General features: G+C 42.1%; 5 protein-coding genes across 8 annotated transcripts; 3 read left to right on the top strand and 2 right to left on the bottom strand.

The window, feature by feature from the left end:
- The first annotated feature begins 37,227 nt into the window (after positions 1 to 37,227).
- Positions 37,228 to 48,296, top strand: LOC119729836 (aminopeptidase N-like). Its single transcript, XM_038202629.1, has 15 exons — positions 37,228 to 37,925; positions 38,379 to 38,652; positions 39,005 to 39,125; positions 39,598 to 39,740; positions 40,216 to 40,329; positions 43,867 to 44,004; positions 44,290 to 44,421; positions 45,117 to 45,289; positions 45,551 to 45,651; positions 46,080 to 46,216; positions 46,479 to 46,688; positions 46,842 to 46,924; positions 47,194 to 47,319; positions 47,516 to 47,683; positions 48,152 to 48,296. Exons 1-15 carry the CDS (start codon positions 37,243 to 37,245, stop codon positions 48,294 to 48,296), a joined length of 2,748 nt encoding a protein of 915 aa, XP_038058557.1. The 5' UTR covers positions 37,228 to 37,242.
- Positions 48,297 to 50,995: 2,699 nt separating this feature from the next.
- LOC119729502 (aminopeptidase N-like) lies at positions 50,996 to 64,207 on the top strand. Of its 2 annotated transcripts, XM_038202081.1 has the most exons (19): positions 50,996 to 51,160; positions 51,693 to 52,355; positions 52,549 to 52,822; positions 53,112 to 53,232; positions 53,664 to 53,809; positions 54,499 to 54,612; positions 54,949 to 55,086; positions 55,500 to 55,631; positions 56,356 to 56,534; positions 58,717 to 58,817; positions 59,890 to 60,026; positions 60,364 to 60,591; positions 61,281 to 61,357; positions 61,517 to 61,639; positions 61,886 to 62,053; positions 62,219 to 62,356; positions 62,587 to 62,668; positions 63,085 to 63,238; positions 63,342 to 64,207. In XM_038202081.1, exons 1-18 carry the CDS (start codon positions 51,138 to 51,140, stop codon positions 63,226 to 63,228), a joined length of 2,988 nt encoding a protein of 995 aa, XP_038058009.1. In that variant the 5' UTR covers positions 50,996 to 51,137; the 3' UTR covers positions 63,229 to 63,238; positions 63,342 to 64,207. The 2 variants fall into 2 exon arrangements, with proteins under 2 accessions (XP_038058009.1, XP_038058008.1); XM_038202080.1 differs by having other exon boundaries at positions 63,085 to 64,207.
- Positions 64,208 to 64,989: 782 nt separating this feature from the next.
- On the bottom strand, positions 64,990 to 94,874 carry LOC119729500 (extended synaptotagmin-2-like). 2 transcript variants are annotated; one of them, XM_038202077.1, is made up of 26 exons: positions 94,464 to 94,874; positions 93,753 to 93,881; positions 90,918 to 90,959; positions 90,392 to 90,529; positions 88,597 to 88,673; positions 86,363 to 86,438; positions 85,497 to 85,586; positions 84,107 to 84,162; positions 83,020 to 83,140; positions 81,982 to 82,081; positions 81,188 to 81,258; positions 80,683 to 80,771; positions 80,475 to 80,523; positions 80,009 to 80,098; positions 79,584 to 79,628; positions 77,309 to 77,428; positions 76,783 to 76,857; positions 75,797 to 75,883; positions 74,853 to 75,002; positions 73,795 to 73,845; positions 73,077 to 73,318; positions 72,241 to 72,333; positions 71,447 to 71,581; positions 70,268 to 70,373; positions 69,764 to 69,813; positions 64,990 to 69,350 (listed from the first exon to the last, which is right to left on the bottom strand). In XM_038202077.1, the coding sequence occupies exons 1-26, from the start codon at positions 94,671 to 94,673 to the stop codon at positions 69,320 to 69,322; spliced, it is 2,523 nt and encodes an 840-aa protein (XP_038058005.1). In that variant the 5' UTR covers positions 94,674 to 94,874; the 3' UTR covers positions 64,990 to 69,319. The 2 variants fall into 2 exon arrangements, with proteins under 2 accessions (XP_038058005.1, XP_038058006.1); XM_038202078.1 differs by lacking the exon at positions 79,584 to 79,628 and having other exon boundaries at positions 94,464 to 94,873.
- Positions 94,875 to 96,538: 1,664 nt separating this feature from the next.
- LOC119729810 lies at positions 96,539 to 99,241 on the top strand. The gene is made up of 4 exons (XM_038202595.1): positions 96,539 to 96,621; positions 96,981 to 97,406; positions 97,945 to 98,077; positions 98,438 to 99,241. The coding sequence occupies exons 2-4, from the start codon at positions 97,017 to 97,019 to the stop codon at positions 99,175 to 99,177; spliced, it is 1,263 nt and encodes a 420-aa protein (XP_038058523.1). The 5' UTR covers positions 96,539 to 96,621; positions 96,981 to 97,016; the 3' UTR covers positions 99,178 to 99,241.
- A 1,006-nt stretch (positions 99,242 to 100,247) lies between these two features.
- Positions 100,248 to 108,455, bottom strand: LOC119729809 (ras-related protein Rab-22A-like). Of its 2 annotated transcripts, XM_038202594.1 has the most exons (7): positions 108,349 to 108,455; positions 107,990 to 108,115; positions 105,243 to 105,339; positions 104,496 to 104,659; positions 103,942 to 103,971; positions 103,211 to 103,336; positions 100,248 to 102,779 (listed from the first exon to the last, which is right to left on the bottom strand). In XM_038202594.1, exons 2-7 carry the CDS (start codon positions 108,054 to 108,056, stop codon positions 102,568 to 102,570), a joined length of 696 nt encoding a protein of 231 aa, XP_038058522.1. In that variant the 5' UTR covers positions 108,057 to 108,115; positions 108,349 to 108,455; the 3' UTR covers positions 100,248 to 102,567. The 2 variants fall into 2 exon arrangements, with proteins under 2 accessions (XP_038058522.1, XP_038058521.1); XM_038202593.1 differs by having other exon boundaries at positions 107,990 to 108,455.
- Between the last annotated feature and the right edge of the window lie 8,508 nt (positions 108,456 to 116,963).

Below are 116,963 nucleotides of genomic sequence, written 5' to 3'. Positions count from 1 at the left end.
CCTCTAGAAAAAAATTCTGGCGACGCCCATGCTTCACATGTGTGTCCTCGATTCATACCATACACACGCAGAGAGTACAGACAGCCGAGCCGAAGGCGTAATTATTTTTCCTAGGAGGGTTAGGGGCAATGTCATGAATAATTCAGTTTTTCCTTTGAATCATTGCAAGACTTAGGTTCTCGTTCTATTTTCCCCTTAATTTAAAATTATCTCAGTGATAAATTTGGAGAAGAAAAATAGCTGGTGAAAATGAGCAGCGACGACGTGGATTCGAACCAGGGATCTTTGTATCCATAAGCTCATCTCGCTATCCACTAGGCTACTGTGTGGTAGCTCGACGACAACCGTTCTTTAAAATGCTTTAACGTATTGTAACTACGCGGGGTTGGTGGTTCGAGCACTAAGTTGTCCTCTGCGACAATTATTATTTTTTTCGACATAGCGGAGGGGGCGGGGTGAGGGATTGATGACGACACGTGACTTTTGACGTCACCACCCTTTGCAACCTCAGGTTTATATATATTATAAGTTTGTAACCGGGGAGAGTGGAATTAGTTAGTTTTTAAAATGGGGCACTCTCCTTATGTCCGAGTGGTTCCACTAAAAAAAATGATTTGGGTAGAGCGAATGTTTCTGTAGTCTCAATAATATGAAATGTTTTATTTATAGTACAAATGTGAGACAATTTATATACAAATGATCAGGTACAGTATTTACAAAAAGAATTATATTAGAAACTTTGGTGAGTATATAAAAACAGAACTTTGTTGGGTATATAAAAACGACTTTGTAGGGTGTATAAAAGTATATAAAAACGACAGTCAAATAGGGAAATATGCTGATGAAGTCGCTCCAAGGATGGTATCTGAAAATTAGTGAAATGCATAAAAACAATAAATGACTAATGAAATATGGGAATAACTTCCAGATCCAAATACATTAACGATATTTAATTCAAAGAAATTTGGGGAAAACTGGTTTCCTTCATTGTAAATCAAAGAAAACTTTTTTTATAAATACATCAGTCAGTGAACAGAATGTTGCATAAAAATGACTGTTGCATGAAAAGATTCAGGCATAAACAGTTTCAGGCATAAAAGAGTTAAATAACACATGGGATTTACTCACCACTTGGGATGATCTACGTTCATGTCTTCTCCGTGCTCGATGTTAAAATCAATGTAGAAGCAGCAAAAATATTTCAAAATGCAATGCCGGCAATGCCAGATATAAAATTATATTGCTGCTATCGGGGAGCCGCACCCAAAACTTGCAGAAATGAATGTGCAATGCTCGCTGTAAATGCTGGTCGCAAAGCAGGAGCAGAACCAGGCAGATAGATGTCAACCCAAAGCAGAGTTGGAACGGAATCAACAATATTTTGGACCTAGCCCTACAAGAAAACCATACGAAACGCCCGGAATGCCATCTATCTAATTTGAACAAAGCGCGTGGAATGTTAAACTCGCCTACTCGCTACGCCCATTGCATAGTTGAAAAAGTAGCGGGCAAAATTCTAGGTCGCGCGCGCTGTGCAAAAAAAAGTTTAGTTGGCCGCGAGAGGGCGCTAGTCAAAAAGCATGATCGCAATGGCTGCTCACATGTAAAATGACACAAACACGAAGTTAAGAAGTTATGAAATGAATGCTGGAGTAAGGAACCAGTCGGGTAAAAGTAAGTACTGAAACCCGACCTGGTTACAAGTTGAAAACATTTCAAGTGCGAGCCGGTAGCTCAGTCGGTAGAGTGCCATTCGCAGATCTTCAATCGCGGGGTTGGTGGTTCGAGCCCCAGGTTGTCATCTGCGACATTTATCTGTTTTTCGACAGAGCGGAGGGGTCGGGGTGAGGGATTGGTGACGACACGTGACTATTGACGTCACCACCTTTTGCATCCTAAGGTTCATATATATTATGAATTGAAAACTTTTCAAGAGCGAGCCGGTAGCTCAGTCGGTAGAGTGCCATTCTCAGATATTCAATTGCGGGGTTGGTGGTTCGAGCCCCAGGTTGTCATCTGCGACATTTATTTTTTTCTAAGACGGAATGGGGGGGTAAGAGATTGATAACGACACGTGACTTTTGACGTCACAACCCTTTGCAACCTGAGGTTCATATATATTATAAATTGAAAACATTTCAAGTGCGAGCCGGTAGCTCAGTCGGTAGAGCGCCATTCGCAGATCTTCAATCGCGGGGTTGGTGGTTCGAGCCCTAAGTTGTCCTCTGCGAAATTTAATTTTTTTTTCGACAGAGCGGAGGGAGCGGGGTGAGGGATTGATGACGACACGTGACTTTTGACGTCACCACCCTTTGCAACCTCAGGTTCATATATATTATAAGATGAAAACATTTCGAGTGCATGCCGGTAGCTCAGTCGGTAGAGTGCCATTCTCAGATCTTCAATCGCGGGTTTAGTGGTTCGAGCCCCAGGTTGTCTTCTGCGACATTTTTTTTTCGACAGAGGGGTCGGGGTGAGGGATTGATGACGACACGTGACTTTTGACGTCCCACCCTTTGCCACCTGAGGTTCATATATATTATAAATTGAAAACATTTCAAGTGCGAGCCGGTAGCTCAGTCGGTAGAGTGCCATTCTCAGATCTTCAATCGCGGGGTTGGTGGTTCGAGCCCTAAGTTGTCCTCTGCGACATTTATTATATTTTTCGACAGAGCGGAGGGAGCGGGGTGAGGGATTGATGACGACACGTGACTTTTGACGTCACCACCCTTTGCAACCTCAGGTTCATATATATTATAAATTGAAAACATTTCAAGTGCATGCCGGTAGCTCAGTCGGTAGAGTGCAATTCTCATATCTTCAATTGCGGGGTTGGTGGTTCGAGCCCCAGGTTGTCATCTGCGACATTTACTATTTTTTTCGACATAGCGGAGGGGGCGGGGTGAGGGATTGATGACGACACGTGACTTTTGACCTCACCAACCTTTGCAACCTCAGGTTCATATATATTATAAGATGAAAACATTTCAAGTGCGAGCCGGTAGCTCAGTCGGTAGAGTGCCATTCGCAGATCTTCAATCGCGGGGTTGGTGGTTCGAGTTGTCCTCTGCGACATTTGTTACTTTTTTCGACATAGCGGAGGGGGCGGGGTGAGGGATTGGTGACGACACGTGACTTTTGACGTCACCACCTTTTGCATCCTAAGGTTCATATATATTATGAATTGAAAACTTTTCAAGAGCGAGCCGGTAGCTCAGTCGGTAGAGTGCCATTCTCAGATATTCAATCGCGGGGTTGGTGGTTCGAGCCCCAGGTTGTCATCTGCGACACTTATTTTTTTCTAAGACGGAATGGGGGGGTAAGAGATTGATAACGACACGTGACTTTTGACGTCGCAACCCCTTGCAACCTGAGGTTCATATATATTATAAATTGAAAACATTTCAAGTGCGAGCCGGTAGCTCAGTCGGTAGAGCGCCATTCGCAGATCTTCAATCGCGGGGTTGGTGGTTCGAGCCGTAAGTTGTCCTCTGCGAAATTTATTATTTTTTTCGACAGAGCAGAGGGAGCGGGGTGAGGGATTGATGACGACACGTGACTTTTGACGTCACCACCCTTTGCAACCTCAGGTTCATATATATTATAAGATGAAAACATTTCGAGTGCATGCCGGTAGCTCAGTCGGTAGAGTGCCATTCTCAGATCTTCAATCGCGGGTTTAGTGGTTCGAGCCCCAGGTTGTCTTCTGCGACATTTTTTTTTCGACAGAGGGGTCGGGGTGAGGGATTGATGACGACACGTGACTTTTGACGTCACAACCCTTTGCAACCTCAGGTTCATATATATTATAAATTCTAAACATTTAAAGTGCTAGCCGGTAGCTCAGTCGGTAGAGTGCCATTCTCATATCTTCAATTGCGGGATTGGTGGTTCCAGCCCCAGGTTGTCATCTGCGACATTTACTATTTTTTTCGACATAGCGGAGGGGGCGGGGTGAGGGATTGATGACGACACGTGACTTTTGACCTCACCAACCTTTGCAAACTGAGGTTCATATATATTACAAATTGAAAAATTTTCAAGTTAGAGCCGGTAGCTCAGTCGGTAGAGTGCCATTCTCATATCTACAATTGCGGGGTTGGTGGTTCGAGCCCCAGGTTGTCATCTGCGACATTTGTTTTTTTTCGACAGAGCGGAGGGGGCGGGGTGAGGGATTGATGACGACACGTGACTTTTGACGTTACCACCCTTTGCAACCTGAGGTTCATATATATTATAAATTGAAAACATCTCCAGTGCGATCCGGTAGCTCAGTCGGTAGAGTGCAATTCTCAGATCTTCAATCGCGGGGTTGGTGGTTCGAGCCCCAGGTTGTCATCTGCGACATTTGTTTTTTTTCGATAGAGCGGAGGGGCGGGGTGAAGGATTGATGACGACACGTGACTTTTGACGTTACCACCCTTTGCAACCTGAGGTTCATATATATTATAAATTGAAAACATTTCAAGTGCAGGCCGGTAGCTCAGTCGGTAGAGTGCAATTCTCAGATCTTCAATCGCGGCTCCAACCCCAGGTTGTCATCTGCAACATTTATTTGTTTTTCGACAGAGCGGAGGGGTCGGGGTGAATGATTGGTGACAACACGTGACTTTTGACGTCACCACCCTTTGCAACCTAAGGTTTATATATATTATAAATTGAAATCTTTAAAAGAGCGAGCCGGTAGCTCAGTCAGTAGAGTGCCATTCTCAGATATTCAATCGCGGGGTTGGTGGTTCGAGCCCCAGGTTGTCATCTGCGACATTTATTTTTTTCTAAGACGGAATGGGGGGGGGGTGAGAGATTGATGACGACACGTGACTTTTGTCGGCACCACCCTTTGCCACCTGAGGTTCATATATATTATAAATTGAAAACATTTCAAGTGCGAGCCGGTAGCTCAGTCGGTAGAGTGCCATTCTCAGATCTTCAATCGCGGGGTTGGTGGTTCGAGCCCCAGGTTGTCATCTGCGATATTCTTTTTTCGACAGAGGGGTCGGGGTGAGGGATTGATGACGACACGTGACTTTTGACGTCACCACCCTTTGCAACCTGAGGTTCATATATATTATAAATTGAAAACATTTCAAGTGCGAGCCGGTAGCTCAGTCGGTAGAGTGCCATTCTCAGATCTTCAATCGCGGGGTTGGTGGTTCGAGCCCCAGGTTGTCATCTGCGACATTTGTTTTTTTTTCGACAGAGCGGAGGGGGCGGGGTGAGGGATTGATGACGACACGTGACTTTTGACGTTACCACCCTTTGCAAACTGAGGTTCATATATATTACAAGTTGAAAATTTTTCAAGTTCCAGCCGGTAGCTCAGTCGGTAGAGTGCCATTCTCATATCTACAATTGCGGGGTTGGTGGTTCGAGCCCCAGGTTGTCATCTGCGACATTTGTTTTTTTTCGACAGAGCGGAGGGGGCGGGGTGAGGGATTGATGACGACACGTGACTTTTGACGTTACCACCCTTTGCAACCTGAGGTTCATATATATTATAAATTGAAAACATTTCAAGTGCAGGCCGGTAGCTCAGTCGGTAGAGTGCAATTCTCAGATCTTCAACCGCGGGGTTGGTGGTTCGAGCCCCAGGTTGTCATCTGCGACATTTGTTTTTTTTTTCGACAGAGCGGAGGGGGCGGGGTGAGGGGTTGATGACGACACGTGACTTTTGACGTCACCACTCTTTGCCACCTTAGGTTCATATATATTATAAATTGAAAACATTTCAAGTGCGAGCCGGTAGCTCAGTCGGTAGAGTGCCATTCCCAGATCTTCAATCGCGGAGTTGGTGGTTCGAGCCCTAAGTTGTCCTCTGCGACATTTATTATATTTTTCGACATAGCGGAGGGAGCGGGGTGAGGGATTGATGACGACACGTGACTTTTGACGTCACAACCCTTTGCAACCTCAGGTTCATATATATTATAAATTGAAAACATTTCAAGTGCATGCCGGTAGCTCAGTCGGTAGAGTGCCATTCTCATATCTTCAATTGCGGGGTTGGAGGTTCGAGCCCCAGGTTGTCATCTGCGACATTTACTATTTTTTTCGACATAGCGGAGGGGGCGGGGTGAGGGATTGATGACGACACGTGACTTTTGACCTCACCAACCTTTGCAACCTCAGGTTCTCATATATTATAAGATGAAAACATTTCAAGTGCGAGCCGGTAGCTCAGTCGGTAGAGTGCCATTCGCAGATCTTCAATCGCGGGGTTGGTGGTTCGAGTTGTCCTCTGCGACATTTGTTTTTTTTTCGACAGAGCGGAGGGGGCGGGGTGAGGGATTGATGACGACACGTGACTTTTGACGTTACCACCCTTTGCAACCTGAGGTTCATATATATTATAAATTGAAAACATTTCAAGTGCGAGCCGGTAGCTCAGTCGGTAGAGTGCCATTCTCAGATCTTCAATCGCGGGGTTGGTGGTTCGAGCCCCAGGTTGTCATCTGCGACATTTGTTTTTTTTCGACAGAGCGGAGGGGGCGGGGTGAGGGATTGATGACGACACGTGACTTTTGACGTTACCACCCTTTGCAAACTGAGGTTCATATATATTATAAATTGAAAACATTTCCAGTGCGATCCGGTAGCTCAGTCGGTAGAGTGCAATTCTCAGATCTTCAATCGCGGGGTTGGTGGTTCGAGCCCCAGGTTGTCATCTGCGACATTTGTTTGTTTTTTTCGACAGAGCAGAGGGGGCGGGGTGAGGGATTGATGACGACACGTGACTTTTGACGTTACCACCCTTTGCAACCTGAGGTTCATATATATTATAAATTGAAAACATTTCAAGTGCAGGCAGGTAGCTCAGTCGGTAGAGTGCCATTCTCAGATCTTCAATCGCGGCTCCAACCCCAGGTTGTCATCTGCGACATTTATTTGTTTTTCGACAGAGCGGAGGGGTCGGGGTGAGGGATTGGTGACGACACGTGACTTTTGACGTCACCACCCTTTGCAACCTAAGGTTTATATATATTATGAATTGAAATCTTTAAAAGAGCGAGCCGGTAGCTCAGTCGGTAGAGTGCCATTCTCAGATATTCAATCGCGGGGTTGGTGGTTCGAGCCCCAGGTTGTCATCTGCGACATTTATTTTTTTCTAAGACGGAATGGGGGGGGTGAGAGATTGATGACGACACGTGACTTTTGTCGGCACCACCCTTTGCCACCTGAGGTTCATATATATTATAAATTGAAAACATTTCAAGTGCGAGCCGGTAGCTCAGTCGGTAGAGTGCCATTCTCAGATCTTCACTCGCGGGTTTAGTGGTTCGAGCCCCAGGTTGTCATCTGCGACATTTTTTTTTTCGACAGAGGGGTCGGGGTGAGGGATTGATGACGACACGTGACTTTTGACGTCACCACCCTTTGCAACCTGAGGTTCATATATATTATAAATTGAAAACATTTCAAGTGCGAGCCGGTAGCTCAGTCGGTAGAGTGCCATTCTCAGATCTTCAATCGCGGCGTTGGTGGTTCGAGCCCCAGGTTGTCATCTGCGACATTTGTTTTTTTTTCGACAGAGCGGAGGGGGCGGGGTGAGGGATTAATGACGACACGTGACTTTTGACGTCACCACCCTTTGCAAACTGAGGTTCATATATATTACAATTTGAAAATTTTTCAAGTTCGAGCCGGTAGCTCAGTCGGTAGAGTGCCATTCTCATATCTACAATTGCGGGGTTGGTGGTTCGAGCCCCAGGTTGTCATCTGCGACATTTGTTTTTTTTCGACAGAGTGGAGGGGGCGGGGTGAGGAATTGATGACGACACGTGACTTTTGACGTTACCACCCTTTGCAACCTGAGGTTCATATATATTATAAATTGAAAACATCTCCAGTGCGATCCGGTAGCTCAGTCGGTAGAGTGCAATTCTCAGATCTTCAACCGCGGGGTTGGTGGTTCGAGCCCCAGGTTGTCATCTGCGACATTTGTTTTTTTTTCGACAGAGCGGAGGGGGCGGGGTGAGGGGTTGATGACGACACGTGACTTTTGACGTCACCACTCTTTGCCACCTTAGGTTCATATATATTATAAATTGAAAACATTTCAAGTGCGAGCCGGTAGCTCAGTCGGTAGAGTGCCATTCCCAGATCTTCAATCGCGGGGTTGGTGGTTCGAGCCCTAAGTTGTCCTCTGCGACATTTATTATTTTTTCGACAGAGCGGAGGGAGCGGGGTGAGGGATTGATGACGACACGTGACTTTTGACGTCACAACCCTTTGCAACCTCAGGTTCATATATATTATAAATTGAAAACATTTCAAGTGCATGCCGGTAGCTCAGTCGGTAGAGTGCCATTCTCATATCTTCAATTGCGGGGTTGGAGGTTCGAGCCCCAGGTTGTCATCTGCGACATTTACTATTTTTTTCGACATAGCGGAGGGGGCGGGGTGAGGGATTGATGACGACACGTGACTTTTGACCTCACCAACCTTTGCAACCTCAGGTTCTCATATATTATAAGATGAAAACATTTCAAGTGCGAGCCGGTAGCTCAGTCGGTAGAGTGCCATTCGCAGATCTTCAATCGCGGGGTTGGTGGTTCGAGTTGTCCTCTGCGACATTTGTTTTTTTTTCGACAGAGCGGAGGGGGCGGGGTGAGGGATTGATGACGACACGTGACTTTTGACGTTACCACCCTTTGCAACCTGAGGTTCATATATATTATAAATTGAAAACATTTCAAGTGCGAGCCGGTAGCTCAGTCGGTAGAGTGCCATTCTCAGATCTTCAATCGCGGGGTTGGTGGTTCGAGCCCCAGGTTGTCATCTGCGACATTTGTTTTTTTTCGACAGAGCGGAGGGGGCGGGGTGAGGGATTGATGACGACACGTGACTTTTGACGTTACCACCCTTTGCAAACTGAGGTTCATATATATTATAAATTGAAAACATTTCCAGTGCGATCCGGTAGCTCAGTCGGTAGAGTGCAATTCTCAGATCTTCAATCGCGGGGTTGGTGGTTCGAGCCCCAGGTTGTCATCTGCGACATTTGTTTTTTTTTTCGACAGAGCAGAGGGGGCGGGGTGAGGGATTGATGACGACACGTGACTTTTGACGTTACCACCCTTTGCAACCTGAGGTTCATATATATTATAAATTGAAAACATTTCAAGTGCAGGCCGGTAGCTCAGTCGGTAGAGTGCCATTCTCAGATCTTCAATCGCGGCTCCAACCCCAGGTTGTCATCTGCGACATTTATTTGTTTTTCGACAGAGCGGAGGGGTCGGGGTGAGGGATTGGTGACGACACGTGACTTTTGACGTCACCACCCTTTGCAACCTAAGGTTTATATATATTATGAATTGAAATCTTTAAAAGAGCGAGCCGGTAGCTCAGTCGGTAGAGTGCCATTCTCAGATATTCAATCGCGGGGTTGGTGGTTCGAGCCCCAGGTTGTCATCTGCGACATTTATTTTTTTCTAAGACGGAATGGGGGGGGTGAGAGATTGATGACGACACGTGACTTTTGTCGGCACCACCCTTTGCCACCTGAGGTTCATATATATTATAAATTGAAAACATTTCAAGTGCGAGCCGGTAGCTCAGTCGGTAGAGTGCCATTCTCAGATCTTCACTCGCGGGTTTAGTGGTTCGAGCCCCAGGTTGTCATCTGCGACATTTTTTTTTTCGACAGAGGGGTCGGGGTGAGGGATTGATGACGACACGTGACTTTTGACGTCACCACCCTTTGCAACCTGAGGTTCATATATATTATAAATTGAAAACATTTCAAGTGCGAGCCGGTAGCTCAGTCGGTAGAGTGCCATTCTCAGATCTTCAATCGCGGCGTTGGTGGTTCGAGCCCCAGGTTGTCATCTGCGACATTTGTTTTTTTTTCGACAGAGCGGAGGGGGCGGGGTGAGGGATTAATGACGACACGTGACTTTTGACGTCACCACCCTTTGCAACCTGAGGTTCATATATATTACAATTTGAAAATTTTTCAAGTTCGAGCCGGTAGCTCAGTCGGTAGAGTGCCATTCTCATATCTACAATTGCGGGGTTGGTGGTTCGAGCCCCAGGTTGTCATCTGCGACATTTGTTTTTTTTCGACAGAGTGGAGGGGGCGGGGTGAGGAATTGATGACGACACGTGACTTTTGACGTTACCACCCTTTGCAACCTGAGGTTCATATATATTATAAATTGAAAACATCTCCAGTGCGATCCGGTAGCTCAGTCGGTAGAGTGCAATTCTCAGATCTTCAATCGCGGGGTTGGTGGTTCGAGCCCCAGGTTGTCATCTGCGACATTTGTTTTTTTTCGATAGAGCGGAGGGGGCGGGGTGAAGGATTGATGACGACACGTGACTTTTGACGTTACCACCCTTTGCAACCTGAGGTTCATATATATTATAAATTGAAAACATTTCAAGTGCAGGCCGGTAGCTCAGTCGGTAGAGTGTAATTCTCAGATCTTCAATCGCGGCTCCAACCCCAGGTTGTCATCTGCAACATTTATTTGTTTTTCGACAGAGCGGAGGGGTCGGGGTGAATGATTGGTAACAACACGTGACTTTTGACGTCACCACCCTTTGCAACCTAAGGTTTATATATATTATAAATTGAAATCTTTAAAAGAGCGAGCCGGTAGCTCAGTCAGTAGAGTGCCATTCTCAGATATTCAATCGCGGGGTTGGTGGTTCGAGCCCCAGGTTGTCATCTGCGACATTTATTTTTTTCTAAGACGGAATGGGGGGGGGGGGGGTGAGAGATTGATGACGACACGTGACTTTTGTCGGCACCACCCTTTGCCACCTGAGGTTCATATATATTATAAATTGAAAACATTTCAAGTGCGAGCCGGTAGCTCAGTCGGTAGAGTGCCATTCTCAGATCTTCAATCGCGGGGTTGGTGGTTCGAGCCCCAGGTTGTCATCTGCGACATTTTTTTTTCGACAGAGGGGTCGGGGTGAGGGATTGATGACGACACGTGACTTTTGACGTCACCACCCTTTGCAACCTGAGGTTCATATATATTATAAATTGAAAACATTTCAAGTGCGAGCCGGTAGCTCAGTCGGTAGAGTGCCATTCTCAGATCTTCAATCGCGGGGTTGGTGGTTCGAGCCCCAGGTTGTCATCTGCGACATTTGTTTTTTTTTTCGACAGAGCGGAGGGGGCGGGGTGAGGGATTGATGACGACACGTGACTTTTGACGTTACCACCCTTTGCAAACTGAGGTTCATATATATTACAAGTTGAAAATTTTTCAAGTTCCAGCCGGTAGCTCAGTCGGTAGAGTGCCATTCTCATATCTACAATTGCGGGGTTGGTGGTTCGAGCCCCAGGTTGTCATCTGCGACATTTGTTTTTTTTCGACAGAGCGGAGGGGGCGGGGTGAGGGATTGATGACGACACGTGACTTTTGACGTTACCACCCTTTGCAACCTGAGGTTCATATATATTATAAATTGAAAACATTTCAAGTGCAGGCCGGTAGCTCAGTCGGTAGAGTGCAATTCTCAGATCTTCAACCGCGGGGTTGGTGGTTCGAGCCCCAGGTTGTCATCTGCGACATTTGTTTTTTTTTTCGACAGAGCGGAGGGGGCGGGGTGAGGGGTTGATGACGACACGTGACTTTTGACGTCACCACTCTTTGCCACCTTAGGTTCATATATATTATAAATTGAAAACATTTCAAGTGCGAGCCGGTAGCTCAGTCGGTAGAGTGCCATTCCCAGATCTTCAATCGCGGGGTTGGTGGTTCGAGCCCTAAGTTGTCCTCTGCGACATTTATTATATTTTTCGACATAGCGGAGGGAGCGGGGTGAGGGATTGATGACGACACGTGACTTTTGACGTCACAACCCTTTGCAACCTCAGGTTCATATATATTATAAATTGAAAACATTTCAAGTGCATGCCGGTAGCTCAGTCGGTAGAGTGCCATTCTCATATCTTCAATTGCGGGGTTGGAGGTTCGAGCCCCAGGTTGTCATCTGCGACATTTACTATTTTTTTCGACATAGCGGAGGGGGCGGGGTGAGGGATTGATGACGACACGTGACTTTTGACCTCACCAACCTTTGCAACCTCAGGTTCTCATATATTATAAGATGAAAACATTTCAAGTGCGAGCCGGTAGCTCAGTCGGTAGAGTGCCATTCGCAGATCTTCAATCGCGGGGTTGGTGGTTCGAGTTGTCCTCTGCGACATTTGTTTTTTTTTCGACAGAGCGGAGGGGGCGGGGTGAGGGATTGATGACGACACGTGACTTTTGACGTTACCACCCTTTGCAACCTGAGGTTCATATATATTATAAATTGAAAACATTTCAAGTGCGAGCCGGTAGCTCAGTCGGTAGAGTGCAATTCTCAGATCTTCAATCGCGGGGTTGGTGGTTCGAGCCCCAGGTTGTCATCTGCGACATTTGTTTTTTTTCGACAGAGCGGAGGGGGCGGGGTGAGGGATTGATGACGACACGTGACTTTTGACGTTACCACCCTTTGCAAACTGAGGTTCATATATATTATAAATTGAAAACATTTCCAGTGCGATCCGGTAGCTCAGTCGGTAGAGTGCAATTCTCAGATCTTCAATCGCGGGGTTGGTGGTTCGAGCCCCAGGTTGTCATCTGCGACATTTGTTTGTTTTTTTCGACAGAGCAGAGGGGGCGGGGTGAGGGATTGATGACGACACGTGACTTTTGACGTTACCACCCTTTGCAACCTGAGGTTCATATATATTATAAATTGAAAACATTTCAAGTGCAGGCAGGTAGCTCAGTCGGTAGAGTGCCATTCTCAGATCTTCAATCGCGGCTCCAACCCCAGGTTGTCATCTGCGACATTTATTTGTTTTTCGACAGAGCGGAGGGGTCGGGGTGAGGGATTGGTGACGACACGTGACTTTTGACGTCACCACCCTTTGCAACCTAAGGTTTATATATATTATGAATTGAAATCTTTAAAAGAGCGAGCCGGTAGCTCAGTCGGTAGAGTGCCATTCTCAGATATTCAATCGCGGGGTTGGTGGTTCGAGCCCCAGGTTGTCATCTGCGACATTTGTTTTTTTTCGACAGGGCGGAGGGGGCGGGGTGAGGGATTAATGACGACACGTGACTTTTGACGTCACCACCCTTTGCAAACTGAGGTTCATATATATTACAATTTGAAAATTTTTCAAGTTCGAGCCGGTAGCTCAGTCGGTAGAGTGCCATTCTCATATCTACAATTGCGGGGTTGGTGGTTCGAGCCCCAGGTTGTCATCTGCGACATTTGTTTTTTTTCGACAGAGTGGAGGGGGCGGGGTGAGGAATTGATGACGACACGTGACTTTTGACGTTACCACCCTTTGCAACCTGAGGTTCATATATATTATAAATTGAAAACATCTCCAGTGCGATCCGGTAGCTCAGTCGGTAGAGTGCAATTCTCAGATCTTCAACCGCGGGGTTGGTGGTTCGAGCCCCAGGTTGTCATCTGCGACATTTGTTTTTTTTTTCGACAGAGCGGAGGGGGCGGGGTGAGGGGTTGATGACGACACGTGACTTTTGACGTCACCACTCTTTGCCACCTTAGGTTCATATATATTATAAATTGAAAACATTTCAAGTGCGAGCCGGTAGCTCAGTCGGTAGAGTGCCATTCCCAGATCTTCAATCGCGGGGTTGGTGGTTCGAGCCCTAAGTTGTCCTCTGCGACATTTATTATTTTTTTCGACAGAGCGGAGGGAGCGGGGTGAGGGATTGATGACGACACGTGACTTTTGACGTCACAACCCTTTGCAACCTCAGGTTCATATATATTATAAATTGAAAACATTTCAAGTGCATGCCGGTAGCTCAGTCGGTAGAGTGCCATTCTCATATCTTCAATTGCGGGGTTGGAGGTTCGAGCCCCAGGTTGTCATCTGCGACATTTACTATTTTTTTCGACATAGCGGAGGGGGCGGGGTGAGGGATTGATGACGACACGTGACTTTTGACCTCACCAACCTTTGCAACCTCAGGTTCTCATATATTATAAGATGAAAACATTTCAAGTGCGAGCCGGTAGCTCAGTCGGTAGAGTGCCATTCGCAGATCTTCAATCGCGGGGTTGGTGGTTCGAGTTGTCCTCTGCGACATTTGTTTTTTTTTCGACAGAGCGGAGGGGGCGGGGTGAGGGATTGATGACGACACGTGACTTTTGACGTTACCACCCTTTGCAACCTGAGGTTCATATATATTATAAATTGAAAACATTTCAAGTGCGAGCCGGTAGCTCAGTCGGTAGAGTGCCATTCTCAGATCTTCAATCGCGGGGTTGGTGGTTCGAGCCCCAGGTTGTCATCTGCGACATTTGTTTTTTTTCGACAGAGCGGAGGGGGCGGGGTGAGGGATTGATGACGACACGTGACTTTTGACGTTACCACCCTTTGCAAACTGAGGTTCATATATATTATAAATTGAAAACATTTCCAGTGCGATCCGGTAGCTCAGTCGGTAGAGTGCAATTCTCAGATCTTCAATCGCGGGGTTGGTGGTTCGAGCCCCAGGTTGTCATCTGCGACATTTGTTTGTTTTTTTCGACAGAGCAGAGGGGGCGGGGTGAGGGATTGATGACGACACGTGACTTTTGACGTTACCACCCTTTGCAACCTGAGGTTCATATATATTATAAATTGAAAACATTTCAAGTGCAGGCCGGTAGCTCAGTCGGTAGAGTGCCATTCTCAGATCTTCAATCGCGGCTCAAACCCCAGGTTGTCATCTGCGACATTTATTTGTTTTTCGACAGAGCGGAGGGGTCGGGGTGAGGGATTGGTGACGACACGTGACTTTTGACGTCACCACCCTTTGCAACCTAAGGTTTATATATATTATGAATTGAAATCTTTAAAAGAGCGAGCCGGTAGCTCAGTCGGTAGAGTGCCATTCTCAGATATTCAATCGCGGGGTTGGTGGTTCGAGCCCCAGGTTGTCATCTGCGACATTTATTTTTTTCTAAGACGGAATGGGGGGGGTGAGAGATTGATGACGACACGTGACTTTTGTCGGCACCACCCTTTGCCACCTGAGGTTCATATATATTATAAATTGAAAACATTTCAAGTGCGAGCCGGTAGCTCAGTCGGTAGAGTGCCATTCTCAGATCTTCACTCGCGGGTTTAGTGGTTCGAGCCCCAGGTTGTCATCTGCGACATTTTTTTTTTTCGACAGAGGGGTCGGGGTGAGGGATTGATGACGACACGTGACTTTTGACGTCACCACCCTTTGCAACCTGAGGTTCATATATATTATAAATTGAAAACATTTCAAGTGCGAGCCGGTAGCTCAGTCGGTAGAGTGCCATTCTCAGATCTTCAATCGCGGCGTTGGTGGTTCGAGCCCCAGGTTGTCATCTGCGACATTTGTTTTTTTTTCGACAGAGCGGAGGGGGCGGGGTGAGGGATTAATGACGACACGTGACTTTTGACGTCACCACCCTTTGCAACCTGAGGTTCATATATATTACAATTTGAAAATTTTTCAAGTTCGAGCCGGTAGCTCAGTCGGTAGAGTGCCATTCTCATATCTACAATTGCGGGGTTGGTGGTTCGAGCCCCAGGTTGTCATCTGCGACATTTGTTTTTTTTCGACAGAGTGGAGGGGGCGGGGTGAGGAATTGATGACGACACGTGACTTTTGACGTTACCACCCTTTGCAACCTGAGGTTCATATATATTATAAATTGAAAACATCTCCAGTGCGATCCGGTAGCTCAGTCGGTAGAGTGCAATTCTCAGATCTTCAATCGCGGGGTTGGTGGTTCGAGCCCCAGGTTGTCATCTGCGACATTTGTTTTTTTTCGATAGAGCGGAGGGGGCGGGGTGAAGGATTGATGACGACACGTGACTTTTGACGTTACCACCCTTTGCAACCTGAGGTTCATATATATTATAAATTGAAAACATTTCAAGTGCAGGCCGGTAGCTCAGTCGGTAGAGTGCAATTCTCAGATCTTCAATCGCGGCTCCAACCCCAGGTTGTCATCTGCAACATTTATTTGTTTTTCGACAGAGCGGAGGGGTCGGGGTGAGTGATTGGTGACAACACGTGACTTTTGACGTCACCACCCTTTGCAACCTAAGGTTTATATATATTATAAATTGAAATCTTTAAAAGAGCGAGCCGGTAGCTCAGTCAGTAGAGTGCCATTCTCAGATATTCAATCGCGGGGTTGGTGGTTCGAGCCCCAGGTTGTCATCTGCGACATTTATTTTTTTCTAAGACGGAATGGGGGGGGGTGAGAGATTGATGACGACACGTGACTTTTGTCGGCACCACCCTTTGCCACCTGAGGTTCATATATATTATAAATTGAAAACATTTCAAGTGCGAGCCGGTAGCTCAGTCGGTAGAGTGCCATTCTCAGATCTTCAATCGCGGGGTTGGTGGTTCGAGCCCCAGGTTGTCATCTGCGACATTTGTTTTTTTTCGACAGAGCGGAGGGGGCGGGGTGAGGGGTTGATGACGACACGTGACTTTTGACGTCACCACTCTTTGCCACCTTAGGTTCATATATATTATAAATTGAAAACATTTCAAGTGCGAGCCGGTAGCTCAGTCGGTAGAGTGCCATTCCCAGATCTTCAATCGCGGGGTTGGTGGTTCGAGCCCTAAGTTGTCCTCTGCGACATTTATTATATTTTTCGACAGAGCGGAGGGAGCGGGGTGAGGGATTGATGACGACACGTGACTTTTGACGTCACAACCCTTTGCAACCTCAGGTTCATATATATTATAAATTGAAAACATTTCAAGTGCATGCCGGTAGCTCAGTCGGTAGAGTGCCATTCTCATATCTTCAATTGCGGGGTTGGAGGTTCGAGCCCCAGGTTGTCATCTGCGACATTTACTATTTTTTTCGACATAGCGGAGGGGGCGGGGTGAGGGATTGATGACGACACGTGACTTTTGACCTCACCAACCTTTGCAACCTCAGGTTCTCATATATTATAAGATGAAAACATTTCAAGTGCGAGCCGGTAGCTCAGTCGGTAGAGTGCCATTCGCAGATCTTCAATCGCGGGGTTGGTGGTTCGAGTTGTCCTCTGCGACATTTGTTTTTTTTTCGACAGAGCGGAGGGGGCGGGGTGAGGGATTGATGACGACACGTGACTTTTGACGTTACCACCCTTTGCAACCTGAGGTTCATATATATTATAAATTGAAAACATTTCAAGTGCGAGCCGGTAGCTCAGTCGGTAGAGTGCCATTCTCAGATCTTCAATCGCGGGGTTGGTGGTTCGAGCCCCAGGTTGTCATCTGCGACATTTGTTTTTTTTCGACAGAGCGGAGGGGGCGGGGTGAGGGATTGATGACGACACGTGACTTTTGACGTTACCACCCTTTGCAAACTGAGGTTCATATATATTATAAATTGAAAACATTTCCAGTGCGATCCGGTAGCTCAGTCGGTAGAGTGCAATTCTCAGATCTTCAATCGCGGGGTTGGTGGTTCGAGCCCCAGGTTGTCATCTGCGACATTTGTTTTTTTTTTCGACAGAGCAGAGGGGGCGGGGTGAGGGATTGATGACGACACGTGACTTTTGACGTTACCACCCTTTGCAACCTGAGGTTCATATATATTATAAATTGAAAACATTTCAAGTGCAGGCCGGTAGCTCAGTCGGTAGAGTGCAATTCTCAGATCTTCAATCGCGGCTCCAACCCCAGGTTGTCATCTGCAACATTTATTTGTTTTTCGACAGAGCGGAGGGGTCGGGGTGAGTGATTGGTGACAACACGTGACTTTTGACGTCACCACCCTTTGCAACCTAAGGTTTATATATATTATAAATTGAAATCTTTAAAAGAGCGAGCCGGTAGCTCAGTCAGTAGAGTGCCATTCTCAGATATTCAATCGCGGGGTTGGTGGTTCGAGCCCCAGGTTGTCATCTGCGACATTTATTTTTTTCTAAGACGGAATGGGGGGGGGGGGTGAGAGATTGATGACGACACGTGACTTTTGTCGGCACCACCCTTTGCCACCTGAGGTTCATATATATTATAAATTGAAAACATTTCAAGTGCGAGCCGGTAGCTCAGTCGGTAGAGTGCCATTCTCAGATCTTCAATCGCGGGGTTGGTGGTTCGAGCCCCAGGTTGTCATCTGCGACATTCTTTTTTCGACAGAGGGGTCGGGGTGAGGGATTGATGACGACACGTGACTTTTGACGTCACCACCCTTTGCAACCTGAGGTTCATATATATTATAAATTGAAAACATTTCAAGTGCGAGCCGGTAGCTCAGTCGGTAGAGTGCCATTCTCAGATCTTCAATCGCGGGGTTGGTGGTTCGAGCCCCAGGTTGTCATCTGCGACATTTGTTTTTTTTTTCGACAGAGCGGAGGGGGCGGGGTGAGGGATTGATGACGACACGTGACTTTTGACGTCACCACCCTTTGCAAACTGAGGTTCATATATATTACAAGTTGAAAATTTTTCAAGTTCCAGCCGGTAGCTCAGTCGGTAGAGTGCCATTCTCATATCTACAATTGCGGGGTTGGTGGTTCGAGCCCCAGGTTGTCATCTGCGACATTTGTTTTTTTTCGACAGAGCGGAGGGGGCGGGGTGAGGGATTGATGACGACACGTGACTTTTGACGTTACCACCCTTTGCAACCTGAGGTTCATATATATTATAAATTGAAAACATTTCAAGTGCAGGCCGGTAGCTCAGTCGGTAGAGTGCAATTCTCAGATCTTCAACCGCGGGGTTGGTGGTTCGAGCCCCAGGTTGTCATCTGCGACATTTGTTTTTTTTTTCGACAGAGCGGAGGGGGCGGGGTGAGGGGTTGATGACGACACGTGACTTTTGACGTCACCACTCTTTGCCACCTTAGGTTCATATATATTATAAATTGAAAACATTTCAAGTGCGAGCCGGTAGCTCAGTCGGTAGAGTGCCATTCCCAGATCTTCAATCGCGGGGTTGGTGGTTCGAGCCCTAAGTTGTCCTCTGCGACATTTATTATATTTTTCGACAGAGCGGAGGGAGCGGGGTGAGGGATTGATGACGACACGTGACTTTTGACGTCACAACCCTTTGCAACCTCAGGTTCATATATATTATAAATTGAAAACATTTCAAGTGCATGCCGGTAGCTCAGTCGGTAGAGTGCCATTCTCATATCTTCAATTGCGGGGTTGGAGGTTCGAGCCCCAGGTTGTCATCTGCGACATTTACTATTTTTTTCGACATAGCGGAGGGGGCGGGGTGAGGGATTGATGACGACACGTGACTTTTGACCTCACCAACCTTTGCAACCTCAGGTTCTCATATATTATAAGATGAAAATATTTCAAGTGCGAGCCGGTAGCTCAGTCGGTAGAGTGCCATTCGCAGATCTTCAATCGCGGGGTTGGTGGTTCGAGTTGTCCTCTGCGACATTTGTTACTTTTTTTGACATAGCGGAGGGGGCGGGGTGAGGGATTGATGACGACACGTGACTTTTGACGTCACCACCCTTTGCAAACTGAGGTTCATATATATTACAAATTGAAAACTTTTTAAGTTTGAGCCGGTAGTTCAGTCGGTAGAGTGCCATTCTCATATCTACAATTGCGGGGTTGGTGGTTCGAGCCCCAGGTTGTCATCTGCGACATTTGTTTTTTTTTCGACAGAGCGGAGGGGGCGGGGTGAGGGATTGATGACGACACGTGACTTTTGACGTTACCACCCTTTGCAACCTGAGGTTCATATATATTATAAATTGAAAACATTTCAAGTGCGAGCCGGTAGCTCAGTCGGTAGAGTGCCATTCTCAGATCTTCAATCGCGGGGTTGGTGGTTCGAGCCCCAGGTTGTCATCTGCGACATTTGTTTTTTTTCGACAGAGCGGAGGGGGCGGGGTGAGGGATTGATGACGACACGTGACTTTTGACGTTACCACCCTTTGCAACCTGAGGTTCATATATATTATAAATTGAAAACATTTCCAGTGCGATCCGGTAGCTCAGTCGGTAGAGTGCAATTCTCAGATCTTCAATCGCGGGGTTGGTGGTTCGAGCCCCAGGTTGTCATCTGCGACATTTGTTTGTTTTTTTCGACAGAGCAGAGGGGGCGGGGTGAGGGATTGATGACGACACGTGACTTTTGACGTTACCACCCTTTGCAACCTGAGGTTCATATATATTATAAATTGAAAACATTTCAAGTGCAGGCCGGTAGCTCAGTCGGTAGAGTGCCATTCTCAGATCTTCAATCGCGGCTCCAACCCCAGGTTGTCATCTGCGACATTTATTTGTTTTTCGACAGAGCGGAGGGGTCGGGGTGAGGGATTGGTGACGACACGTGACTTTTGACGTCACCACCCTTTGCAACCTAAGGTTTATATATATTATGAATAGAAATCTTTAAAAGAGCGAGCCGGTAGCTCAGTCGGTAGAGTGCCATTCTCAGATATTCAATCGCGGGGTTGGTGGTTCGAGCCCCAGGTTGTCATCTGCGACATTTATTTTTTTCTAAGACGGAATGGGGGGGGGTGAGAGATTGATGACGACACGTGACTTTTGTCGGCACCACCCTTTGCCACCTGAGGTTCATATATATTATAAATTGAAAACATTTCAAGTGCGAGCCGGTAGCTCAGTCGGTAGAGTGCCATTCTCAGATCTTCACTCGCGGGTTTAGTGGTTCGAGCCCCAGGTTGTCATCTGCGACATTTTTTTTTTCGACAGAGGGGTCGGGGTGAGGGATTGATGACGACACGTGACTTTTGACGTCACCACCCTTTGCAACCTGAGGTTCATATATATTATAAATTGAAAACATTTCAAGTGCGAGCCGGTAGCTCAGTCGGTAGAGTGCCATTCTCAGATCTTCAATCGCGGCGTTGGTGGTTCGAGCCCCAGGTTGTCATCTGCGACATTTGTTTTTTTTTCGACAGAGCGGAGGGGGCGGGGTGAGGGATTAATGACGACACGTGACTTTTGACGTCACCACCCTTTGCAAACTGAGGTTCATATATATTACAATTTGAAAATTTTTCAAGTTCGAGCCGGTAGCTCAGTCGGTAGAGTGCCATTCTCATATCTACAATTGCGGGGTTGGTGGTTCGAGCCCCAGGTTGTCCTCTGCGACATTTGTTTTTTTTCGACAGAGTGGAGGGGGCTGGGTGAGGAATTGATGACGACACGTGACTTTTGACGTTACCACCCTTTGCAACCTGAGGTTCATATATATTATAAATTGCAAACATTTCAAGTGCGATCCGTTAGCTCAGTCGGTAGAGTGCCATTTTCAGATCTTCAATCGCGGGGTTGGTGGTTCGAGCCCCAGGTTGTCATCTGCGACATTTGTTTTTTTTTGACAGAGCGGAGGGGGCGGGGTGAGGGATTGATGACGACACGTGACTTTTGACGTTACCACCCTTTGCAACCTGAGGTTCATATATATTATAAATTGAAAACATTTCCAGTGCGATCCGGTAGCTCAGTCGGTAGAGTGCAATTCTCAGATCTTCAATCGCGGGGTTGGTGGTTCGAGCCCCAGGTTGTCATCTGCGACATTTGTTTTTTTTCGACAGAGCGGAGGGGGCAGGGTGAGGGATTGATGACGACACGTGACTTTTGACGTCACAACCCTTTGCAACCTGAGGTTCATATATATTATAAATTGAAAACATTTCAAGTGCGAGCTGGTAGCTCAGTCGGTAGAGTGCCATTCGCAGATCTGCAATCGCGGGGTTGGTGGTTCGAGCCCTAAGTTGTCCTCTGCGACATTTATTATTTTTTTCGACATAGCGGAGGAGGCGGGGTGAGGGATTGATGACGACAGGTGACTTTTGGCGTCACACCCCTTTGCAACCTGAGGTTCATATATATTATAAATTGAAAACATTTCAAGTGCGAGCTGGTAGCTTAGTCTGTAGAGTGCTATTCTCAGATCTTCAATCGCGGGGTTGGTGGTTCGAGCCCCAGGTTGTCATCTGCGACATTTTTTTTTTCGACAGAGGGGTCGGGGTGAGGGATTGATGACGACACGTGACTTTTGACGTCACAACCCTTTGCAACCTGAGGTTCATTTATATTACAAATTGAAAACTTTTCAAGTTCGAGCCGGTAGCTCAGTCGGTAGAGTGCCATTCTCAGATCTTCAATCGCGGGGTTGGTGGTTCGAGCCCCAGGTTGTCATCTGCGACATTTTTTTTTCGACAGAGGGGTCGGGGTGAGGGATTGATGACGACACGTGACTTTTGACGTCACAACCCTTTGCAACCTGAGGTTCATTTATATTACAAATTGAAAACTTTTCAAGTTCGAGCCGGTAGCTCAGTCGGTAGAGTGCCATTTTCAGATCTTCAATCGCGGGCTTGGTGGTTCGAGCCCTAAGTTGTCATCTGCGACATTTTTTTTTGCGACAGAGGGGTCGGGGTGAGGTATTGATGACGACACGTGACTTTTGTCGTCACAACCCTTTGCAACCTGAGGTTCATATATATTATAAATTCAAAACATTTCAAGTGCTAGCCGGTAGCTCAGTCGGTAGAGTGCCACTCTCATATCTTCAATTGCGGGGTTGGTGGTTCGAGCCCCAGGTTGTCATCTGCGACATTTGTTTTTTTCGACAGAGCGGAGGGGGCTGGGTGAGGGATTGCTGACGACATGTGACTTTTGACATCACCACCCTTTGCAACCTGAGGTTCATGAATACTATAAATTGAAAACATTTCAAGTGCGAGCCGGTAGCTCAGTCGGTAGAGTGCCATTTTCAGATCTTCAATCGCGGGGTTCGTGGTTCGAGCCCTAAGTTGTCCTCTGCGAGATATTTTTTTTTCGACAGAGCGGAGGGGGCGGGGTGAGGGATTGATGACGACACGTGACTTTTGACGTCACCACCCTTTGCAACCTCAGGCTCATATATATTATAAATTGAAAACATTTCAAGTGCGAGCCGGTAGCTCAGTCGGTAGAGTTCAATTCGCAGATCTTCAATCGCGGGGTTGGTGGTTCGAGCCCTAAGTTGTCCTCTGCGACATTAATTATTTTTTTCGACATAGCGGAGGGGGCGGGGTGAGAGATTGATGACGACACGTGACTTTTGACGTCACCACCCTTTGCAACCTCAGGTTCATATATATTACAAATTGAAAACTTTTCAAGTTCGATCCGTTAGCTCAGTCTGTAGAGTGCTATTCTCAGATCTTCAATCGCGGGGTTGGTGGTTCGAGCCCCAGGTTGTCATCTGCGACATTTTTTCTTTCGACAGAGGGGTCGGGGTGAGGGATTGATGACGACACGTGACTTTTGACGTCACAACCCTTTGCAACCTGAGGTTCATATATATTATAAATTCAAAACATTTCAAGTGCTTGCCGGTAGCTCAGTCGGTAGAGTGCCATTCTCAGATCTTCAATTGCGGGGTTGGTGGTTCGAGCCCCAGGTTGTCATCTGCGACATTTGTTTTTTTTTTCGACAGAGCGGAGGGGGCGGAGTGAGGGATTGATGACGACACGTGACTTTTGACGTCACCACCCTTTGCAACCTGAGTTTCATATATATTATAAATTGAAAACATTTCAAGTGCGAGCCGGTAGCTCAGTCGGTAGAGTGCCATTTTCAGATCTTCAATCGCGGGTTTCGTGGTTCGAGCCCTAAGTTGTGCTCTGCGACATTTATTATTTTTTTTGACAAAGCGGAGGAGGCGGGGTGAGGGATTGATGACGACACGTGACTTTTGACGTCACCACTCTTTGCAACCTCAGGCTCATATATATTATGAATTGAAAACATTTCAAGTGCGAGCCGGAAGCTCAGTCGGTAGAGTGCAATTCGCAGATCTTCAATCGCGGGGTTGGTGGTTCGAGCCCTAAGTTGTCCTCTGCGACATTAATTATTTTTTTCGACATAGCGGAGGGGGCGGGGTGAGGGATTGATGACGACACGTTCCTTTTGACATCACCACCCTTTGCAACCTCAGGTTCATATATATTATAAATTGAAAACATTTCAAGTGCGAGCCGGAAGCTCAGTCGGTTGAGTGCTATTCTCAGATCTTCAATCGCGGGGTTGGTGGTTCGAGCTCCAGGTTGTCATCTGCGACATTTTTTTTTTTCGACAGAGGGGTTGGGGTGAGGGAGTGATGACGACAAGTGACTTTTGACGTCACAACCCTTTGCAACCTGAGGTTCATATATATTATAAATTCAAAATATTTCAAGTTCTAGCCGGTAGCTCAGTCGGTAGAGTGCCATTCTCATATCTTCAATCGCGGGGTTGGTAGTTCGAGCCCCAGGTTGTCATCTGCGACATTTGTTTTTTTGTTCAACAGAGCGGACGGGGCGGGGTGAGGGATTGATGACGACACGTGACTTTTGACGTCACCACCCTTTGCAACCTGAGGTTCATATATATTATAAATTGAAAACATTTCAAGTGCGAGCTGGTAGCTCAGTCTGTAGAGTGCCATTCGCAGATCTTTAATGGCGGGGTTGGTGGTTCGAGCCCTAAGTTGTCCTCTTCGACATTTTTTTTTTCGACATAGCGGAGGAGGCGGGATGAGGGATTGATGACGACACGTGACTTTTGACGTCACAACCCTTTGCAACCTGAGGTTCATATATATTATAAATTGAAAACATTTCAAGTGCGAGCTGGTAGCTCAGTCGGTAGAGTGCAATTCGCAGATCTGCAATCGCGGGGTTGGTGGTTCGAGCCCTAAGATGTCCTCTGCGACATTTATTATTTTTTTCGACATAGCGGAGGAGGCGGGGTGAGGGATTGATGACGACACGTGACTTTTGGCATCACCACCATTTGCAACCTCAGGGTCATATATATTATAAATTGAAAACATTTCAAGTGCGAGCCGGTAGCTCAGTCGGTAGAGTGCCATTCGCAGATCTGCAATCGCAGGGTTGGTGGTTCGAGCCCTAAGTTGTCCTCTGCGACATTTATTATTTTTTTCGACATAGCGGAGGAGGCGGGGTGAGGGATTGATGACGACACGTGACTTTTGACGTCACCACCCTTTGCAACCTGAGCTTCATATATATTACAAATTGAAAACTTTTCAAGTTCGATCCGTTAGCTCAGTCTGTAGAGTGCCATTCTCAGATCTTCAATCGCGGGGTTGGTGGTTCGAGCCCCAGGTTGTCATCTGCGACATTTTTTTTTTTCGACAGAGGGGTCGGGGTGAGGGATTGATGACGACACGTGACTTTTGACGTCACCACCCTTTGCAACCTCAGGTTCATATATATTATAAATTCAAAACATTTCAAGTGCTTGCCGGAAGCTCAGTCGGTAGAGTGCCATTCTCAGATCTTCAATTGCGGGGTTGGTGGTTCGAGCCCCAGGTTGTCATCTGCGACATTTGTTTTTTTTTCGACAGAGCGGAGGGGCGGAGTGAGGGATTGATGACGACACGTGACTTTTGACGTCACCACCCTTTGCAACCTGAGGTTCATATATATTATAAACTGAAAACATTTCAAGTGCGAGCCGGTAGCTCAGTCGGTAGAGTGCCATTTTCAGATCTTCAATCGCGGGTTTCGTGGATCGAGCCCTAAGTTGTCCTCTGCGACAGTTATTATTTTTTTCGACAGAGCGGAGGGGGCGGGGTGAGGGATTGATGACGACACGTGACTTTTGACGTCACCACCCTTTGCAACCTGAGGTTCATATATATTACAAATTGAAAACTTTTCAAGTTCTCATATCTTCAATTGCAGGGTTGGTAGTTCGAGCCCCAGGTTGTCATCTGCGACATTTATTTGTTTTTCGACAGAGCGGAGGGGTCGGGGTGAGGGATTGGTGACGACACGTGACTTTTGACGTCACCACCCTTTGCAACTTGAGGTTCATATATATTATAAATTGAAAACATTTCAAGTGCGAGCCGGTAGCTCAGTCGGTAGAGTGCCATTCTCAGATCTTCAATCGCGGCTCGAGCCCCAGGTTGTCATCTGCGACATTTATTTGTTTTTCGACAGAGCGGAGGGGTCTGGGTGAGGGATTGGTGACGACACGTGACTTTTGACGTCACCACCCTTTGCAACCTCAGGTTAATATATATTATAAATTGAAAACTTTTCAAGAAAGAGCCGGTAGCTCAGTCCGTAGGGTGCCATTCTCAGATATTCAATCGCGGGGTTGGTGGTTCGAACTCCTGGTTGTCATCTGCGACTTTTTTTTTCGACACAGCGGAGGGGTCGGGGTGAAGGATTGATGACGTCACCACCCTTTGCAACCTAAGGTTCATATATATTATAAATTGAAAACATTTCAAGTGCGAGCCGGTAGCTCAGTCGGTAGAGTGCCATTCTCAGATCTTCAATCGCGGGGTTGGTGGTTCGAGCCCCAGGTTGTCATCTGCGACATTTTTTTTTCGACACAGCGGAGGGGTCGGGGTGAGGGATTGATGACGACACGTGACTTTTGACGTCACAACCCTTTGCAACCTGAGGTTCATATATATTATAAATTCAAAACATTTCAAGTGCTAGCCGGTAGCTCAGTCGGTAGAGTGCCATTCTCATATCTTCAATTGCGGGGTTGGTGGTTCGAGCCCCAGGTTGTCATCTGCGACATTTATTTTTTTTCGGCAGAGCGGACCTGCGGGTTGAGAAATTGATGACGACACCTGACTTTTGACGTCACCACCCTTTGCAATCTGAGGTTCATATATATTATAAATTAAAAACATTTCAATTGCGAGCCGGTAGCTCAGTCGGTAGAGTGCCCTTCTCAGATCTTCAATCGCTGGGTTGGTGATTCGAGCTCTAAGTTGTCCTCTGCGACATTTATTATTTTTTTCGACAGAGGGGTCGGGGTGAGGGATTGGTGACGACACGTGACTTTTGACGTCACCACCCTTTGCAACCTGAGGTTCATATATATTATAAATTGAAAACATTTCAAGTGCGAGCCGGTAGCTCAGTCGGTAGAGTGCCATTCTCAGATCTTCAATCGCGGGGTTGGTGGTTCGAGCCCCAGGTTGTCATCTGCGACATTTATTTGTTTTTCGACAGAGCGGAGGAGTCGGGGTGAGGGATTGGTGACGACACGTGACTTTTGACGTCACCACCCTTTGCATCCTGAGGTTCATATATATTATAAATTGAAAACATTTCAAGTGCGAGCCGGTAGCTCAGTCGGTAGAGTGCCATTTTCAGATCTTCAATCGCGGGTTTCGTGGTTCGAGCCCTAAGTTGTCCTCTGCGACAGTTATTATTTTTTTCGACAGAGCGGAGGGGGCGGGGTGAGGGATTGATGACGACACGTGACTTTTGACGTCACCACCCTTTGCAACCTGAGGTTCATATATATTACAAATTGAAAACTTTTCAAGTTCTCATATCTTCAATTGCAGGGTTGGTAGTTCGAGCCCCAGGTTGTCATCTGCGACATTTATTTGTTTTTCGACAGAGCGGAGGGGTCGGGGTGAGGGATTGGTGACGACACGTGACTTTTGACGTCACCACCCTTTGCAACTTGAGGTTCATATATATTATAAATTGAAAACATTTCAAGTGCGAGCCGGTAGCTCAGTCGGTAGAGTGCCATTCTCAGATCTTCAATCGCGGCTCGAGCCCCAGGTTGTCATCTGCGACATTTATTTGTTTTTCGACAGAGCGGAGGGGTCTGGGTGAGGGATTGGTGACGACACGTGACTTTTGACGTCACCACCCTTTGCAACCTCAGGTTAATATATATTATAAATTGAAAACTTTTCAAGAAAGAGCCGGTAGCTCAGTCCGTAGGGTGCCATTCTCAGATATTCAATCGCGGGGTTGGTGGTTCGAACTCCTGGTTGTCATCTGCGACTTTTTTTTTTCGACACAGCGGAGGGGTCGGGGTGAAGGATTGATGACGTCACCACCCTTTGCAACCTAAGGTTCATATATATTATAAATTGAAAACATTTCAAGTGCGAGCCGGTAGCTCAGTCGGTAGAGTGCCATTCTCAGATCTTCAATCGCGGGGTTGGTGGTTCGAGCCCCAGGTTGTCATCTGCGACATTTTTTTTTCGACACAGCGGAGGGGTCGGGGTGAGGGATTGATGACGACACGTGACTTTTGACGTCACAACCCTTTGCAACCTGAGGTTCATATATATTATAAATTCAAAACATTTCAAGTGCTAGCCGGTAGCTCAGTCGGTAGAGTGCCATTCTCATATCTTCAATTGCGGGGTTGGTGGTTCGAGCCCCAGGTTGTCATCTGCGACATTTATTTTTTTTCGGCAGAGCGGACCTGCGGGTTGAGAAATTGATGACGACACCTGACTTTTGACGTCACCACCCTTTGCAATCTGAGGTTCATATATATTATAAATTAAAAACATTTCAATTGCGAGCCGGTAGCTCAGTCGGTAGAGTGCCCTTCTCAGATCTTCAATCGCTGGGTTGGTGATTCGAGCTCTAAGTTGTCCTCTGCGACATTTATTATTTTTTTCGACAGAGGGGTCGGGGTGAGGGATTGGTGACGACACGTGACTTTTGACGTCACCACCCTTTGCAACCTGAGGTTCATATATATTATAAATTGAAAACATTTCAAGTGCGAGCCGGTAGCTCAGTCGGTAGAGTGCCATTCTCAGATCTTCAATCGCGGGGTTGGTGGTTCGAGCCCCAGGTTGTCATCTGCGACATTTATTTGTTTTTCGACAGAGCGGAGGAGTCGGGGTGAGGGATTGGTGACGACACGTGACTTTTGACGTCACCACCCTTTGCATCCTGAGGTTCATATATATTATAAATTGAAAACATTTCAAGTGCGAGCCGGTAGCTCAGTCGGTAGAGTGCCATTTTCAGATCTTCAATCGCGGGTTTCGTGGTTCGAGCCCTAAGTTGTCCTCTGCGACAGTTATTATTTTTTTTCGACAGAGCGGAGGGGGCGGGGTGAGGGATTGATGACGACACGTGACTTTTGACGTCACCACCCTTTGCAACCTGAGGTTCATATATATTACAAATTGAAAACTTTTCAAGTTCTCATATCTTCAATTGCAGGGTTGGTAGTTCGAGCCCCAGGTTGTCATCTGCGACATTTATTTGTTTTTCGACAGAGCGGAGGGGTCGGGGTGAGGGATTGGTGACGACACGTGACTTTTGACGTCACCACCCTTTGCAACTTGAGGTTCATATATATTATAAATTGAAAACATTTCAAGTGCGAGCCGGTAGCTCAGTCGGTAGAGTGCCATTCTCAGATCTTCAATCGCGGCTCGAGCCCCAGGTTGTCATCTGCGACATTTATTTGTTTTTCGACAGAGCGGAGGGGTCTGGGTGAGGGATTGGTGACGACACGTGACTTTTGACGTCACCACCCTTTGCAACCTCAGGTTAATATATATTATAAATTGAAAACTTTTCAAGAAAGAGCCGGTAGCTCAGTCCGTAGGGTGCCATTCTCAGATATTCAATCGCGGGGTTGGTGGTTCGAACTCCTGGTTGTCATCTGCGACTTTTTTTTTCGACACAGCGGAGGGATCGGGGTGAAGGATTGATGACGTCACCACCCTTTGCAACCTAAGGTTCATATATATTATAAATTGAAAACATTTCAAGTGCGAGCCGGTAGCTCAGTCGGTAGAGTGCCATTCTCAGATCTTCAATCGCGGGGTTGGTGGTTCGAGCCCCAGGTTGTCATCTGCGACATTTTTTTTCGACACAGCGGAGGGGTCGGGGTGAGGGATTGATGACGACACGTGACTTTTGACGTCACAACCCTTTGCAACCTGAGGTTCATATATATTATAAATTCAAAACATTTCAAGTGCTAGCCGGTAGCTCAGTCGGTAGAGTGCCATTCTCATATTTTCAATTGCGGGGTTGGTGGTTCGAGCCCCAGGTTGTCATCTGCGACATTTATTTTTTTTCGGCAGAGCGGACCTGCGGGTTGAGAAATTGATGACGACACCTGACTTTTGACGTCACCACCCTTTGCAATCTGAGGTTCATATATATTATAAATTAAAAACATTTCAATTGCGAGCCGGTAGCTCAGTCGGTAGAGTGCCCTTCTCAGATCTTCAATCGCTGGGTTGGTGATTCGAGCTCTAAGTTGTCCTCTGCGACATTTATTATTTTTTTCGACAGAGGGGTCGGGGTGAGGGATTGGTGACGACACGTGACTTTTGACGTCACCACCCTTTGCAACCTGAGGTTCATATATATTATAAATTGAAAACATTTCAAGTGCGAGCCGGTAGCTCAGTCGGTAGAGTGCCATTCTCAGATCTTCAATCGCGGGGTTGGTGGTTCGAGCCCCAGGTTGTCATCTGCGACATTGATTTGTTTTTCGACAGAGCGGAGGGGTCGGGGTGAGGGATTGGTGACGACACGTGACTTTTGACGTCACCACCCTTTGCAACCTGAGGTTCATATATATTATAAATTGAAAACATTTCAAGTGCGAGCCGGTAGCTCAGTCGGTAGAGTGCCATTTTCAGATCTTCAATCGCGGGTTTCGTGGTTCGAGCCCTAAGTTGTCCTCTGCGACAGTTATTATTTTTTTTCGACAGAGCGCAGGGGGCGGGGTGAGGGATTGATGACGACACGTGACTTTTGACGTCACCACCCTTTGCAACCTGAGGTTCATATATATTACAAATTGAAAACTTTTCAAGTTCTCATATCTTCAATTGCAGGGTTGGTAGTTCGAGCCCCAGGTTGTCATCTGCGACATTTATTTGTTTTTCGACAGAGCGGAGGGGTCGGGGTGAGGGATTGGTGACGACACGTGACTTTTGACGTCACCACCCTTTGCAACTTGAGGTTCATATATATTATAAATTGAAAACATTTCAAGTGCGAGCCGGTAGCTCAGTCGGTAGAGTGCCATTCTCAGATCTTCAATCGCGGCTCGAGCCCCAGGTTGTCATCTGCGACATTTATTTGTTTTTCGACAGAGCGGAGGGGTCTGGGTGAGGGATTGGTGACGACACGTGACTTTTGACGTCACCACCCTTTGCAACCTCAGGTTAATATATATTATAAATTGAAAACTTTTCAAGAAAGAGCCGGTAGCTCAGTCCGTAGGGTGCCATTCTCAGATATTCAATCGCGGGGTTGGTGGTTCGAACTCCTGGTTGTCATCTGCGACTTTTTTTTTCGACACAGCGGAGGGGTCGGGGTGAAGGATTGATGACGTCACCACCCTTTGCAACCTAAGGTTCATATATATTATAAATTGAAAACATTTCAAGTGCGAGCCGGTAGCTCAGTCGGTAGAGTGCCATTCTCAGATCTTCAATCGCGGGGTTGGTGGTTCGAGCCCCAGGTTGTCATCTGCGACATTTTTTTTTCGACACAGCGGAGGGGTCGGGGTGAGGGATTGATGACGACACGTGACTTTTGACGTCACAACCCTTTGCAACCTGAGGTTCATATATATTATAAATTCAAAACATTTCAAGTGCTAGCCGGTAGCTCAGTCGGTAGAGTGCCATTCTCATATCTTCAAATGCGGGGTTGGTGGTTCGAGCCCCAGGTTGTCATCTGCGACATTTATTTTTTTTCGGCAGAGCGGACCTGCGGGTTGAGAAATTGATGACGACACCTGACTTTTGACGTCACCACCCTTTGCAATCTGAGGTTCATATATATTATAAATTAAAAACATTTCAATTGCGAGCCGGTAGCTCAGTCGGTAGAGTGCCCTTCTCAGATCTTCAATCGCTGGGTTGGTGATTCGAGCTCTAAGTTGTCCTCTGCGACATTTATTATTTTTTTCGACAGAGGGGTCGGGGTGAGGGATTGGTGACGACACGTGACTTTTGACGTCACCACCCTTTGCAACCTGAGGTTCATATATATTATAAATTGAAAACATTTCAAGTGCGAGCCGGTAGCTCAGTCGGTAGAGTGCCATTCTCAGATCTTCAATCGCGGGGTTGGTGGTTCGAGCCCCAGGTTGTCATCTGCGACATTTATTTGTTTTTCGACAGAGCGGAGGGGTCGGGGTGAGGGATTGGTGACGACACGTGACTTTTGACGTCACCACCCTTTGCAACCTGAGGTTCATATATATTATAAATTGAAAACATTTCAAGTGCGAGCTGGTAGCTCAGTCGGTAGAGTGCCATTCTCAGATCTTCAATTGCGGGGTTGGTGGTTCGAGCCCCAGGTTGTCCTCTGCGACAGTTATTATTTTTTTTCGACAGAGCGGAGGGGGCGGGGTGAGGGATTGATGACGACACGTGACTTTTGACGTCACCACCCTTTGCAACCTGAGGTTCATATATATTACAAATTGAAAACTTTTCAAGTTCTCATATCTTCAATTGCAGGGTTGGTAGTTCGAGCCCCAGGTTGTCATCTGCGACATTTATTTGTTTTTCGACAGAGCGGAGGGGTCGGGGTGAGGGATTGGTGACGACACGTGACTTTTGACGTCACCACCCTTTGCAACCTAAGGTTCATATATATTATAAATTGAAAACATTTCAAGTGCGAGCCGGTAGCTCAGTCGGTAGAGTGCCATTCTCAGATCTTCAATCGCGGGGTTGGTGGTTCGAGCCCCAGGTTGTCATCTGCGACATTTATTTGTTTTTCGACAGAGCGGAGGGGTCGGGGTGAGGGATTGGTGACGACACGTGACTTTGGACGTCACCACCCTTTGCAACCTGAGGTTCATATATATTATAAATTGAAAACATTTCAAGTGCGAGCTGGTAGCTCAGTCGGTAGAGTGCCATTCGCAGATCTGCAATCGCGGGGTTGGTGGTTCGAGCCCTAAGTTGTCCTCTGCGACATTTATTATTTTTTTCGACATAGCGGAGGAGGCGGGGTGAGGGATTGATGACGACACGTGACTTTTGGCGTCACCACCATTTGCAACCTCAGGGTCATATATATTATAAATTCAAAACATTTCAAGTGCGAGCCGGTAGCTCAGTCGGTAGAGTGCCATTCGCAGATCTGCAATCGCGGGGTTGGTGGTTCGAGCCCTTAGTTGTCCTCTGCGACATTTATTATTTTTTTCGACATAGCGGAGGAGGCGGGTTGAGGGATTGATGACGACACGTGACTTTTGACGTCACCACCCTTTGCAACCTCAGGTTCATATATATTACAAATTGAAAACTTTTCAAGTTCGATCCGTTAGCTCAGTCTGTAGAGTGCTATTCTCAGATCTTCAATCGCGGGGTTGGTGGTTCGAGCCCCAGGTTGTCATCTGCGACATTTTTTTTTTCGACAGAGGGTTCGGGGTGAGGGATTGATGACGACACGTGACTTTTGACGTCACAACCCTTTGCAACCTGAGGTTCATATATATTATAAATTCAAAACATTTCAAGTGCTTGCCGGTAGCTCAGTCGGTAGAGTGCCATTCTCAGATCTTCAATTGCGGGGTTGGTGGTTCGAGCCCCAGGTTGTCATCTGCGGCATTTGTTTTTTTTTCGACAGAGCGGAGGGGGCGGAGTGAGGGATTGATGACGACACGTGACTTTTGACGTCACCACCCTTTGCAACCTGAGGTTCATATATATTATAAATTGAAAACATTTCAAGTGCGAGCCGGTAGCTCAGTCGGTAGAGTGCCATTTTCAGATCTTCAATCGCGGGTTTCGTGGTTCGAGCCCTAAGTTGTCCTCTGCGACAGTTATTATTTTTTTTCGACAGAGCGCAGGGGGCGGGGTGAGGGATTGATGACGACACGTGACTTTTGACGTCACCACCCTTTGCAACGTGAGGTTAATATATATTACAAATTGAAAACTTTTCAAGTTCTCATATCTTCAATTGCAGGGTTGGTAGTTCGAGCCCCAGGTTGTCATCTGCGACATTTATTTGTTTTTCGACAGAGCGGAGGGGTCGGGGTGAGGGATTGGTGACGACACGTGACTTTTGACGTCACCACCCTTTGCAACCTGAGGTTCATATATATTATAAATTGAAAACATTTCAAGTGCGAGCCGGTAGCTCAGTCGGTAGAGTGCCATTCTCAGATCTTCAATCGCGGGGTTGGTGGTTCGAGCCCCAGGTTGTCATCTGCGACATTTATTTGTTTTTCGACAGAGCGGAGGGGTCGGGGTGAGGTATTGGTGACGACACGTGACTTTGGACGTCACCACCCTTTGCAACCTGAGGTTCATATATATTATAAATTGAAAACATTTCAAGTGCGAGCTTGTAGCTCAGTCGGTAGAGTGCCATTCGCAGATCTTCAATGGCGGGGTTGGTGGTTCGAGCCCTTAGTTGTCCTCTGCGACATTTTTTTTTTTTCGACATAGCGGAGGAGGCGGGGTGAGGGATTGATGACGACACGTGACTTTTGACGTCACAACCCTTTGCAACCTGAGGTTCATATATATTATAAATTGAAAACATTTCAAGTGCGAGCTGGTAGCTCAGTCGGTAGAGTGCCATTCGCAGATCTGCAATCGCGGGGTTGGTGGTTCGAGCCCCAGGTTGTCATCTGCGACATTTATTATTTTTTTCGACATAGCGGAGGAGGCGGGGTGAGGGATTGATGACGACACGTGACTTTTGGCGTCACCACCATTTGCAACCTCAGGGTCATATATATTATAAATTCAAAACATTTCAAGTGCGAGCCGGTAGCTCAGTCGGTAGAGTGCCATTCGCAGATCTGCAATCGCGGGGTTGGTGGTTCGAGCCCTAAGTTGTCCTCTGCGACATTTATTATTTTTTTCGACATAGCGGAGGAGGCGGGTTGAGGGATTGATGACGACACGTGACTTTTGGCGTCACCACCATTTGCAACCTCAGGGTCATATATATTATAAATTGAAAACATTTCAAGTGCGAGCCGGTAGCTCAGTCGGTAGAGTGCCATTCGCAGATCTGCAATCGCGGGGTTGGTGGTTCGAGCCCTAAGTTGTCCTCTGCGACATTTATTATTTTTTTCGACATAGCGGAGGAGGCGGGTTGAGGGATTGATGACGACACGTGACTTTTGACGTCACCACCCTTTGCAACCTCAGGTTCATATATATTACAAATTGAAAACTTTTCAAGTTCGATCCGTTAGCTCAGTCTGTAGAGTGCTATTCTCAGATCTTCAATCGCGGGGTTGGTGGTTCGAGCCCCAGGTTGTCATCTGCGACATTTTTTTTTTCGACAGAGGGTTCGGGGTGAGGGATTGATGACGACACGTGACTTTTGACGTCACAACCCTTTGCAACCTGAGGTTCATATATATTATAAATTCAAAACATTTCAAGTGCGAGCCGGTAGCTCAGTCGGTAGAGTGCCATTTTCAGATCTTTAATCGCGGGTTTCGTGGTTCGAGCCCTAAGTTGTCCTCTGCGACAGTTATTATTTTTTTTCGACATAGCGGAGGGGGCATAGTGAGGGATTGATGACGACACGTGACTTTTGACGTCACCACCCTTTGCAACCTGAGGTTCATATATATTATAAATTGAAAACTTTTCAAGAGCGAGCCGGTAGCTCAGTCGGTAGAGTGCCATTCTCAGATCTTCAATCGCGGGGTTGGTGGTTCGAACCCTAAGTTGTCCTCTGCGACATTTATTATTTTTTTCGACATAGCGGAGGGGGCGGGGTGAGGGATTGATGACGACACGTGACTTTTGACGTCACCACCCTTTGCAACCAGAGGTTCATATATATTATAAATTCAAAACATTTGAAGTTCGAGCAGGTAGCTCAGTCGGTAGAGTGCCTTTCTCAGATATTCAATCGCGGGGTTGGTGGTTCGAGCTTCAGGTTGTCATCTGCGACATTTATTTTTTTCTAAGACGGAAGGGGCGGGGTGAGAGATGATGACGACACGTGACTTTTGACGTCACCAACCTTTGCAACCTGCGGTTCATACCTAATATAAATTGAAAACATTTCAAGAGCGAGCCGGTAGCTCAGTCGGTAGAGTGCCATTCTCAGATCTTCAATCGCGGGGTTGGTGGTTCGAGCCCCAGGTTGTCATCTGCGACATTTACTTTTTTTTCGACATAGCGGAGAGGGCGGGATGAGGGATGCGTAATTTTTTTTCCTAGGAGGGTTAGGACCAATGTCATGAATAATTCAGTTTTTCCTTTGAATCATTGCAAGACTTAGGTTCTCGTTCCTTTTTCCCCTTAATTTAAAATTATCTCAGTGATAAATTTGGAGAAGAAAAATAGCTGATGAAAATGAGCAGCGACGACGTGGATTCGAACCAGGGATCCTTGTATCCATAGCTCATCTCGCTATCCACTAGGCTACTGTGTGGTAGCTCGACGACAACCGTTCTTTAAAATGCTTTAATGTATTGTAACTAGTTGAGTAACTAACAACAATGCTGTTGATGTCATTGTCCGTTCTCATGGATAAATATGAAATATTCATGACATTGCCACTAACCCTCCTAGGAATAAAAATTACGCGAGCCGAAGCCACGATGTCTCACTCAATTTCCAGCAGTGTAGCGGTAGGGGTCGCGCGTCGGGTCACACGGGTTGCCTGAGAGACGTTCCCAATAAAGCACGTACCCATCACATTTTACGCGGTTGGGGTGTTGTTGGCTTGAACAACAACCCCCCCCCCCCCGCCCCCGCCCCTGGTGTGATACGTAAATCACACCTGGATATTACAATGCTTGCCACGAAGCTAAAGTGTTCCTAGGGGAACTTGAGGGAGGTCCTGAACATATGAATTATTCATACCAAAAATAGTTGGGATCAAGCATTCATCATGCTGTACTTACGCGCAAGAGTAAAAAAAAAAGCGAAAATAGGTTGTCCCGAAATTAACATACGGTTCTTTAAAAAGAGTGTAAGTTAATTCACTCTTAAATTAAAAAAGCGATTTTTGCTAGGGGCCCTAGTGAGAAATTACTGGAAAAAAAAGATGCAAACGTCACCTTAAAAGAGTGAAAAACCACTCGAAAGGAGTTGTTCCCCATATGTCTTTTTTAGAAGCGTACGTGGTTTTCCGACTTTTTTTACATACACACACAGACAGGCAGAATCTGTAGTGTTCGTATTTTATTCGGACACTAATTTTGAAACGATTAGAACCTTGAAACGAAAACAAGATTAAAACAGGATGAAAATATCCTGCAGTACTCGACGTAAACAATCTAAATCCTGCAAACTGGAAGAAACAGAACCGGCTCAATGTTTTCGGTAAACATCATATCCAAACCAACATAACCAAATGTTCAAGTTGAAGGTCAAGTCAAAACTAATCTGAGCTACGGAGTGGAAAAATAAACATACCAAACCAAATGTTCTCAACAGGCGAAGAGCCATACAGGCTTCGGTTAATAAAGGGGTCGTTCCGACTGATCCATGTTGGGGATCGTCATGTCGGGGATCGTCTGTTAGAGCTACTTTGAAAAATACCAAGATGGGTCGACGTGGCGAGTTCAACTTGGAAGAAGAGCCCGGTCGTAAAGGGAACGGTATCTACTGCAGTCAGGGCGTTCTCGTCTTCACCGTTCTTACAGTATGCGTGTTAATTGCAGCCACATCGCTCATGACGTACTACATCCCTCTCTCCCTCAAGGACGACGGTGTTGCAACCAAAGCACCTGCAGCCTGGACTGATGCTCCAACTAACAAGCCCATGGCTACCGATCCACCTGCCGAACCGACCACCACGCCACCTTCGGATCTCATGCGAGGCCGGCTGCCGAAGACGGTTCTGCCTCGCCGGTATGAAGTCAACCTGCGACCGTTCCTATATGATGATGATGTTCCCGACTCCAAAATGGGAGAGAGGTTCACCTTCGATGGTTGGGTGCGGATTAAAGTCGAATGCATCGAACCGAGGGATGAGATTACTCTGCACTCCAAAAATATCACCATTCATGGCATGCCTACCGTCCTTAGTGTCAGCACCCTAGACAAGACCGATCTCTTTGAGAGCTATAAGATGGTGGAGGAATACGCGTTTATGATCCTGAAGTTGAAACAAATGATGAAGCCACACCAGGAATATGACATCTACATGCAGTACTCAGGAATTCTGGGGGATGACGAAGCAGGATTCTACCCTGACATGTATCTGGATCGCTTCAACAATACAAGGTAAGGATAAAGACCTTTGGCTACACCAGTTGATAAAGACATCGTCATGGTGTCGCAAACTCCTGATACGAATTCTGTAACTCAAGTCCCAAAAAGGTATCTTTCATTTACCTCAATTGTTTGTTGTTGAAAAAATAGGTTGTCCTGTGACTGGTGATATACCATCCCGGGGTTCTACCTCAATAGATACTAAATAGCTGAGCTTCCGACAGATTATAAGCATATGAACCTACTGACGGACTAGTCCGACGATCTAAATGTTTTATTAACAAAAAGGCTGACTAACCAAAGCCGCTCGATCATTTTTGTTTAGCCAAATTCTGGGCAGGGGGAGGGGGACCGGAGGCACAGGCCTCCGCAAGCAGTGATCATCCATTGAGTTAATCCACCACTGAGTAAATCATTATCACCCATCAATGCTAAGTGAACGGAGAGGTTTTTTTCTACATCTAGATACATCGCAACGACTCAGATGGAAGGGCCGTACGCACGACGCGTACTTCCATGTTTTGATGAGCCTACCTTCAAAGCTTCCTACGACGTTCAACTGGAACATCGTAACGATATGCAGGCGCTTTCTAACGGCATTGAGACGAAGCACATCCGGCTGGATGGACACTGGTCCAGGACTTACTTCGAACGAGTCCCGTCGGTGCCCACCTACCTTCTGGCTTTTGTAGTACATGACTTTTCTTCCATCAATGTCACCAATGCCAATGGGTGTTTGGTAAGGACATTTTTCTGGCTTTGTTTCGCTTGAAATCATCACATAACCACAATAACAACTAATTACTTGGTTCATTTGGTCAATTTGGAAATTGCCTTAAGTATACTACCAATTTCCTGTTTCAAGTCCTTGTTTCATCGAAGTTTAACAAAACTATTTCGCAGTGTAAATATGTTCACGCCACTACATACAAGCATCTACATGCATGAGGCTAAGTAAAGTTATTTTGTCGAACAAATATTTCATAATCTGTTTTTCGGATACATTTGTTGTGTTATCTTAAACCCGATGACTTTTATAGTTTCAGGCCTAACTTCATGAACCAGGTGAGACAATTCAATTTACTCTTCAGATTCGTGTGTGGTGTCAGCCGGACCTCATTCACCTAGCTCCCTACGCCCTCAATGTCTCAGATAGGGTCCAGACATATTTCGACGATTACCTAGGCAGCGAATACCCACTGGCTAAACTAGGTAAGCTTTATATGTACTCCGACGTCTCTGAAATGAACTTGTGTCAGAAATAGACATGATCAGCCAACTGACTTCTTGTTGAGAAATACAGGTTTCAGCTGACGTCAATTGACAACGGCCTGTAACTGGTGACCACAAATCACACCAGGACTCGCTAAAGAAATTAATTTAAGTCAGTACCTCATTGATCTTCACCGGGTCAAAGTTATCAACCAGGTCAAATGTTATCTAATACTTGCGAAAAAAAACCATGTATTCCGCTTTTGCACAGCCTATTAGATACAAAGTCAAGCTTTAAATTAATATTGCGACAGACGCCGTTTAAAGGGCGAGTTGCATGGTACGTGGGATTTTTAAATACAGAATAAAAGTCTGAGAATTTTATGATAAATAGACGTCTGGTCAGTTATCGCACTCCGACGATTTAAAAGATGAGATCAACACGGTGCTTGTTCTATTTCCACTTTCTCAGATCACATAGCGGTCCCGAGCGAAGTTGCAATGGAGAACTGGGGCCTGATCATCTACGAAGACTCATACCTTCTCTACGGATTGCAGGCTTTATACGGAGAGGCGTACTGCTCTGAAACCATCACCCATGAATTGGCACATATGGTAATTTATCTTCAAATGACCCATATACCTAATGGTCTCAGGTTGATAGGTGGCATTTATTCCGATATGCATTGTGTGACCAGGTGGAGCATGGTACCAAAATTATAGACTGTCACCGTTATGAAAGTTTCATTAAACATAACTTTAGGCTTTGCACTAAAGACCTTTGTTTGCATCAGTATTAAGCAATGCTGAGATCGACTTGACAAAGCTTTTGAGTGTCTTTTTAAGTTACTTGCACAGTCCACAAATGATCGTTTCTCTTAAAAAGTCCAACAGGTTGTCCGACAAAAGCAGCGGCAGATAACAGTAGTTGGGAGTATATGCTTATGTGTGGTCTACAATTAAAATATATTAGACTTACATCGGGAAACAGTATACTTGAGGTCAAAACAAATCACCATGTTTGTTTGTGTTGACACATTTTATGTTTAACTATCAGAGTCTCGTGGATTTTCCTATCTTGTATTTCCAGTGGTTTGGTAACCTTGTGACAATGGAGTGGTGGGACGACCTGTGGCTTAACGAAGGCTTCGCAACCTACATGGAGCACATAGGTGTCGATCACGTGCACCCTGAATTCAACAAGGTACACGAGTAACATGACTTGTTTCATGAAAACTTTCGTAAATAAATAAAAACGAAATTGATAATTCAATAATAGAGATGAAGTCTCAAGAAAGGAAAATCGTATCGTGCTCAAATATAATATCCCCCACTTCGAAATTAACTGAACTTAAAGGGAAGATACAACATTTGCAAACATCACAAAAAGAAATGGTCAAATTATCACGAAATGCCTTACTGGATTGTTAGGGAATGACAGTCTAAAGCATCCTATAAAATTGTGGCTCCTGGTGTGCTGACATATTCAAGAAACTGGTATTTTTCCAACGCTGGCCGGCCGACCAGCTTTGGAGAAAACAGGCTTTTTTCAAAAATTGCTCCTAATGTTTCATAATTAGTTATTCCACGTTTTCTTTGCAATTGATTACACACCTGTGAAGGGGTACAAGCCTGCTAGACTTATTCTCTGACCCCACAATTCCCAAAGTCTTTAAATTGCTCCGTTTCATCTTAAGTGGGGTCAGGGAACCAGACCACAAGAACATGATAGGTTTTCTTGATTTTTCAAGCATCTACAAGCCCAAAACGTGAAACAAGTCATTTTAACAATATTTGCTAGATTATACTAATCCTCCAAATCCATTTATTTCTGAAAATTGCAGCAAACGCAAATGTTGTACATTCCCTTTAAATACTAATGCCGACAACAAAAATATGTCACCCATTATAAAAGCCTTACTTTAAAATCTAATAACTAACCCGAAAGCAAGGAAGTGGTGTTATGTATGCGCATGATTATTTTTTGGTGTAATACTTTACAATCATACTCCAATAACTAATTTAAACCCAACGTTCAAAAAACTCTATTTGTGATGATTGGAAACATGTGAATGGTCGATTTTGATGTTACGATTTGGGATATCGAAACGAATATTCTCCGTTATTAGAGAAAATGTATGTCTCCCCTGCTACGTGAAGTGAATTTATCCATATGGAGTGTACGTGTTGTTCCTAACCCGTACCAAAATCAGGTGGGTCAAGTTTTTGACCCCTGTTAAATCCCATCCAGTTTTGACAGGTGCGTTTTCATTCCCTATTCGAATGTATTGGCATTTTCCCTCTATTTAAATCGGGTTTTTCTTAACCTCGAGTATCAGGGTTTTTTTTTTTGCGACCATGCATTCCAACACATCATCACGAAATGGAGAGATTTGGAAGATATTGCAAAGTACAATATGAAAGTGCATACAAAATTAATGGAAGGTTTTGGGATCCTCGGTAGCATCGCGTGGTGCTTCCGTAATACCTATTCATGTTCATATATTCATATTCATATTCGTAGCAGATTTCCCACACTAACGTACTTGGTATGCTCATCAGTGGCGTAGCCAGGGGGGCCACAACCCCCCCCCCCCCCCCCACAAATCCCCAGTTCCCCCAGGTGCCCCCTAGAACAAATCCGTAATTTGCAGGTTGCCAAGGCAGTGTCTTTTTAAAGTATTTTATTAAGTTAAAGGGAAAATACAACATTTGCAAACATCAAAAAATAAAACTACCAAATCATTTTGAAATACCTTGCTGGACTGTTAGTGAATGACAGTATAAAGCATCCTGTAAAATCATGGCACCTGGTATACTGTCATTTTCAAGAAAAGTGGTATTTTTGTATCAATTTCCAACGCTGGTCGGCCGACCAGCGTTGGAAAAACTGGCTTTTTGTCAAATACTGGCCCCAATTGACCTCGCACTTGTTTGCAATCGATTACACACCTATGAACGGGTACAAGCCAGCTAGACTGGTTCTCTGACCTTACAATTCCCCAATGTATGTAAACTGCTCTGTTTCTTCTTATATGGAGTCAGCGAACCAGACTACAGGAAAATGATTGTTTTTCTTGGTTTTTATAGCATTTTCGAACCCAAAACCTCAAAAAAGTCAGTGTAATTATATTGGCTATATATTTCCAACCCCCCAATTCCATCCATTTCTGAAAATTACAGCAAAAGCAAATGATGTATATTCCCTTTAACGAAGAGGACTCCAGATGAAGAGGACTCCTTTTTTGACTTCCCTTAACCGTATGGCTTTATGAAATGTGATAACATGCTGGTTCCCCCCCCCCCCCCCCCACCGAAGAAAAGCCCGGCTGCACCATCGATGCTCATGCTGTGCCAGTCCGACTTTGGCTCACAATTCTAGGTCTTTATGACTTCGCTGCTAGGAATGAGTACTTCCAATTCAAAATACGTTGCCGCGTCAAATCATGGAAACAAACTGGGTTTTCAACTTTTTTCTAGTAATGTAAGGCATAATGTGGATTAACCTTTGACCCCGATCTTTGAAATATGGGCAGTACAAAAACAAAAAATGCTGTTTTACATGCATCCGCGTTTGATTAAGTGCGTAATTTTGATATTTAAACAAATACAAATAGAAACCAGTTAATCAGTAGAGGCTCCAACTCTCCCGAGACCACAGATATTCTCTTTAAGCATGTTGATAGCACTTCATCAACGATGGGCAAGTGACCTATGGTGGCATTAAAGGGTTTTGCATTCTACGTGCCTACCTCGCGGCACTTTCTAGACTCCTATACGGTCTAGAAACTGCGCCAGAATAAGTTCATGAACTTGCTTGCTGTCATCTTAATACCACAAACTGGTTTTGACAAATTTGCATTTATTACACTGATAACGATTGGCAAAGCCTAATAAAACAAATATAGGGCATACTCTCTCAGAACTGCCATCAAATAATTATTATGTGAATGTTTATCCCAGGAGGAGTGGCTGCATGGGGGTCGCAATGAGTATCAAGCATCGCCTAGTAGAATAGACGACAAAGTCGCTATTTTGTTTACATTGTTCACGAATATTTCGGGTATTTTGGGACATCGTATTTTGTACTTATATTTTGATATTTCAGTTAGCCTGCAATAGAGCCTGAAAGTTCACCACTGGTGGTGCGCTTCCGAAACCATCGAATAGGAAAATTAACGCCCACAAATTATTATTTGCAATTACAATGTACATGTATTTTTGGTACATATGTCGTGAAAGAGGAATATCGTGCCCAAAAAAATCGACTTCTGACTTCCGTAAATCTAAAATACACATGGACTAGTTAAACTCGGTGTATTTGTACAAAGATGAAAATTTATGAAAACTGAAATTTAAATAGGAGACTAAAGTGTCTTTTAGGATATTTTTTTTAATAAACTTGAAGTACTCATCAGCATTATATTTACATTTTGTTAAATGACCACTGATAAGGACTGCATTCAATTCAAGTCAGCCCGACTAAATCTAGAGCTACAGAGAGCCTACCTTTGCAAATAGCACCTGCTATTGAAAACCGGAAGTGGGAAAAGCAACAATTTTGAGTGAAAACTTGACATCATGTGTGACCTCACACTCCCGATTGTGTGACCGCGCACACTTCTGTGACACACAGAAGGCATCAGACAGACAGACAGACCGACAGACCGACATCAGACAGACATCGTATGATCTTTTAATACAGGATAGCTCTATATGTATCTTCCACTTTTCGTTCCAGTTCCAAAGCTTCTACAACGACATCACCGAAGGAGCTCTGGCTATTGATAGTCTGGGTACCTTTCCTGCTATAAGAGCACCAGTCTACGCAGATGATGACGACATAAGCAATGCATTTTCATTCGTTACGTACTATAAGGTATAGCACACATAAAGATTCAATTATCAATTTTAACTGCATTGTTGTTATACAAACTTTGACAACAGTGAGAAATCACAATTTTTTAAACGTCTTGAGCAGACCTGATTTAACCGAAATATAATTATGTAAATTGCCTTCAAATCCACTGATTACGATAGAAGTTTTTAACAGAAAGGTAAAATCCGCAGAATACCCTCTCTCCAAAAACTATTTCTTATTAAGATATCAATACGAAACCACTAACAAGAATATCATAATTGCATGGTATGATTCCGTTTTCAGGGTGGATCGCTGCTCTATATGATGGAGCATTTCCTGACAATTGAGGTCTTTAATCAAGGTGTGAAAAACTACCTCAAGGAACGCGCTTACAAAAATGCCAACGCGGAGCACCTGTGGCACGAACTAACTTACGTAGGTATATGCGGCCTATATTTTTAACTTTATTGTGTACCAAAGAGGCTGCTTAAGTCACTCCTAAATTTCAAAGGGTGTGTGATGAACTGATATTACAATCTACAATTCGAATCTAGGGTTCATCAGTAGAAGTCAAACCGCGAGAATTTATAGGAAGTGAACATCTGAACAACTAAACTGAACAACTGAAGTGAACTAACCTCTGATTTTTTGTGAGTGCTGCAACAAATGCATTATTTGTGTCCACTTTCGTTGATGCCCATAGTCTCCCAGTTTTGTACAGGCTGAGTAAAAAAAACCTGAAACCCAAATGTCGGGACTATTGTTTTAGTGAAGTTATGAATGTAGCACTTTCCAAATTTAGAATATGAAAGCCCAATTCATAAGATTTCTTTTAGTGAAAGAATCATTCAAAGCACTTATGGACTCTTCAAGTTTTTTAAACACAACCACCATTTTAAAAATCTGTCCACGGATCACAAACGAGATGTGCGTTCTTTCAGCAAAACGAAAACAATTCACACACATCTGTATGTGATTTCTTTTCGTTTTGCCAAAAGAACACTTAGGCCCTACTCACCCTGTATTGTTATTGTTTCCCATTCCCAGAATTTCGCAGAATTTTGTCTTTACCCGCGCGATTAACATTCTCTGAGTTCAGTGACAAAAAAATACATCCCTTTGGTGTGCAGGCTGACAGGGATGTTGGTAAACACGACGTGAAGAAGATCATGGATACTTGGACCTTACAGCGTGGTTATCCCTTGATAACACTGACAAGAACAGGGAACAGCATCGTGGCCACACAGAGGATTTTCCTTCAGATTAACAAAACAATTGAAGATGACGGATTTGGAGACCTTGGGTAAAATATTAAACTTTATATAATGAAATTCATTTTCGTGAGGCATAATATCACTTCACAGTTTCACTTTTTATGGTGTTTCGGTTCGCAAACATTTTTATATTAACGAGAGTGAGTAGGCCTAGGCCCAAAGGGGGAAAATCGCTTTGTGCAAATCGCTCAACTTGCAAGAAATGACGTAACATCACACATTTTACAACATTCTAATTTTGAAGACTTTTTGGTAGGTAAATTCAAATGGTAGCTGTGTTTTTATTCCAGGTATAAATGGTATGTTCCTCTCACATATGTGTACGAGTCTGGACCTGGTGATCAATATGAAAAACCGCAACAAGTTTGGATGGAACCATCAGACGATTACAGTAAGTACTCATGGATTGCTGCTGCTGCTGCTGCTAATTTATCAATAACTGCTTCCAGCGTTTTCTCTGCTGCTTTTGCTTTCTAATGTTGCTGTCGATATTGCTGCTGCCACTGTAATTTAATGATGTTGCAGCTGCTTTTGATGCTATTACTGCTTGGTGCTGGTGCTGGTTTTGTTGCTTGCTCTTCTGATCCTGCTGTCTAGTTGCTGCCACTGCTGCCGTACTGCTGCTTATATAAGCTGCTGTTATACTAGTGCTGTTCTGCTGCTATTGCTGCTGCGGCTGACGCCGATGCTTCTGATGAGTAGACTGTACATAAAAGAGTATTCACACAAAAATAAGGTAACAGCAAAGACATTAGTGGAAAACATCTGAATAAGTAAACAGAAATTTTGAATTGATTCGATGTTGCGATTCCAATCCAGCATACTTCGATCTACCAGACGATGCTAAAGCTGACGACTGGTACCTGGCCAATGCCAAGATGACTGGTTTCTATCGCGTCAACTACGAAGACGACAACTGGCAACGACTCTTGGATCAAGCAGCAATGGACCCCGACGTACGTGACATTCACTTCGTTCAAACGACTGACACATGCATGTATATTATGGGTAATGTGTAAGCTGCCACGCCTCGAATGTGAAACTCAAATGTGCCGGTGGTGTTATGTTGGACTCATCGTCTCTGCCATTTTATCGCATATTATGGAGGAAAAAACAATTCAGGTGGTTCCTAAATCTTTACATACAAATCAAGCATCGCTGTCAAATCTTATAAATAAACATGCAAATTATGAAATGTTGCTAATGATGTGTGTACAGGTCTTCAGTGAGGAAAACAAGGTGGGTCTGATCAAAGACTCGTTCAACCTGGCAAAGACAGAGGTCGTTCCGATGTCATATTATCGCAGCTTCTCTGAAAGTCTTAGAAACAATTCCAGGAGAACCAGACGAGCTGCTGTTTCAACTTCATCCTATTTTGCCAAGATGTTGGACACTAAGACCAACATCAAAAGGCGCTCTGCTGTACAGGTAATATCTTCTGATTTGTATATTAACTAGTAGAACTCTATTCCCTCGTAACACAGATATGACATTTTTACCCTCATTAATACCAAGACGTTTCCCATTGATACCATCGTAATGACCATCGTTATAACCATCCAACGTGTCTTTCTCTTACAGACTTATGCGCAAAGTCTAGTAGAGCCACTGTACATGGAGTCTGGTTGGGATGAGAGCTTTGTTCCTGATTTACCAGCAGCAAGGTAAATTAAAGTCACGTAATCACCGTCAATTTTTTAAAGAAAATAAATATTTGATAAAAGTAACTCCTCACGGCTATTTCACCTTCTACAAAATTAAAGTAACCGTTTTTTATTGACCACAAACCTATACCGTTCTTGTTGGGTGGTTCATCGAATCACCGTTAGATTTTCTCTTTAAGTTGGTTCCCCTTTCGTTCTTTGAAATATCCAACTGAATATCTTGCATCATGCCTGCCAGATGTGTTGACATTTTTTGTTTGCTTTGACAGTGTTCGACGCGGAAAGAGTAGCCGGTTTGACATAACTTCGATAGCATGTCGCTATGGCAACAGACACTGCATTACCAAGGCAACCGACATGTACAAGGAATACATGAATGATCCGACATATAACACGTAAAGTAATAATACTTTTAATCAAAATTTTGAAACATTGTTCGTCCAGTTTACACAAAATAGTCCGAGAGCCCAGTGAGGTTTAATTAGAATATCGCATGCAAAGGGTTTGATGTAGCAGCGAGTAGGTGATGGGGTGTGACGTAAGTGGGTGAGTGTTGAGTGACGTCACATTTGCCTTTTACATACATTGCAGAATTCCAGACAATTTCAGAACGACTGTGTACTGCAATGGCATTCGTTTTGGAGGCGAATCGGAGTGGGACTTTGCTTTTGATATGCTGCGAACAGGTGACGACCGCCACGAGAGGGCGCGATGGGCTAGCGCCCTCACGTGTTCTGTAGACGCTTCTCTTCTTCAGAGGTATCTTTATTGTCGGATTATTAAAATGTGACAGCCTCAACCATGAGCTTAAAGCGGACTTATAAAAAGTCCAAGTGAAGTGGTCGCAAATTGGGCATAATGTAAACCTAGATTTATATGAATTGGACGGGGCTGCTACTTTTATGCACCCGTTCAGAAAAAGACTTGTTTCATTTCACAAACGTCTGTTGAAAAAAAGTGATATCGAATTAAAACAAATAATGATGTTGGCCTACTTGTAAAAATAAAATTGTAGAATTTATCTGACTTACTCATCACGAGTTTCGTCTACGGTTGATTTTCCTTCATAAAATCTAGATACATCTACCAAGGCCTTTATTTACAATCAATGGCAACAAAAAGTTATAACCTTAAAAAAGATCCGATGAGTACACCCCACAGCTTTTTCAGATAATCTAGATCAAGGCCTTGATAATTGCAAACAAATATCCTTTTTTTCAAAAACAGTTATCTACAGTTGATGATGGATTCAACCACTTTCAGTCGGAGGGATGTCGAGCTTATCCTTATGGGCGTGGCCGAAAATCCCGATGGATGCGCGGTGGCTTGGGACTTTTTGCGCGACAACTGGGATGCAATCAGTACCATGTAAGTAATGTTAATTACAATTCAAAATGCTAACTGCCCTAGCATTGTAATCTACACACTTTGTGCTCGATGTCAAAACATTATATTAGTGTGATTCTACAAATCTGGTTTACTCGTTGAGTGACTGAAGATACTAGAGTCCATAACCTATTATCATTCCCTGTTTTGTAGAATTTCTCTACCACAAAGCTTATTGGGGTCTATTGAACAATAGCCAACAAATATCTTCACAGTAAATATGAAGCCTTACACAAAAGTCAGTATGCATGACTCAACGGTGCAAGCCATTTCCAATACTTTTGTCTATGTCAGGCTCAAAGGGAAGCGTCAATCATTGTGCGATATCTTTGAGGAGATTACATCATTTTTCAACACCAAGGAAGAACTTCAAGAGGTAAAGAGAATTGATTGTGAGAATGCCCTTGAAGATGTGACCTTGCTATCTTTGTGTGAACCTGAAAACAAGGCAGGTCCACACGGTGCAGGTTGTGTGAACCTTCTGTGGACTAAGCCAGGTCCACACAAGGTTTCCCCCTCTCTTGAAAACAGGTTTAGAGGCGTTTTGGGGTTAGGGTTATCCGTCGCAAAATGGGTTGAAAGAGTGTTCACTGTGTGAGTAAATAATGTGCTTTTTTCCGGTTTTTCTGAACTACACGAAGACAAAGGAATGTCCACACTACGTATGTAAGGTAGGCCTGTGCAATGATAACCAGTGCCATGCCTCCATAAAAAAAAAACCAATTAACCTGGTTTTAAATTAAGGTTGTTTTTTCCAGTTGCTAGATTTTGGCCACGGCCGTAATCTCGGTGCTCTGAAGTATGCGTACAAGTCGGCCATTGCTTCAACCGAGGTTAACATCAGATGGATGGAAAACAACGCTTCTGAAGCTGAAGAGTTGGTCCGACCTGCAATCTAAACAGCGCCCTCAAGAATCAAAAAGTCATCAAAATTCAACATGATTAAAGATGACAACTTAAACAGCGAGAGCGATATCAAGCTTACGTAAAACAGAGGACGTCTTATCGGATGCGTCTTCCAGTAGGAAACACCACGTCTAACAAGAAAATGCAAACAGAAATTGCAAAGAAGCCTAAAACAATTAAGCAAGTACGCTACATTGATGAAACGTTACAAACACCTCAACCTGAAGATTAAGCAACAAAGCAACTAGACGACGAGTGACTTAAAAATTTGTATTTCCTAAAAGTGATGGGAAAATTGTAATTGTTTTGGTAATGGTAAAATACTATTTAGTTCAGTAGAAACATAATTACTGTAGTCGCTTGAATTATCTTTTTTAATTAACTGTAATACAATGTAACACGTTATATGATGTTTTTTAAACATCGTTTGTATTTTACTACAACAGTAATAACTGTAATGTAATTCAATCAAATCAAATCAAAAGTCAGCATTACACTAATCTAAAACATTTATACGTTCATTTTACGATAAAGATTTTTTTATTATTTAATAAGGGAGAAAAATCGTTAAATATTCAAATTGGATATGAACGATTGTAATGGATTTCGATTCAGCTACTCTTGAAGTAGATTAAGTTTTTAAGTTGATTGCAGATGCTTTGCTAATATTATTGCGAATTATCAGCGCCTAGGCCTATAGAGAATTACGTAACTGACTAAAACATGTAATTGATTAAAAAATTAGACAAATGAAGGTAGTATACTGAAAGCAATTGGATCTTACCCTTTGTGGTGGTTGTATGTGTGTTTTTTCGGCGACGATATCGCGACATTTTGGCCAAGGGATAAAACGAAATGACATGTACTAAGACAAGATATCCCAGACGCGCACATACCACAAGCTTCCAGAGGGAATGGGATGTTTTGGTTATATGTACTTTCATTTGGACTCAGAAAGGTGATGCACACTGATTATTTTTTCCTCAAACCATCGAGGGTTTGTGCTTGGTGGCGCTCTCCAGAAAAATAGTCGCACATTGCCCCCCCCCCCCGACTAGACTAGGAACGCGGGTCTAGATGGACCACGCACTCTTCGAATTTTACAATGTAAGCGGGGGTGTCGTTGGTTCGAAAGATCCCCCCACCCCCATCCCCGCCGATCGCCGAAGAGTTCCACTTTTTTTTCTAACTTGCTTGGCCTCAAGATGTAAAATAACTTGTCAGTCCTGGCAATGGAGACCAATTTAATGACATTTAGTTCGAACCCCGACGTAGGGAGCCCAGGAGGTGTCATGGAGTCAGTGTTCTTGAACAAGAGACGTTACTACAGCTCTCCAACAAGGAGTAGATGTGTTGCTGGACATTAACTTAATTAACCCCAGCCCTCTGAGCTAATTACGCTACAGTTCATGACAAGTTTTGGCCCTAAAACTCCATATGCATGTACGCCTACAAACTTGACTCTCACCGCGAGATGACGCAATGCGGTTCATAAATCCATCGCGTTGAAGAATTCGAGCCTATCGTCCCGGAAACGTACAAAATAAATGTACATGTACACTTGACCTGCTACGAACAAACATTTGACAGGGTAAAAGAGAAATGGTTGTCACGAGACTTTTTAAGCACTACAAATAATCCCTAAACTCTAATATCGGCAAAACAAACAAAAAGTGGGTCACTTACTGAAGCAGGTTGATGACGACCACTGATTGGTCGTGTTGTTTGAAGCACATGTTTTGTTTGCGAAGTTGGCAGGGTTCAGAATGGGTGTAACGCGTACTTTGACCGTCACAAAGGTTTGCTCGTTTTGGAGACAAACACGTATAGAGAGGCTCCATTACCGAACCAGCCTGGAAGAGCATTTTGTGGCCTTGCAATTCCTGTTTCGGTACGGTTCTGAGACCTGGTGAATATCGTGATGGCTGACGAAACAAAACACGGGTGAGAAGACTCATTTCAATTCTGTCTCGCATTGAAGGTGCGAGACTCGATTGTTCAAACCTTACACAAAAGGGAATCTATATCCTTTTCGGCGCTAGATGTTATAATTCACCTTTCATGTTGAGGCTACCACGTCAACACTTTCAGTGCACTACAATGATGTTTTTGTCAACTTGAAAAAGTGTGACAAAGATTTAATATATCAAATTTTTGTGCGGTAGCATTCGTGAAGATACCGACGGAGATTGTTTATATATAGGTCTACTTGTAGTGAATTTTATTTATTTAATGGGGGGGGGTCCAGGAATCATCTGCAGTTTCTCAAAAACAAATCATCAACAAATATAGATTAAATTAGGCATATAGTGTTTTTTTATAAGCCGGCAAAATTGAAGTCGATACCGACCCATCCGTTCGGTTGACTACTGGTATAGCTTGGGCGCGCAAAACCGAAACATCCGAGCATCACGGCGAATCTACACTACTGTAGAGACTACGATTATAGTGGCACTTATTGATCTCATACTTTTAGCTCTTTCACAGAAGATGTTCGAAAGTACAGCAATCAGAAAAGGTACAGCGCAGAAGAGGTTGCCTCGGGAGATGATACCTCCACACGCAAGGGGAAGGGCATCTTCTGCAGTCCCCTCATGATCTTCTTCACCACCGTCACCGTCTGCATACTCATCGCAGCCGCGGCCTTGATGACGTACTACATCCCGATTGCTCTGGAGCCTACCCCAACAAAAGCACCCATCGAGGACCCTACCATACCCCTCATGCGGGGGCGGCTACCGACAACCGTGGTACCCCGCTTGTACCAACTCACCCTGCGCCCGTTCCTGTACGACGACGATGTGGCCGACTCCAAGCTTGGTAAGAGATTCACCTTCGATGGTCAGGTGACCGTCAGAGTCGAGTGCATCGAACCGACGGATGAGATTACTCTACACTCTAAGAGCATCACACTTCACAAGAGTCCCATCGTTCGCAGTGTCAGCACTTTGGATAAGACGACGGACATCTTCGAGAGCCTAAAGACTGTGGAGGAGTACGCGTTCATGGTCATCAAGTTGAAAGAAATGATGAATCCCCACCAGGAATACAGCATCGACATGGAATACTCTGGTATTCTAGGAGACGACGAGGCAGGATTCTACCCTAGCATGTATCTGGATCCATCGAACAATACAAGGTTAGTCAAGATCCAATGATTTCCAAAACCTTACGGTGTTATTGCATTGAAATTTATTGGATCAGTTGGATCTATGATTACACACAACACAATATGCCTCTAGGTCGGGTACAGTCATAATAGGCAATCAAACAAGGATAGCCGAAGATTTACAGGACATTCTAAAAACGTCAATCTCTTGTATGCATTTTAGATACATCGCGACGACTCAGATGGAGGGACCGTACGCACGACGCGTGCTTCCATGCTTCGACGAACCAAGTTTCAAAGCTACCTACGAAGTTCATCTGGAACACCGCAATGACATGAGTGCACTTGCGAACGGCTTGGAACTCGAGACAGTGAAGATCAATGACCGTTGGTCAAAAACGAAATTCACGACTGTGTATTTCATGCCTACCTATCTCCTGGCTTTCATAGTACATGACTATTCGAATATATCTGTGACCAACGACAATGGATGCTTGGTAAGCCACTTCCAACTGAAAAAAAAAGAAATACCCCGCCCAAAAAGAAAGAAAACCAAAGGATACAAAATAGACATTTTAAAATAGATATTTTAATATGTAACACTTAAGAAAACCAACGAAGTACAATCCATCAACTCAGTATCAACCACTACTCGATCCAGCCTTACCATATTGAAATGGCAACCAATTGACAAATGCTCCCTAAACAAATTCAGTCAATTTAACGATCCAATTAGCTCAGAAATGTCGAGATGATTTTCGCTCCTATCCTTCTTTCCGTTTGCAGATTCGCATTTGGTGTCCGTCACATCAAATTGAATACGCACCCTACGCACTGAATGTCTCCAACTTAGTTCAAACCTATTTTGACACGTACTTGGACTATCAGTACCCACTGGCGAAACAAGGTAACAGCATGTATGATATTACATGATCAAAACCAGTCCAGTCACACCAATGCAAGCCTTGGACAGACTTATTTATAAACACTCTAAAAAAAACTCTGGGTCAAAATGACACTATTCTGGGTCAAAATTACCATTTGTGTCAGTTTTGACCCAGAAAAGAGTCAGGCCCCACATGACCCTTAGGGTCAAGTCCGACCCGGGACTTTTTAGAGTGTAAGATAGATTAGACTTTGAAATTACAAAGATGGACTCATCACTTGTTTCACTATTGATTGTAGATTGTATTCGGAAAGCATACGCTGCTGAAAACTGGAGCCTATTTTCTAAAGGAATTCTTTGATTTTCGATATGATCAATCTATTCCGAGATAATTTATACCAATGAACTGACAATTATTAGATTGACCTTTTGGTTTATTCCCATTGCCGCAGATCACATAGCGATCCAGGACTTTGGTGCAGGTGCCATGGAGAACTGGGGCCTGATCACCTACCAAGATAAATACCTGCTTTACGAATTAGAATCCGTACGCGAAACCTTCTATTCACTGATCATCACTCACGAGCTGGCACATATGGTAATTATCAGTGATTCAAAACTTTGGGGTCAAAGATTACAGATGGCACTTTGATCTGAGTACGGATGGTGCAAACAGGTACCAGAATGATTGTTATCACACGCCTATAGCTCCTGTCAAATCTATCATAAATATGTTCAATTTATTTTCCTTAAGGGACAACCAACTGAGATTTCGTAACAGAGTAGTTGTGATAAATGTAGGAATCAAATGGCCCACTCTGCTGTAACTCAGTGATAATCTAAAACAGTATCAATATTTACAAGACCAGATCATAACTCACAATTTCACGAAGTGTGGAATGACATGTTAAGTGGACATGACATTGAACAAAAAACTCAATATCCTCCTAGGTTCTTAATTCGAAATAACACTCCCAACCAAGGTTTGTCGAAGGTATATTATAGGCCTAATTCAAAAATGAGCATACTGATCACTTGACTTTTGATAGGCACTTGCCTAACCGTACGGAATGATCCCATAGAGACAGTCCGAGTCTCATCTTTATTTCAGAGTTTGAGGCAGTGTTTAGACAAAAAGACCCATTTTCTTTATACATTTGTATTTTGTGGCAAAAGGACAGGAGTTTGAAACACATGTCATGTCAGTGAAATTAGTTTTTGGTTAGAGATTGATGACACTTTCTTTCTGATAAAGTTGTGAAGTGTACAAATATACTTTTCCCCCAGTGGTTTGGCGATCTGGTGACCATGGAATGGTGGAACGACCTGTGGCTTAACGAAGGCTTTGCGACCTACATGGAACACATCGGGATGGACCTTGTGCACCCTGAATTCCGAACCGTCAGTTAAATGATTATTTCCGAATGGTTGTGGCTAACTTATGTTATTTAATTAAGCATCCATACTAGAGTTGTGACTTTGGAAGACCGACAGATGCATGTATGTTTATTTAATGAAAACAGGCACTTATATTATACAAATAAAGAAAGGCGTCATGTGTAAGGCTAGATATCATGTTCGTCGCATATTGAAAAGTTCTGTTCAGATCTTGCAATCATCTTTGAATGGTACGTGTATTATGGTAGTTACAAGAAGTCTGGCCCTTTCCTTTGTAGAAATATTCGTTTTCGCTCTAAGGAGCAAAATCACTTACATCCACTTTCCTTTTTTTTTCAGCCTGAAACCTTCTACACCGACACGATTACCAGGGGCTTAAGTTCAGACAGTCTGGGTACTTTGCACGCTGTGAGGGCACCCGTTTTCGCAAACGATGAACACATAAGTTCCCAGTTCTCAAGAATATCGTATCAAAAGGTATGACAACTAGAAAATGAAAATCGTCATTTAACTAATCTTTATGCGTTCTGGCGTCCACATATTAACTGTACAAACCAACTTGTGAAACTGCAAAATGTGCCTGTGTTTCTATTGTTAACACTGGACCTATTGTTATTGGTGGGCCGAGCCGTGATCAGGCAAACACACACGGAAAAGTAAGGTAGCACTTAAACGACTAACCAGAATCAGACTTGACCGGTAGTTATGCCAAATTACATGCAATAAATTATTTTATTGAATTAAATCCGTACGGTTATAGATTGTACAATAACATCATTTTGGAAATGCGAGGGACATCCTTTTCATTGACAGTGTAACAGATTATTGATAGCAGTATAGTCTCTCATACACACTGACAACTTTTTTGGGTTTTTTTGTCTTTTCTACAGGGAGGTTCCCTTTTGTGGATGCTGGAGCATCTCCTTACACTCGATGTGTTCAACGCGGGAGTTAAAAACTACCTGAAGGAGCGAGCTTACAAAAACGCCAACGCTGAGTATTTATGGCGTCAACTGACTGCTGTACGTCCAACCTGACTCCTGAAAAACTAATTTTATTACTCTCCTTCGGTCGAACTTTGTTCGACAGTGGTATAAATCCATCATATACATATATTTACCTATTTTAGCATCCAACTCAAATGTATTACTTGTGGGTCACTTTATAGTTTCAGATAACGGAAAAGTGTGTACCTTACTCTAAAAAAAAACCCTGCCGGTAAAATAATCAATGTGCAAATATTTGAATGTAAGTTTAAAGCATAAAATTCCATACGTTTTACATCAGGATTATCATTTCATAATATGCTCAGAAATAATGAGTTTATATTGATGGGCAGTAGCGTATCAGGGTTTGTTTTATGGCCGGGGCAGCAAAAAAAAACTTCTATCACCCGGTCTGTATTCGTTCGTATACTAGTTGTGAGCTCACTGTGTTGTTTGGTTTTTAAAGAGGGAAAATTTCCAAATAATCGCCCGGATAATTGGCCTCACCCTCCCTTGACTAACTGCGGACTACACCACTTTTGATTTGTTTCTACAACTTGGGTCAAAAGCATGGTATGCACTGGAACCACACTATACAGGAACTAGACTTTTCAATTTTTAGCGGGGTGCTAATTCGAACCCTCTACCTTAATTTTTGATTTTGGACGACAAAGCGATCAGTCAAAAGTTTGTGTTAATTTCTCATAAAGGAATAAACTGCATCTTATTCAAACCCCTTTTATTCTATCCAAACTATTAGGCAGATAAAGGCAAGGGTGACAATGACATAAAGAAGATCATGGACACATGGACCCTACAGCGAGGATACCCGCTAATCACGCTGACAAGATCGACAGACGGAAAGGAAATAGTGGCAACTCAAAAGATCTTCCTTCAACTAGATGCGACACTTGAAAAGGAAGAATTTGGAAATCTTGGGTAAGAGCAGTGTCATTGGTTTATTTCTCTATAGTTTTAAGTATCCAAGACAACACTTGGAACAACAATAGTAGTCAAGCTCCATTTTCATTTAGTGTAGGCCCTAAACAATCCAGCGGCGTAGCCAGTGTTCTTATCCTAGGGAAGTGGGGAGGAGTGGGGGCAGCTGGATGCTACAGTGGAGGGAAGCCCAATTTCATGCGTGCTTAAAGACACAGGGATTTATTTTCACCGGTCACCCGACCTCCGTAAAATCGAAGGGGGGGGGGCCAATAGCAGACAATAGCTGGCGCTATGCGCTTTCCACGGGACGTGAAAATAAATAGCCAATCGCGAAAACAGGGTTTTCGTACAAAATAAAAAGGACTGGAAGAAAAGGGCACTTTATGTTAAACCCGCTAATCATGGTAACTTATAAGACTGTGCTTTTTGCCAAATTTCCAGTGGGGGGATGGGGGTCATGAACTTCTTAACATTTACTTTTCTAAAAATTCGTCTCCTCGCCGAATCATTTTTTTTGGGGGGGGGGCATGGGCACAGAGTGGCGTCCGCATACTGCATTCTTTGTCAATGGTTTCTTCTGAATGTATCAATAGGTACATGACCAAACGTAATGTTCTTACCTGTAATCTTCCATATCTTGAAAATATTCTCCAAGTTTCGGATGTTGCAGAATTGTAAGGGCAGCTAAACACATCCGCTTGAGCACCACAAAATCACTTGCTTTCGAAAGCTATATCCGCCGCGGACGTTCAGGCTTGCCGTCAAATGGCGGTTATCCTGGGGAATTTCCGTTCGTCCTAGGCTTGACGAATTAGCAGCATAGGCGACGAACTTAAACATTAGTTATTTGGATAGCAGAAATGAATGCACCATTCTTCCTTCAGCATGTTTTTTGCACAGTCAGCTCCTAGCCCTGGTGGACTCCCTTTCCTCCCTACGTTAGCCGTATTGCAATGAAGACTTCGTCCAACCTGGGCTAAGTCAGCTCCAAACATCAAATAGCCACATGGGCGTCGCGAGGGGGGGGCAAGGGGGGGCACTTGCCCCCCCCCCCCCCCCCCCCCCCCCCCCCCCCCCCCCCCCCCCCCCCCCCCCCCCCCCCCCTCCCCTGGAAAAGCAAAAAAAAAAAAAAAAAAAAAGGAAGAAAAAAAAAAGAAAAAAAGAAAAGAAAAAGAGGCGCGAAGACAAAGTGGTGTAAATTTAATGAGTTGGGGGGGGGGCAAAATGTCCCTGCCCCCCTCTAAAACTGAAAAATGGGGAATGTGTTGAGAACTACAAGCATTTTTTGGCAAAAAAAAATTTTGCCCCCCTCTAGAAAAAATCCTGGCGACGCCCATGAATAGCCACTCAATTGTTGAGAAGTAAGACAAAAATACACATTCCGTAGAAATAAATCCACACATTATTGCTCCATTTTCCACTCACATTTTTTTGCCGCATAAGAATTGCCGTATCACTTTCTAAATGGATGTAACTGGTGATTAACTCCAAGGCATTTTCTTGTCTGCATATTTGTGTGAAAAGTGAATGGATGCGTGTCAAGCAAACAATACCACTGCGGCATTAGGAGAAAGGTGATCAGCAACCCAACGCGTGATCATTATTCCAACCAATCAGCGTACATCGCGCCCCAAATCACAGGTGCTAAAGACAAAGGCTTTTGACTCGTTGTGCGAGTGCTAGGGCCGAATTGCGTCTTTTCCAAATGAAGCGTTCCTATAAACTTGCGCAGAACTAGCATCAACCCTTAACATTTAAGAAAAAATAATAGGTTTGACGTGTGATGAAACAGGAGGACTTTAGGCCTACATGCAAACAGTTTTTAAAAATATATACTCTTGCGGTCTATCCAAACTACTCAAAGAGTACACGACTGTCTTGATTTCAAATGCCATCGCTCTTGTCAATGGAAACTAAATGCATACGTTCATTCTATAAAAATTCAAACTTCCATTTTCCTTGGTTGACGAACTAACTTCTGATATCGTTTGGTTTTGTTAGAGTCCAACCTTAATAAAAAAATCTGAAAAGAATTTTTATAGTAAAAAAAATACTGTCATCGCAAAACCATAAATGAAATGGAAAACGTTTAGCGTGACATTTTCTTTTAAATCGATGTCGCATCTGTTTATAATTTTTTTTTAAAGATTGTCTTTTTGGTTCTTTTTCATTTGCATAGGTATAAATGGTGGGTTCCCCTTACCTACATGTACGCGTCAGGACGCCCTAACCAATACGATGATCCATTGAGATTCTGGTTAGACCCGAGTGATGAGAAAAGTTAGTATATCACTAATATGACCATGTATGGTGTAGAAAAATAGAAGTTGTGAGATTTTTATAATGTGGTTATTGTTTGTATACTGTACGCGATTCTGGTGGGTCGGGTTTTTATCTCCTGCCCCAACCCAACGCCCAAATCTAACAACATGTTATTTTGAAAGTTTGAAGTCATTTTTAATGGTACTTGAATGGCAAATTATAAGACAGGAAAAATGCCACACTTTCAATCCTAAATTTCGAGAATGGCCAATATGGCAGTTAGCCTATATCATTGTTGCTGCTAGTCTAGCAAGTGTGTCAATCACTTCTCAAAAGTGGGTGCCGGGGACATACCTCGATCAGAACCAATGCGAGCGCGAAGCCCTAACGGCGTGGGGCAGAACATTTTGGATTCTAGGCGCTCTGTGGTGCGATCTGAGGCACTTTGGGACCACTTTAACCATTTTTTTTTTAAAGCAAAAGATCATTATTTAAACACAATTTTCGAGTTTGGTATCGTTGAAATCAGCTATTCGGAGCTATAGATTCATATGTAGGCTACAATTTTGATTCGGGGACGAACAAAGTGGGGGGACAAACGATATGAACCCCCCCCCCCCAACACACACACACACACACACACACACACACCCATACTTGTTTCACATGACTAGTGTGGACTTTCCATTGCTTTCGTGTAGTTAAGAAAAACCAGTGAAAAAACTCATTTTTCTCAAACTGTGAAAACTCTTTCAACCCATTTTTTTTTCTATGATTCCCTTTAGTGTTTCTCTTCATTCTGCTACAGATAAACCTAACCCAAAAATGCCTCTAAACCTGTTTTCCAGAAATGGGGAAACACTGTGTGGACGTGGGCAAGTCCACACAACGTCGGTGCTACCTACATTATGTGGACGTCTTTTGTTCGGAAGTCCACACTGCGTATGTAAGACAAGCTCACGTAGACCCACACACAAACGATATGATATCTCCCGTCCCCTACCGATCGGCGCCAATTTAGTCTAGATGCTATAAAGGGGCTATATAATAATGGTCATAATGTGGAAAGATTTTTTTCTTTTCTTTCTAGCGACATTCCAGCTACCGTCTAGTACGCCGGCCGACGATTGGTACCTCGCTAATGTCAAGATGACCGGTTACTATCGCGTCAACTACGACGAAATAAACTGGAATCGTCTGATGGCACAAGCCGAGCTTGACACCGAGGTAAAACATCATTTATTTTCATGAAATATTGAGTTTAATCCCTTTCTGGAATTTCCCACGTGTCGTTAACAAATATTCCATTTCTTATGAGCCACTGACACACAATGGATGTGAAGGACCCAAATGTCCCTATCAATTAGTTTTAACGATAAGGTTTTATCAAATAGAGCCCGGCAAAATAATTAAGTTTGACATTTTCCTTAGAAAGAGTTACAAGAGCAAGACGCCCTATTTACGTTTCCAGGACTTTGCATATCAAGAGTGAAGATATATGTCAAACAGTAAGATAAACAGCTCATTAACATCAATATAATTTTGTATTGCTTTATGTATTAAGGCTTTCAGCGAGGAGAATAAATTGGGTCTGCTGTACGATTCCGAGAACCTGGCCAAGGCGGAGGTCATCAGCATGGACATCTACAAGAGTTTCGCCAAAAGTTTCGAGAACAAAACCCTTGAAACCCGGCGAGCTTTGCTGCGTACTTCCTCCTACTTTGACAAGATGCTTGCGGGAAGGAGTCATGACATCAAGAGGCGTTCACTGGGTAATCACTCTCCAGTCAAGGTGCTTGTTAAACGAGATCTCATTTAGAGAACAAGCTCAAAGTTGCACAAAAATGATATGGCGGCATGTGGTGTGGCCTATAGACTTTGCAACCTGATTCGATTAAGGTATCCTTGATGCGGGTCAAATTCAGTAGAAAAAAAATAAATTTAATTTATAAAATATTTGCTGGGAAAAAAAAAATCAGTTTTTGACCATAATTATTTTGATATTGAATTAAATATTTTGTTGGTACCACTTTTATTATAGTCCGTAGCCTATACATTTTGTCATGGATATATCATGAATGTTTCATTTATCATTATAACTTCCTGTTTTCATTGAACCTTTGTGATATTTACGATCTATCGGCTTTTTACCGATCTTTGATTGAACCAGTGACGTAATTAAGGTGGTCATGGAGGAACGTCTCCCTCTCCCCCTCCACTTGAGGCCTCCCCTTGTGCCCCGCCCTCGTTAAGTATTTGAGCGAAGGTTATTGTTGAAAACCCATTGGTTGCCCCCTTAAAAAAAAAATGACACCCCTAGGTCCCCTAAACCTAATTCTCACCATGTGCGGCCCTGAATTTCAGGCTTCGATATAACCATAGAGCAAGGAACAGAAAACTGTGCAATTTCAAAAATTGAGCTGATAAACGTCCACGATTGTTTGACCATGGGCTCACTTGGTTTAGCTCTGTTACTTTCAGGCTTACATGAAACAGTTAGCGGACCCGCTGTACATGGAATCTGGTTGGGATGAACATTTTGTGCCAGATTTGCCAAGGTAATTTTTAATATTTTAATATACCTATTTTACTTAATCACGACTGCGCATTTCCTGAACTGAAGCGCGAAAGAGTCGTTTTTAATCCACTTGATAAGCAGATTTTACAAAACCGGGGAAAATGGCACATTGTTTTAAATCTTCTTATATTGCTTTCAGTGGCAAACATGGCAACAGCCAGTTTGACATCACAGCAACAGCCTGTCGCTATGGTCACGATCATTGTGTCTCCAAGTCTACCACGCTTTTCAAAGAATACATGGGTGATCCTCAACATAACACGTAAGTTCACGTCTAATAAATTCCCTCAATCTACACTCTTGGTAAAACCTGTGTGCAAATTTCATCCATAATTTCACGGAGCCCTCGCTGACGTCAGGCTTTGTTATGTTATTGTGTGACAATGAACGTACAAAAAAATCTTCTCCTTTGTATGCAAGGAGACCTATTTCGATATGAAATTTGAGAACTTTACAGGGTCAACCTTGCTGAAGAAAAGTCCACTGTTATAATACCCGTTTGTCACAGAATTCCTAAGAACTTCAGGAAGATCGTGTACTGTAACGGCATCCGCTTTGGTGGCGACTCGGAATGGAACTTCGCGAATGGCATGCTACAGACGAGTGGCGACACCTGGGAACGATCGCGATGGATAAGCGCCCTCACGTGTTCTGTGGACCACTCTCGTCTCCAAAGGTAAAACATCTGATACTTTCAATGTAACTTCGTATCGAGGAACTGTAATGTAACGGATATTCTGTGCACGTTTTGCTATTATTTTATTCAGAAACTAGTTTTCAGTGTAACTAAAATGACACTATGACCCACACTAACTTGATGACGTCATGATTTGTTCTGTAGATATCTACAGTCGATGTTCGACCCAAGTTTCAGTCGAAATGATGCTGCGCTCATGCTTGTGGGCGTGGCCGAAAATCCCGATGGGTACGAGGTGGCTTGGGACTTTGTACGCAACAACTGGGAGGAGGTTCGCAGGATGTAAGAGCAAAATTACTATTCTTTATTTCATTTTTCATTGGATTTTCAAACTTACTTTATGAACCCTCATCTAAATATTATTTTAGATGGATTTTTTAAAGATGAGACTGAAAATGAAGGTCTCATGACTTTGCCTGTAGAGGAATTGCAAAAAGAACATGAATATGAACATCTCTATCAATTAATTTTAGAATCTTAGGTTATCCAGATTTTGGTTTTGTGTTCTCCAGGTTTAAAAGGAACCACCAAATGTTAAGTGATGTCTTGGAGGAGATAACATCTCACTTCAAAACTAATGAGCAACTTCAGGAGGTAAGAAACAAAAGAACAGAGTCTCTAACACAATCGGATTTTCTTTTAATTCAGTGGCAATTATTAAATACACACTTGAAATGTGGGTGGCATCGCCATGTTTGATACGATTAAATCGGTTGTGGGCCTTAATATGAACTATTTTCTCACAACTTCATACCAAAGAAAAGAAATGACTGTGAACCCCAGACTAATTCCAAACGAATTGTCTTATAATGATGACACTCTGATACTTGGTGAGTGGGATAACCATTGATGTCTGATCTCCACACACATTTTGGACAAGCATCTTAACTGTATGACACATCTTAAAGTCGCCAAGTCTGCGTACTGAACCCGTCATTCCAAGACCTCCCAACTGCCATTCTCTTTCCAGCTGGCGATTTTATAAGTTTCTTCCATTATTTTTTTCGTAGCTGCTGGATTTTGGAAAGGACAGCGATCTCGGCTCTCTGAAGACCGCTTACGAGTCCGCAGTTGTGTCGACTAAGGTCAACATCCGATGGGTGGCCAACAAAGCAGCCGACATGGAGCGGTGGATTGCCTCAAGAGTCCAATGAGATGGGACGGGGATGGTGGTGAAGTATGGAACGCCAAAGCTGCCTTCAGTAGAGACTCGTTTCGTCGGACTCATCAATGATGAATTTGCAAAATGGAATGATGGATTTGTCGAATGGAATGATGACGAATCGAGTGATATGAACTATTGAAGGCAGTTTGGGCGTTCCATTGTGATCATGATGATGAGAATGATGATAATGATGGGGGAATAAAATGGTGATTGTAATCGTGCGCTGCATGAGAAAAAGGAGAGAGTGGTAGTGAATTAGGTGCAAGTATTCAAGTCATCCAATTTCGAGTCAAGTGAACAGTTATTATTCAGTTAAAGTCGGTTAAAGTGTGACAAAGCACTCCTTTGTTTGTCATTGTTCACCCCTTGTGATTTGAGTTGTGATTTGACGTGGCACTGACATTTTGACTTTTAATGGTCTTAACAACAATGAATCTCCGCAAAAAAAAAGATTTTGCTTGCATTTCGTCGAGTAATATTGTATACTACTTGATTCAGAGAAAAAAGTTCATGCCACTGTCTAAAACGTAATTAGGAGTGAAACAAGAAAATATTTCCTCCATTTTTCCACTTAATTATGATGAGTGTTATTGTTTATTGTGGTGAATGAATACGGTTTGCGTTTGATGGTGTATTTTTAATAAATTTCGGAAAAGGATGATATAGATTAGTGAGAGGTCCCCACGATGCAAATCGACCATTAGAATAGGTTGCGTTTAAGTTGTCCATGCAAATAAAAAGACAGTATCTTCTTTTCAGTATTTTTTTTCTGCAAATGTTTATTTTGAAAATTGTTCAACGGGGAGAGATCTTTGCCATTAGCACTCTTTACCAGTTATGAATATATTACTAAATGTAACATTAGGGAGAACTCTTATCGTTATATTTTCGATAATAGGGAGACACCGGTCATTAGGGAGACACATAACTGTCTCCCTAATGGCACAGCCCCATATTTGTTGCTCGTGGTTTAATTAGTAAAATATACCGAAATTCGTGGAAAAAGGACAAGGGAAATTGGGGCAGGGCATACTTAAGTTGGAAAAAAAAAATGTGCACAAGTCTATGGGAGAGCCTCCCTATTCACATTTAAATTGATTTTTTTTTTTGCAGGTCTATGGGAGAGTCTCCCTATTCACCCATTCCCGGTTATTAGATTATATATCTCATCATTACTTTCTTGCGCCAATAGGCCTAAGTGAATAGAACATTTCGAAATCTGTATAAAAAAAATATATTCACTTAACAGAATTAATACGCATAAAATTAGTATGAACAATAAGCAACAGTATTATGCAATATAGTGCATGTAACTGTTAATCGAAAAACCAAACAGTTAGGGATATTGAATGTCCATGTAATGAAGTACTAACATGATTGTTTGTAGATGGATTATACAGTAAACTTATTATTAGATGTTTGTAATGTGTGCCCGTCTTTTTAGTTGGCGTCATTTTAGGAATGTGTTTACCTATTATTAGTTATAATCATCACTTCCATAAAGTATTATAGCTTGTAAGTAATCAACGTGAAAACAAGTTCACGTAACTGGATATTTCGTATTATAGACGCCTTGCAGCTGACGTCACATCCGGCATGTCTTTTTGCTCATCTGTAATACGCGCGAATAGACGCATCGTACTTTCATTGTCAATGGATTTGCATAACAGAACCCGTCTTCCGTGAGGGCGCACTGCGCATGTGGTCTATTAGTTCCACGGAGAAAGTAGACACTGCGAAATTGTATTTTATGTGGTAAATACTGGTTTTAATTTGCACTGTACAAGTTGTTGATAGTGAACCAACAATTAATCAACCAATCAATCATGACACCACTGATATTTTTACAATGAGTTTGTAAACTGTATTTGTTAGACATTACACTGCATCGCTCTGTTCAGCCTCTGCAAACCACACATCGTAAAGCAGTCCTTTTTGAAAATAATCAAAACGTAAACGTAACTCAATCAGGCTAATTAAATCCATATAATTATTGTTACAACTTTTTCAGAGAATTTTGCATTTTTTTCTTCTTGAAACTGTCCAAACGTCGGCAATCGTCTCTTCGGGTTTTAATACCTTCAAGTGAATAACTCAGTGCACTTCGTGACAAGAACGCGTACGTAACTTTACGCTTGAGTTGACATCTTGTGCATTCATAATCACTGCTCTCTTAATGTAAAAGAGTGAAAAAGTCACTCTCCAAAAGAGTGAATCTCTATATAAAACCACTCCAAAAGATTGAATCTCTAATAAAAACCACTCCAAAAGAGTGAAAACCACTCCAAAAAGAGTGAAAACCACTCCAGAAGAGTAAAATTTCCACTCTTTCGAGGAGCCACATAAGGGACAACTCTTCCCTTATGTGGCTCCTCGAAAGAGTGGAAATTTCACTTTTTTGGAGTGGTTTTAACTTCTTTGGAGTGGTTTTTATACGAGATTCGCTTCATTGGAGTGGTGTTATAAGGAATTCACTCTTTTGGAGAGTGACCTTTTCACTCTTATACATTTAGAGAGTGAATTTACAAAACCGAAAAGAATGCCGCTGATTGCAAGGGAGACGTCCATTTTAACTAATTTCAGATCTGAAAGCAAAAATAACAAAAACGAATGAGCACAGTAACTACCGTCTAATTTTCGCGGGAAAGTCCGATATTTTTGTTTCAAAATCAAAGGAATGCCATAAAAATAATTTAATTAAACTTGATAAATCTCATGTGAGAAATTTAAATTACTTTACCATTCCAAGTGAAATGTTTAATCCAAAAGTACTATTTTCGCTGTAATTGAAACAGGTAATGTTACAAGTCCCGTTTCCGACCCTGCTAGTCTATGTAAAATAGTCACTTAGTTTGAACAAAATGTTTACATCATTAAATTAGACTATTGAAAAACTTAAACGCAAAAGAACAATTAAATTAACCAATTATTTCCTTGCTGATGAATACCCACCTACACCATCATTTCAGTATTATTAGTACGAGAAAATATTGTAAATAAACGTCACCTCCATCAAGTTGCACAGTGAAGGACCGAAATTCATCCCTAGCCATAAACTTCACACTTTATCACAAATGGCTTTTTGAATGTATAATTAATGACCACAATGTAGCCGAGGATCCTTTGAGATAAAAAACGAATAAACTGTCTGTCTGACTTGATGAAAACCCCCCATGCACACGATCAAGTCCTGACATCCCAACCCACACGTTGCACCAAGACTTGAGGCCTACATTGGAGAGGCTTAAATAAGCACCATAGCAGCCTAGCAGACACAAGTCTGACATATACTCTACATTTGTTCAGCTTTTGCATTGGAAGAGAAATATGTGTCAGTCTGATATGTGTCACTTTATGAACAATACGATAATCTGTCCTTGTTCAAAAATACTTGATATGAATATAAAATGCAGCACCAGATATTGACTGAAGAGTAATAATAAAAAACGGAAAGTTACAAAAATATCTAACGAACTCTACCCACCCAAAACAAACTTTCCACTCCTATTTTACCATCAAAGTACCTTAAAATACCTCTACCGTAAATTGTAAATGGCATTAACAAAAATAAAAACCCTTATACCACAACAGCCTGTTAGATAAACCCATTTGACAAACACATCCCCCAACAAAATATCCACATCTAAATAAAAGCAAACTGCATTGACAGGTAAAATGTCTAATCTCAACATCAAAATGAAAATTAAGTGCAAAACAAATTGTTCCGAAACAACTCGAAACATTTGGAAGATCAAAACAAATTACCTTTGGTTTATAACCTATTAAAACGCTTTTTGATCTGAAAACTGTTGTGGGGATTTTATAAGCAAAAGCATTTTTTTACTTTACCATCCACTTATTATTTCAGTTAGTAAGATCTAGTGTGTATAGCTGTAGTATATCTCTGTGATCATTATGCAATAACAAATATAATCAAATGGTTTAATATACGCCAATTCACCTTCACATAAATCCAACGAATATCTAATATAGCAAGCATAAATTCCATTTTAGTGGTACATTAGTGGGGAGGGGGATTCGGGCAAGACGATCGTTTTATAACGAAAACTCAAAATTTTGAATCTTTTAACACTTTTCCCCGTTTTTATGGAATTTTATTTGTTAATGGTATTTAAAAATCTTGGTGTTTAATATTAATTATTTTTATGTTTTTGTTTTCTTTTTGAAAGTGAGGTGTCAATATATCTCCCTCTCCAACACCTGATATGCCACGACTCCACTCTTTGCTGTAGTTAAAATAATGAAAACCTCTTACCATGATATAAAAACCACAAAACGACAATACTCTTAAATATGCTTTAAAATTTAAAACCCACTAACTTCTTATACACCAAACACCCACTCAATCTACAAAACGTGATATATCAATATTTTAAAACAACACACTTTAGTTATACTTTTAAAGAAGACGTGTCATACGCCTTTTACAGCTGTCTTCATGGTCGACAATGCATATGTACTCCTGTTGTGAGCTTTTAATCTCCTCTTAAAATAACCTCAATATAAATACCAGAATACTGTGACTAAAATCTGGCGTAAAAATATAATTCAAGTCCATATAATACAGTAAATCGAGTCCAACAAGAGACAGCTAGCCTCTTCTTGTGTTGTCCAAATGTGCATAACTTTCCAGTGAGGAATCCCCACTTTGAAAAAACTTTAAAATACTTTTGAGCTGTGCAAAAGAGCCACTTAATACTGTATGCAACTTGTCAGCCAATTATACATTTGGATACAGAAGAGTGTGTATATTGGCTACCGTGAAACAAACCTCTTTTGTGAGTTTGTGAAGTTCTGAAAAGGGAAAGAATGTGCGCAAAGTCGATGGAGAGTCAAGAAAATGTTCTAGTATTTCCTGACAAAATTGGAAATGTTTCTCAGTCCCAGATACATGTCTTTTCAACAGTTTTGCAATGAATGACCTTCATTGAGATGATAAATGAAGAAAAAAGTGGCGTCAGGTTGCAACATTTTTCTCCCTGAAAGAAATGGGGAAACTCAACGTTTCTGACAGTATACTCAGCCCGTTGTCAGATACTCTTATTGCTCTCTTCATTACGCAAACCTCCAAATCTTATACAAGCTTTTTCACTACTTTTGAGAGCTCCATAAACGGGGCAACCTGCTTGCGCGTACTTATTTCCATGTGCGTATACCAAGAAGCATGCAAACCGTATTTTATTCTGAATGTGCACAAAGCCATGGTGTCTTCGCGTGAACGTCAGGCGTCGTCGGCAATGCGTTCCAATGTCTCTCCCAGTGGTCTCCCCCAACTCTCTCTTTCTTACCGTTGAGGGGGTACTTGAGCACCGAGCCCATGAATTTCTGCTGAGAGCCAAGTAACATGCATGCATGGAGTCCACAGAACAGACTGTTCAAAAACACCAGATTGCACTGTGTCGCCTTCTCATGATAGTCAGTTAAGGATTAATTGTGTATGTGTGCTCACTAATTAGTACGCCATTAGGCGTTCTTTGTCATTTGTGTGGTTGAGGGGGCTCTGCATCAAGTCCACACCAAATGATATTTTTAACGATCTTCAAGGCACAGTGTTGGCAGGCAAGCTGTGTGGTCTAAGATTTAGCCATTCCAATGAATTTAGAAGTAAAGTATTTTGGTTCCATATTTTAAATTTCACAAGATCACAAATAATCTGTGAGAAAAAGTGCTAGCTGACTTGTTAAAACACAGAAAAGTCCAACCCTGTTTAAGAAAATATGAATACTGTTACAAAATGTCCAAGATGTGCATGAAATTACATTTACATGAACTACACTGTTCTCCCAATAAATACTAACCAGCCTCAATAAATTTTACTTCGTTAAAAACATTAATTTGTTAATTCTCCATAAACCTTTCTACCTCTTTTGGGAAGACAATGCACCATGCATCCCTGTCTATTAGAAAAGGGAAGATCTCCCGTTACCAAGTAAAACGTCATTAAGGTCATTGACCTTTGACCTGTGATGTATTGGTTACTTATCTTCCGAAGCAAGAGGAGCATCCTTGCTAATCTTGAAGTTATTGAAGACACTAGGCGAGGACAATACTGGGAAGATCTAATCTGAATCAACAGGCTTCAAAATGTACCTGGTAAGATAAGCAAGAGAGAAAAACTCTGAGAGACAATTCTAGAAGAAAAAAAAACAGGAACAGCAAACCAGGGTAAAAAAAACCCCAGATTTTCTTTCATATCGTATTTTCTTACCTGAATATTTATGTTTCAAATACTTGTGATCTTTCTGGTACTTAATAAGTGGGTAACATTTATTTTGTTTCATGACTTTCCATGATGGTTTTAAATTCCAGGATTTCCCAGGATTTTCACTTTAACACTTTAAGCACTTGGGCTTGTGAGTTCACTCGATGGGAACACAAGGTTTTCCTACCAATTAAAACAGCTGAACGAATCTAAAGATTCATACAGTTTTAAAAAAATGGTTTTCGTACTGCTGTTTTGAATTTAAAGAAAATTTGAAGCACTGAAAGGGATGTGACCTTACCATTCTGTTGTCGCTTTGCTCAGGTCCAACTCCCCAAGCTGAATCTCAATCTGGTTACAGGAATATAACAAATCATTTGTTTAAAAAACAAGGAAAGAGTGTCGAAAAGAAAACCAAGCAAACGCACAAATGTAAGTTCAAGAAAATAAATGTATATTAACGATGTTCATAAATGGGATCAACTATTTAATCATGGCCAAATAAAGGCAGAAAAACAGCATAGGTGTTTTATTTTTGACAATTTAGGCATTCGAATTGGTAAGAAATTTTGTTGATAGGTTTTGACAATGGAGCAACAATCAAGTCATCGAATAGTCCACTGCCTGATAACAGGGTGGGATCGAGAGATGTTGAATTCATTATAAAATTCATTACTGGAGGATCGTTTGCTAAATAAATCTCATCTGATTAATCATAGGGTCCAACAGAAACACAATGCCAAAGTCAAATTTGTTCAATGGCCGTGTAGTTTATTAGCCAAAGACTTTACTCAAGAAAACTAACCTGACCAATCACAGGGTCCGACAGAGAGATGAACCGGGAGCTATCTTTTACCGTGACTTGCAGCGCCCGAGTACTGACCTCTTCTGCTCTCATCATATACTCCAGTCTGTGGGCGATAAAGTTCAAAATGAGGGGCTGAGTTAAATCTCAGGTTTTTTCAAAATCTTTTAACCTTTGCTCTACGAGAACCTAAACTTGGTTGGTCCTGTACCATCCCCACTCCCCCACCTCCCCCCTCCCCCTAATCTTTGCCATTTATTTACGCATAATCCAGCGATCGCCAATACTATAAAGGTGGAATCATGCTCATGCACATGTGCTCGAAAACATTTCCGTCATTTTTTGGGTATATGTAGCCTAAGGTGTGATGAAATAAAAACGACTATTGTGTCTGTCATGAAATGAGTACAAAAGGTACTTTGGAGAGCTGTTTTTCAAGTCCTGTCATGCCTGTTTCGACCCGAACGTGCAATTTGTGTAAAACTCGTCGTTGCGAGCAGCAAACAAAACACAGTAAATCGTGACGTAATAAACAGGACTCCGTGTAAAAGTCGTCGTTGCGGGCAGCAAACAAAACACAGTAAATCGTGACGTAATAAACAGGACTCCCGATGCAGAGTAGCATACACGAGTCCAGTTTATTACATCACGATTTACTGTGTTTTGTTTGCTGCCCGCAACGACGACTTTTACACAAATTGCACGTTCGGGTCGAAACAGGACCTGAAAAATAGCTCTCAAAAGTACCTTTTGTACTCATTTCATGACAGACACAATAGTCGTTTTCATTTCAGCACACCTTAGGCTACATATACCCCAAAAATGACGGAAATGTCTTCGAGCATTCCACAACCTCTTTAACTTTTTTAACCCCTATTGGTTCCATAAATATGGAGTCCAAGTTTTTTCTTGCACGGTTACATAAAATTGTGTAAATTCAGGATACATTCTGTAATGCTTTCTATCTCCAAAACAAATAAAAAAATTAGTTTGAAGTCAATTTTAATGATACTTGTGTGCAATTTTAATGATACTTGTTCGGCAAATTACACAGGTCAGGTGTACCAGGGACACAGAGACTGTCACACTTTTGGACCCCAAATTTGTGTATGTGAGCGTTTTGCCAACTCATTAAATGGCTTCTAATTTTGGCCATCAAGATAACTCTTCATGCCTTACGTTTCGTCATAGACTGGCTCATGTGTGTCCTTCACCTCCTTGGTCTTACGTTTGCTGGCTTTCGACTTATCAGGAAGCAGGTATGTTCTGACGTACGTGTCGGGCGGATCATCAGAACCACGACGCTTGATGTCTCTGCAGGAATAAACACAGTGCAAAAGATCGGATAAACCAGAGAGTATTCACACTACAAACCCTTCTACGTTGGCTTAAGAAATATGTGTGCCTTCCAAAACACGGCAGGGTTTTGGAGCGTTACAAATAAAGGATTCTAATTTGACAGTAGGATAGATATAATATTTCAATGGTTGACTTTATAGTCTTTGGTATTGGACCAAATGATTGGAAATGCAATATTAATACACAGACCTACCAAGGGTCATGCCTCTGGCGTGTGTGACACACCAGAGAGGCAATTCACACACTCATCGCCGGACAATCGTAATCGCATGCCTCACACTAAATTGTTCTAAGACTTAACTTTTCGGGGTTGTTTTCGTGTTTGGTTTAAGCATTTTGTTGACTTCGGTTATGCGCAAAGATCGTATAGCGCCGCGCAGCATGGATCTGTGTGAATGACAGTGGTGGTTCAATCAAATGTGTTTCTGGTTATGGTTGCAAACACAACAAGAGACACCCTCGTCCCCAGGGCCGGCCGAGGTTACATTTTGATGGCCTTTGTCGCTCACACTGTCACACTCCCAGCTTTTGTGTGATCTTGGCAACTCTGAATACACCACATGAATTGTTTTGTTCCCAGGAATTAGGGCAAAAAAACATGGTTTGGCACTTACACTCCTTTGTGTACAACTATTATCAGTCGATTTCTGGGTGTGCTGTACCTAAGAGTCATCTGCAGCTTGCCTAGTGGGGCATCTTCTGTATCCCTGTAAGAAAAGTTTAAGCGGTTGTCAACCCAAAGTAACAGTTTCAGCAAGATCAAAAAGATCCTCAGCCATTCTTGCATAGAGTCCACGGTCATGTCAAGTGATTCTCCATTCCCAAAACATCTGCATCCAACTTCAAGAAACCGCTCATTTTTACCATTAACCAGTTCACGCCGGGATTATTTTGACAAGAACGGAACGAGGCGCAGGATTACTTTTCACTCGACCTCAAGCCAGGCGGGTTGAAGCCATCACCCTCAGGCAGCACACTCATATTTCCAGCCCCGCTTGCTGCGAGCGGGTGGCTGACTGATATTTTCCGGCCTTGCTCGTTGCATGTTTACCCATCAGGCGTTCCGAATACCGCAAAACCTTTGCGTGTATACACGTCATCTGACACGAACAGGTTAAATTGTGTAAGACAATAGGTTTCTTTCTTCAAACGGTGTGTGTCATGAAGTTGAAATCAACAGGGCTTGCTCAGTGACGACCATCTCTGTAGGAGTACTGCAACTGCGTATTTTACGCGATCAAGCCCGCATTACGCATTGTTAAAACTGTTCCAAACACGCGCGCTTGTTGCTCAAAATGTGTACGAAATACGACGCAACCGATGCGCGTTATGCAAGTTGATGCTCAAAATGCCGATGCACCTGGATGGTCTGTAGGAAATGACGTCATTTGAACGAGACCTACTGATGAGCAAAATTGCCAAAAGCTGGACATGAACATGGCACACTCACTTTGAGTGCTGCACCAGTCTTTTCCTCAGCTCCGTATCGCTGACCGGCTGCGCCTGTTCAGGGTTGGACGACACCGACATGGTGTCCGGCTGACTGGGTTTGGTCAGCGAGTCACCCTGGGGTCCTGCTGGGATGGGTTGGTCCACCGAGCTCTCCCTGAAGACGGCAGCGGTCTCTCGTGTGGGTTTCAGCTCTGGGCTGTCAGTGTTTGCATCATCAACGTCCACACTCGATTCAGACATCTGTAACAGAGGTTGAATTAAGAAAACTTAACAACAACAAATATTACAAAAACAATGGACTGTTTTTATTTCATTTTTTTTTTCTCATATTTTCACAGTGAGCTGGATGTGACTTTCCTAAAAGGAAGATTCAGCATACATGTAAAAGTACAAGGCCCTCTAATGCCATTCAGTTCAATCCGATCAGTAAGCAGTTTGCAAACAACTTTGTATTTCTCAAGCAAAATTAAGAAAAAAGTACAAATGGAAACTAAGTAGTTTTATTGAAGTTTCAATTTTACAAAGAATCTTAGAGGGCATTAAACCCTAAGACGATAGGGGTTGATGCCTAATACCGGATTATAATGGTCATAGAAACTAATCTATCAGGTCGAGTTTGGTCATTAAGCTTAACCACTGAAAGAATTCCAAGTTTGGTTCTTTTGAATATCGTTACTATTTTTTTTAAATCTATATATTCAGTTTCCTTTACTTACCAAAACAGCTCTTGGATTGGTTACCTTGAGGGTCTTTTTACGCTCCAATCCCTAAAAAGACAAATACAAGCCCCCAAAAATGTATGCATCAGTGCCGTTTATTGCTATTGCCCATCTTTGCTAAGCTCATCCTCTTAATAGGACTGGAAGCACAATTGCACAAAAGACACAAATCTACCACGAAAAATATATTTGAAAGCAGACTGTGGATTTGATACCAATTTCCAAAAGTAAAATTCCACAAGGACATCCCATATCTCATAATTATGGTGTTTTTGCAATTGTGTCAGAGAATTTGGACTCAATTATTAGTTTTCATAAGTCAAAACATAAACCCTGAACACTAGTAAGTTGACTTAGTCGGTCTCTGAAAATTGAAACAATTCACCTGAACTAAGGGGTGGGTCATTCCGTAATTTTTTGGGTCCAAGTGTGACATTTTAATGTCTCTGTTACACCTGACCTGTGTCATTCATCATACAAGTATCATTAAAATTGACTGTAAACTATTTTTGGTTTGGCAGATACTTTGCTTTACATAATCATTCCTGCAGACAGAAGGCATTCCAAAGAGAGTGTCCTGAATTTACAAACAAAAATCTTATATCAGATGTAACAGGCACACACACACACACAATTGGACCCCACATTTATGGCTTGACCAAGGTCTGAGATCTAGACTCTGGATCTGATACACCGTGCCCTCTGGAGACGTGCACACAATAGGGAACAAAAGATTGTATGCGTCTCCACAGGGCAATTTCTATAGATGAATACGTCTCCACAAGGTTTTCACGAAATAGATATATGGATTTTACTCAAAAACTAGGAATTTCCAAGGTGGGTTGATCCGTCGCAAATGGAAGAGTTTTAGAAAAGGGATATTAAGTCCGAATTTCAGCCAAGGAAATTATTTCTGGTTAAAATAAGAGCATTTTGAAACTTCACTTTCAAACTCGAAAACTTTACTACACGAGAACAAAGAAATGTCTCCACAGTGATGTGATACAAATTTTAGTATGTGAGCGGGGTCAGGTATGTGTACCCCTCAAGCTTACCCTGAGACACATCTTGAGAGTGACCAAGCTATGAGGCCCCGAGCCATCCAGCTTAAACGGCTGCTCCAAGGCCAGATTGGGAGCCAGGAGCAGATTCTTAATGGGTAGCATCAGGAGGCCAATGCAGCGATCCTTCCTGCTGTCCATCACCTGAGGGGGGGGGGAAAAAGGGGGGAAAGGGGGGGGGAAGGTAATCAGGTTTTTATTACTAATAAATAATTACTTTTATTCCTACAAATGTACCATTAGGGAGACACGTTATCGTAGTTTCTTCAATAATAGGGAGACACCAGCTTTTAGGGAGACACACAACTGTCTCCCTAATGGTGCAGCCCCCCTTAAGAGGCAAAATTTTATTGTCGCAATTAGGTTATATTTGTTGCTCGTGGTCTTATTAGTAAAAATACCGAAATTCGTGGAAAAGGGAAAAGGGAATATTGGGTTAGGGCACATTTAAGTTGGAAAAATTTTGTGCACAAGACTATGGGAAAGTCTCCCTACTGACCCATTCCCGGTAATTATTATTATTACTATTGTAAATGAAACCATGTGGGAGACACTTCAGTGTCAAAGTTATACCTTTGGGAGACGTGGAATTAGGGAGACATTTCAATATTTTCCTAATACCTGAGACCCTATTTAGAGGCAAAATTTTACGGTCGGAAATAGGCTAGATCTATTGCTCATGGTCCAATTAGTAAAATGGCCAAAATGTTTGGGGTAGGAAAAGGTAAAATTGGGGTTAGGGTTCAGGAAAGTCGGAAACAATTTTGTGCACAAGTCTATGGGAATGTCTCCCTAATGGTATATTTTTCGGTTATATTATTATTCTTAGTATTATTTCATTTCTGGTATGAAACCAAGCATTCCTCAAAGAGCGTCGATGCTACTCTCGTTCGCAAGCCTGAACAATTTAAAAGGGTAAATTCTTGGATAAGATTTACCTCTACTTTCAGGTTCTGCAGACTCGGGCTCTGGACCAGGAAATTAAAGACCTCCTCCCACACAGGAGAAACTGTCTCACTCTGAACCTAAGACAGATTGAAGAAACAACGCCAGATGTTTCATTACAAAGGAAAAATAAACTAATTTATTTTTGATGTCCAACTGTATTCTCATGAATAACAAATCAATCACAAGTGGGTTCATAAGTAACGGGGGTGGACAGTGGACAAAGTAATGCCTTTATTGCAGTTGATTTGAGTAGCTTATGACTGAAGTTGTTAGCTTAAGAGTAGTTGGTGTATAATTTTCATTGTTCGCAGCATGTGCATTGAGCCCTAGTAATTCATATTCCGGGGTATGGGTCCGAGTACGAGTACTCGATTTCTTGCACACTCGTTTTCTCGCACACGTGTTTTTCCTGGCACAATTGATTTCTTCCAAAACTAATCAAAAAAAGTAAAATAACCAAAAAAAACAAAAAAAATTTCATCAACTCGGCTCAACAAGCTTTGCTTCTTTATGGGCCCCTCCGCAGTAGCATTCATACTTATTATTTGCTTATCTTTGGCTTTATTCAAAATGTTTTTCTGCTATTCTTATATAAGATTCTCATTTATAAGATGGAATTTTGCGACGGGGGTGATATAATTCAAATTAAGTTTTGCCCTTCACCGACGTTTAAACACTGTATACTCACTGAGGTAACACACTGAGTATACAGTGTTTAAACGTCGGTGAACGGCAAAACCTAATTTGAAGATTCTCATTGTCATTGATAGTTTGGTACTGTGGAAATAAACTGAACTGAACTTGATGTGAGGCTGGACGACTTGTGATTGACTTGTGATGACTTGAAATAATTCTGTAATTCATTCAACTCAACTGTGTTATTCAACTGTGATTGCGTACAATGAATGGCATAAGAAGAGAGAGGCAAATCCCTTGAATGAGAAGAAAATGTTTAATAAAGTGAACTGTGACTAACTTGGCTGGTTTTACTGTCTCGTCCAACGGTCATCGTGACGTAAGGATGCGGCAAAGATGAGGAACGACTGGAGATCTGAGCGAAAGAAGATGAGAGATACAACAAAGCTAGTTAGAATCTGTGAACTTGTCATTTGAGCTCCCCCCCCCAAAAAAAATCAATTTTGTTACCTCACTTAGATGAACATAACCAAAATGGTCCACCATATAAGAATCCAGTGTTGAACAGTAGGCATATCCCAACAGTTTTCCTACATACTAATCTTTGCACTGACTACATAAAAGAGAAGAATAATTTTGGAAAGGCAAATGCAAACATAAGGTTGGCTAGCATTGTATGTTAGCAATGAGCAAATTCTTTTTTTAGATTTTTGTTATGTCTTTATTTTTCAGTGAGTGAAAACATTTGACAGATCCAACTGACTTCCATTGTGTAAGATTGGCTCGAGAGCCACCAACTCAAAGATGATTCTGGCAACCTATAAGACTCATTATTTTTTGAGTTGGGCCACATCTAGGATTCTTACCGGAAGGTCCTTAGCCGAGTCCAGCTTGACGATCAAGATGGCTGCAGACATGGACGTGTCATCTTCATCACTGTCCTCATCATCATCCTCCTCCTTGTTCCTCGCATTCATGTCCATGCGCTGTCCTCACAAAAATACAATACAAGATGCCGTTACTATGGCAACGAGAACGAGTTCCCAAGGTGATGGGGTTTTTTTTTTTTTTTTTTTTTTGCTTTTTGGTTTACTTTTTGTAAAGCGCTTAGAAACACTGCGTATGAAGCGCTATATAAATGTTAATTATTATTATTATTAACTTCTCTGAAACTCAAGTCAAGAAATGTCGAAATCTACTTTCCATGGGATTCTAACTTGATATAAACTTCAATGCCTCATTGATGTTCAAAAATAGGACACACACATCTGAACTTTGACTTGCACTATGAATACATGAGTACATGCTCATCAGAGACACTCCGAAACAAGGAATCAAATTTTAGTTGGAAAGTAGAGACAAATCTGTCAATAAAATCTAACCTCAAATACATCGTCTGCAATTACTGACTAAATGTCATGCCAGGGACACTATGTCACTGCATCAATAGTATTTTATCACCCTTTCAATATATGTCACCAAACAAAATTCTATGTAACTTTGCTGTCCAGTCTTTTGACAAAATAGATTTTTTTTTTTTTTGTACTTGCGATTTTTCACAAGTGGATCCTTAAAATAGAAACAAGAGGAGAAGTTCACTGTTCCCATCCAATGCATTCAGAAGGTGTCAATGAATACCAGTGAATTTGATGATGGAGAGGGTGCGGTGTGCATAGATCTTGAAGTGTGCCTCAGGAGCAGAACTTCATTCCATGTGGTACCTTAGATGTCACTGCGTCCAAATTATCTGATTGCAGCCAACAGGAATATACACGTGGATTCAGCCGGACCCATAGGCGCATGTGTTATTTCCAGCCGTAGATAAATAATTTGGAAGCAGTTTGACCCCAACCTCGTCCCCAGGGTGTCGAGCAGTACGCGCCCACCACTACCTGCTCTCTCACCCTTGTATTGGATCATTTGCATGTGCAAGATTTTTGAACACACATGCAAATGACGAATAGTCTGGTGCCTGCCTGTGCGTTACATTTGCGTTTGTTTTTGTACGCGGTGTCTGGGGTAAAAAAAGAATCAATTCGTCGCAGCGCGAGCATGGCGTGAGTTACGAAAACACTATTTTATTTTAATTAAACTGTTACGATCTTAACGAGACAACATGCAGTATCACATTTCATATTTAATACTAACAAATTGGAAAGGAAATTCATATTTTTGAGAAGGCGTAAACGAATGATTGCGAAAACACGTACTGCTCGTTGTTAATAACAACACCATGTACACGATATAAATCCATTTCTAGCCAATTGCGGTATTAAGTCAGGATACAGGAAGAAAGTTTCCTATCCAGGGCTTACTATTGGAAACGAGGTTGGAAATAAAGTAAGCACTGGGGACGAGGTTGGTTTGACCCCATCAAAATCTGACGCCAACCTAGGGTTGTGATTCTGAACAAGCCATACACAAAGTGCACTTGTAGGGGTGTGCATTTACAGGTAGTAATGGAACCAGGTACCCGATTGAAAAAAAACACGGGTACCCAGATACCCGTTGAAGAAACCCAAACCCAAAATTCAAACCTTGGAAGGTTTTGTTCAGATTGTTCATAAAAATCAAGGTGCGCGCGATAATACTATGCGTTAATACTACCACATCGGCGCATCAATGCAGCAACTCATGTGTGTATGGTGAGCTTTATAGCTTTATGGTGGAAAGTGCAGCTTTCGCGAGCATCATTGACTTTCAATGTGGCCTGGTTTTCACTTACAAATTTGTTAAATTGATCAAAAATTTATTAACATACGGGGGGATGAACCTGTGTTCACATGAACGGAGTGCCTATCACTCTTTTCGAAGCGATTGGGCCAGACTTGAGTCTATGAAATGCTGTGGGGGGATCGCCACACCTCCTCCACAGCGAGTCTGTTACCTTCCCAGCATTGAATATTAAATGTGGGTACCCATTTAACACCTGGGTTTAGAGGAGTAATTGAGGTAAAGCGTCTTACTCAAGGGCACAACACGCGTGGCCACGGCGGGCAAGAGAGTGGGACAGGCTTACAAATAGGAATGAAAACAACAAATGCCTTCAAAAAGGAACGTGCATGTCCGGCCAAACCCCATGGAAACTATTTAAATAAGATTGTGTCATCTGGTGGTTGCCATGGTAACATGCATCCCTACCTCCTCCATTTCCTCATCATGTTCCTCTTGGAGTTCCTCCTCAAGCTATGCGCATCAGGCAACGGCAGCGGAATACGCCAACGGGAATTTATCAATCATTTATTAAAGACTTTAAGCACATTACAGGCTGCCAATTATGGCATTTGAACTCCAAAAATCCAATGACATTCCAAGTGTTAAGAAAGAGATGTTGAGGGTTTTTTCAAACTAAGTTGAAAATCCTCAAAAACTGCTATGAACAATCGAACCTGCAATGCAAAAGTAGTGAACCAGGTTGATGTACTTTTTTCCCTTCTCTGAAAGATTCTGCTAATATTTGCAGTAGATTCTGTTGATGTTTGCAGTAGATCAGTCACCATTTTTTGTTCATATCATTCATAGTGAATTCAATGGGATAAATCTTTCAGTGAATTGCCTGTGTTTACCTCATAGATGGCCTTGGTGGAATCCGTCAGTGTCAACCAGGTCAGTTCCAGGTGAAGATCCCCCTGCTTGATTTCTTGCAAGGGAAGCCACTAAAAAATCAAACACCACAAAACAAATATTCCATAGAAATAAGAAAGGTCAATAGCTCACAACTGTGTAGTTACAAGATAGAACTTGTGACTACAAAGTTTGGGCCACACACCTTAGCAGTTTTCTCCTGCACTGCAAGGCTAATTATGTCCCATGGCAAGGGTATCCTTTAGTAGATAACAAATCTCAACATCAGAAACAAGAAATATGAGCCACAAACGGACAAAGTATAAAATGGTATATTTTGGCACACACTGCAAAAATAATGGAGAATTTAATCCCTTGTCATGTAGAAAAAAATTCTAGCATGTAGCAATCTGCTTGATTTTTCAAGTCTTCAATTTTTTTTTCTTTGTTTTTTGTTACAATACTCACAGCGTCCAGATGTCCCGTATCAGCCACATGTCGCACATTCAGGCTCAATCTGCAAGACGATAAAAACTTCCTGATTCAGAAGTCGTGATTTCACGCTTTGATGAATTAAAAGAAAATATAGTCTCTATATACCTAGTAAAACCAAAACATGCACCACTCAATATCAAAACACACACACAAAATGAAATGAAACATTAATATTATTTACGTTCCAAGGGCGTCATCTTTTCCTGGTCCTTCGTCTTTGTCCCAGACGTCAATGTCCAGCGTCTGGCCATGGCTTTGGTACACAATGGCCTAAAAATGAAGACAAATTGGGTCACAACTCGTTCACATTTTGTTGCCAATTAAAAGTTGGTATACATTGATATGAGCTGCCCACTAATGATTATTGGGGTGGCTTTAATTTTGGACTGAGAAACGTTTCCAATTTAGTTATAAAATGCATCAAAATTGTTTTGATACCCCACCAAATTAGCATCAGGATACTGCCTTTATTCGGTTTCGAAAAAAATCAAACAAAAAAAAGTAAAGAAAAGGTATGTAATAGGAAAGAAATGTGAAGATTTAAAGTAGGGCCGAAAGGTACAGAAAATAGTTGTCATTATATTACTATCTTCCCCACACGGCAAAATATATAGTACTACAGGGCAGGGTGTTTCGGAATCCATGTAACAAATGACCTAAATTTCAACGTCCAAAACCCGGCATACCTCAAAGTATTTATCCCAGACTGGCGTCAATGTCCTTTTCATGGCCTTGGTCTTGAAAGTCTTGGATCCAACTGCAAAGAATACAAATCAAGAAATAAGTCAACCTTAATTCTCCATTACTGGAACGACTTTTTTCCAAATGCTCCATGATAGCATCATGACTTTGAGTTTGAGCTTGATCCCTGGCCACATGGCCTATAACCTTTTTTGTTTTCTGACAAGCGCCCACGAAAAAAAGACATTGATACAATGGAAGACCACCAGCCTATAGGGCTGGATAGCTCAGTAGGTTGGGCACAGGTACGTGGTTCCACGTGACCACAAATTCGTAGCCTTGTGGAGACTCACACACAATAGGGAACAAAACATTGTAAAGGTCTCCACAAGGCAATGTCTATAGATGAATAGGTCTCCACAAGATTTTCACGAAATAGATATATGGGTTTTACTCAAAAACTAGGAATTTCCAAGGTGGGATTGATCAGTCGCAAATGGAAGAGTTTTAGAAAAGGGATATTAATTCCAAATTTCAGCCAAGGAAACTAATTCTGGTTAAAATAAGAGCATTTTGAAACTTCACTTTCAAAATTGAACACTTTACTACACGAGAACAAAGAAATGTCTCCACAAGGATACAAATTTTGGAATGTGTGTGGCAGGTCAATTTCCTCAAGTGGTGTCTTCGTTCAAGTAAATACAAAATTTGTTCTCAACAGAATTGTATGTGTGATTGCTGATGTGTGACGTTAGTGCAACAAATGAAGACACAGTCACAATTGTTTCCATTGACTCACCTCTGACAATGCAGTATGGGTCTGATTTGCCCTTGGACAGCACTGCGAAATCTTTGGCCACAAGATTCTTCGCCTCAATTACGTGGATGCGCAGCACTCCCTGCAAAAGCAATGGATTTGTCCACAGTCAATCAATTAATTATTTACTTTACTCACTGAAATAACAAGGAAAATGACTATGTTAACAATTCATAAATACTCGAGACAGTTTACCCATTCCTATTGGTCGAGAGCCCGTCACGGTGGTTGGTTTTAAACCACCTGTAAAACACCGCAGCGTTCTGCACCACATCTCGCAGAAAATGCCGCATGCACGCCAATCTCCATATAAGGAGATTTTTACGAGAAGCACATACCATAGACATGGCCAGAGGGGTGTTTCACAAAAACATGAAGTAAAAATAATTGTTGAACAAAATCATCGGAATTTTGTCAATATTTTACTTATTTTGACTTTTTGACCAAAAGGTATTTATGAACGGGAATAAATATGTGCTTGGCCAGTTTTAAACATGTATGTTTAAAACCGGCTAGGGGCCTGGACATGGATAATATCAGCGTCCAGGCCCCTATCCTGTTTTAAACGTACTTGTTTAAAACCGGCCAAACATATATTTATTCCCTTATATATAGTCAGTGTTGTAGTCGGGTACATTGCAAGTAAGTTAATCATCAGTCATCCTGTTACTCACAAATGAACTGTTCCCACCATTTTGAAATCTCAAATCAATATGGCCAAATTTCTTGGTTCTCGCAATTAGCGGGGAGTACTGTAGCAGAGAAGTCCGCACTTAAGGTTAGCATATTTCACAGGTTAGCGAGGAAGTTTTCACTTACTCGCATGCGTACATCCCTTAACTAAGGATTCTGTGGTTACGGGGTTAGCGCAGGGAATTTTCGTGCTTGTGATGTAAGCACAGAATGGTAATCATAAGCGCGGAATTCTGTGGTAAGCTGAGTGAGCCATGAAATTGGGCTCTGATGATGAATCCCTCTTTATCTCAACAATCTAATGATCCTCCTGGGATCCCCTCCCACCTGGGGCATCGGGTACTTGAGACTGCTGATGTCCACATCATCGATGAGCTTAATGGGCAATCTGTTGGGCAAGACAAGGAAGTTGGCCAGCTGGTCCTCCAAGATAGTCCTCAAGATACCGCTGGAATGAGACGGAAAGTTGTGATGGTTTAGATAACAATCGTTGAAAAAATTGTCGGCCCCAAATCCAAGGAGCTGCTAAGCATAGAAAATAATGTGCTTAGTAAAAACAGGTTACCAGCCAAAATCTCATACCATGTGTATTGCTCTTGACTTGTACGCTGCCATTTTTTGCTAAGCACGAAAATATTTCAAGCACTATCTGCTCAGCTGAAAATAAAATTGTGCCCAGCTGGATGGTCAGTCAGGTGCCCTGTTAGACTCACTGATCTCTGCACTAACTGGCCTGAATGCCACACGCTGACTGGCCTATTTTCTTTGACGCAACTGAAGCAGCAATTCCACCATCTTTCTTCCCCCTCAAGCGCAAGCTCTTGATCATTGCAACATGCTCACAGTTTCTAAAAAAGCACACAATTCATGACACTTGAGAATCCGTGGGCACAAGCATGTTCCAATAGTCAACAGCACACTCCAACTTGGAAGAAACCATAATGAACGCATGCGTCATGGGGGAACAAAGATGGCGAACAATTGCTTCAGTACGCAGGTATTATCAACCAGTCCAGTCACTATAAAGGTCAATGGTGATGTCACAGGTCAAAGGTCCTGTCAACTCTGGTCAACCCACTTCAAATTTCTCCTGGTTCACCCTGTGAATTCAGTTTGCCATTCCTTTACTTTTCATCACAACACCCAGTGATTTTGCTGCCCTCTTTTTATTTTCTGCATCATAGTTAGTGAAATTAAAGCATTCTCAACCTCGAAAAATATATTGTCAATTGTAATGCTTGTATAACGCTTTCATCGTATCAACAATCTCAAAGCGCTTTACAATTATTCCTCAGATTAAAAAGAACATACCCGTTATTGTCCACCCAACAGTTCTACGAATCTTTCTCTAAAAAAAAAAGAATTTCAGGATCCTGAAAGAATGAGGAATGACAATGAATAGTGTTTATTTTACCTCAATCCTGGGATGTCAAGGACATCTGCCAAATTGGTCAGATTGAAGTCAATAGCCTGGGGAAAAAAATGAAAATAGAAAATTAAGTGAAGACAACAGCAGGAAGCCGAGACCCCAAAACAGGACCTAAATGGGCCCTTTGTACTTAAGAGAGGTATAAAGATAATTCGTTTTTTATTTATACTTTTTATAATTTGAGGTAGTTTGTTTACTTTATTTTAATACAACTGCACCTGTTCCTATGGTGTAAATTGAGACTTTTTCCCCAATTAACCTTAACTCCCCAGCCTAATTTACTAGGAACCATACCCATTCTGGCAAATTCCAACACCCACATGGGAAATTGTACACAGACACTGTTGGACTTAGTTTCTGGAGGTATGCCAACCCCAGTCATGCCAGTGTAAAAGACTGGACCTATCCCAACAGATTTGAACAAAACCTGCTGTTGAACTTTGATGCGTTGAGTTTGGTTAAGGTTAATGAAAACAAAAATTGATAATGAACCTTTACTGCCTTTTGCAGTTGACTGGGCAGGATTGCAAGGCAATTGTTTTGCTTTACAGAACCAGAGAAAATTCAATTGGAATCAAGCTGATTCAGCATCTGTTTTTCGATTTAGACTGGATTGCATCCAGGGTTCAATAAATGTATAAATTTCAAAAGCCGTTTCATTTTTAATATCAAATTGCAGAAAATTAATACAGCAGGTGTTCTCTTAATTAGTATCAAACCACAGCTTTGCAAGCAAATGAAATAACCAGTCATGCATGGATACGATGAAAAGGTGAAGTTGGAATGCAGTTCTCAAAATATCACTTTTCAAAGTTTTCAACAATTTTTATGTTGCTCAGAACATTATGTTTATCAGACCGGGACGGAAAATTGGAGACGTGATGCACACATGTGCAGGTACTTATTTTTTCCTAGATGCATGTATTGGAAAGACATTGCTTAGATTCACAGATTCTGTTACAACATATTAGCCCTGATTGCAACTGAAAAGATTGAATCTTTTATTGAAAACATGGACTTCCAAAATGAGCATCAAAATTTCGACAACCTAAAGATAAACTGTCTCATGTGATGAATTCTTAAACCTTCCCCAAACACATGTTTAGCCTATTTGTTCTTGTTACGCTGAAAAGGGCCTTGCCTAATACACCACTGCCCCAGCACGCTCGGATATATTGGGTTTATCACGGAATAAATACGTGTTAACATACAAAATGACATGATGCGTTTTGTTGCAATGCATTTAGATAAACAATGGCAGTCATTAACAATGATACTTCTTACAATGTTGCTTTGCTTTGTTTGGTTTTAAGCTTTGAGTTAGTTTTTCGGAGAGAAGGGGAGGGGCAAACGGGATGTGGGAGGGGGTCATTACCGGTTTGTTGAGGAAATAGATGGACATTCCTCCAACCAGCGGGACCTTGTCAACCAATGGTTTCATCTCGACCCGCAGAGTGCCATGAAGCTGAAAATACAAGACAATTTGGAAATTTATAAACTATAAACTGTAAGACTCAACTTGTTTCAGTTCAGTCTGGTAAAGGCAAGGCACGGCAGTACGGTATATTTATGGACAAAATTCATCAAAATCAACTTTAAAAAAAAAAATTAAAATGTTATGGGTAAATCAGTCACACTGACTGACTGTGTACCGGTAGTTTACAATGTCACCAACTCATAGCATGCAATCTGTACCAGCCACTTCATAGACATTTATAAATATTCATAAGCTTACATACAATGAAAGTTCTAGATTTTAAATATCATAATTCACAACATGAAATCAGAATCATCAAGTATTTTCTCAACCTTAACAAGAACAATCATAAGCTAATGTATACAATCAGTGCCACCTTTGTGCTCAACCATACCATGAATATTCATAGACTAAGGTGCAACAGGTACAAGTTCTTGTCTCTACATCACCATGAATATACATAAACTAACTGGCATGCATATTCATAAACTAACTAACTTATCCAGGGGCCCAAGGGAGAACAGTTCTTAGATATCTGATGGGGCTACCCTGGTAAAATAAAACGATAAATAAATAAATCAACACTGGTTATTTTGCTCCATCCACCAACCATAAATATTCATGAACTTGCGTGCGATCGGTAACACTCCTTTGCTTGACCTACGTGTATGAATATTTATGAACTAAGGTACAATCAGTACCAGCTCTTTGCTTCTAATCATGGATATTTTGCTTGATCTTTATCTGAATATTTATAAGTTTACCTGGAGGCTCTCAATGCCAGCCTTGATTCTCTTGAGGGCTTTGACACTAATCTCGATATCACAGTTACCAGCATAGCTGCAAAACGAAACACAAGGTACACATCGTTAAAACAGTCATGCACAATAAATTTTTACTGTTGAAGGCATCAATGATGCAGACATTATAATGACATGCATTCTTGAGAAAAAAAATAGCTGCTGTCTGTGTGTGCAAAACAGTTAAAATAATTCAATTTTCAATAATTTTGCAAGTATAATTTTGAAATGATTTTCATCATTCAACTGAACTACTAATTTTACTGGTTATCTATGAGATTGCCTGCAGTGGATTCTCAATAAAATACAATATTTCTATAACAGTTTGAAATTTCGTGTTGCTATTTGGTGTTCCTATTGCAAAATACTGTGGGTGTTTCTTTTTTGTAACAGCCAATTATGTACATACATTTAACTTATACCCATATGCAAACCCCCCCCCCCCCCTCAGCTTGAAAAAAAACCCACATAATTACATCTGGATTAAAAAAAAAAAACTTTCTTTAACAAAAATTAAAGGGTCTATGCAATGATTTTTTTCTTAAGAACATATTCTGTGTACCTTTCTCCTCCTCTTAAATGTATGAAAACTATTTGACATCCCTTTTTGGTTAATCTTATTGAAAAGTGCACTCGTTAAAAAAAATTCAAAATTTAAATGCTTTTCCAGATAAACTGAGGGTGTTGTTGCTGTGATGTCATTTCAGGAGGACACTCTTCAGTTTCGAGGTTTTGTGTTCAAATTGTGAACCCGAAAATTTGCTCAGTGAAAATATTTGTGAGAAAAGTTTACTCAATGGCTGTACTAATATGTACTGACACCACAACAAATCACCAAAGAAAGGAAATTTACGACAGCAAAATATTCAAAATTCTGGCAACTTTTGGTGTTGAAATAGCTGTAACACTGAGGTTTCTGCCTGAAGTGACATCACACTTTTGCTCATGCATACATATGGACATTTCCATCAGCATAAAAACCAAAAAGGCACCAAAATACCCTTGAAAATTTTTACTTAACTGGTCTGATAGTTTCTATCAATGCTGTTGGAAATTTCCAGGATTTCATCATATGAAAAAAAGGCTCTCTTTGTAAACAACGGTTACAAAACACAGAACTACCAGCAAAACGAGAATCAAATTCCCTGGGCCCGGCTTCAGTGAACTACTAAGGCAGTCAAGCGCTGCTCTTAAAAAATTATCTGCTAAGCAAAAATCATGATCAATTCTATGACTTGTAACACCAGTTTTATTAAGCACATATTTTTTTTGTGTGCTAAGCATAACACTGGCCCATGAAAACATCAGACATAAAATAATCAGACATAAAAATAGTACCGGTTCCCTTTACAGGGCAATTTGCATACAATATTTATATGGATCTTGCTGCATTTCAGGAAATATAAGGGTACCTAATCTTTGTATCCAGGGTTTCATTAAAGTTCCAAATCAGTAATTTTTTAAGATCATTGTTTGAAAGCTTTATGTCTAGACATTTGCACAGAACCTGGACGCTTATTACTGTGATATTTTCATTGGATCTGGTTGAGGACAAAATATATTTTCTATGTTGACAGCACACACTGTCTCGTTTTTACTGAATCTACATATTCTATGGGACAAAATGTTTGTTAAAAAAACCTTAGGATGGAAATTATTGGACCATTGCTGGGGGGGGGGGGTTCAAATACAATGGTATTTTAACCGCATCAGCATCTTGGTTTAAACGCATCACTTGCATTTATTCCAAATGTAACCTACCGACTTTATTATCCAAAAGCTTACTTGGATTAAGGATCGTACATAACCAACCCATGAAATTATTCTGTCTGGCTTGTTGTCATTTAGGAGAAATCAAGAAATGTAGGTAATTTCCAATGATCAGTCAACTGACAGATTTTTGGAAATAAAGAGTACTACAGACACAATTGTGTTTTGTGATGTGATCAAAAGGCTGTGCACAATTTTTCACTTTTTCCTCAAAAAGTGTAATATCCACCGAGCTGCAACTTCAAGCTGCAAGTTCAACAGGTTAGGTTTGGAATACTCTTCTTTGGATTTTGGGGTGGTGTTATTTTTGGAAATTAGAAAAAAAATGCATGAAAAGCAAATGATTCTGTATGAATTTAAATATCCCAATAAAACAAACTATATGGTGCATATTAATATTGTCCTTGGGGGGGGGGGGGCCTACTTACAAGAGTTCCAAATCCAGAATAATTTCATCTCGTCCAACCTGGTCTGTGTACACCTTGACACCTCCGATACGTGGCGGCTAAAAAAATGCACAGACACACCAAAAAAAATATAAAAATTTGAAAGAACAACTTCATTTGATATAAAAATTTCTTTGAAATGCAAACAAATGATCGCATCTCTAACCTCAACCTAATCCCAATTTTGGAACCATAAAAGGAAATCATTGTTGAGGTTTTTGATATCTTTCAATGTTATTCTATGTATTGTACACAATTACAGCTTCTCTTCATACAATTATGAAATCTTCATTAAAAAAATTCCTGCATGAATTATTATTTTGCAACACAAACGATCTGCCGCAATGCAATGAACACGAGACCTGGTAAAAATAGCCTTGCAAAATGGGATCTATCAAATTTAATTGCACTGATGCCCTGGGAATTCAACCAGGTAAGCAATGAGGACAGATGGGAGACAGCTCCAGCAGCAACCATGAAATTAAAAACAAAAAACAAGTACGGAGGGAACAACACACATTTCCCTCAGCTATCCATCAACAATTAACACAACACTAAATGCTCGTTTGTTAATTTGACATTTAAGCGATGCCCAAATTTTTCCCCACACACATTTGTAATTTCAATCATAATAATTGATCAGTTAATTTTCATTATGTCAATTAGGGAAGATTGCGAAATCAATAATGAATGCAAAATTAAACAAACGATAACTTGAAGTTGAACCTAAGGCACCCAGTTAAACCTTGTAAAACTCTCATAAAATCTTGAGGACAGTTGAGGTAAACCTCGACTTACAGCCTCATTAGTTTTGCATTCTCTCCTTACAGATGTGTTTCAGACAATGAGACGGGAAACCGAGATCACAAAACCTTTGAACGACCATTGTCAGGATTTTGGTCAACCTTACCCACCTAGCTCTCTACAGGCTACATTCCTCAGTAAAACGTTCCTCCATTGTGCAAGACAACAATGGCCTATTCTTTGTACTTGCACCTTTCCAAATGGTGCAAAATCCTCCAAGATCTCCCTGGTGGATTGTGAATCCTCTGGGAGGCTTCATTTGTGTTGTTATCTCTATTGTGCCCTGCTGATCAATGGGGTCACTGAAGCCTTTCAGATTTTCCTGATCCAACGTAAGTACACGCATGGCCGTCCATGCAGTATAAAATAGCAATGGACAGATACTTGATTGTCCGAACCATTTGCTTGCCATTGTCTGCCACACAGATGGCGCCCAGGTCTCCCACACTATTAAACACAATTAAGCTTTGTTTGACAGAAGCGCCCTACCAATTGATGCACAGCTCGTGTGGCGCTACCAACAAAGATGATGGCTGTAAGATTGACTCTGACCCTCAGATATCCCTCAATTGGAGGAATTAGCAGGATTAGGGAACTTGATTTTGTGCACCACTGCATTCCTACACACTGTTGAATTTAAAGATTTAGGAAATACTAAACCCATTCAAACTTTTCTTCAAAGTTGCGTAGAAATATTTACTTCAAATATTTAAGTTACCCGTACCGGTAGGTACATGAAATGTTCGACATTTAAAACAAAAACAAAAACTGGTTACTGACTAGATTGACTGTTGCAATTGTTTGAAATGACTCCAGAGTCCAGAGTCTATTTAAAGAAAATTACTTTTCAAAGTTCTCCAAAAATCACCAGTCACTCCTGATACTAATCGTTTGTTGGGGACCCAACAGATCACCAAACAGTTCTCAGTTTGAGTTACTGTACACGTGTTTGAACACTAATCAACCAACTTACGTATGTGCCAAGTTTGATGGTTTCGAATTTGAAGGACTTGAGGTACGACGGTAGAGCTTTCAGTACCGCTGGCTCCACCGTGTCTCGCAGCATGGTCACCACGTAGCCCTCAATGAACGGCCACATCTGCTTGACCATCTGGAAATTTAATTTTTATTGTTTAAAAGAAAAAGAAATTAGTGAAGGGAATAATAAGGATCTGCATAAGACCAATCCTTCAGTGTCTGCTCCAGTGTCTGCATAATTCAGAGGATTTTCTGGAGTGAGATTGGTTGGGGGGGGGGGGGCTAATGAAAAAAACAACCTCCTGTTTGTTCTGTAGAGCCCTGAAATTGCGATATTAAAAAGGGTGGAATAAGGAGATAAGGTAATGGCATGAATAATTCTTGGGAAATGAACGTTCATGTCTGTGAACAGTTCAACAAGCAAATTGCACACATAGGCTTACATGTCTATTCTTTTAATATGTTTGTTGGCTGAACAAGAATAAATCCCAGAATGAAATTTGAAACAAAAAATTACAAACCTTATTTAGCCATTCAGCCCGCTCTGTATCAGGAAAGTACACCTGTAATTCAGAGAAAGGAACATACTTTTTAGGGCCCATGATCAGACAACATTAATGCAAAGGAAGTTTGAGTATCCTGTTTTTAAATAATCCAGGTATTATCTTTCAAATCTTTGGCATTTTATTTAAGCTTGGCTAACTGATACATTGTAAATTTAATGCTCTTTTGGCATCCGTTTTTTTCCCTATATATATGTTAAATTTATGATGATAACCAATTCAATGTTCACAAATCTAACAGTCATGTCTAAGTGCAATATCATATATTGAGCCCCGGCAATCCCAAGGCAAAATTCTTCCATGGGAATCAGGTTCAGCATACCAGACGTTGACCCTTAATCCCCCAGCCTGGGGGAATTCCAAGATTCGACTGGACTAATTGAAAGTTTGTTGGCAGATATTTCCAGAGATAATAAATAAGTGCATACAAGATACCGATATCCCCAATTGTTTGTACAGTAAGACTCAAATAAATCTCATGCTGCAGACAGCTCCGAATCTAAACATTTTAATGAAATTCCAGAGACATGATAAAATGTTGCTGACTGTAAACATGTAGGTATTGGAACAGTCTGCCAGTACGTACAGTCCACATACATGTACATGTACATGTACAGGATAATCCTGAATGAGATGTATTTCAAATACACGTTGACGATTTCTCTACCTCTAACCATTTCAAACCAACATGTGTAATCTGGCACATGGTTACGGTACATGTACATATGCACAACGGTGAATTGAATGACTTTTAACCCACTGTTAGTACTTTGGGGAAGTTCTATTGTATAAGCTATAATGGCTGGGATTACTAGTCAATCCATGTGCAACGTACCAACTTCAAATTTAAGGTTATAAAAATACAACCTTCACTTTGACACGTAGGCTATACATGTACTGTACATGCGTGTGTGTGAAATAGACATACATGTACAAAGTGCTAATAAGTACATTACACTTATCCACACTATGTGGCTGTGTACTTCTATCCAAGGTGTCTCCCTTTGTTAGAAATGTTTCAGCCCCATTGTCATTCAAATCCCATCATGGCCACTGCGCTACATGTATGTTGATTGATTCTACTGTTGAAGGCAGAACACACGCTGTTTTCCTCACATTTTAAAAATCATCTTCATGTCTTCTACTCTTCTCCCAAGTTTCTTTTTCATTTTTCCTCCTTTCCTGAAGAGGAGGGGAATCTTTTTTTTGCATCACTTCAACAGCAAGTAAAAGATTAATATTTTCACAAATGACCTTTGTTTCATTTAACAACATTATAATACCAGCCACTACACTTTGAACTGACTTTTTATTGTTTAATTGGAATTTGTTTTTATATTTTGTCTTCTTTTGTTACACTCCTAGTACAATTGAAGTACCCACCAGCACCTGCATACCACTAATAGCACCTATTGCTGGCAAAAATCAATGGCACGATGTCATCAGGTTTAAGTCTTTGGTAGTGACTCTGTGTAAGTTGAGAACATTCTTCAAGGCAACACAAGTCAAAGGCCACACTATTACTTTCATCCTAACGCAGCCTTGCATGAGCCTTGAACTGTACATTTATGTTGCGTATAGTCTGCAGAGGCACTAGGGCACCTAGGACAAAATGTTTGTGAACATTTTGAAAAAGAATTTTACAATTTGTGTTCAGAATGTGAAGTCAAGTATCATTGCTGTACAATAGACTGCATGTTGAATGCACATCAAATACAAATGTATACAGGGTGTTTCAATAAAAAGGAAACCCAAATTTGAAGAACCAGTATGGACAGACTAAATGTTTACTGGCTATAAAACTGGTATCATCTGAAAGCGTAATCTCTATGCTTTTCAATGATACCTTGTTTACCATTCCAGAGTCATGCATCACTGAGCGCCACTGTCATGAGATTTTGATGCAAAATTGCAGTTGGTTCACTTTCATGTCAAACACAATAGGCATGGTGTGCATGATAATAAGTATTCAAGAAGAAGACTAGAGTGCATAAAAAGAAACCAAAAAACAAGTCGGGTTGGTTTCAAAACTGGATTTTATTGTTTGCCATGAATTTCTCGTTTTGACCAAGCCACGTTCAAAACAATGTGCCATTTTCCCGAGGATTAACATTCAAGCCATTTCACAGACATTTCCGTAACAATAGGCACACCGTGCCCAGTGGGGTTTTTTTTTATGAAAGTGAACCATCTGCATTTTTGCATCCAGTTTTCAAGGCAATGATGCTCAGTGATGCATGACTCAGAAAACCTAAACACTGTATCATTGAAAAGCATAGAGATGACGCTTTCAGATGATACCAGTTTTATAGCCAGTAAACATATCGTCTGTCCATACTCATTCTTTGAAGTTGGGTTTCCTTTTTTTTGAAACACCCTGTAAATAATGACCTGCATTTTCTACCGATTCAAACCTTAGACAGGTTTACAGATTATTTGCTTCTCCATAAAAAAAAAATCCATCCTTTATTACACATTACATGGTAATGTTCTGTTATGTACAAGAGGCCCAATTTTTGGAAAAATGATGGTGTAACCTTCGTAATGTTTGATAAGTTGCAGACAGACAAAAATTAACTGGTAGGTACAGCTGGCATATCAATCACATCCAGTCAAAGCACGGCTATATCACATTAACAAGGGAATTCTTAACAGTCACTTGATTGATTTTGACTGCTTTAATGGCGTCGCTGACTTTAATATTGATAAAAACAACTAGGCCTGGCGCAGATTTCGCACTTAGTAGATCATAATACAGAGCTCAGTCTAATTGGACAAACTTCAAAAACTGACCCAAGATGGCAAGTTGTTGACGGCGCTAAGTATCGTCTCTTTCTCATTTTGCGTGGCACGGCGGGCAAGTTCCATGGTCAAGTGCTTCTGCTGACTGTTGCGTTCCCGCCATACCATCAGCACTGTCGCCTGCAGTAACCAAAAAAAAATGGAAGGGACAAATTAAAAACGCAGAAGTAATTCATTGTCAAGAGAATTACTCCCGGGATCGAATCCGCGCTGTGTTTCTTTACTTTTATGTTTTGAATCAAATCCTATTTTTTATTAAAGTAGGTTTCTTTTCTTTTTTTAGTGATCCAAAGTTTTGGAGGATTTCTTATTAAGGGAAAATAAAGTCCGAGAACCATTCTTTTGATCCAAGAGCCAACCAAATACCCTGATGGTGAATATTGTCAGGTAAGGGAACCACACATAAACATTAACAATCAACTGCCATATCGATAGTCACTCAAGATTAGAACTAGTACTCCCAAATTACCAATTAAAACATGTGAAACATAACAGGCAAAACCCTCTTGCATTTTTCTAAATAAGTTACACACAGGTTTAAGTTCACTTTTTATAATATTTCTTTAGCCCTGACCTCAACAACATGACTCAATAAACTGAAGAGTGAAGGTTACTAGTCTTGTTTAATGTTTACATAATCATCCAGATTAGAAGAAGATCCATCAATACTGAGTCACAAGGTCAAAATAAGACTTTATTTACCAGCAGCAACCAGCTCCAGCTGAATCGGAAATAGCCCAATCCCCAGACAGACAGCAGCATGGCGAACGACACTCCGTGTTTACGGAGCAGGCTCAGCAAATCGCCGCCCCGGGATCTGCCAGCGGCCTTGGCTGCCTGGCTGGCCGGCTTGTCAACGTCCGTGCCCGGTTCCAAGGGGTTCGGCCAGGCCGGTGTGTCGCTGGGAGCCATCGCGATCGGCTTGTTTCCGAGCTAGCACTGAATGAATGTTGTTTACCGACCAGGAGCTGAGAACTTTGTGTTTACGTGTGGATTGTTTCTAGATTCTTTTGATGTCCACAGACAGTCTGTTCGCGAGTAACGACTGCCGCATCGCACGCACTGCATGCATTATAGCCCGCCGGTAGCTGCAAAAAATACAAGTGCAGCACTTTATTGCAGCGCGGCCGCGCGCATGCAGTGCCATGCCGAGCGCCCTCTGTTGGTACGAGAGAAAACGGAATTGAGATAGCATTTATTTTGGGGCAATAACTCAAAATTTCGACATTGATATTTTTAAGATTATTTAAGATTTTTAGGGTTATTGAGGGCGCTCTGTTCATTTCTGAAAGTTTCAATGGGGCCCTATGTATCGTTTTTATTTTAGCACAACCTATCTCACACTGTTTGAAAGCCTTTGCCTCTTTTCAAAACATCCTATGTCATGTTTGCGTTCGCGTTATGAACATCAATGAGTTTTGGCAAAACGCTGTAAGTTATAGTACGTTAGGTCGTTTTTTCCTAAATTGGATACAAAACTTCCTTAAGTCTTTATAGCAAAACCAATCAAGTACGTGTTATGAACATTTATCTTAAGATACACTGTTTTGTCAAAATGATGCATGTATGTATATACATGTATGTGACAGTATTGTGGCAAAAAAAAACCAAGAAAATTACTGCCACGTTTTGCAGGAAAGTAAAACAATATGTCTCCCATGATCACACAATTTGATAGCATCAAATCCAGTTATTTACAAAAAAGCCAGCAAGTTAATGTTTAAAATCGATCATCTCAAAATTCCCTTTTTCAAGATAGACTGCTTTGCCATGAAAGGGCCACTTTAGTTTTTACAAATATTAATTAGTTCATAGGTCATACTGTGAGTTTTTTTCTGACATTTTTCGTATATCTCGGCATCATTTCGGGTTTCAGTTTTCGCCTGCCCGGTCAAGTGTTCGCAAATCTCTTTTGTAAGAAACCTGCTTGAGTGATTTTATGAAAAACAATTTGAAATTGTGAATTTGTTTTTAAGAATTTTAAAGTGAGGGTATTTATTTTAGGCACTGACGTTGGCCTATAGTACGTACGTGTGCCATGCGTTGCACTGTATCCTGGCGAAATCTTTTTCGTTGATATAGCTTAAAACTGCAGGAAGACAAAACAATTAGGCCTACCGAAAATGTGCGGAATCAGTTTCGTTCCTTTATGAGTCTGAGCTATCGTAATGTTATAAAAGAAATTAAATAATTCCACTCATTCACATCGACCAACTGTGGAAATTCACCAGCATACATGGCAAGGGCGGATCCTGAACACATTTTTGTTTGGGGGGGTGGGCAAAAAAAAAAATTGGTCCCCCAAAAAAGTGGGTCAAAAAAATTACGGCGTGGGGTTCAGGGACACATTTTTTTGATTCTAAATGCTCTGTGGTGCGATATGAGGCAATTTCTGACCACTTTGACCTTTTTTTTTTTCAAAGGAAAAGATGGTGGTGTATACGCAGTGCGTGCCTTTATAGCGACGTCATTAAAAAAACAAATGGATTCGGGTTTTTTTGGGAGGGGGGCATGTCCCCCGTTGCCCCCCCCCCCGGATCCGCCCTTGATGCACGGACGTCCCGTGACAGTGACATTGTTGGTATAATTATACTTTGATCAAGTAACACAAAAAAAAATTATTGTAAACTAAATTTTGAACTTTGTCCGATAAGGTCAATTCTTCACGAACGGGAGCCCAGTTATATGGCACTAAGTATCCATTCAGTTGCACTGTAGCAACATACTAACCCCCTTTGCCGTTTGCGATTGTTTCGGGAAGTTATAAACATGGCGGGGGGAATCGAAAGAGAGCTGTCGTTGTGTGGTGCATTGTGAGTGCCATTTTTTTCTCAATAGCAATAGCTAGAGCGCTCTAAAGGTAAGCAGAATGTTGGAAAACAATATACCGCCGATTTCCTTTGTTCTATGAAAAAAAGTCGGCAATTTGGTGAAACGTGTAAGGTTAAATCTATATTAAAGTCATGTGCACATTACTCAAGGCTTAGCTTTAAACTGTTCAGTATAATATGGGACTAAAAGTTTGCAAAATGTTGAAATGACAACGTTTCAAATCTGCGTTACAATAATTTGGTATTGTTGCAGCTGGGGGTTTTTTTTCAAGAGGGAAAGGGGACTTTTCCCTACCTGTTCCTGTACTGATACACACCTCCCCAGATGAAATCCTGCGTACAGGCCTGAGTTTGGGCATCCTTTGCCACATTCGATTCTCATTTGCAGATTATAAAAAGTCACTTTGGCAGTATTATACCCAGCATGGCATCTGAGACATCACACCTTCTAGCCCACACCACCGACAGCGATGACGACGGAGCGGGACCGAGCAGAGTCACTGCCCCACCGGCAAACCAAGCAAGCCTTCCCCGGACCAACACCGCGTCATCCCCGGACAACCCACCTCCCCTACGCGGTGCAGACGAGACTCAACCCCTGCGGTCCGTCCCTCCCGTCCCGCTGACCAGACTCAAGACCGTGGTCAACGCCTACATCATGTGGTTCCCGTTCGGATTTTTCGGTTTCCATCACTTCTATCTCAAGAACATCTCCATCGGTTTCAATTACATGTTCACCTTTGGGCTGTTCGGGTTCGGTTGGTTTGTGGATTTTTGGCGTATACCCATGCTGGTCAAGGCTGCTAATGCTGAGGTACATTTAAGACATGTTTCATTTCAGCACAGTTTGATTTTTCTTTTTAAAAACAGATAAAGGCCTAGTTCAGTTGACAAACGAGCTTCAAAATATGCATGTTATATACTTATTTTGGGAATATGGATTTAATTTTAAGGTAAGGGTGTATTTTTTTTAACGGACCGTTACCGTTACCTTGACGAGAAATCATTTCCAAAAATTTCAAAGAAAGCGAACCAGAATGTTGGATATATTATGGATATTGCATTTTGTATCTCATTTGAAGTCGTTAATTAAACTGTATTTTGCTTTAGACTCAGGTCATTTGGATTCGTGATACCCCAACCATTCAATCCCTAAATACCGCTTCACAGTGCCTGAAAAAGAGAGCATCTTTCAGCTTGTTTCGGTCAGTCATGTCCGAATAAATGACACGCCCCTGACAACAGGATGATCACGAAAGCTCAATTAATCAGCCATCGATTTGGACGCCATGTTTGAAGTATATATCTACATGTATTCATAAACAGAATACTCCTTTTCATTTTGTTTTCAGATCGAAGCCAAATGGATATGGGAGCATGAGATTGCCGAAGTGCCGAACCGAGACGAAGTTCCCGAATTCAAATACGAAAAGCCGAAGCGTCTGTCAGACTGCTACCTTCTTGGATTTACCACTGGATTTTTAGGTAAAAACAAAAATAGCTGATGAAAATAATTTTGTCTTTCAGTTGCATGATTAAAAAGAATTGTTGTAGGGAAAAAAATCATGTTGTTGTTAATCGAGCCATCAAAATCCAAGTTTGAATAATATGGGCGTGTTAACGTAATTATTAATAGTTATGCGGGTTTGTTTTATCAATAACGATCGTTCGATTAATTTTAATGAACGTTCGATTAATTAAAGTTAATTTTATCACCGGAAATCTGCAATAAACGTCCTTCAAATAGAAATATTTTTGTCCCAACAACAAAATAGCAATCAGCTAATTTCACATCTATGAATTGCCACGACCATTTGACCTTTTCACATATGACCTTGTTGCTAGGTTTCCATCAACATTATCTTGGCCGTCACGTCCTCGGTTTGGTCTACATCTTCACCTTCGGTTTGTTCATTGTGGGCGTCGTGAGTGACTGGATCCGCATGCCCATTCACCTCAAACGCTACAACCAACGGCTCTCCAACAAGCTCCAAGGCATCGAGCAGCCTCCGAGGTACTACCTGGATGATGCCTACGTCTTTGCCGTTCCAGGCGGGATCTTTGGTTTCCACAACTTCTACCTCGGTCGGTACTTCTGGGGGATCGTCTACCTGCTGACCCTTGGCGTGCTCGGCATGGGATGGGTGGTCGATCTCATCAGAATGCCATTCCTGGTAGAGGAAGCCAATCACCGGGCCAAGGCCGGACGGACGGGATATGACGGCGTGGAGGAAGGGACCAAGTACCAGTCCGTCGAGGAGGATTTCCCGCGGATCAATCCGTACTACTCGGACTATAACTCCGGTCAGTCTCAATGCTCCGTCTCTCAATCCGATACCTCCGCGTCCGCGGGCCCTGCTACCTCAAGGAGCAGACCTGCACGCCCTAAAAGGAGTGTCTCAAAGCCTCGACATTTCAAGGAGTTCCTGTCATCTACTGAGGCCGAGCCGACCGCCCCATCGCAACCACAAGATGACATCTCACTCCCCTCTCACTCATCAGGCGGTGTACCGGAGCCACCTCCTCCTTATGCCCCGGTGGCTGATCCTGGTAGTGCTTTGCCAAATGATGAAACCGAGATTTGAAGCAACGTTGGCAAAATGTACATTCTCATACCATTGAGTTCATTGCAATCACAAGGCTGTGTCACATAGGCCCCTAGTTGTTTTCAAAAAAAACCTCACCATCACCTGACTTTAATACCCGAATCTTGACGAGCATACAAATTACTTTATTTCCCATAGCATTTAATTGGTCTCGCAAAAGATGCTGTCACCTTTTCAGTCATGTTCCCTGTATCCAATACCATTACTTAATGATAATTTGGTCTTGCACTGATTCACAATAATAAGTTCTGTATGCTGAGTCACAGCCGTTAGTGGTATAAGTATACCCACCATCCCCTTGGCTTTTACCGTTTTTACCAATGTGGTGTGTCAGCAAATCGGCAGCGACGAAGAGCGCCAGCTATTTTCAAATAGACAAGTGTCCAAGATCGTCCGCTTTGAATAGCGCCCCCTATCACGAGTAAGGTGCTGTCAGCCTGTCCACCCCCATTTCTATTTTGCGACAGCCAGGTGACCACAAATAGATCCCGAAATACCTTACACAAAACGAAGGGTCTGTCCCCCCCCCCCCCTCACCCCCACCCCAAACCCCCCCCCCCCCCCCCCAAAAAAAAAAATAGTAATAGTAATAAATTGTATTTGGTTTTGCGACGTCCCTTACCCGTGGACCCAAAACCTGTTCCCTACATTCCCACAATAATTAAAATTTGAAATGAGCGCCGTCAGTCGAGGAAACGTCCCTGGTAGGCAATGGATCTAAAACATGTTGTGAGAGCGCATGTAAACCAGCGATGTAATAACGCATATTTTTGACATGTTCCCGCCCTTGATACTCTGACTTTACAATACATCGCCATTTAGGCCTTTTGGATGTGGACTGGTCAAAACGTCACCTTCTCTTGTACGAATACGCGCCCAGGCATTCTCAGGTCAGCATGCAGCGCTAAAAACAATGTTACCTGAACTAAATCTGGACGAACTTAGGAAGAGAAGTATTAAAGTAGGTGGGCGGCTCCCATAATAATTCTGATGCCGTAAAAACTAATGAAAGTCAAGTACACTCAAGTACAAAATAATGATTTTGGTTTTATTGTAATAAATGTCCCAACAGGACCACCTTTGAACAATTGTTACGAAAGCTAGGGAGACAGATCTCCTGGAATGTGTCAAGTTTGGAAATTAACATAACAGAGGTCACCGACAGAAGATGCAAATGAAGTCTTATGAATATTTACATACTTTCATGTGGCATAATAAGGAAGGCTCATCTGTACAAGAGTTTGCAAGATTATCCTCAAAGAAAATCACCAGTAGTCAAATTGTTTAACACTGCTACGTACAACGGCTGTCATATCCAAATGATCTTTCAGATAGTCACTACCATGAATGTCAAAGGGTATGGTTTGGAAGTCTTTTTGTCTTTGGGATAATTTTACCAAGTTTAATATATTTGTATTTGTGCATCACCTGACCATTTTAGTGAATTGTAAAAATGACCAACATTTTCCCAAAGCGTGTGCATAGCTTCACTAATACAGGGAGATCACGACTGAAATTCATTCTTGATTATTCTTAAAGAAAAGGCAAACAAAAACTAAACTTGATTCAGTAATGCTTATGTCACTTTTTCAAGTAAAATAGGAAATATTGCATAAATGCATGATGCTATTGGAAGAAAGTTTCTTTTGAGACAACTTGATTATAACAGAACTGTTCAGAATTATTATATTATATGTTGGTCTTTTAGGTCGTCATTTAAATTATGTGTATAATTATACTCATGAATACTCAAATTAAACGATATATATAGATCAGGATGCTGATGTTGTCACCCCTTCTTAATTATTGCTACTACGCAGACTTGAAAAATAAACCTTGTTGCCTGCAGCCTGAGAAAAAGGCCCCCCAAAAAAAACAACGGACGAAATTGTACGTTATTAATGAGACAGCTGGAATGTAAGATGATTGTTGCATTTTTATACAGGCTGACAATGGCTGGCTGACGTATTGCTATAAACAAATTAACGAGATTTTACTTTGTTCATTCATAAATACATACAATCTACATTTATGACAAGAATTAAAAATTAGCTCACCGGAAAATTACTCCCAAGCTTTACAGTGCTCACCGGAAAATTACTCCCAAGCTTTCGGTGCGGTGCTCCTTCTTCAGGGGACTATGGCTTGTACATGCTTCTTTAGGCTTCTTCAGGGGACTGGAGAAGATGTACCACACCGAAAGCTCGGGCGTAATTTTCCGGTGAGCACTGTAATAATCTTTTACTTCTTGTCATAAATGCTCCACAGTGCTCCGCAACATCTCCACTTTTGTTATTCTACAATTTACATTTGTGCGGATTTAAAGAAAAAAATACAGAGAATGTGTTTGTCACAACGTCGATTAATAGGTTTGAATTGTCTTGTAATTCTTGCAATGATTTTTCTATGGCATATTGCTTGACAGATATTAAACATTTTCGATACTGCAATAGAATGAGTTTCTTTTGTCTTTGCCAACTAATTATTGCCCCTCCGTTTCCTTTCGTAATAATCATGATATTTACAAATTACCAATAGTATTGTTGGCGTACACGCGCGACGGCATTACAGCCATTTATAATGGCTTGTGGAAAATATTTTGTCGATTATAATCTTATTAATAAAAGGCATGTACAGGTCCTAATCATGTTCTTATCCATCCATGGCCACACAGAAGACAAGAATCGCACATATTATTAGACAAAGACTTATCTCAAAATCACTCAATTTTTAACCAATTCAATTCTGCGAAGAATCTGTCAGTCTTCGGGCCTCCCCCCATTCGAGTTCAAAACTGAAATCCCCTACAACAATGTCAGCCTTGAGATCTAGAACTACTTCTCCCGATGTAAGGATGCGTCCAAGTTATAGGCTACGGCCGTCGGCCAGCAGCAACACATGCGCTTATCATGGAAGCGGCTGGATACAATTCTCAAAGACTCCTGAATTTCTGAACGATCGAGGCCTCAATGTCAGCTCATCATCGGAAACTAAGGACAATTACAGCCTCTCAAAATAAGGTCTTATAGTGCTTGACAAAAATTATTATTACCCCTTTTCATCAGGCCGTTATGCGACCAGTTTTTGCAGCAGCTCGAGATCAGCGCGTTTCTGATCTCTACCTTCAAATGTCCAATTTATACTCCTGGGTGGAGAGAGGCAATTATAGTTAAGTGTCTTGCCTAAGAACACAAGCACCATGTTCCCCGTCAGGGTTCAAAACCACGTACCATGTACCACGGCACGCGAGTCGACCACAACCATAGAACCACAGCGCCCCACACAAAGTCATAATTCCACACAAAGTCATAAATGCAAGTTAATTCAACCTGCTTGTCCGACTCGAATAAAGAAATAAAGCCATGACCATCAGCAGCATCTTCCGACTTTTTTTTCCTCCTCTTCCTTTTCCTCTTCTTCCTTGATCTGTTCCCGTAGCAACAGCAGGCTTGGCGGGAAGGATAAGAAATCCTCGGACTTCCTGCGTGCGTCGTAGTCCTTGGTGATGAGCCCACAGTTGGGGGCGCTCTTGCTGAGAGAGATGAGGGCCAGGGACAATCGCAAAAAGGCCTCCTGGACTCCTAAATAAATCCAGTACAAAATTAATCGTGTGACAATATTTCTTTTGAATAACTGTTTGACGTACTTAGTCCTTAACGTTTGTTCAATCAGAACTTTTTGGGGTGTGTGGAAACAGTCAGGTATAAAACGGAGCCTCCTATAATCCTCCCAACCACAAATAAGACAAATGAAAGAAAAAATCAATTTACGGAAGAGGAAACTTTGATCCTGAAAGTTTCGTCTTTGAGACTCGAACAAAATGGTTGTTGATATTCAGATCTGTTGTGTGACTCTATCACCTTGGTTCAACGAAAATAGACTATGCCTATTTATGTTAGGCCTAATACCAATATAGTTTTTTGCCCATAAACAATGGATTTCGCTCACGTCTTAGCTACAAAAAAGCTACTGTGACCACCTCCATCATGCATCGGTATTAAGTTGTGTTTACCTTCGTTTGTGAGTGCGGATGTCTCAAAGAAAAGTGCTCCTATGGATGCAGCGTACATCAAGGCTTCGTCAGACTGCACTTTCCGCTGGTCTTTCAAGTCACATTTGTTTCCTAAGACGCAGAGAACTAGGAGCAAGACAAAAATACCATTGTTGAAGTCGGATCCATCACAAGTCCGACCATAGGTAACCCACAAGTCCCTTCACAAGCCCGGTCAAAAGTAACAGGGGATGGGAAATAACAAATGAATACGTTTGGGCAAAGTTTGATGTAAATAGTTTGTGACTCGACTTGGGACTTGAGGACTCAATCCGGACTTGTGAGGTTTTAGAGGATTTGTGATGGACTCAATTCAAATGCAACACTTCGAAATAGCGACTCATATTCAGCCTTGAACGATTGAGGCCGCTGTTCAAAGAAGTTCAATCTGTAATATTGCATCCTAGCTATTTCTATACCACAGCACCCTATTACATAAGACGGAGCGGTATATTATGGACTCAAGGAGCCTTTTACCATGAGCCTGAGGGTACACTGTTCAGACTGTGGTTGAATGAACCCGGAAAGGCTTGATTTGCTTGAAAGATCAGTACAGTGCACGAAAAGTGGGAAAAAAGGGACGGTGACGATTTCGTGGAAATTTGGTTGTTTCAGATTTTTATTGGCGAATGATACCAATGTCCTCCAATCAGGCCGCATAAGTTCATACTCATCTTGTGACTTGGACTTACCCATAGGAGTGTCTGTTGCCGTCTTCAGCTCTGTAATGAATAAGATGTTCCAAACGAACACTTTGTTTAATATTGTAGTTGCTTGGATACACTTTTAATTGTAGCTTTGCTCGATGGAACTTGAATGAGACAGTTTATACATAATCTTTCAGATCATACCGGGCCAGAAGTAGTTTTGGAAAGAGGAACTTGGGATCATCATAGAAAGTCATATAAAATCGTGCCCCTCAACTATATTCATCAGAATGATGGTACCAGTACTTCGTTGTGGGGAACTAAATTATTTCATTTTTAAATTTTAAAATATAATAACAAATCTCTCAAATCAGTCCACTGAGTCCAACAATTATTTCAATGTTTTGAGCCATCTCCCCTGTAGATCAATACAACTTAACCGTTCCGAACTCTGCTGATTAACCCACTTGGGGAAAAAAACAAAGCAACTACAAAATGCTTTTAATATTGTCTAGGCGTTGGGATTCCTGAATTTAGAACAATATGAATCACGTGGACAGTTTTTTATTGATCACGTGATTGCTTCCTACGTCACTGACCGTCCACCCAGGTCTTCATGTTCTCAAACGTGGAATACTGGGTGATGTCGTATACCAAGAAGGCCGCATTGGCTTTTCTGTAGTACATAGGCGCCATGGATCGGAACCGTTCTTGTCCTGCCGTATCCCACACCATCAGTTTCACTCTGTGGTTATCGACTGTCCTGTTTCGAAGGTTGCCATAAAGATAAAACAAAAAGTGCTGATTGTCAGTCAAGAATGTTACATAGACCCTAATTTCCTTATCCGCAAGATGTGTTTTATCTGTTTTCGTCTGTGAAAGACTAGTCTGATTTTAAAGAAACTTTGGAATCGTTGGGTTTTTTTCAGCAAGACGCTTTGTACAATGATCAATCAACTCGCAATTATTATGTTGAAAGGGTTACACCAGTTGATTACTTTCCTTGGTAGAATTTACTCATTATCGAACTGATACCCACAAGATTTCGGTAGAGTACAGTATCATGACGCCACTATGTTGTCGTCATTATGTAACATCAATGCAATTCAGGCATAGTGATTGACTGTGTCGACAACTCCTGAAGCTTGTGTACGCAGCCAGTAGGATACCACGGTCTTTACAATTTCTAATAGTAGGGCCTATACTATTCACATTTCAGACAAACTTTGAATGCTTTTTCATTTGGCATACGATATGCTTAGGGTCATCAATCCAGGATATAAATTTCTAAACCCGATCGCCATCCTAACATGAATGAAACATGTCACGTGTCTCATCATACTCACATTTTGAATGTGAAGAATGAGGCACCTACTGTTGGACTGACGTTTTTGCTGAAGATTTTCCCGACGTACCTTACCACTAGACTCGTTTTTCCAACACCTGTTGGCAAACATCAGATTGGTGTGATTATAATTTGCCTTCAGCAAAGGAAATACTATAGTTTTAAAGTTTTCAAAACCGAGAACAGTCTGAATGAAAGGAGTGGATTGATACCGTTATATTCTATTAAATATCAGTTGGTAGGACCAGCTTTAGTAGGCTCACCTTGTCCCTTTTTTAAGTGGGAAGGTAAGGGGACAGACATTTAATTTCCTTAAAGGCTTTGTGGCACTTTACATGTATTTTTACAAGTACGAAGTGCTATCTGTAATTGAGGTTGACAGGCGATAAAACCGGGGAGAGCTGGGACTCAAGTCTTCTTAGTACTATACAACGTTTGGTTCTGATGTCGTCGACCATTTTGATACAGTCACCGACACGTTTAGATCTGATTTGTGCTGTTTATATAAAGTGATGCAAAAATGTCCAAGCGTACCAATGTCATGCACTTAATGTACGCAACGGCAGTAAATGAGATAAGCATCCTGCTGATACTATTGAAGTTGAATGCCAGGGTCCATCCAAGTGTCAATGATGTCTAATTTTAGGATATTCTACACCATGCTTATCACTTATCTTTCCTTAAATAGAACATTTCAGAACCGAATAATTATGATATGAGAATTAAATTTCTGAACTTATGGCATGTAGGTCCTATCTATAAAGACTTCTATGTAGACCTCCATCGATAATATTCCGTTATCATAAACCTAATGGTGTATGATCACGAAATTAAACTTCGTTCACGAAGTGAAGAAAAGTGACGGATTAAAATTGCCTTATTTATTTGGTAAAAATATGATACAGTTGAAGGAACAAAATGCTATAATTGCCGCTTACACAGTGATGAGAAGGTACAGTGGCGTAGCCAGGAATTTTTCAGTGGGGGGGGGGGGGGGGGGGGCGCTGGGGGGCTGGAACATTTCATGGGGGGGGCGTCATGTAGATCAATGATAATTTTTTTTAGAAACTCAAAATCTCAGTGGGGGGGGACTGGGGGAGCGACAAGGTTTCATGGGGGGCTGTCGCCCCCCCCCCCCCCCCACGCCCCCGTGGCTACGCCACTGAGAAGGTATGATAATGTAAAATTATTCTCCTAATTTATGGCGACGACAACTAGTTTAAGCACAAATTGCTTCGGTAAATTTTGATCCTCATATATGTATATGATTTTTTTTCACAGTACTAGACGAGGTTTCTCTTACAGTACACAGCAAAAGCCGATCCTGTAACTATTTAAGCAAATTGTTGACTTTTGTACTAGGCATGATAACACGTTGAACTTTGGCATTGTGGTACCACAGTACCATGGCGTTGGGTTTTGTATTGGGTTTTTCCAAAACTATGGGTGCCGACCCTTACCTTTGGGATTCTGGCTTCAGTATATAGCTTCATGCTCTGCTTTAGAAAAATACCAAACTAATGTGCATGTTGCATTCTTTGAGAATTGGATACGATTGACATAATTATCAAATGATTTCAAAGTATTCTGGATTCAGTTATAGTTTTCGCTTTAAAGCTTTAAATTTCATTTGTTAAATACGATTCTGACCTAATAAATTAAATATTGTTTTTGACAATTACGTGTTGATTTGTAGTTATCTTTTCTTGTGTTCCTTATTCCGTTTGCATTAAGTCTTCTGCAGCCTTAGAAATTAGACTAAATAAAATTAGAGTTGGTAATTGCCTTGAATTGTGATGTGGACTTTTTAACAAATCCACAGAGCTGTGAAAAGTTCCTGTAATTCGGTTGTTGGCCATTTTGGGGGCGATTTCAACTGACCATAAACGATGACCGATTGACGTAATTAATCTCATAGTTTGTTTAAAAAATAGACTTTTCTACATTTTGTCAACAGATTGAATTTACTTGTCTTTTGAGTTGTTGTTCTTTTCATGTATCTTCAAAATCCGAAACAAGTAGACACCGACGTGCACGGGCGCTCACCTTCGCTCAGCCAAACGTCATCATTGCATGGACGGGCTGTTAAGGGTAAAAGTCCCCTTTGTGATTTTAAAATTTTCAAAATTACAAAAAAAACGGCACGAAAACCTACACGCAAAATGAAACGAAGGAACGAAGAAAAGACTAGAAGGACCTTTGACCGACTAACCGAATGACTGATAACCGCTTAACACAGATATCACAATTTTAGTCTGCTAATAATCTTGTGTTTGCAAAATGTATGTAAGCTGACCGATTTAAAATGATTTTTTAACATTCAACCAGGAAGTACATGTGTAACTCGGAAAGAAGTGCACGGATTTACTGTACCAACATCAATGTTCAGTATATAGTTTCCAAAGGCACTTGAGATTCTGGGACATTTTGAGGGTATTTTAAGCCTCAGATTAAAAGTGTTTTTAGTCTAGAAATCTCAAAAAGTGTCATTCGTTTTGCAGCGTTGCGATCACTGACGTCCTAGCTATTCATCAAATGCAATTTAGCATTGGTCATGTGGGTGTCAACGGTGAAATGTTCAGTTTCATTTTCATTTTATATGCACTGTAAAACTTCAATGTCATTATTTTAAATTATTAACACTTATCCGAGCTCCCTGGTTTTTCTTTTAATATTAGCATCACGTGGTTTTAAATTTTACAGTTAGTCGTGTGTTATTTGGAACGTGCCAAGGAGCTGGTACCTCACCTTCTTTCCCAAGTACGACCACCTTCGCTTCCAGCGCCTTCATCCGGGGAGTTGGGGGCCCAGCCATCTTGGCAACAAGCTCAAGCAGACGACAGCTGGCAGTCCACTATATCTTAGTGATTGATGCTGGGGAAAAAATCCAATGGGGTTTTGAAGGGAGACACAGCCCAAGCAACGACAAAGTAACGTCAACGTCAATTCTTACAGATGGCCGAATGGTAAGTGATAAGTGTGGTAGCTTGGTGAGCCAAGTACAGATTTTTACAATCAACTTCCATAGACATCTGCTTAGTTAAACGTTAATTCTTTCAAATCCTCGAAAACACTGGTTTCTTTTTTTAGTACATTCGTTCACTCACATCCAATTGCATACCAAAATAATGTGCATGTTGCATTAGACGCGAACCAGCCACTTGTCACAAGATTCATCTACATGCATATGACATCACCGCTATCAAATGCCATGTATTCGCTCCTGTCGGTTAGCCTGGTACAAAGGTCATTACCAATAATTAGATACCACACTGTGTAACAGTAACAGATGTGCGCATGTGTATTGAAGTTATAAATATTTGAATAAAAGCACCGGAGATATATTGCTGAAATAATCATTTGAGTTTGTGATAAGTTTTTTTTTACCGCAATGGGGGGGGGGGGGGGTGAATAGAACTCGGTTAGCAGCTTGTGCAGTCTCGTGATTTTCTGTAATATCACGGGTTGAATGATGCTTATAACTTCATTATCAACGAAGGAAATGAAGTATACAGTGCAAAGTGAATTTATTTAATAAGATAGAGCTAGCAAGGAGAGATTGGTAAAAGTATATGAAAGTGACATTTTGAATGGAACCCTTCATATACACAAGTTACTTCATGCCATGTGTTCATGTAGCAGCGCCCTCAATGATTTGAAAATTGCATCAGCAGGGAGACATCAAAATAGTTGCACCTTTTCCTTGTGGCTACGTTTCTTCTTGCCGAGGTCGTAAAAAATATATGTAAACAATCACCACGTGTTGAAATTTCGACAAGGGTGTTTTAATATCTCATAGAGGCGTCATTATTTTCCGGGGACTAGCCAGTCGCGTACGCGTAACCAGAATTGTGTTTGCCTGTATGTTAATGTTGAAAAATAGAATTTTCGATTTTTCCCCCGGCCATCGGCGTCAGATGAAAGGCTGGGCTGGGGGGGGGGGGAATCTTCTTATAGGGGGCGCTGTTCTAAGCGGACAATCAGGGACACTATCGGACAATATTATAGGTGGCGCTTATCATCCCTGCAAATCTGCCGACGGACACACAATTTTTCCGACAGGACGATTTCACCGAGCTGATTTTTGCTTCTATCAGCGTCCCAATTTTGCTTTTTCTAAATGTTTAGCCCGTTGGAACCTGCAACTGCTGCACCCCCCCCCCCCCTCCGTCCCCCTCCCCCGGTTACGCTAGTAGTAGTACCCGTATTTTCGAGCGTTGTTTGAGCCAGATCATTCAACCAATTCAGGTCCTCAACAACATCTCAGAAGGAACAACAATCGTGACCTCACGAGTTGTGCTGTATTTCTGTTCCTTGCTCTATGTTCTAACGCATCAGGTGTCCAACTCAAGATCGTGTCTTGAATGGCACGTCCGTATTTAAATGAGATCTTCGTTGGCGGGCCCCGTGCTGGAGTTGGTACCGTGCGCAGTCGATTATTCACGGCCGAGACAATGCCGACCCGCCGGTGGGTTACTGGTGGCCGCTGGTCCGTGAATAGGTGGTCCGTGTTTAGACGTCAATTAGCGAAGATGACAACACATCTGACTAGGACGGGTGTGAAGTGGCCCTGCCAATTTGTGGAGAGGTGCCAAGCTGATAGAATCGACTCATACAATATGTAGACCAGGGAGGATTCCACTAAAGTGTACCGACAGCAGTACCATGGAGCTATGGTAGTACTACGTTTACGTTTCTCAAAATCATAGGAACTGCTCATTCCATACCATCAAACAGAATGTGAACAGCCCAATTTACCGGGGGGATGGGGGGGGGAACACACGAAGAATATTTTCTGATGGTCAGGTGGCGGTTTTCAATTCATTGAGGTTCGCAATTGGTCGACAAGGAAAGATCATGCACCTGTAGTGATTCTATGTTGGACCATGGAGGAAGGATTCCTCCATGGTTGGACCTCAAAGCGATGCTCGAAGTTGAAGCAAGCCGTTAGGCCAAAAAAAAAAGGCTCCGGTTTCTGGTATGCGCGCGCGTCGCCGTAGCCATGCGCGTCGGCAAAATGAAAAAGTTTTTTTTTCAATGAAAGATGATGTCTCAAAACCGCCAAACTCACTGGTTTGACTGGAATCCTGCTGCTGCACAATTTGATCGTGATTTTAGATGGGGTTATGATCGAGAATAAGCTTTATGTGGCCTCTCTGGACTCCCATATATTTGCACTAAGTTTAGTCGGGCACCATTTGCAGTCATCAGCCGACGTTTGAAGCAAAAAAGTGAGGTAAAAAAAAAAAAAAAGCCGCGTCGCCGCACCACTTTTTGGACAAGCTCCATACCAGAAACCGGAGACTTTTTTTTTTGGCCTTAGCTGTTGCGTGCGTCCCAGTAGCTTTTTTTTGCACAGCGCCCTCTCCCGCCTTAAAGGAGCAAACAATAATATCAGTGATCGAAATGTTTAATGGGTTCTGTCTACGGTTTACAGTTGTATACCGTTATGTCATATCTTAGCAACCTGTAAAGACGCAAAGAGTCTTTTTTTTTTGCGGCCTCGAATTTGTTTCAAAATGACGATTCCGTGAGTTAGTTATAGAACTCATAAACACGAGAACCGGCCCTGTCTTTTTGAATTCTATTTAGGCCTACAATGTAATGCAATTTAAGTATTTGCCTCATTTTAAAGACCTGGGTTCTCGCATCTTTATGTTAATTTTATATAATTCATTTTTGCAACATTAATCCCCCTACTTTCTATAACACCAGCATATTAAATTAAGATTCAGGTTTATTTCTTGAAGATTGAAAGCGCTTTTTGATAAATAATTGAAAATGTGTCGATTTGTGTTGTAATTTTCCCGCCAATTTGCAGTGGCTCGGCTCCAACACTTTTCATGGAAACGCTCGTTACCAAGCTACTGAGATTAAAGCATTGAACCTTAATTACGTCCACAACACAAGCGGGATCGATTCTGGCATTATGATCGTCTCTTTTCTTTCCCACTTTCTCCACAAAGGATTCACTGCTTGTAATCCGCGGATTACGAGGGGATTACAAGGGCTTTGGGTCAATAGATTGCCAAAGTAACAACGGGGTCTAAAGGAGTTGATTCAGTCTTTGGAATGAAGTTGTATACTCTGTGTTGCCTAATTAGCTGGGGTCCGTTATTGCTCCCATAAGTGCTGTTGCAAACTGTGATGATAATGGATGAATGATGGGAAGATTCTAATTGGAAGAATAGATGACTTGACGGACAAACACATTAAATGATTCTATACTTAGTCACTCTGCCTTGTCCTTCCACAGACTGTGTCCCTGGTTTCAGATTTTACTCAAAAGTCTCATCATCATCATCGTTGGGCGGCCGCAGCCAAGATGGATGCAACCAAACTCTTCCAGACTCTCTTATCCGCCATGGCCGGGAATGTCATCGACGTGCTGACTCACATCATTGCATACTAAGGCCAACTTCTTCATGTTTTCATACAATGCAATTCGTAAAATGTCAAAGAAAATTTCAGTTGCGTGTATGCCCCGCCCCTCCCCCCCCCAAAAAAAAAATACAAAAATACAAAAAGTGGTTCAAATTTATCAGCATAATCAATGCACAATTTTGTTTGCGTGGTACTGCCTAGATACGACTGTAGCTACACCTACAATTTTCTGAATGAACCAATACCATGGAGGTCATTGAACTCGCATCCGTACAGCATAGTCGTGTTGAATATTGGGAGGGGCTACAGGGTTATTTACGGACATTTATTCATTCATGCATATAGGAAAGAAATCGAAGGGAAGCAACAAGAGATCACATAGCGAGGTAGTAGGTGAGGTTCTTTCGAATTTTTTTTTCAGAAAAAAATATAATAATAGGGGCAAGTTTGTTGAGTTGAGCCAAACTTTGGTACTACGAGGTTAAATACTGAGAAAACCCGCTCATACAGTGGCAATGCAATTCTGTTCACTTATAATCTAATACACCAATAATCTAATACTTCCTGCAAACCACTTTATACCGCAAAGACAAGATTATAAGATATCACCTTGTGGAAATAAAGGTCCTGAATTATATTTTTTGGCGGTAGGCTAGGAAGATGTTGTAAGCCCTATGGCCAATTTCCCACGACATCTTTACCACACAAATCCATACGCAAACGCCTATTATAGTCCTTCTGACTTGTACTTGGGCGTCACTAATTGGGAAGGTAGTTAGATTTAGTATTATTGATGAGAGGATTGTGTCTATTCTGAGGTTTATAATAACGTTATACCCTGTTCCCTTTCAGAGTGGTCGTAGAGTCTTTAGTGATGAGAGAGGCGAGGCTTGGTAAAAATAAATCGATGCTTCTTGCAAGATTGTACAAACGTGCAGTGCCTGGATTCAGGGACTAAGCTGAGGGCTTTTATATCCCCGGGAAAAAAATCAACTTTTCTTTTGCTTCCTTTTGCATCAGCACTGTCTGACTTAAATACATGAGCGGAATAAATGGTCCTTGGCAATCAGTTATGATGGATAATTTGGGAATGTATGACAGGTGCATCTAAATTTGAATCTTCAACATCTTAATTTGAATCCGAGGGGGGGGGGGAGGGGAATCAAAATTATTGATTAGCATAACTATAGGGCTGAGTTAGTTACAGGATGGTATAAGTTGTCTGTGATCAAAGGCAAAAAAAGACAAAAGGGAAATGAGCTCCTATACCAATTTATGTCAACCATTTAAAAGAATTCATCGTCTAGTTCGAGTGTCGAGGCTTTCGGAGTTCCACAAGGCCAAAGTTCGCATGATTGCACGGTTTTGCGATCTCCCCGACCCTGGGTTTCAGCAGGCTGAAGCAAAAGCTGTTGGCCTACAGGTTGAGGTTTGGATGAGAACAAGTTTGTATGGTTTCATTGAAGCTTGAGACTAATGACCGGCATGTCCTGTCATGGCACTGTCGTTCATTTTCCCCTGTCCTCAACCATACCAGCTCTTTTTATATCAGCAGAAAGCAAGATAATCAAATTAGCAGGATCTCACTTGCTCCATGGCGGATCGATGGCATAAAAGCTTTACGCTGCATCCTCACAAGAGGGGGGAAACAATGACAACTTAAGAGTTTGTCCTTCATTGAAGGTCAGCGAACCCCTGCATCACTTCCTTTAAGGAAAGCGTAAAGAAAGGCACAGAGATACAAATCTGTAAAACAATGAATTGACGTCAAACTGGGACTCGTTGGAAAGGGGGCAACGTCCTTTGATAGTTCCACGAACTTTGGAACGTTTCCAAAAGCTCTTTTTGATGAATTTGCCCAGGAGTTTATGTGCCGAGGAACAGATTACAAGAATAACTTGACAAAATTCACAGCTGGTTTTTTTGTTTGCCTTCGTCGCGACCTATTTTGCACAACACAAACAAAAGTAAATTGTATATCAGCCAACCAATGAACGTACGAGAGCGTCGTGATATTAGAGCGATTTACGCAAAATCTGCCACCGTGATTTTCCTGGGGAGAAAAAAAACAAGAAGTACAAAAACTACACTGCGAAAATCCTGTTTAGCAATTACAACTTTTCTAAACACTTTCTTGCTATCAGTTTGCATACATGTTTAAAAATTAAACATGTTTAGAGTAAGAATGGATAGTGTTTAGCAATTGAACATTGATGTTTAGGAATTGAATACATAATGTTTAGCTTCTAAACATGTTTACAAAGTGGGTTTAAGCTCATCGTATTTTTTTTACTTACAAGATGAATTGGGACACCTGTTGTGAGCCAGCAATGGGATGGTTTTCGAAATAAGTTGTTCGAAATATAAGGCAGCTGTTTTATCATCGATCATCATTTTGATTACGTAATGAACTGTCATAGGTTACTTCAACACAAACTACTCCAAGCTACAGCGTCACCTTTGTTCATCGTCTCAAATGTCCTCTTTTCATCAAGCTTGAGTTTATATTTATTTTGTTGTTTTTTGTAGCCTTTTTTTATCAGTATAAAGATGCATATCATTCAAAGATTGTAAACATCACACAAACTTATTGCGAATTTCAAATAGATAATCAAGCAATTGGCAAGACATGGTTAAGTTGTCACGCTGTCAAATTCATTTCGATTTGAAAATGATAAAAGGCAAGAAATCTTAATTAAACATCTTAACGAAATCTTCATCTTTCAGACTATTCGCAAGTAAGACGCCAAGCATCTCTCCCGTTTCTCTTATTACACAACCCAAATGTTCTGGCGCGTCCGAGGAGAGAATCACCGCCGCCGTCCCCAACGAGCGTTGGCCCCGCCGGTCCCAGCCGGCGCGCCGCCCCCACTCAACCCGCTATTTGCCAACACTTTGGGCATTCATTGGAGCTCTTTGGGCATTCATTGGAGCTCTTTGGTTGATCAGGGACCGGGAGCAAATATACTCAAAAGAGGCTGGAGATCCAGTGAAGAATAGATTCAGGGAGATCAAGATGAGGAGACTCTTAAGGGTATACAGCTTAAGTACATAGACAAAACAAAATGTTTCTCGATGATTATAATGACTGGCGTTGGTATTAATTACATTCTTGGAGCATCATTCTTCAAAGTGCGTCTGCATGTCTAGGCTTCTATAAACACCATGAAGTACAAAACATGCATATGCATATAGAAGCACTCACGAGACTGTAAAGACCTTGTGGCGCTTTGGCATGAACGCGAAATATTAAAGGGCGCCCTCATCTAACAAATTACATCCCAGGCCTTCAGTATCAGATAAACCTGAACTCGATGGCCCTTTATTCAGAGAGGTACTGCATTGAAAGTGACAAGTTCTCACGTCTATGCTACAATGTACACTTTGACTTCCAACGTTGTCGCAGCGTCCCGTTCGTTATGTGGCCGCCTTAGTACCAAACACTGACAAGTCTTGCTATACAGATTTTTTTCCTGCCTTTACACACACAAAAATGCCTCCTCAATTAATCGATAAAACAATGTTAACACTTTAAGCATATTTGCAGCATTATTAGATCAGAAATTTGATGCATTTTCAACATAGGATATCATCTGTGTATTTTCTTTTTACCAAAATGTTGTAGATCACAAGTTCCACAATTTCTTACCTAATCAGAAAGGAAACTTTGAAAATGTCACTTCACCAATTTGTTGCTCTTATGTGCAATGGCCATTAGGCCTATGTCCCGCATATTTGCAAATCTCAAATTATAACACTAGCGTACACAATAACATAACAGTGTAACCTAAAATTAAAACAGAACGGATTTAATTTAAAGCTGGAACATACTTCTGTCCGCCGTCTCGTTTTGCAAACATGGGTTTGCGGAACTTTTCGGACTTCTCCATACCATATCAACATTCTACAACACGTTCCAGCAAGCGACGCGCCGTCGTGTTTCGCGCCGGAGCAACAGTTTTAATCTCCGGTGTCCTCGATCGACTGCACCTGTGGCGCCTGGCCCCGTCCCCAGCCCGCGTCTACCCGTCGTCTTCCCGTTGACATACCCCTGCTTATCCCGCTCAAAATTTACCCAACCTTGTTTGCATCCGCCATACACAACATTTACCGAACCGTTGTTTCCTTGAGCTTAAAATGATAAGAGAGCTCGTCTTATGGACTTAGGAATTCAAAGCATGTAAACTCTTTGTAAAAGTGCCGCATGCGTTTTTGTTTTCTTTTGCCCCACCAGGTTGAAGGCTTGGTGAGCTTTGAACATCGAAATAAGAAAACAATGTCCCACTTTTCGTATTTTTTAAAACCAAAATGTTATGACCCAACCGTTCTTTCGTCATGTCCAAACCACGGCCCCGTCGTGAAGCAAAGAGCAAAGTTTTCCCAAAATATTACCATTCATGTCTCTTTGCAAGTCTTTCCCATGCACCAAGACCGTCTTGCTCACACAACGAAGACCCTAGATAGCCTGAGTCGAACGTTCCAACTGTCGTCTTTTATCGACCATTTGAATAAAGAAAAATGAAAGGGGACGAACGGTAACCCATCCTTGAAGATGAATATTTAATGTCAATTAGCCAAAAAGGTCATTTTCGTTTTAGACATCCTGAATAAGAGGGTCCTGTTTCCAAAACCAACTCACCAACTTTCCAACAATGCATCCAATTATCTGATTTTATGTTGTAATTAGGCCCCGGGGTTTGCACCCGACCCCGTCCGTCGATAAATGCATTTACCGGGAAAAGCTGATAAGTTGACGGGCGAAATCGAAGACCCTACCCGTCGGGGTGGTTTGAGCGTGGAGGGGAGGGATTAAATAAATCGGAGGACGCGAGAGGACAAAAATCGGAGACACATTGGAAGAAAGGAATGGCGTTGTTGTGTCTTATTGATCTAAGGGTACAGAGGAGACCCAAGGGCACCAATGCTGCACCATGAAGTGTATGCGTGTTCATGGTGTGTGGTTATCTCGTGATACCCTCTTCTCAAAAGTTGGTTTTGAATCATTTAATTCATTACATTTTAAGCTGGTACAGTATTTGTAACCAGAAAAAAAAATGATATGACAAATCCTCCACAATGACCGTTCGGAAAATGCAGGGAGGTTACAGGCCTATTTCATATCAGCAAAATTCACGGCTCAAACGGTATAATATTTTCATTTCTTTTCCTAAATAAATTCCCCCTCATTTCCCGAAACATGCTTGAAAGGTGGTTTAAGTTGTTCTCATTTGTACTCTTCGGTTCATGAGATTGCAAAAAAAAAAAAATGTTAAGCCAGTCTCGAGTGTTGACGGAAACCTCCTCCGCCCAAATGAAGCCACAAAAGATTACACTGAGA

The sequence above is a fragment of the Patiria miniata genome, unplaced genomic scaffold (assembly GCF_015706575.1).
Source record: "Patiria miniata isolate m_02_andy unplaced genomic scaffold, ASM1570657v1 HiC_scaffold_21, whole genome shotgun sequence".
Classification (NCBI taxonomy): domain Eukaryota; kingdom Metazoa; phylum Echinodermata; class Asteroidea; order Valvatida; family Asterinidae; genus Patiria; species Patiria miniata.
The sequence above is the reverse complement of the archived record's forward strand: the minus strand, read 5'-3'. Positions and strand labels throughout refer to the sequence as shown.

Bases quoted from the DNA above. Each gene is read 5' to 3' on its own strand.
- LOC119729810 (XM_038202595.1), top strand. From the start codon at position 97,017: ATGGCATCTGAGACATCACACCTTCTAGCCCACACCACCGACAGCGAT. The intron at 97,407-97,944 runs GTACATTTAAGA...TTTTGTTTTCAG, and splicing joins TCAAGGCTGCTAATGCTGAG to ATCGAAGCCAAATGGATATG. The intron at 98,078-98,437 runs GTAAAAACAAAA...CCTTGTTGCTAG, and splicing joins ATTTACCACTGGATTTTTAG to GTTTCCATCAACATTATCTT.
- LOC119729500 (XM_038202077.1), bottom strand. From the start codon at position 94,673: ATGGCTCCCAGCGACACACCGGCCTGGCCGAACCCCTTGGAACCGGGC. The intron at 90,530-90,917 runs GTTTGTAATTTT...TTAAATTTCCAG, and splicing joins GGGCTGAATGGCTAAATAAG to ATGGTCAAGCAGATGTGGCC. The intron at 84,163-85,496 runs GTAATGACCCCC...TTTTTTCCCCAG, and splicing joins TCTATTTCCTCAACAAACCG to GCTATTGACTTCAATCTGAC.
- LOC119729809 (XM_038202593.1), bottom strand. From the start codon at position 108,056: ATGGCTGGGCCCCCAACTCCCCGGATGAAGGCGCTGGAAGCGAAGGTG. The intron at 103,972-104,495 runs GTCAGTGACGTA...TATTCATTACAG, and splicing joins CATGAAGACCTGGGTGGACG to AGCTGAAGACGGCAACAGAC. The intron at 103,337-103,941 runs GTAAGTCCAAGT...TCTTGCTCCTAG, and splicing joins GGCAACAGACACTCCTATGG to TTCTCTGCGTCTTAGGAAAC.
- LOC119729502 (XM_038202081.1), top strand. From the start codon at position 51,138: ATGGCTGACGAAACAAAACACGG. The intron at 58,818-59,889 runs GTTAGTATATCA...TTTTCTTTCTAG, and splicing joins AGACCCGAGTGATGAGAAAA to CGACATTCCAGCTACCGTCT. The intron at 60,592-61,280 runs GTGCTTGTTAAA...TGTTACTTTCAG, and splicing joins GTAATCACTCTCCAGTCAAG to GCTTACATGAAACAGTTAGC.
- LOC119729836 (XM_038202629.1), top strand. From the start codon at position 37,243: ATGGGTCGACGTGGCGAGTTCAACTTGGAAGAAGAGCCCGGTCGTAAA. The intron at 45,652-46,079 runs GTAAGTACTCAT...ATTCCAATCCAG, and splicing joins GGAACCATCAGACGATTACA to CATACTTCGATCTACCAGAC. The intron at 47,684-48,151 runs GTATCTTTATTG...TTTCAAAAACAG, and splicing joins GACGCTTCTCTTCTTCAGAG to TTATCTACAGTTGATGATGG.